This window comes from Limanda limanda, chromosome 8 (genome assembly GCF_963576545.1).
Source record: "Limanda limanda chromosome 8, fLimLim1.1, whole genome shotgun sequence".
Classification (NCBI taxonomy): Eukaryota; Metazoa; Chordata; class Actinopteri; order Pleuronectiformes; family Pleuronectidae; genus Limanda; species Limanda limanda.
Window position 1 is genome coordinate 12,508,397 of NC_083643.1, and position 144,179 is coordinate 12,652,575.

The 144,179-nt window shown below is 42.9% G+C and overlaps 3 protein-coding genes and 1 long non-coding RNA gene across 4 annotated transcripts in view; all 4 read left to right on the plus strand.

Annotated features, from left to right (window-relative positions):
* Positions 1 to 12,153, plus strand: part of sema3d (sema domain, immunoglobulin domain (Ig), short basic domain, secreted, (semaphorin) 3D) — a 21,813-nt gene extending 9,660 nt beyond the window's left edge. Inside the window, exons 8-17 of the mRNA XM_061076434.1 lie at positions 2,013 to 2,127; positions 2,362 to 2,431; positions 2,793 to 2,937; positions 3,343 to 3,565; positions 3,909 to 3,997; positions 4,152 to 4,193; positions 4,715 to 4,872; positions 6,186 to 6,250; positions 6,421 to 6,560; positions 11,701 to 12,153. Coding sequence (XP_060932417.1) covers positions 2,013 to 2,127; positions 2,362 to 2,431; positions 2,793 to 2,937; positions 3,343 to 3,565; positions 3,909 to 3,997; positions 4,152 to 4,193; positions 4,715 to 4,872; positions 6,186 to 6,250; positions 6,421 to 6,560; positions 11,701 to 12,153 — 1,500 coding nt within the window. The remainder of the gene's footprint in view (positions 1 to 2,012; positions 2,128 to 2,361; positions 2,432 to 2,792; positions 2,938 to 3,342; positions 3,566 to 3,908; positions 3,998 to 4,151; positions 4,194 to 4,714; positions 4,873 to 6,185; positions 6,251 to 6,420; positions 6,561 to 11,700) is intronic.
* Positions 12,154 to 57,135: 44,982 nt separating this feature from the next.
* Positions 57,136 to 81,794, plus strand: sema3ab (sema domain, immunoglobulin domain (Ig), short basic domain, secreted, (semaphorin) 3Ab). Its single transcript, XM_061076677.1, has 17 exons — positions 57,136 to 57,259; positions 65,067 to 65,227; positions 65,624 to 65,686; positions 68,039 to 68,158; positions 70,093 to 70,183; positions 70,974 to 71,093; positions 71,640 to 71,782; positions 75,825 to 75,939; positions 76,053 to 76,122; positions 76,227 to 76,371; positions 76,460 to 76,679; positions 76,775 to 76,866; positions 76,980 to 77,021; positions 77,607 to 77,764; positions 79,034 to 79,101; positions 80,214 to 80,356; positions 80,778 to 81,794. The coding sequence occupies exons 1-17, from the start codon at positions 57,136 to 57,138 to the stop codon at positions 81,321 to 81,323; spliced, it is 2,421 nt and encodes an 806-aa protein (XP_060932660.1). The 3' UTR covers positions 81,324 to 81,794.
* LOC133009307 (uncharacterized) lies at positions 73,720 to 75,036 on the plus strand. The gene is made up of 4 exons (XR_009680532.1): positions 73,720 to 74,148; positions 74,369 to 74,481; positions 74,601 to 74,694; positions 74,786 to 75,036. It is a non-coding gene; the product is annotated as an uncharacterized LOC133009307 (long non-coding RNA).
* Positions 81,795 to 98,452: 16,658 nt separating the features above from the next.
* On the plus strand, positions 98,453 to 116,713 carry sema3e (sema domain, immunoglobulin domain (Ig), short basic domain, secreted, (semaphorin) 3E). Its single transcript, XM_061076545.1, has 17 exons — positions 98,453 to 98,570; positions 107,127 to 107,287; positions 107,504 to 107,563; positions 107,907 to 108,026; positions 111,048 to 111,141; positions 111,373 to 111,489; positions 111,909 to 112,051; positions 112,147 to 112,261; positions 112,521 to 112,590; positions 112,679 to 112,823; positions 113,213 to 113,438; positions 113,679 to 113,770; positions 114,201 to 114,242; positions 114,405 to 114,571; positions 114,914 to 114,984; positions 115,362 to 115,480; positions 116,213 to 116,713. The coding sequence occupies exons 1-17, from the start codon at positions 98,453 to 98,455 to the stop codon at positions 116,711 to 116,713; spliced, it is 2,361 nt and encodes a 786-aa protein (XP_060932528.1).
* Positions 116,714 to 144,179: the final 27,466 nt, after the last annotated feature.

A 144,179-nucleotide genomic window follows, 5' to 3' on the forward strand; every position in this document is an offset into this window, starting at 1 on the left:
AGTCCCAAACGAGAAACTAGATGCGGATCTTGCAACAAGAGAAATGGTGTTTGGTAGAGTTGGTAGAACAAAGTGGGACAAGTAAAAAAGCGGATGTCTCACAATGTTTTTGGTCGTCTTTCCTGCTATTGATCTGACTGGATAAGGATGTTTGTGTCAGCTGCTACAAAGAGACGTGTTTAAGTCCGCTAGGAGCAGGTCGTGCTGAGAAATTCTTCCTTTGTAGTCGTCTGAAAGAGTTGTTGGGCGCTGATGTCAGGGGCAGTACATCATGTTGTTAACCCCTCTGTGCTCTGCTGACACGTCCGTCAAAACTGCTGCTACGTAAATCGTTCATTACTAAAATAATTTATTTTTTTATCATAATTTTCGACCTACAACGATTTGCATGTATTCCTATTTAAGGTAGGGTTGGTAATCCTCGAAAAGCTAGCAAGCGCAGACTACACTTTGAAAAAATACAAATACAATCGATACATTCCACCTCCTCCCTCTCGTTAAAGCTGCCTCCCACACATCACATGAACGTGCAATGCTTGTTGACAGCTAGGGGGCAGTATTTGCGTGACTTTCTCGCTAACCTTTGACCATCGTCTCTCCTTCAGTGGTGTGTGTCTCTCCACCTCCCCGACTTGTACTCAGGTACACTATCCAATCATTTCAAACAGAATGAACATCAAAAACCTGTTTCAGCAAATATGATAAAATATATTTCAGAAACGACTTACCAGCACTAGCTTTAAAGGGGCGATATAAATACATATTTTTTAAAAAGGCCGGGATGCATGATTTATATTCAGATATATTTAATTTTCATGCAAATCTCAAATTCATGTCTAAACCGAACAAATGAAGCAACACAATCTATCTTTGTGTTCAGTTGTCAGAATGCCGCGGAACATTTGAGAGGCGTATCATGTTCCAGTGCCCATTAACTTATATTTGACAGCATGTCAAAACAACTGTAAGCTTGGATGGACACTGCACAGCTGACAGAGGACAGGGGCCCGACTGGATTCATGATTGGGAAACTCATTTTGTGCCGTAGTGTTGCCAGCAGTCATTAAAATCGGGTCCAGCCCACGCAGCAGTTTGCTGTTTGTATTCAGAGCTCTATTGCCACATTCTCGGAGAAAAGCTCTCAGAGCATTTATGACTTGAGAGTAAGCTGTAAGGCAGACTGGAAGGAGATTCCTCTGGATTACAGCCCTCTCTCGCTGTTGCTTTCCCTCTCGGGGATCCCGCTCTCTCTCTCTCTCCGTCTTCTCTCGTCCCTCTCTTTCATTATCTTTAAGTGCGTTTTTTTCCCCCTGCATGTAAAAGCAATGAGAGCACTTCACTCCAATCCTCTTTGAAGATTATCCCCATTGTGAAATCCTCATTAAGTGCTTACGTTTCTTCTTTTTTTTTTGGGTCTCTTAAACAAAAGTGTTTTTGAGTGTGTTTAAACATAACGGTCTTTTCTATAGCACTTAGTCAGCGCTCCGACTAAGTTTAATAGGGAGGTTCTGTTAAGTTTCCTACGCATCGCAAAGAGGTGATCTTGAACGGTCTCATCATAGCTCAGTCAGAGATGGCTACTTTAAACCGCAGTTCATATGCTAAGTTCAAATCTGCATCATTAATCAGCTGCCTCTGGATTTACTTTCTATAAATGTACAGCACTTTGATCTGTTTCTCCTCTTTTTCATTTTGTTTCCTTTTCTCTTTGTAATTACTCCTGACTGTCATTACACTAACACAAGTTCTCCTTTGTCTGAGTCGAATGAGCAGATCCATGCTAACGCTCATGATAGCATGTTTATTTTCCTAATTAGCGCAGGACTTCGGAGTCGGGCTGAGATTCTGTGGGTTGCCTCCGTGTGTGTGTGAGCCTGTTAGATAGATTTCACTCATTGATTGTGGTTAAGTACAGTGTGTGTTTCTGATTGCAGTATGTCTTTGGGCCTTGCTGGACAGCTGCACTGCTCTGACTGCGGTTTGCTTACTCTCTGTCTATGGTTGCGTTTCAGAATGACGTGGGTGGGCTGAGGAGTCTGACCAATAAATGGACCACCTTCCTCAAAGCCAGGCTTGTGTGCTCAATCCCCGGACCTGACGGAGTGGACACACACTTCGATGAGCTCCGTAAGTCACACAGGAGATGGGGAAAGTGGAAATCTAGACCAATAAGCTGGGGTTTATCCACAAGGAACTATGTTCACAGTGAATGTCACAATTCTTAATGTACAAGCAGCGGAGTTTTTCAGAGGCCAGGTTAGAGTCTGTGAATAAAAATAGAGATAGAGATGCAGATAAATCGTTTCGGTGCAGTAAACAGTAATAACGTCTGTGTTGCTTCCCCCTCTCTCTTTCTTCTAGAGGACATCTTTCTGCTCCCGACCAGAGATGAGAAAAACCCCATAGTGTATGCAGTCTTCACCACCTCCAGGTAAGTTCAGTATTGATCAGTTCTTCAGACATGTACTCACGTCCACAACAGGAGGAACATGTGAGGAACATTCCGGCGAGTGATGGGCATGATGTTTAAATTCAGCTGTTTTTGTGGATACACATTGACACCAGCGTTTGTCTTTATCGTGAAGAGCTCTTGAGTCTCGTCTTCCAAGTCGACAATCTTTGTCGGCATCTTCTGCGTGTATGACATTTAATTTGTGTTTGTTTTTGTCAATTTTGCGTCGGTCACATGTCTAAGGAAAATGTTCGGACCTCAGTACGTGACTGTAAGCAACTTTCATCCACCTGTGGGCTCTCCCTCTAACAAAGTCCCTTGTTGTCCCCTTTTCTCTCAGCTCCATTTTCCGTGGCTCAGCAGTGTGTGTGTACAGCATGGCGGATATAAGGGCCGCGTTCAATGGACCTTACGCCCACAAGGAGGGGCCCGACCACCGATGGATAGAATATGAGGGGAGGATTCCGTATCCACGTCCTGGAACGGTTCGTTGCCGAACTCACAACCACAGACACAAACAAGAATCTCATATTTGATCATTCCTAGTTGTAGATTTTTTTTATATTAAAAATCCTGAGCTTTTTTGATAATTACAACAAGATTAACATTTTTAATGATGATCACATCTACACTTGATATGTCTTCCGTCATTGAGGCTAAAAAAAGGAATGGGCAGGGGGCTGGGTGGTGTGGTCAGGTATCTGGAAGGCTGGAGGGAGCAGGAGTGTCACAGATGTTCCAGATTATTTTTGCCTCCTGCAGTATTTTATGCAACCACCAGAGGGAGACGAGTAACTGTAAATCAGTAAAGAGAGCCTCTCAATTGAAAAAAAAACCATGTGAAATATTTTGCATTAGATTTTTTTTTTTTTTTTTTTTTTTGCCTTCAGTGTCCGAGCAAAACATATGATCCAAGGATCAAGACCACTAAAGACTTCCCAGATGAGGTCGTCAGTTTCATCCGATTCCACCCTCTGATGTATAAGGCCGTCCAGCCTCTGACCGGACGGCCCGTGTTCACACGTGTCCGAGTGGACTACACCCTGACCAAGGTTGTAGTGGACAGAGTTTCAGCAGAGGATGGACATTATGAGGTCATGTTCCTGGGAACAGGTGAGAAACACACACACAAACACACACACCAGCTCCTGGTTGTCTCATGCATTTATATATCTCACCACCAGAGGACACTAGATAACAATCCTGCCAATCTGGTCCTCAGCCTGAAGCAGGTTTTGCTGTTGCTCTTATTGAATAAATGTAAAGTTGCTCTTGGATCCAGTTTCTTATTTCAAATCTCAGTACTGACTCACTTGTACCTTTTAATCATGTTCTCTATAACAACCTTAAATAAAAAACTGTGTATTTTTTCCTGCTGCCTCATAGAGGAAGTGAGTAAAAGTGATTAATCCCTGATTTACATTATTCACATCTTGTCTCACGCTCTGCCTCATAGATGTCGGCTCAGTTCTGAAGGTGGTGAGCATCAAGCAAGACAACTGGTCAACAGAGGAAGTCGTGCTCGAAGAACTTCAAGTTTTCCAGGTCTGCTGAACTAACACATCCTAACACACATAAATCCACAAACTCTGCAAGGATTTTTCTGAGTGATTGTTTTTTCATGTACAGACCTGCAGCAGTGTGCGTTATAGAGGTTTAAAAATGGTTTTAAAGTTTATTTGTTAACATTTTTTCGCAGGTTCCAACTCCCATCCTGAGTATGAAGATGTCTTCTAAACAGGTCCGGCCTCCTTTTTCATCCATATTCCTCCAATGCTCTTAACTATTTCTGCATGTCCCCTCTGCTCCATGCCCTTATGTGCACATGCCTGATGTGGCACAGTGACGTACAGTTTTTAATCCCCAAATCGGTCCTGCATCGCCTTTACCACTCTCTCTCTCACTCTTAAGACTTCACTGTTTCTTGCCAGCTCCCCCCCCTCATTATCTGAGGGTCAGTGGTGTCAGTAGACGCTTCAAGCCCAATCACATCCTCCATTAATCTCCAGCAGTGTTTGACCTGTGTGTGTGTGTGTGTTTGTGTGTGTGCCGGTTAGTGTTTTCAGTGGTTGTAGATTCTAGAGTCACAATTGCAAAACCTGATAACTTTCAGGCGTCGCTTGATATTTCTTAGATTACTATTGCATATAAAATAAGTTAATAAATGAATAACAAACATGCCGAATTTGTTTTTCTATCTTTGTCTGTCTTCTATCGTTACCTTCACTAAAGAGGAGTGCAATGTGTTTTTCTTTACTACAGCAACAGCTCTACGTGGGCTCCAGCGAGGGGCTGGCTCAGGTTTCTCTCAGTAGATGTCACCTGTACGGTCAGGCCTGCGCTGAGTGCTGCCTGGCTCGAGATCCCTACTGCGCCTGGGACGGACGCACATGCTCCCGATACATCCCTGCATCTAAGAGGTGCTGTATACACACAACACTATATTCCTTTACTTCATATAGGAATATACAATCTGTATATATAGATATTCTTAGGGTCCCCTATAGATAATCCTTTTGATGGACATGCTTACCACGTACTTAAGGCTTTAACCAGAAATACCTTAGGTCAGACATACTAGCCAATACAATATTAATTATAATTTAAAACCATGCATCATTAAGTTAGTAAATGTTATTTTTTAAATGTTCAATATTGATACCAAGCCCACCCATTATATAGATTTTTGAGCTGTACACAGCTTGAGGTCTATTACTTTACCACTGCAAGTCACACATTTTACACAAATAGCATCAATCACATCAAAGGGCATCAAAGCACATAGCTTGAGAAGTTAAAAAAAATTTTAATATACCAATATTGACCTGGATATAAACATGTGAACACAATGCTACTTGTTTAATTTACTCACTCTGTCAGAAACATAGAAGCACATGTGTGTCCGTGCCATGAGGACTTTGAAATATTTTGATATGCTCTCGTATTATTTGTAACAATAAACTTGGACAAAAATGCTTTCAGCTGACCCTTTGTTGCACCACTTCTCTCCATGTGTGTGTGTTTTCCCGTGGCTGTCTCTTTATTATGGGCCTGTCAGAGGGAGTTCACAGTTTCTGCAGTTTGTTGGTGTTTTATATTTTGTTTCTCTTAACCTCTTCTGCACTTTTTTACCAGATGGTGCCTTTTTCTGCAGTAAAAGAGCAGGAGTAGATCTGGACTCACCCTAAAGGCATCGTGCTCTTTAGGCCTCGCACATAAATCCTTAAAAATAAAACGCTGATTGTCACCAGTAATCGGAGGTCATCTTAAATCCAGACAAATGAGCTGCAAAGCTTTGTTTTTTAGGTTGAGTTGTTGGTTTTTGCAGCGCATGTGCTGTCAGATTGATTAATTTGCCCGTATTTTGTCTTTTAGCTTGTGTTTTCCTAAGTTGCAGTGTGTTCAGCTCCCTCGGCCACCAAATAAATCACATTTTAAGCGGTTGTGAAAAATAATTGCCAGGCGTAAAAGTGGGACAAATTCTTCAAATGCTCACATGTTTGTTTTCTCTTACATGCAAACGTACGAGAGGTATCCTAGACCTTTGTTAGCTACTTTACTCAACTCATTTAATATCTAAATGTGGATTTTTTAATTTTGTGAAACTGTTATACTTTGCAGATAAGTATTATACGGTACAAGGCTGATGTGTTCAGTTTTCTGTGCTTTGCCACTTTGAGCTTATCGATTAGTCATATTTAAAAAAACTATTTTTCATGTGTCTGATCTGCAGGCGAGCCAGGAGACAGGACATCAAACATGGCGACCCTGCCAGTCAGTGCTGGGACACAGAAGACAGTATGTGGACTGTTCTCCTAAAATGTCATCCTATGCTGCATCTCTCTTTCTTCTCTGTCAACGGATAAATGACTCACTTAAAAGCGCTTCGTGGAAACCTGCATGACTTCTCCCTTTTATTAGTACCGCGCACACGACTCTTGAATCATTAACACTGGTGTTTTCTTTAGGTCTTGGTGGAGGACAAGTGCAGGAGAAGCTTCTCTACGGGGTGCAAAGCAACTCCACATTCCTGGAGTGTATCCCCAAATCCCAGCAGGCCCAGATCCGGTGGTACGTCCAGAGACCTGGATCCGAACGCAAGGAGGAGGTGAGCGAGTGCACGCATGGTAGCGCATGTACACACGCATCACCCAAAGACAGACACAAATCATTGTCACACTCCTGTTTCTTGTTTTTGCTTTGCTTCACTTTATTTTACCTGAGGGGTAACATTTTTCTGATACCAGGTCAGAAAGCAGGGGAAATTCTAACGTGAGCCCTTCAAAGCTTCTTTAGTGACTCCTGAGTGTTGAACCTGTTCACCACTGTTTGTGTCACAAATCACCTCGCTGCAGATCCTGCTTATCTTGGGGAAGATAAAAAGCAATGCACATGGATCATGGCGATACCACTCACAGCTCAGATGCAGTGTTGAATACCCCAAAGCCACATAGGTTGTGAAATTACAGCTAATAAGGGAGCAACTCAGGGCCTGGCTGATTCCTGGAATAAAGTCATTATAGTTGTTTATGAGTGTCGAGGGCTTTTAGAAATTTTCTGCACATTCTCGGTTTCTGAGGAGGGTGAGGGATGACTTAAACCAGACCTATCCGAGGAGATGGCGATGGGACGTCATCTGTCTCCAGTGACAGATAGAAAAACTGAAAAAAAGAAGAGAAGAGTTACACCTTACCCTGCATTCAAACTTTGTTTTTCTTTTCTTGCTCATTTCTTACTGAGTGGCCTAAGTATTCATGGTGGAATGCAACTGCTTGTTTTTGTTGGACACCACTTATTTATTCAAAGTAAGAGAAATGAAGTGGTGAAAAACAGAAAACAACTATTTACACACACGGAGCTTGTGTAATATGCTGTACGAATATACATTGAACAATTTCAAAAGTCAAACAATGACTAGTTGGTGATTTGGTAGAAGATCAACATGTTTACACAAACTTTAGATATTAGGTTCAGTCACATTTTAGGGATACTTGTCATTTTACACTGCACGTGCCTGCAATGGGAAAAAACATTGGGCTCGTCAAGCTTGGACATTAAATATTAAACACCAGTTGGGTTCGGGTCGGACTTGATTAGTTTTCTCTTGGACTGAGCAGCTTCGTGCATGATGACACGTGCCCTGGGTTTGGGTGTAGCGTTGGACAAATGATGCAGTGGACATAATGTTAACATGAGTCATATACAGATTAAGCTAGTTAGATGAATGGTCTCATATCACCATCTCCTGGAAACATCACGTAATCGGAGTAATGTCTTATTCAGATTAAGGTTTCTGGAACATATGTGTCCATTTAAACATAGTTATCAATACTAACACCTAAGATTTGGGAGTGAATCCAAATCTTATCCTGACTAATTGTGTTTTGCAAAGGATGAAAGTAACTTTACGGACGGCTCCTGGGAGAGAGGATGGCGTGCAGAGAGAAGTGTGCGAGAGCTAATGTGTTTATATTGAAGGTGTGGAGAGAAACTCGTTGATGATGACACTTGTCTCCTGGAGAAGACAACCGAGACCTGCTTACTCAGCGCCCAGGTGCCCTTCCCCGCGCTATCCAAACACTCAAAGCTTCCTGCGGCCATTGTGAGCGTCCCGATCACCACTCCTCCTTCTCTCCCTTCTTCCCGCTGCACTTATTTACTCCCACAAATGGCCGCCTGTCCTCGCTCTCAGGGGTGAATGTAAACACATTGACAGGTGCAGAGGCCACTAAAGACCCATGTGGTCCTTTATGGGCCCGCGCAGCAGAAAGCCCGGTGTTTTTTAGTTTGGTGTGGGGATATATGTGTGTGTGTGTGTGTGTGTGTATGTATGTGTGTTTCTTAATGATCCCCTACAGCGGAAATCATAACAGAGCGCTCCCTAGGGACGGCCATGTGTTCCGAGGTAATGAAGACAATGGGGTGTTTTCTGTGTTTGTGTGTGTAGGCATGCGATGCAATGTGACCTATTGTACTCTAGACAAAGTGATGAGGGAGTGACTGCAGGAGGTCTTCCTCCCACAGGATCGTCACATGATAGGCAGGGAAACTTTAATAAAAAAATGTATTTATCTAAACAATATAAAGGATTAATGTTAACAGTTAAAGTTCAGTGATTTTAATAAGAGCAACATGTCCAGGAGTCGTTTTTCGGTGACTCATTGTCTGCCAATGAGAGAGAGCTCCCACCCGGACTTACTGGCAGCATTAAGCTAATAAGTGTTTTTAGTCATTTTCTTTCTGATGTATTCATTCAGACAAAGGTGACGCTTTATAGCAAAGTGTAAAAGTTGTAAAAGTTTGTCAGACTGAATGATGATGTGTAATCTAACGTCCTTATGTCATGACTGAAGCCTGAAAAAACCCTGATGGCTCATTATGATTCATGGTGAATATATTCAAATGAGAGAATGAGAGAATGCAGCTTTATAGTACAACAGACTCGCATTGAATGGATGAACGAATAAAGAATTAAATAAATGAACACAATTATTCAGCAGCCAGCCAGCTAACATTAGGGATGTTTCAATACTCAAGACAAAGGGAAGCTGCAACACAAAAAGGGATTTTTTAAGTAACTGTACGTGGATAAAAGATTAATTGTTCCTTGTAATTTCTTCATAAATTAACATTCAATTAACATTTCAGGACATAAATAAGTCATTTTTAAATTCTGTTAATATTTTGATTCTTTTGTGATCCCAGAAGTAGTGTAGGTCAAATTATTCTCCTTTTGCCTCTTAGCCAGGTGGAGCAACATCTCCTTGTTTGTGTATTCTGGCAGATGGAAGTTGTGTTTGTGTCCTTGTAATCAAGGCTGTTTGTTCATTTCCTCGCCTCTAAAGTCCAACATGACTTCACTGTCACTTTTTCTCTTTTCAGTTATAGTTCTGCCTTATTGTGTTGTTCTCCCCTCTCCTCACCACCCACTGTTAATGCTGTGTTTACCGGCAGCTGTGTCTAGCACAAAAAACACTTCTGCCCAAATACTGGCATCGTATGAACTGGTCCCTCTGTTCATTCAGCTGGTTTTGGGGATTCCACGCTTTATCTACCTGCTCTCGCAGCTGGGCGGGTGATATCGGAGCGGGTGATGTCGGAAGTGTCTGGCTCAGTTCAGCCTCTCACTCCCCCGTACTTCTCCCCCCCCGTTTCCCCCTGTCTGTCATCCCATCTCCTCTCCTGTCCTTCACCCTTCTCCTCACCAGCGCCACCTTAATCTCTCCTCACTTCCTGGCCTCACACTCCTCACTCTGTCCGCTTTGTTTGCTCGTACTTTTCCACGCCGCCTCTGTGACTTCCCACAGTCTCTTCCCTTCGATGTTTCTCCTCTCGCTCGCCGCACGCAGCCTCCCGAAGACTCTTGAAAGAGGAGTCCTCGGCGACCAGCTGCTCACAGCACCTGCAGTTTACTCAAATACGAAAATCTCCACATACGCACACACTCCCCCCTCTTATCCCCCTGTAAAAATCAGCTAATAAAGATGTGAGCTGGAAGAGATGCGTGTGTGTGTGTGTGTGTGTTTGTGTGTGTATGTGTTGTTTGTTCCTGTGTGTGACTTCACCTCCTGGAGCCTGGAATCCTGGCCCATTAGAAAATTAGTAATAAGAAAAGCATGGATGATGGGAGGCGTTCATTAGAACAAAGCAAGGCCTTCCGGGAAAGCTTGGGGTGACATAGGCACAGAAATCGCCTACTCACAGTTGTTATTCTTTCAAGAAACCATTAAAGATCACATTACTCCAGGTGCATGCTCACTCATATACGTACCAAAATGCATCAAAGCAAGTCAGAGCCTATTGCATTGCTGTTATTCAAGATTAGGGTTCGGGATTGATGGCTTCATCAGATGCCCAGGTTCACAGAGACACACGCCCACACAGACACTCAGACAGACAGAGAATCTGGGTGAGTTAAGATGTTTGACATTGCTGTTTAGTCACAGATGCCTCTCTTTGGGATGACGTAGTTGAGACAGCTTCACATGAACACAAACAAACACATTGATACTGACTGAAAGAAGATTTTTTTCTCCACAGGTACTTCACAAATATTAGATTTGACATTTTCTTTATATTTCCCAATGTCCTCAAACTAGAATGTGATAGAAGACAAACTATTAAGTCAAAGGTGAGAAAGGGTCACAGTGCAAAGAGGCCTGTCCTCTGCCTGGACAACACATCATCAGTGTCAGACCTGGAAAGCAACACAGAGCTTTACACACACACACACACACACACACACACACACACACACACACACACACACACACACACACACACACACACACACACACACACACACACACACACACACACACACACATATACAGATGCTTTTGTGTAGAAGAAAATGGGAAAACAAAGCCACAAAACACACACATGGTTTGCCTAATTAAGTTCACACCTCAGCCTCTTTCTGTAGCCGTCTTATCAGTTGCACCTTCTGGCGGTTGGAGTATGGTTGTGTGTGGTATGCTTTTGAAGCATCCACACATGCAGGGACACACACGTACGCCCACACTGGACACACACATTCTGGTGCTCTTTGACTGTCTTCTGACCACAGCTGTGTTGTTTTAGGTCCGGAAAGCGGCCGTGCCACCAGATGAATCATGGTGGACCGTAAACATTTAGCACACTACTTACCCCTTGCACCTTTACAACATGCACATGCAATCGCGCATACAGACACACACACACACACACAGAGACACATGGATTTCTTCTTTGGAGATTGCATCGACTCCCATTCATTGTGAATAGAGATAGAAACATCCTCACTCCGGTGGTCTAAAGCTCAAACTCATCCTCACACACTCACACAGACACACACACACACACACACACACACACACACACGCACAAACCATTATCTGAAAACCCTTCTTTGTCTTTGCTGACACTCATCATGCATCTAAAGATCTCTCCACACCACATGGTGACCTCTCACCAACAAGCTGTGGGTGACACTCACCACACCCACGTCATTATGCTTCCTGTTTCAGGGTCATTACCAGGTTAAATGCAGCTTGGGCACAAATCAGGCATGAAGATGTGTGTGTGTGTAAATAGGGTGGGAGGTATCGAGCGAGTGTATCGAGCAAGTGTAGATATGTGCAGATACAGACACACAAAATGTCTTGTTTTGTAGCAAATCCTTTTTGTGATTGTGCATTAGCTGGTGAGCCACACCTGCAGACAGCTGTGGGAAAATGACCTGACTCTGCGCTCTTTCTATCCTCCAGGTCAGGCTGAATGATCGTGTCGTTCACACCGATCGAGGCCTTCTGATTCGCTCCCTCCACGCCTCTGATGCCGGCGTGTACGTGTGCGTGGCTCAGGAGCACTCGCACTTCACCCACACACTCCTCCGTCTCACGCTGCAGCTCGTTACACACGGCCACCTGGACGGGAAGACCAAGCCCGGCGATGACCCCGTGGTGGAGCCGCGACACGGCGGCGAGCCCCGGCAGCGGTACAAAGACTACCTGCGAGTCATGAGCTCTCCCTTCGGCTCTCTGGAGGAGTACTGCGACTCGCTGTGGCTGGAGAAGAGGCCGTCGAGGGCGAGGGGACGCGGCCCGGGAGCTGCCAAGTGGAAGCACATCCAGGAAATGAAGAAGAGCAGGAACAGGAGACACAACAGGGAGAGGGAGGAAGGGGGAGGAAGAGGTGGGAGGGTGAGGACAGCAGAATAATGAGGGATGAGGTACAACATATAAAAATCTGGATTAGTTGTGTAATGCTCCCCAGACGTGACAGAACTGTAAAGTTGCATTGAGAAATCTGTGGGCAAGCAAAAACGAACCCAGAGTTACTCAGTGGCACGGAAGACTCATGCTGAAATAGTTCCGACTGAATATATTAATTTTAACTAGCAATTTAACGTAGTGTTATTGTGAGAGTATGTAATTTCTTCAGGTGTTAACTATGTAGGAACATTTCAGTGGTTTCAGAGGTTAATCTCTAGTAGTGTAAAAGAAATAAGAGTTTTGTTAATGGCGATGACAATGCATTCATGTTGAATGACTGTAAATATTTGTATAGCATGTACAGGAGATACGGCGTGCTCATTTTAGTGTAATCTGTATTACGTTAATAATAATCCCGTTTTATGTTTTGACTGAAACAAATAACATATTTTTGTACAAACTTTTAACATAAGTGCTGTAGGTTCAGTAGACGTTCTCTTTTTTCAGGTATTTAAATAAACTTGTTGTTGGGGGCTGTGTTTTCTGAATTCTTGCCCGCTTCAATTCTGCGAACAGACAAAAATCTGTGTGCAGGGAATCTATTATAGGTGCCGTCTCGTGTAGCAGACAGGTTGAGAATGGCTCCGGGTCGGTTCAGCTGAGCCTCTCCTGATGCAGCAGCGCCAGGACACTGTATGCAGATGTCATGATGATGCAGGGGCAGCTGCTCTCCCTTAATGGAAGCCAGTGTCTGAAAGAGAGACAGGGGGGAAAGAGAGAGAGAGGACGTCTTTCGGGGAAACCATAGGACAGCATGTGAGCCGGCTACGTGAGTTACAGGTTTCCTAGAATGAACTGGTAAAGGTCTAAAGGCATAGACATCAGTGGCATGAAAGGGAGGCATTATAAAAGCTAATGTGCATGACCTGGAAAATACTGCATAGTTAGACTTATACAGTCATGGAGATGGTATCATACAGTGCAGGGATCTGATGATAAGAACATGACAGGCATCGTTCTGTACCTGATGTTATCAAAGTCATGGGAGTTCTTCTGTTTTAACTGACTTAACAGTTACTATCGTCTTTAATTCGATTTTGGTCGAGCTGTTCAAATACTGCAGGTGACACAGCGAGAGACTTGTACACCAAGCTGATGAGATATTCAAAACTTTATATAACTTTCTATATTTCTGATTCTATTATTGTCTCATGTGTATGTGTCAACACACGTGATAAGTGTAATATTGTCTTAGGTGAAATGATTGGCAGAGGAACTTCGAATTGAACATGTTTACTTGCCCTTTACACTCATGCAGCTCGTACACACGCACAACATTCAAGTCTCCCAGTTTGTCTCTTTCTCCTCAGTGATTTCTGGTAACAAAGACAATAAATATTTCAAACACTTCCTCCTCGTCTATAGTTTATTTATCAGTCGGCTACTAAGAACAAACATCTCCCCAAAAATGGAAACAGTGAAGGGACTGGGAGAAGGGACGAGAGCAGGCTTTAAAACAGAGTTCAATGATAAAAATAAAGAAACAAGCACGTAAAACACTTTTTTACATTATTTTCATTATTCATATATCTTTTAGAATCAAAAGTTGCTTTTTTATAATCTTCTCTGCTGCTTCCTGAGTGGTCGCTTATTCCTCTCATTCTTCTATAATGAATTTGCAAACAAAAGGGAGAGAAAAGTGATAAAACGAGAGGAAGATCAAGCGCCAAAATATCACAAAGTTTCACACAATTTTAGAGACGGCTGGGTTTCCTGCAGAGATCCATTTATATATATACATGTATATCCCATTGTAGCACTGTGTTGTTAGCACAATAAAGCATAGGTTATATGAGACGAAAACAGGACCAATTGACTTTCCAGTGTTGTTTGTTTGAATTTGAACGTTGCCAACAGCAAGTTAGTGACGTTAGCATATTACAAGTGCTTCTGCCTCTGGCGATCTCATGTTAACAGGTCTGCTCTGATGCAACTGCCCTTTCTGGCATAAAAGATCTCTTGTCTGATGTTATCTCTCCTCGTAGGAAGCTCTGCACAGCGTGCACAGAGTTGTGCGTCAGGCTGTTGCTCAGAACACTGCCTGCGCACACGGTTAACTTGACCTTCTCCTTCGGCTGAAGAGGAACCTATGAGTGAAGATGACCTGCTGCGATAGACAGGCAGACAGAAGCAGCGGGGGGTTGAGCAAGAAAACAGAATCCAGGGAGAGGTTTTGCGGAAGTAAGTGCTTAACTTGACGTGATCGGTGTAATGAGTGAGGACTCCTGTTGTGGCCTCACTCTCACACGGAAGCACATCAGGCAGACGTTTGTATAAAGGGCTTCCCTGTGTCCAGTGACCCACATGGGCCACTCGAACCACCATCAGGTACAGTGCACGGGACTGGAGTTCAACCACTGTTTGGTAGAGGTTGGATTAAAGAAGAAAGAAAATAGTTCATGGTCAAATTGGCTGATTTACTAAGGGTGTATAAGTGGTTTATTTTATTTTATTGAACAAAAGAAATGTATAATTTAATTACAATAACAATGTATTGTTTATTTAAAGAGTTTAGTTATTTTTATTAATGAAGCACCAATACAAAAAAAAGAACGATGAAAAAATAGTACTATATATATACTCATATCCCATAAACCAAGAGATTATGGTTATTCTCTTCACAGATTGAACATTAGGTTATAGATGATTAATTAACCATCAACTTTATACAACAACATAGTTTAAATAATTGCTTTGTTTTTCTGTCATGTTTCCTCTTTGGATACAACAGAAGGATTTGTTTCTACTTCAGTGAATCAGAGAGAAAAGTATATTTCTGTTTCTCACCCAGTGTTCGTTAGAAAACATACAAATGACCATACAGTGTTATATCTGTTGACTTGAATCCGTCATTCTGTCCGCGTCCATTCTCCTGATGCCGGAGCACGTAGCTGTATCAGTGTATGCTAGTGTTGCCAGGTGCAAGAATTTATAAGCAAAGGTGTTTTTCTTATAAACAGTCCCAGAGCGAGCGGCACGGCGGAATCAAGATATCAAACACGGTGACAGAAAGAGTAGAGGGAGAGAATGAGATGTCAGACCACGGAGGCGTGTCTGCCTCTATATTACAGGGTACTTACAGCTGTGCAGATGTGTGTGTTTGTCAGGTGTTGACAGTGAACTTCTGGGCCTGGGCGGGGACACGGCCGAGTGTTGTATGGGAGCTGTCAGGCTGGGTGGTATTGATGGCCGCCTCGGGGTATTGGAAGGGATAGAGGTATGTGTGTATGAGCCAGAAACAGTTGTTCCCTCAGAGTAATGACTACCTGTGCTCGGCCTCGTTCCGATTTATGGAAGTTCGTGATCTCTCCTTAGTTGAGGATGTGCAGGAAGGACCTGTCGTTCTAACTCACGACTTGTCAGATACGTCACTGTTTACGTCTTACCTGCAGGCTACACAGAAACATTGTTTACTTATGGTTACGGTTTTGTTTCGGCGCTTTCACAGCTTAGTTAATTATAGGGAAAGATTGAGATTTTGTTTACATAGAAACATTCACTCTGACCTCAGAAGACAATGGGATGGAGTCTGAATGAAGAGGCAGGTTCTCATCATCCTGCTGATACCTGGTGTAATTTGCTTTGATAGAGGTTTTCATCTCGCCTGTGTTCTTTATGTTAGTGTCACGAGAGGTGATAAAAGGCTTGGACTACATCCATATCGCTATGTTTGTGTTTGAAAATGATATTCCAAAAAAATGTCAATACTAACTTCCCATCATGTGATAGGAGTTTGACAAATCAGGGAAGGCTATGTCGTTGTTTCCAAACCAGACTAAAATGCAGCTCTGGACTTTTCAAACTAAAATCTTTCAGTGGCGGTGTGGATGCAAGACAGATCTGTAACAGAGTTAATTTATTTTCTCTCAGTCTCGTACGTGTCTGGTATCAAAGTGTCAGGAGTTACGGAAATACTCCTTAAAGGTTCAGTGTGTAGGAATTAGCGACTTCTACTGGTAGAGTTGCATGTTGCAGCTGAATACCCCTAAGCTCCTCCCCTTCCAAACAGGACAGAGAACCTGTGGCAGCCTTCAGTTGTCATAAAAACTCAAAAGGTGTTTAGTTTGTCCAGTCTGGGCTACTGTAAACAACATGGCAGCCTCCGTAGTGAGGACCCACTCCTGATGTAAATATAAATCAAATAGATCCCTTTCACCTAATTCTTACACACTGAACCTTTAAGATTTAATCAATAGTTCTGACAGGTTTGAAAATCTATGCTACAGTCGTACGAATGTCTTGAGTAAATTCAGATATATAAGATATGCAAATAAACGTCTGTGGTGCAGTTTAATGTTGTTGTCTGGTCTGTGGTCGTAGAATCCAGTTTAGTCTCTGCCTGTTGGGACATGGGAAAGTATTTTATTTTGCATGGCAGGGAAACGCTCCACACAAAACCTTCTGAGACACAAGAAACGTTCTGATTGTTTAACCACCACAAGGCCACAACTGCTGCTGATGTCAGCGAGTCGGTTACAGCCGGGATGTTTGTCTCTGTATGACCCATCCTTATTATCTGAGGGATCAAGTATCACTTATTAAATCACCCTATTATCTGTGATGGAATCAACTGTTTTCAGACCAATACTCTTTAACTTGGTGGTAAGACAGCGTTGTGACTTAAAAGTGAAAAATAATGTGGTTTCTTCTTCTTTTGAAGGAAAAGTATTGATAATTTGTCCCCATATTTTAAAAATAAATTTAAAATGAAAATGATTACACAGGAGCTTCCAAATGCAGTGATCAAGTTTCCCGTCCAGTTAATTAATCATACTAGCTTTGTGATTGTAGTATGAAAATCCAGAGATTATAGTACTGTATATGTCAGAGAATAAATAAATAAATATAAGGCCTTTTCAAAAAAGTTAATTAAAATGGGCTCCAATGAGGACAGTCCTGTCTCACATTGCATGATCTGAGAACATGGTTGACTTATTTGTTTCTGCTCATGCTCGGCTTTATTCAATACTGAAATAACAATCTTTAATAGTTAATCTACAAATCTTAATGTGCAGTGATCCCCCCTCTGCACCAGGCTTTGTGCTCTCTCCACAACGATGTACAGCGATGGGGAGTTATGAGGCACAGCAAAGGTTTGACTAATGGGTGAAGGTGCAGTGCACTGTCATGCAAGAAGGAGCAAGTTTCCTCTCACACCTTTTATCTTCGACTCCCTGGTAGTTTATGGAAGGTCTGCTGACCACTAATGTTCCACAGATGAACCTTGACCTTTCCTAAATGAGCCCTTTGGCCTTTTCCTCTCCACCACCTCTCTAAGTTATCTTGACTCCATGCATCCTGGCCCGGGAGCTTCATTAATGCTTTGATTTTTTGGTGGGGGTCGAAAAAGCAAAGCAAGAGGAGAGAAATAGTGAAACAGAAAAAGAAGAAAGAGACACAGTGGATAACGTGCAGTTCATGATTCGTAACAACAACCCGTGGGCCTGTCCCCTGTCTGCCCCGCAGAAATCCAAACCCTCAAGGGAGTACCTTCAGCCATGAAGGTTAATGAGCTGAGTCAACATGGAAATCTTCCAGAACATTGTGGGACGGCGATGAATTTCAGCTATTTTCCAGGCCTCTGTGTGAGGAAAGCACTCAAATTTCAAGCTCAATTTTATAGATTAACAAACATGTGTTATTTTTTTCAAACATACCATTCAAACAGCCTTGGGTTTGCTGGGCTCTCAGGGATGTTGTCACTGGTAAAGCATTCAGCTCCGTTATATACTGAGACAGATTCTTGGCAATTTCACCGTATTTAAATGTATATACATACAACACATTCCTGCATTATGTTTTAGCGTATGTTGATGCAGCGGCGGCCTCACTTTGACCCACCGGGTTCAAGGTGTAAAAATACAGAGGATTAAATGAAAGCGAACGGTCATTTCATGTACGAGCCTGAAAATAAGCGAAGGGATTGTGTTTGGTTGATGTTGGAAAGTTCTGGATCTTGAGGTGGATGAGAATCACCAGCTGGATACGGAGGAATCGTCCCACAGAGGTGGTGCTTTGTCTATTTATTAAGTATCGCTTTTCAGTTTCACACATATGTGGACATGTTGGTAAAGCTAAGTCACAAAACCCCTGTTAAACTCGAACTATTTCATACAGACGAACCATATAATAGTAATATTACTGTCACAAAATGATTTATGCTTCCACATGAAATTTCCTCCTGATATATATCTTATTCTGACACAATGAATGTTTAATTTTTGTGTATAATATGTATTGTTTAGAAATGTCAAATAAAATAAAAAAGAACAACATCTTCTCTCATGAAATATAATTTTAGAACAAATGCAATAACGAATGATAAAACAATACAAACAAGTGAAGCAAAAAAAACCAGAACCTTACTATGTTGGGATATGCAAAGTAAAAGTGAGGATGAAAGGTTATAATTTTCTTTTCACAGATTTATAACATGATTTCAAAGGCAGCTAATTATCTTGACTGAATGGGCTAACTAAACTTTATTTATACAGCCACAAAGATACATGCAGGATTACATTTACCTCAACAAATTAACACCATATCTTCTCTTGCATCACACAGTCACACAACCACAATAGTTGCACCCTTTAATTACAGTAATGATGCAGCACTTGCAGTAATAATAGCTTTTGTAGACTGTTGTGATTTACCTGATGACAGCTCAGTTATCATCTGCAGCTTATTACACAACTATATCATTTCTATAGAGCACTTTGCAGAAATCAAGTTATACGATATCAGAGGATCCAGTCTGGAGATGTCTGAGAAACTTTGAAAGAGTCTGATAGTTGTCTCTCATTTGAGATACACTACAAAAACAATTGTTGGAGCCACTTAAAGTTTTAACAAAGTTATCACTTGAATAACTATTACATGTTAACTTTAATCTGGGTAAATAATTTCTGTGTTAAGTAATATTTTTAAATTTGTCCAACAATATATGAATAAGAAATGTTTTATACAGACCTCTTGTCGATCTGCAGCTGCCACTTTCATATTTTACAGTTAATTGAATACACTAAATGAATTGGCATATCAAGTTGAACGTGTGCATCATCATTAATATTATTGCATTAGGGAGGGCATTGTGTTGGTAAAGCTGGGTGTGTGGGTGTGCATATCCAGCACCAGAACAGAACCACATTCCTATGTGTGCATGCATGTAAGTGTGTATTTGCGTGTCTGTGTGCGTCTCATATTGCTGCAAGCGTCCCAACAGCCCGGGGGTTGAACACGGTGCACATATCCATGAAATGGATACGTCTTTCAGTACAGTTTGATGCCACACCTCATTGACCTTTAGCCTTCCAATCGGTTTTTCCAATTGGTCACATATCTTTACTTTATCCTTGCCTTGCTCTGTGGACTATATTGGCTAATGTCATTTGGAAAATATTCCCCTGATTTATGCGATGGATATCAGGTGTAAGCGAAGGAGGCACAGGCTGGTGCTCATAGTGTTTCACTCTATTTATAGACTGTGATGTTTAGAACGAGCACCATCCTGTAATCACTATCTGATTTTCATTTTTACTTTTAATTTAACACTAATGGACCTGTTGGGAGTCAGGAGATGAACCCATCATGGCATAAATCTGTCCCCTCACCTCTCAGCCCTTTCACCAGCCACATTTACAGTGATTTTCAGTGTTAAAGTAATTTTTGGGGCCACTATCTGTCAAAAGCAGGGGTCACCAACAGAACCAGCAGATAAAGAGTGAAAGGTTTTCATAGTGTTCAGCTTAGACACGGAATTTAGATACTTGGCAAGCGATCGGGCTATCAGATGAGCGGATGAGGAAGCAGACGGAAGAGCAGCAGAGAGAGGTTACTATACACTTGAATGGGATTAGTATCCATCTCCAGCCTGATGGCATGCTGTGGCATCTCCTCCTTCTTCAGTCATACACCACATCTCATCATACCACGGAGGATTTGGCAGATGAAACCAAACCCTGTGCAACACTGGCTTCAGTCCTGACTCCATATGTTCAACTCAAAGGTAAGAAATCAAATCCTTGTCCTTTTGGAATCCTGTTGGTCATACTCGAAAACAAAATTAGGGGGGTTCAAAAGTTGCGTTTTCCACCTGTTGAGGTCACTAATTCACTCGCTCACTAAGACATTGGAGAAACGTATTCGTGGGAATTGGCCTTTTCTGTGTTTTTTCTGTGGTAGCTTTGTGATTGATTGCAGTTCTTCAACTTCATACACACGTTTTAATCTCACTTGTTAAGCTACTCCCCGTACATAATATGAAAGTCTGTGTGATACCACGTCATTGTAGGCAGCAGTGTTATGAATGAAGTGATGTGCTGGGAACAATAATACAAATTATTTTATTAATTTTAATCTCTGGGTCAATTCAAAATGTTTCATGCATTGCAGTTTCATATAGCCATTTAGCCAGAGCAGGATTACATAATTTAATTTCTGGTGCATGACAGTTGTACATTTTCCCTTTGACTTGTCCACTTTTGTTTTGTAAGTGTATCGACACTGTGATACTGGTTTTGTGTAACACCCTCCAAGTTGAATGACCCTGGATGGGCCTCGTGGTCGGTGCAAATATTTCCTTTTTGACCAGTCTAAATTAAATCTATGTTGGAATTAACCTTCACAAATGTCAAGTTATGACAGTGGTAATAAGACAGAGAGAAAATAACAAATTGCCTAAAAAGCTAAAAGCAGAACAGGGACTTATCTCCTCAGCTTGAGGAAAGGTTTCATAGTCCTGTTTAACACATTAACAAACACGGTGGTGAAGAGACTCGTGTCTGCGTGTGTGTCCGCTTTTAAGTCTGTATGTGTGTAACCATGTGTGTATGGCTCGATGCACTCTAAGTATTTTCCAGAGGTGTGAACGGCGATGAGTTGCCAGCATCGGGAGATCAAAAGCTTAGATGGAAAGTTTGTCACTGTAACAGCTGCAGAGCGGTGGATTCCCACTCGACACTGTTCAGTCACTGTCACGCCTGCAGCTGCAGCCACATCTATTCCCACGTCTCCGTTGCATGCACGAGCATTTACCAGAGTTTGTTTTCTCTAACCGAAAACATTCGCGGGCGGACTTGTTAAGACATTTCTGCATGCTTAGTTTGGTTCGTCACTTCCATTTTACAAGGTCCACGCGAGCTGTTTCACAAACAAGCTGTTGTTCTTTTGCAATAACACATAAAATCTTGGTCTCTGTTTTCACTGTGGATGAGTTCCAAGCAAAACTGTTTTACTGAGACCGAGGGGAGTTTGATTGAAGTCCCCCGGTTGCCCGGCCAAAACCACAACAACATTACAAAATGTGGACACAGTTTTAAATCCAGAAGAAGCCATAAAGGGGGAAGCTCCAGTGACAGGGTGAACAACAACCGAGCCCAAACCGTTAAAACTCAGCAAGCTGATTTGTAGTGACCTTAAGTGCTGCTAACCGCACTGCATGAAAAGTATCATCACCACACTGAGATATATATAGACTGTCCATTTGACGTGTCACATTTCTATTTACGATTGCTAATGAGATTCGGCGCTGGCACCCCCAGAAAGACACGGCAGCGCAAAAAAGCAGTGAGTGTTGGCACTCTCAGTATAAATCAGCTTCAGTTGTGAGGATAAATGGAACAGCAATGCTTCTATTGAGTGAAATCCCTTTTTTCAGATTTCGGAGCCATTCATATACGTCCCAGTAATGAATACCATCCACCAGAGGAGAACCGGTCCGGTTGTTGTGTACAGCTGGAAATGAAAAATGACATCCGCCGCTCTATGTCGCATACGTTGCTTCATCTTTCATCAAACTGATGTCAAGGAAGCTATGTGAAGGCCTGCTGCGATCACCAGGCCTTCACATAGCTTCCTTGTATTTTAAATAAGATTTGCATGATGGATGATTCAGTCCTTTTCAATAAAGGGAGAAGCCGCCTGTGCTTCTTTGACTGTGATAAGCCTCCATCTCCTCGCATGTGTCTTAATGAGCTCATTCTACATCCATTGCCGACTAATTACTTTCCTTAATCGTCACCAGACACATGGTGGTCTATTATGAAAAGTATTTATGCTAGAATGTAAAATGGACGGTTTTCACTCTTTTTGAATATTCATCTAGCTTCCTTCTTGCTTTCTTGCTGTCGTCCACCCTTCGCCCGCCCTGTGGTGTAGGTAACTTTACCCATATGGCTCAGGCTTTGATGTCTTTCCAAATAATCCATGTGCATGTTGATTGTCATGTTGTTTCATGGCAGGAACATTCCTGTCTTCCAGGGTAAAGATCTCCCATACCACAGACACACAGACACACTCAGTTTCAAATCAGAATGGAGTATGCCATGTGCCACTTACATGTTATTTGATAGATGCCTGGTACAGTATTATGTCTTCATTAGATAGGAGGGTTGGCAGTCCTAACCCAGTCTTCCCCATTCTGTGTCCTTGGGCAAGATACTGATCCCTAAATTGCCCCTTCTTATAGAGAAAAGTGCTCCACATAGATGAACTGTATGAATGTCTGTGAGTAGGTGAAGGTAAAACTGTTCTATTAAGTGCTTTGAGTCGTCAAGACTAGAAAAGCGCCACATAAATACATACATGTGGCTAGAGCATTTATACTTGTGCACATCTGCGTAGCAAGCTAGGCTACCTCTCTGGGAATGTGTCACGGTGTGGAGGCAACAGTGAGTCGAGAGCGGTCTCAAGTGGGCTTCCACCTTTCAGAAGTTTTACAGACACCTGATCAAACACAACATATATCAATAAACTGAACAGTGTACTGAATTCCATAGTCTACAAGTCAAGTCTCCCGCAGCAGTCGCAGCTAATGTTACAGCCGCGGTAGCAGCGCAGTGGAACCTTCCATGGATGATAAAACTTTACACGAGGCATCGACTTCTTCATCAACAAAGATTAAAGGTGGTTCATTTACCAGTTGGAAAAGTAATGTCCGGTGACAACGTATTTGTTCACGGTTCATTAGCTTGTACTTTGATTTGCATTTTTACAAGCGTAACTTGTGCCACTTGCCGCATCAGAATTCCTTTTACAACTTCTTCTTCTTCTTGTCTGGGTTTAGTGGTGGGATGCCAACTTCTGTAAGGTTCATACCTGTTTTTTTCAATACATCTTTGCTCCGGTAAGGGCACCAAATTTAATTTTATGTACCTTTATTAATGTTTAAACTATTTCAGTCCAGTCCCATGTATTGTGTTTCACTCAAGACAAAATCAGACAGCAGAAAGTACCTCGATGCTAATCCTGATACTAACTTAATTTACAAAACTATTGTATTTGTACCGTCTGCAGCAGAGGTGCCTGCAGTGAGAAATACAAAGACACCAGTTTTGGCAAGTATGAAGGGCACCGCTGTCATCAGGGCAGAGGATGTTCGGTAGCCTTCTGCAAGTGACAGATCACCGCACTGAATGCCATTTTATGGCTCCTTCTGCCATGCTTAAAGTTGAAATATGTGACAGAATAAGCAGAGAATATATTTCACACCAGACATGGAGGTCATATCCAACCTGCAATGAATTTTATGGTGGTTCGGATTCCTCCTCACAGCGTATATGAGTGTGTAGGCATGTGTGTGTGTGTTTTATTGAGGGAGAAAGGGAGAGAGAGAGACGAAATAAAAGTCACGATCAACTTGATGAATGGTTGGAGGATCTCAGTGGAAAGTGTCATTTTGTAAGATTCACGGGTCTCAGTCGTTCCAGCTGTTCATGTCGGCTCACTGGATTGAAGACTCAACTCTCACTGTCAATGTTGTCTCATGTCTCTCTGGGGAGTGATAGACGCTTTAAAAGATTATGAACTGGAACCTTGTTTCACTGTTCTTTTCTGCCTCATTAATACAAAACCATGTACTATTCAAAGTTGTACTATTTGTGTGGACAATTGTCCAAAGAGATTTTGCATGTTTTAGAATTAAAATTTTTTTTGATTATTGATACCAAAAGTGTAAAGAAATACCATAGGATAATTGCCAATAACATTAATGTGCTCCATGAAAGACAAACTACTTAATGTTGAGGGGGATAATTCTTAACAACCTGTAATTTGGCTGGATCATATTTTACACACACAAATGTCCTCTGTGCCCTTTTTCTGCGAGCTTCATTTATGCAAATTGTATGCTAATGGTTATATTTGTTCTTGTATATGAGTGTGTGTGTGCGAACCAGTGCAGGAGAGAGATAAGAGAGAGAGAGACTGATCACAGAGATGTGTTACTCCCCTGTGGCTGGAAGGGAAGTACTATTATGCAGATGAACAGGTTAAATGTAGTTGGACACCACCCAGCATGTCATTAAATCTATAATGGAAGTGGGACCTTAATGTTGGGCTGTTACGATTGTAATGTGCTCCGTCTTTCTATTGTACACTGAACACTTGGTCACTCTGTTATGCACACACACGCACACACACACACACACACAGACAGAGACAGATATATACATAAATACACACGTAGTAATATTATGACTTTTTTGACTTTCTCGTTATACTATGACTTTAATCTCAATAAATGCACGACCCTCTCCCTTTCCACTATGACTTTATTCTCATAATATTCCAAATTTTATTCTCGCAATATTATACAATTCAATGCAATACAACTTATTGATCCTGAAGTCATTTGATTATTGGCAATCAAAAGAACAAAACAAGACACAGATATGAACTGACAAACATCCACTCAAAAATAACACTTGTGGATGTATTCCAACATTACTTTCCTGACACAATATGTCTTTTTTTTGTCTTTTCGATATTCTCGTTGTGCCACAGGATGGACTCCCTCCATTAGTCTTGTATTCAAACCCAAAACAAAAATACAGCCAGCAGCCAATTATCTACCGCTCATCCTATTAGGGAATTTGGACAGCCTGTGTTGATGGCCGTCTATACCTGTTTGAAATGATGAGCCCAGAGCACCACAGTGAAACCCATTAACCCTATTACCCAATTATCTCAAATGATAGGTCATTATCAGACATCATCACCGATACTTGCTGTACAGCGTCACCTCCAGGGTGGTTATTTCGCTGGCCTGAATATAGCTATTCAAGCACCACGCGCTAACACACACACACACACACACAAATACACATACACACACACACTTAGCGGCCGGCCTGCTGTTATTCGGACAGATTATTCCGCGCAGTGTTTTCTTTTCTGAACCATTCAGGGTTCCTGGATGAGGCTCTCGTGTTGGATGGCGGAGGAAATGGAGCTGTTAGTGCGGGTCACCACCTCTCACCTGTTATGTGAGAAGACTGCGTGTCTGTGGGACATGTGAGGCGCACGTCACGCTGTTCCGCATCGACCTATAAGTTGTTTTTGTAGCTCCTCTTTAACTCTTCATGCACACGTCCTCAGATTCGGTGAATGGAGCTCTGTTCGGCCGTCAGACGAATCAGAATGCCTTTCAATTGACAGCAGTAACCGAACAGCTCTACAGATTGCGTCCGTGTCCTTTAATCAGTGGTAATAGCCCCAGGTCTCCATGAATCCAAAGCCAAGAATGTGCCTAAGCACTCCGGCAATCCTACTTCCTGATGATTATCCGTCTCCTCCCTCTGTTCCCTCCTCCTGCCGCCTGCTCTTCCTCTTCCCCTCCTCTTCATCTCCTCCGCCCACCTCCTACAATTTGCGGCATCACACCCAGTGATGATGGACATCTCAAGCACAGACCAGTGTTTACCCTGTCTAAAAATAAGAGGTTAGGCTCCAAGGCCCATAACCCCGTGCATGCCTGACATGTAAGGAGCAGCAGCGGAGTATTTGTGTGTGTGGATTCACTTTGGGAGGTTGCAGGGGGTCATCGGTCAGGTCATGTGTGTATATCTATGCCAGGTAAAATAGACGTCCAATGAAGGACAAAGGCTCCTGTGTCGACTCGTCATCTCCTGAGTGGCAAAGTGTCACCTGCCCCCCTCGTCTTGCCTCTTCTGCACCAGTCACTCCCCGTCAGCCCCCCAACTGGTGGTAATACACCCAGGGCTATTCTTAGCTTCTGTGTCAAGCCTGTCTCTGGGGAGCAGTCGGGGGGTCTTTGTTACACACAAACACACACACGCACACACACCACACAGGCACACACACAGGTGTCTTGAGACATCTCTATTTGATCCCTATTAAGCGCTGAAACTCTGAAAGCAATTTAAAGTTCAGCCTTCTAAGTATGAGATCATGTTCCACCGCAAGTGAAAACTCAATTAATTGAGTTGCATGCAGATTGGGTTGCCTGCAGTTGACATGTTGCTGCTGACTTCCCCCCCGATACGAACCAGAGAAACGCACTCGGTTTGGTCACTCTATTCTAAATCCCACATGCATGATTTTCCACACAGGGAAGCAGACAGACTTAACCTCTACTAAGACGGTTACATTTTTGTCTGCATTTTGTTGTTTTGTTTGTTTGTTTTGCGCAAAATCTACTCAACCAATTTTAAATGAAATGTTAGGTCATGCCCCGAGGGAAAATTGGTGTGGAACATGGTATATCATTTCTCAAATAACAATTCATGGATCTCACTCAGCAATCACAGATGTTAAGGGACTAATATTTGTGAGTGTGTGCAATTTGCTGCAGATCCAAATAAAAGTCCGGTTGTAGTAAATTTAAAAGGGATTTTATCAAGAGACTATTGGTCCTTGGCAGAGGAATGTGCTCTAGAGTGCTCCTCCACCATTTTATTTGAACTACTCAGTATTCTTAGTGGCAATATTAGATATAGGACTATATTTTTGTAGATAGTGAAATATTTCAGAGTTTCAGTTTATTTCATTACAAGAAGCATTTGTTACTGATCACTCCATGTGGCACAACATAAAAACTTCTTCTCAGTCATGATAACTCGAGCCTCCCTCCCAATAGCTTACTGCTGGTAACTGGATCCAGCTTTTAGCCACCATGTGTGTGGCTCTAATATATTTCCACGACAAATGTATTAGTCCCATCACAAACAACGTGAGAATGAGCCTTGCTATGTCAGTTAGTGAGACTGTACCACCTGGCACTATCGCTGGCAGTTGTGGGGGTGCGCGTGTGGGCACTGACGGCTGCATCGGGACAGCAGTTGAGACGTCTCTCTCATGTAAATCCCGAGGTAAGCGTCTCGAGCACGTAGCACTTCATAACAAGGGCATTGCCTTACAGACCACACGCAGGACCGGCCCCCAACTAAAGCCTTGCTGAGGGTAGAAAATCCTGTCAATGTGTCTGTGGCAGGGAGGGGACACGAGTTCTGCTTTAGTCGTCAACGCAGCTGTCCTGACCGGGGTGAGGGCCGAGCAGTTCTGCACCCGACCAGACAACTTCACACACATGACCACCCTGACACAAATACTGGACTCTCTGGGCCACAGGTCTGGATGAAAGGGTTTTCAAACGGTTTCAGTGAGATCAAAGGAATCTAAAAGGAACTGATCATTTGTAATCATCTTCTGTATTTACCTGTAAATCTAAGTTTCCCATAAATTGGGATTGGCTAGTATTTTATTACAGAGGGAGCAACTGGGACAAATCTGATTTGCCAAAGGTTTCACTGAGGATTTTATCGCCTAGAATGCTTAGTCAGACTTTCCTTGGCCATTAGGTATTTGTAAATTATGGAAGGTTTTTCTATTAAATCTGTGCAGATTTAATTGCACACCAGCACTATCCTTTGGAAGTCTTATTTCAAAGTCACTGCTCTGGAGACCAGAGCAGAAATAACCAGTTCCCTGGGTGTTTGGTAATGTAGGATGCATAGGATTACAACATTAGGGGCTGTGGTTGTCCACCCATCTCCTGATCCCCTCCTTCATGTCATCCAAAAACCCCAGGGCGTGAATAACATCCCAGATTTGCAGATTCATTGGCTCAGACAGTGTTCATTAGGAACAGAAGGACAGAGTGGACGATTTTAAATTATTAATTTTTACTTCCTGTTATTTTAGTTGTTTGGTTTTCTTGTCATTATTTTCATTGATTACTCTTATTCATGTTGGAAAATACTGTTTTCTATCTCAACTATACAAACTGCAAATGTTAAACCAATGTTTATCTGTGTTGTGTTTATTATAGAGCAACAACAAAGTAAAAATTTGTTTCAAATTTGTACTTAATCAATAGCTGATCACAGTTCTCAGCCGCAGACCCAAAAGCTCAGTTTGTGGCGCTGTGCTGATTGTTGTTACTTTGGTTCAGTGGTTGTGTAAAAGAGTCTGCAGCCGTTCACTCTGCAGCCAAAGTCTAATGCCACGTTTCTGGTGGTTAATGGCTTCCCATGAGCCCGCTCCTGTTTTACTGCCCAGCCTGTGGGAGGGAGAGGGAAAGAGTGATGGCGCCTGGGGGGAGAGAAGTACAGCGGCCCAGAGTGAGGCCGAGATAAGACAGAAGGAAGGATAGGTGGAGAGTTAGCAGGATTGAAGAACGGAGGAGCGATGCATTGATAACAGATAGGGAGGAAAAAGAATTTGACAAGGGTAAAAAGGTAAAGACAGGGACAGGGAATGTGGTGTGGGACATGATGATGTAAACCCTGCAGCCAGTGTGGCTCCTGCTCATAGACAGGGCTTATCAACAGGTGAAGTCTGACTATTGGACTTGTACCTTAATACCAAGTTTTTCCAACGCAGGCTGTAAACACTCAACACCGTCATACATTAGCTCTTTATTCCAGACAGTGTGTGTGTGTGTGTGTGGTGTGTGTGCTGGTTCCTGGATGTGGCCCCTAGTGTACAAAGGTCCACCATCAGGCTTAGGGTCACATTCACACCCATTAATCACAGACAAGGCTCCACGTTGAAGCACTGCCTCTGCTTCTCTGCCATTTCCCCCCCATCCAGACAGGCTGAGGCTGTGGTTCAACCTTCAAGGATCAATATCATCCAGGCCAGAAGTCTACAATTTCGTTTTTTCATTGTATAAAATGATGCACAACAATAATGTCCATTTAATGTAAAGGTACAGCTATGGAATCTGTAGGGTTTCACTCAATATGACTTTTAAGTTCAGTAGAAAATGTCACATATCTAAATCTATCTTGATTGCTTATAGAGGATAAAAGAATACATACGTGATAATTAACCCTAACTGAGAGGAGCTTTCTGTCTATGTTTAAGTCGGGCTTTAATGAAAGCTGCGGTCGGACTTCAGTTCCTTTGTCGTATATAGACGCTCTCAGTTACAGGGCAGGGAGATGAGCAGCCACACCAAAGCGCCCTCACTGCAGTTATATATAGAACGTGTTCACCCCCGCCCTGCTCTGGAGGTGAATGGACTGTAGACGCAAACATCCTAAAGCTTACGTGACCTGTTTTCACACCCAGATCCCCACTTTTGCTTTTCGTTCCTCTGAACATTTTCACTGCTTTTACATCAATTGTTTTCAGTTTGTGGTTTGGCAGATTAGAGCCGTACAGTTCGGGACAAAATAAAGAAATCCCAGAGCGGCCTAGTGGGAGAGCTGCTTGTGTAACACATCAGTTCACTCCCTGACGTGATTGTTGCCTCAATTTGTATTCATGTATACACAAGTGTACAATTTCCCTCGTAGTTTAGATTTATAGTCTTAGCAGAAACTTTCACACCAAGGATATATCAGAATCACACATGCACTGGATATTCTACAGTAGACATTTTAATACTGACAGTTCAATTCAATTCATTTTAATTGTATTTGTATAGCAGCAAATTATAACATAAATGATCTCCAGGGACTTTACACAGTAACGTTGAGACCTTAAAATTGTTTTAACAGTATACTAGAGGTTTAGGGTTACAGTTAACACATGTTACTTTATCGCCTGTACTGTGGTATATGGGGATACAGTAATAATTTACATATATCTGGTCCACAACTGAAAATATTACACACTTTATTGTGAAACTTTGGTGAATGATGCCAATAACAGTCCCACCCAAGGTCAGAATGTGGATTTTGATTCCATCATAAAGTTGCTGCACGTATCTCTGCATCCATGAAGTGAGTGAGCAAAGACTGTGCCTCAGAATGATATACTCCAGGAAGGATTTTCATTGTTCTGGCTTGTCTGGTAGAACAGATGAAGTCAAATGGATCGAAAAGTAGAGACAGTAGAAAGATTTGAGGTTTGAAGTTCCACAGAATGGAGGATGGAATGAGAGACCAAGAGTGGAGGAGAGAGAAAGAGGGAGAGAGAGTGCTGACAGCAACAGGATGCATGGACAGTGTCGCTGAGGCCCGTGCACTATATGCAACTGGTGGAGGCCTCCCATGGTGTGGTGAGTGTTTTCCGTGTTCCGGCTGTGAGCGTGTGAGAGGTCAGGGCTGGACGAACACTGCGGCCATTGTTCCGAGAGGAGCTGTCCACTTATTTCCTCTCCCTGACCAGGTGCTAAGTCTGGACAAATGACCGACCAGGAGCCGGCGTGACCTGGAATGACTGGAGTGTGCATGTGTGTGTGTGTGTGTGTGTTGGGTGCAAGCACTTTCACACATGTTCCCTTTACCATTAAAAATCTTTTTACTCTTAACAGGTCAGAAGTTTTTTAGTTTCTAGAGAACTCTGGTAATAATGGCGGTAATGTGGTCGAATTGCATTAAAACAACTACTTTACTCGCCATTAATATTTCACAGTGTATGAAAAGGCGAGACAGGTGCCAAAGTATGTTTGTCTTTCCTAAGATTCCCACTGACTCCCCCAGAAGTCATGAGAAAATGTTTATGCTATTTAACTTTCAATCTTTATTGAGTTCATGACCCTCCCCTTCTCTTTCCCTCACTTTCTCCACAGCTCACAAGGTGCTTGTTTTATTGGTCTGTCTTGGTTGGTCCAGGTTTCACCATTGAGCTCCTGCTGTGTGTGTAAATCAACACTGTCACACACACACACACAGCCACCTGTGACTAGATGAGAAAAGGAGCTGGCGGAGTAAAATGAAAACTGTAAGGAAAGCAATGGAGGGAGGGAGAGAGAGACTTCTGTGAATCTCCCATGTTCTTCCTTTTTGTTGTTCGCTCCTCACGTGACTCCTCATCAGAGACTGAATAACAACAACAGCACCAGGAGAAAATTTCCACTCACACACTTTCCATATCCCTGAGATGTACTGACAAACACACACTTCGCAGACACTACTCTGCGGCGTCACAAACAGCTGCTACTCCGACACCCGCAAAACAACTAAAGTGAAGAGGGTTGAAAAAAGCTGACGGAGGGAATGATGGAAGAAGAAATCAAATGACACTCTATCAGACAGTTTTTCCTTTATGTGCCGACCACACACACTCACCTGATCAATCACATTCAAGATGATTTCCGAAATGCACTCGCTCCAGTTAATATCCTGAAATTATTCTGACAGGCTGCAATTGAGAATGTACACAATAAAACTCAGAGAGGGCCATGTGAGAATACAGCAGGATATAATCAGGAGGATTGTTTTGATGAGGTTTGTAAGATGTGATGGACGCAAAACTTATCTACAAATATAAGAGCCTTTATTGAAACAGGCCGATGCTGGTGATGTGCAAAAAAAAACAAAAACACTTGATATCCACAGTAGAATAAATACATTGTTACCAGCCTCCTGCTCCTCCCCTCGCCTGCATGATCCAGAGATTGTTCTGTTGTAAATGTATATAACTTATGTTGTTCAAATGTGAACGGCAAAGTCCCAACAAAGTATTAACCACATAGTCCGAACATTTTTCAGAATTCATGAATAAAAACGGATTTAGTCTTTAAGGAGTTTTTCAGAAGTGACAAATCGGCGTTCATCTCCTCATAATATCCTTCAAAATACCGGAGAAACACTTATTGACAGAGGGATTAAAAATAGACATCATCTGTCTTCTATGTAGGCATCTCCAGCCTACATAGAAGACGGGTGATTTTAATCAAATGAATTTCATGATTCTACTGTTTTTCTCAATTTGTTGCAACACAAGTACAAAGTATTTTGGAATTTATTAAACCTTTATATTCTCACTCTGGATCTCCTGGATCACATTTCGTCTCTCGCCAGTAGCTGAAGCAACATCACAGGGCTGTTTTCTGTCTGAACGCCTGCTCAGGGAACGAAATGCGCTGGTTTCAAGGGATCCATATAATTGCTAACAGCGTTCAGGGACACACCTATCCAAAGCTCCTCATCTTCTACAGTCAGCCACACAGTCGTCAGGCCTGCGCAGGTCCAGTTACCAAACATTTCCGCCTCAGGTTGAAATAATAAATAGTCAGACCTGGGCAGGTCAATTTTGAGAGACCGTTTGTATTTTCATACAGCTGAAGACAAGGGCTGCACACTAAAGCTCTAATGCTCCGCAGATGGTTCCACTCACTGCAGTCAACTACAGGACGTACCCTCTCTGCATCCTGGCCATTTGATATGCTCAAGCTTGACCAGACCTTTGATTTGTCTGTGTAGACTCAGCGGGAGGATCGACTCTGTACAGGAATTTGCCAGCGATTTACCGTGTCAGATAATAATCTGCCTGTCATAGTCTGCAGCGTGCAATCGGCATTTCTCGCTCAGGTTGTTGAGCCGGTGACCCTCGTTGGGCAACGTTCAATGAGAGGTTCAGAGTTATTAAAAATATAATGGTCTCAAGATATTTTCCAGGCTACAAAAGTCACCCAGGAGTCACACACATCATTATTGCAAGCAAACGCGACAAGAAAATGATTTTCTTTCCAGACTGACTGTTGACACTCAACAGTCACAGAGACAGAAATCCATCCAAAATAAACATCCTCTCGTTCCATGAGTATGACCTGCGCCGTCTAAGCTTCTGTAAAACCAACAGCTGCAACCAGTCCGGTTCTCTTGTGGGATTTATCCCCCCATTTTTTTTGGTGAAAACGTGGAAAATCATTAGGTGAAATAAAGCAGAAGCGAACGGAGGAGGTTGAGACATATTGTTCAGCACCATATATGGTTACAGAAGAAACACCCAACACATAACTAAAAAAAGTATTATTAAGTCTCATACTGCAGTGGAGTATTGTTAAGAGCCCCGTCTGTTTGGAGCTGGATTTCCATTTGAACAGGACGACCTGGGATTGTATGAACCGTTGCTCTATCTTGACTATCTGATAAGCTGAAGCCTGAAGAGACAGTATTGGTCGGGTCCACATTCTTGGGAAAGATACTTTATACAGAAATTCGTCATGGATTTACGCTGTCAAATAATAATCTGCCTGTCATAGTCTACACTGTGCACACACTGTGCTCACTGCCTCTAGATGTAAGGAAAAGCAAATTGCCAAGTTTGATTTAATTGCCACCCACCTTGCAAGTGCAGGTCAACTTACGCTTAAACATATAAATACTACAAATTGCTCTTGGTATTGTATTCCTAACACTTATATCCAATGTTAAGCCAAGTGAGGAACCAAATGATGGGCCAAGAAAAGATAAACAGAGTTTTTCCTGCATGTTTACTATATTTGACTTTCGAGTGCTGGTGGTGGTTGAACACATTTGACCTTCAGGAAATGAAGAGGGGACGTCCAAAACCTATCCAAACATTCCTGCTAAAACCATCAGTCATCTCTCCAGAATAGTGTACGATGATACAACTTTTAATAGACAATTCAAGGAACTATCTCTATAAGAAGTCTTCACTGTTTTTAGATATTATCACAACCTTTGTGATAAAGTAATTAGCAGCTTTGAAAGTATAGAATAGTTTTACTGTTACGAATTCTGAAGTCAATGCTCTTTCATCTATAAGAGTTTGTTTTAGCTCAACTTTTCAATCAAATAAGCTTCATGTTAGGAACAGATGTGATTTCTGTGAGCAAAGGGCCAAATAAAAATATTCCAAAATCAGCTCAATTTACTTTGAATAAATTCATAACATCTGCATTAGCGTTTAAACTTTTTCTGAACCTTTTTACTTATGATCCATACAAATTGAAGCTGTTCCTATTTCCAACGGTTCATCTGAGGCAGCATTTAGCTAAGTGAGTTAAGAGCTATGCCAAAGCCTTTAAGCATTTTGGATTATTAAATTCATGCAGACCTCTAATGTTGGTGCCCTATCAACAATCTAATGTTACATCCGAAAAAAGACTATCAAATTCTATGGCTGGATGTTATGATCAAGGAGCAAAATGGAGGATAGTTCAAAACTATAAAAACTTTATGGAACGATAAGATGAACAACAAGACGGCTCCCCAAAAGGGAAGCCAAAGTATATATATCGCCCCCTGGTGACTGGCTGCAATATAGGTCCCAATCCCTATCTCCTCTGTGTTAGCAGATGGGACAAGTATCAAACTAAAAAGTCATTCTAATAAGTTTTCAGGTTTTTTTAGTTAGCTCTCACTGACGTATATCCAAGTGCTCATATTTACTTTAAGTTTGGTTTTACTTGTTATTTGATGCTCTGAGAATGTGATGAAATGTCATGATTGAAAGCTGAGACTGACCGGCACTGGTTGAGAGTGCGTAATGTCGGGACCTCTGTACCTTCCTCCATCTCCAGATCACAGTAGTATTTTGGCTCCATTTCTGGACAGTAGGAGGAAGTGAAGATACGTCGTCCATCTTCATCAGTCTATAGCTGTGGCTCAATTTGGGGCTGCATCCTTCAGAGGATGAGATGGTTTGTTTTTCCTATTGCATCAACAGTTTGTCCTACCCTCATAGCAAGAGAGCCACAGATAAAAGTTGTCTTTAACTGTTCGGTTGAGTTCTTCTCACAATTTAGCCTCACTTTTTGCCGCGATCACCTCTTTGAAAAACTGTTTGTCACAGAAGTGTAATGCATCATGGGATATGTTGGGCAGGGAGGGATCCACTCGCACGTGCCTCTGTTGCTTTGAGGTGGAAGGACACATTTGTCGGAATCGTGAAAGTCAAGTCGCTCCACTGTGACGCAATCAGTCTTCAAATTTATCTTTTAGTGGATGCCACCTGCGAATTGAGACACAACTTATTGCAACAACAATAGACCAATTAGCATATGCATGACAGCATCACAACAACAGAATAATTATGGAAAAATGTAAACATTATTACACTGAAAAGCCCAATTATTATAGTCTTATTTTTGTTCTATCTTTCTTTCCTTCTGTCATACGAGGTTAAAGGTTTTTGTCATCAGACTTTTAGCCCCTCTCTCTCTTTAAATCCCTCTTCCTCTGTCTGGTCACATCCACTTCTCTCTTCACCTCTGTATTACCATGGTGCAGGCGAGTAAAGGGCATATGCAGCATCTCCTTTGTGCCGGGCTCTGTACCAAGGAGGTCAGAGAAATGTCACATATCAGCGATGGCTGAACTCTAATATGCTTGATGAGCGGTGAAAGGTCAGTTCTGGTTGATGAATGAGGATACCACAGGGTTCATTCAAGTTCATATTTATATCCCTATGTGCCGGTTCAATCACATCTGACTCTACAAAAGTTCTGGTTCCTTTCATCAGGGTTTAATGAAGACTGTACTTTGATTGCTCAACAGTATCCAATTAAGGCAATTGAGTATAATTTCAAACTTGTAAATAGTACAACTTGGTCTACTGCTCTGCTACTGTTCTTATGCCACTAATCACACTGGAGCCTCGAATAACTGTTGTTTACTAAGTCCACCAACAGTTTGTTAATCTGTGCAGACACATAATTATCTCTAAAGACTTTTCACTGTGTCTTGGCTCTTCTGTTCTCTGGATTTCATGGGATTCACAACTTTTTGGTCAGCCTAAATATTCTCGTCATTTGGACTAATTTAATTCAAATGAGGTTTTGCTGATGGAGCGGGTCATGCATCGGTTCAACCATTCATCGCATACTTTTATTCTATTATAATGATTAAAAAAAATCCCTTTCATAACAGACAAATTATTCAACCATGTTGTTTATGCAATGCTATTAGATTGGGTCAGTCTGTCTGGCTCTCTCCTCATAGAACGATGGGAGGGAGAGGAGCATAGAACATTTGGTACAGATGGGCTTTGTAAAGGTAACCAGAAACACACACACACACACACACACACACACATACACACACACACACACACATACACACACACACACACACACACACACTCACAGACTCACACACGCATATACGTAAATCCATGTGCACACACGCACGAGCACTGAGGCTGCAGGCAGTCTCTCTCCATACGGGGTAAAAACACAAAAATTAAAACACTGTGTGCTTGTGGTTTTTAATTTAGTTTGCTGACAGCCATCCAATAGTCCTGCGGTGACATTGGATAACTTTACGACCCTGGTGAGCCCAGCCTGGGACAGGGACCAGGAGAGACACCCACTTATACTCCAATCCCCCCCACCCCCACCACACACACTAACACACACACACACACACACTTCACATATGGAAGTGAATTTCTACTGCAGATGTTCACAACTTGATTAATCATTTCATTTGACAACACAATGCAGCCACTGATCATTTAATGAAAACATGTTTGTAGTTAATGAGAAAATTGTCAAGAATAACAAAATATTAACAGCTACTCACACACACAACGTACCACATTGGGAGGATGGATGCTGTGGCTTGTGTAATTGTCTGATTTAGAATCACCAACTTTCCTGTAAAGTGTTAGTCCAAACACACACATACTGAGTGGTTGTGTGAACAGTGTTTGTCGGCACTCAGCCATTGTAATGATCGCCAGTCAAAGTGCTGACTGCAGTATTGGTCTTGGGTACTTTGCATTAATTCAATTGTTGGCTTGTTGTTAACCATTTTTCAAACGTAATGATGGGAGGAACATGTATGTGAAGAATTTCTGGTTAAGGAAGCCTCTGACAGATCAGATTACCACAGTTCCATTACTAGTTGCTGAGTGATGGAAACAGATCTTACTCTGTCTCTGCTCAGTGGAAGCTTGTGGCTTAGTGTCTTTACCATTGATTGGATAAAGCCTGGCCTGAGTTTGACAATATTGACATGCTGTCAAGCGTCTGCCTCCCATTTGGCCGACTCAGTGTGACCTTGGGACTGTGAGCTAAAAGGGATAGTTCGCAGAAAAATTAAAATGCACTCATCATCTACTCACCACTATGCTGATGGATGGGAGGGTGAACTTCTGGATGCTTTGTAATAAAACAACAGACAGAACATAGCATGCATCCATACTGCTTGTGTGGTGTCACCCAGGTGTCTGCAAGCCCCGACATTCATATTCCACTCGAAACAAAGTCATTTACACCATGGTTGATTTTTTTTTTTAAATGTCCACTGGCTAAACTAGTGGACGTAGTGTGTCTGAGGGTCCATGAACGCACCTCATAGGAAGATAGCAGAGGACCTTTAGTCTAAATGCACGGTGTAAATCACCTTGTTTGGAGTTGAATATGAATGTCTGGGCTTGCAGACTCTTGGGTCACACACACAAAATACATACAAATGTATATGAACAGTTAATCCTGAATCACAGGGTGTGGTCCCCCCACTTTGCTTAATGATTCTAAATGTGACAATAAATAAATGATGGGGGTAAATAGGTCCTCGGGGAGACCTTGTGGGGATGTGTGTATAGTTTTGACAGTAATTACTCAGTAGGTGCTGGATATGTGGCTGTTCCATTGCTGCAGAGCGATGAAAGTGTGTGTTGATGAAAACCACATCCAATACCGCGACTGTATGTGGTTCTCTGTCTCCGTGTGTCTGTGTGTGTGTGTGTGTGTTTTTATCGCAGCTAAGTGGATTGTGGTCATATCTCAGTGGACGTCCCATTAATACGCTCTGGCTATAAACTGCATTCATTTGACGTGATGACACGTGTCTCCAATTCGATATCACTGTTGCTTGTCCTTGTATATGTGTGTGTGTGTGTGTGTGTGTGTGTTTGTGTGTGTTTTCTCATCGAGGATATACAGAAAATGGATCATACGAATCACATGTTGGACTTTTGTAAAGGAAAGATTTGCTCCTGTGCTGGAATACTCTGTCTGTTTCTACTGTGTACAGCACTTTGGAGAGTTGTAATCCACAGCCTGTATAGAGCCTAGCTTTTTCTACTTGTGTGTGGCATCTGGAACACACAGTCAATCACAAACTCTCCATGAATGGGTCATGGATGAGGCTTTCTTCATTAGCTGGATGTCCTTGGTGTGATATTTGGACCCCGGCACATTCTCTCTGCACTGGGAGGCTTTCGCATCTGTGATTCGCCACCTTCACCCTTCATTCACTCTGTGTGGAGGCCTGCCTGTCGCTCTCTATCACACGCTCACACTTTGCCAAATGCCGCACACTCCCAGGTGCCCCACAGAGGCAGGCATCAGGCGGGCATGCCCACTGCCAGCCTCGCTCCTCGGAGAGCCGCTGACGTCACCAGCTCGGCTCCCAGGTGACTCTGGGAGAGGCATCAACACTTTTATACACCAGTGTTGTTGAGCTGAGTGTGTGTGTGGACACAAAAACACAACTGTGTTTATGTTTAGAAGACAGACGGAGAGAGAAGGAGGGATAAGGACGGAGAGATGCTGATAATCAGACACTGGCAGATGGTAGTGATGGAGTGAGGACTGATATCACTGCCCACTTCAACTCATCCGTTGCTACTCCAACCCCTAACACTACTCACAAGCTGGACTCAACACATCAACCACATGCTCTGATGCACACAGAGGCGCTCGCTCTCACACACAATGTCAGACACACAGGAATCTACAGACATCAATCTGGATGAATAATTGTAAGTCTACACCTTTTTGTTTGTTTCAGCTGCATTCCGCCGGGATTACTTCAGGAAATGTAATATGTCTGTGTTGGGTAAGAAAGGGGAGAGGTGTTGTTTGTTATATCCACAAAGAGGTGTATTGTCATTTCCTTGCTGATACTAAGCTCTATGTCCTCTACCTGTTTTATTTTTGTCATAGCAATACAATCGTACTCATTTACAGCTGATTGGCTCAGCCGGGCTGAATAACAGATATGGAGAGTGAGCCTGCAAATTCCCCCCGGGGGGGAAGCAAAGGTGTCACGTGATCTCATAACACAATCGATGTTCTTGCATGCGTGTATACATCACATCAAAATTGTTACCAGGAGAGCGACTCGGTGCATGTGCTTGTGTGTAATTTATGGCGTCAGGCCAGTTTATGGAATCGTGAAGGGTTCAGTCTTCAATAATAAACTGAAGGCTTTTTATGATGTCTGCAGAGTCTCATAAATGGCATATTGGTCTGAGAGAGATGTTCAGCAGAAGAAAAACTGCTCGCAGCTTTTGTATTTCATCTTCCCAGCCTGAAACTTTTGTGTTTCACGTGCTAGTTTCTGTTGAGCTACGTTTTAAATTAGCTTTTTAAAGTTTTCGCAAAGGCTACATCCATGCTGCTACTTTTTGTTTGAAATTGCCTCAACTCCGCAACGGATACTCCTTCCGCCCACACTACTGTGGACTTTTAGAGCAGCTCAAACAGAGAATGGACGTTTAGAAACGCTGCTGACACTGTTTCAGTTTGAAATCTCTATAAGGGGCTGCTTTTTTGTCTGGACGGGCCGAAACGGATATGTTTGGAAATGAATACTTAGCCACTCACAACTGCTTGCTGATTGGCTCTGTTAGCTCATGACGTAGCCTTTGCTGATTGGTGAGGCTCCTATCACATGACCCCTTTTTGCAGGAAAACCTAAACAACCTGCATTAGCCTCGGCTACCAGTGTAGAACACAACATGGATAATCAATTACAAGCGTGGCTGACCCTGTTGTCTTTGCTAACAGCTGTTTTGCAGTTAAATTCTGCATTTTACTGTGATACAACTGATCACATGTGTAAGAGATGAGCAATTATTCAAACAATCTGCGACAATTTCTGTGTACACTGGCACACACGTGTCTAATGTACTTGAATGATCATGTGATATCATGTGAGTGTTAGTATGGACAGAGATTAAAACTGATTTCGGATTAAAAGCGCATGTGTGGACAGAGATCGAACAAAAAACCTAGTCGAGTGGATCTGGCCTTTGTTAGTTAATGTGCACGCCCCTCCCAACCTCACACACACACACATCTGCGACTCCCTAACATACTGTTTCTCTTTAGCGACTGCATGATGGAATAGGTTACACAGGCTCCTAAATATTTGCCTCTCTGAGACACAGACTTCATAATATGTGATTGCAAAACTAATTAAAATCAGCTCTAGTGGAGCAACGTGAGCCGTCAAATGTTAGTCAGGGGAATAACATTTCTCCACAGGATGGTACGAGTAATTTGTGTGAAAAGTGTTATAATTCCTTGTGTCTGCATGTGTTTGCACTGATCTTTTAAGTCTCTAATTAAAAGCTATGTACAGGGATGTGTTCTCCTAAGTGAGCGGCTGAAAGGCATGAAGGCTTATTTACTGCCACGCTGCTGCACTGAGCATGGGGACTAGTTAAAGGTGCTGACAGAGGCTCATGCTGGTCCAAATACTGTCACACACGCACACACACACACACACACACACACACACACACACACACACACACACACACACACACACACACACACACACACACACACCCACACGCACACACACACACACTCACACGCCATTAGGGTGAGATAGATAGCGCACAGCTGCCCTGTCTCAGGAGAGAGGGAGGCAGAAGAGACTACACTATACAAGACACCTCCCTCACCTTAGGCACAAACTAACAACAAGAGGAAAAGAAAGAAAGAAAGAAAAAGAAAGAAAGAAAGAAAAGAGAGAATGGCAGATTTTATATGTGCATTACTTTATTTAACAAACAGAACAAATGCCATTGTCCCTGTCCAACCTCGTGCAAAGCTGCAGCCTGCTTTCCTGAATCTCTCTCTTAAAGTTTGACCAGCTTGAACTGAAAATGCATTGTCTCCTGGCATTAAGTCTAAATTCCCCCCTCACACATGGGTCAGCTGTTGTAAAACCCCAGGACCATGCACGTGGTTTTTGTTTCTCTGGGCACAATGCAGCAGAATTCCTCGCATTAAGTGGAGCTGACCATTAACACATGGAAGTTGGGTCAACAGGGGTTAGCATAACTCTTTCTGCTACTGCTGCGGTCAGATCCTGTGAAATCACACTGGTTTCCAGGAGCTGAATGTTTGAACATGAAATTTGTGAAAACACAACTGCAGCGAATAAAAAAAACAGCTAAGGGTTAAGTCGGGGCATGAAATGTATTACAGTCCAGTGCGAATACAAAAGTCCGATGGCTACTAACACCTCCATTGGAAACGTGGGCAGGGTATACGTGCTCCCCCAGTGTCATCGCATAGTGTCAGAAAGCATGGAGTCACTTATACCATTTCCTCTCATTACAACCTCTTCACACAGGGTCAGCGAGCAGAGAGCTAATTGAGCCTTAAGATAGCTCACACCAAATGTGCAAGTACTTTACTCCCACCACAGACTGTCACTGGCACCAACTGCAAATCCTAAGTAGCTGTTATGGTTTCGTTATGAAACAGACATTCCTGTTGAGTGTTTGCTGGCAGCTAAAAACTTCTCTCACCAGAGACTCTTTGTTGAGGATCAAGACAGAATAACTCCTCCGTCAATAGTCGTTATAGAGGAAATAAACAGAGAAATTCTTCTGAATGCTTTTGGGGGTTTTACTACATTTTACATACAATGTGTGAAGTAAAATCCATAATAATTCCCAGAGATTGAAAACAGATAAGTCAATAACACCAGGGTGATTACATGCCCTCTGGATTTTATTGTTACATATTTCAGTATGTGGTTATAGCCTATAAAGTATGAAGAAACGTCCCCATAATAACATATCATTCCATTAATTTCCTGACGGTCAGCTTTAAGTGGTTGAATATTTTCTTTTACATTTGGTTGGACAAACATTACGACTCATTGGTGGAACAGTGGGAATTTGATGTTTTGGATCCAATACAGAGACGTACCAAATGTTGCAGAAACAACTGAATTTACATTGTTTTGTAAGGAGAGATCATTTCACATGATGGAATACTATCGTCATGAAGGCTGACATTAGAGGCTTTGGTGCGATGGAGACTTGCTGGAAACATCACAGCTGGCAATATTTCCAATGACACAAAAATACAATTGTCCTGATACATATTGGGGACCAATTACAGGCTGGCAATGCAACAAGGTGATTTACTGAGAGGAAGGAAATTGGTCAAATGGGACCTATTACACTTGTTCAACAGTGTCCATGGAGAAAACAGTGTTGTAGGGTAATAATTATCTGTAGTAACACAGGGAGTCAGCGCTGTTCATATTGAAAAAGCCATAAGGATCCTAAAGCAGCATGAGTGGTGCTAGACGTTTTAATTCTACTATTTTCTTTATTCAAATTCATCCCATGTGTTCCCTTGACACTGATTGATGGATCTCTCAGTTACTGTTGAAACCTGATGCTCCTTTCGCTAACATCAAAGTGCTAATGTGTCTTAACTGTGTCTAAATCTCTGACCCAATGTCACCTACTATCTCCAAGGTTATCTTAGAAAAACTAACCCCCGCTCACAGGAGCTCAGATTTCCATCCAGTCCCTCCACAGCTCAGGGATCTGCTTCGAATTGTGGGCGACACAGTCGTTTCTTTTACAACGGCCTTTCATGTTGAAAATCACGGCAGAAGGTTTTTGTGTCAACAAGTTCTTGTGCGGTTCCTCATGAAACTGGAAATTGCTTAGAACCCCAATTTCGTGTTTTCGTTCTCTTCATTTCCTCCGTCCATCCAGGCCATCTCCACCTTTCTACAATTATTTGCTCCCTTCTTCAATCCAGACACTCATTATTAGATTCCCTCATCATCCTCTCTCCATCTCTCGTTCCAGCTCCAGCTCCCACTCTCCCTCATCTCATCTCTGCCATCAGCCCCTCCCGAAGCCCCCCCCCCGCTGCTGACACAGCTGGGTGCTCTGCTCGTTCATGCTAGCTGACCCGTTAGGTGAACCCTCGGCTCCACCGGACGCTTCTGTTTGCAAACTGTGACAAAGTATCAGATTCACCTTTTTCTGTAGGTGCAGGCAGCGTGGAGGAACAGGGCATCTGGGCATGTTCCTCCACATATTATCCCTCACACCCCCCAGCCCACCCTCCAGCGCACACATTCACTGACACATGTGGACACGCCCGCGCTGTTCTCCCTCACATGCAGACGCACACACACACATTCCGGGAGAACCTGGGGAGCGAATCCCCTTGGCGGTTTGATTGCTGCTCTGCTCTGAATAAAAGTCAGCTTATGTCATTGAAGGACAAAAACCTTATTAAATTAATTTAAATGATTATTTGGCATTAGCTAAAGCTGCTCTGAGGCACCGGATTCTAAAGCGTGGCCTGCTGTAGACACACAGACATCTTAATTAGCTAAACGAGTCATTAAGTTTCGCAGAGCGTTATTAAGATAAAGTTAATGAAGGTAAGACTAATTAAGACGTGATGAATCGACTTGTCTGTAACACCCATTAACACATTATCTACTGCGTCTCTCTTATCACACTCATCAGCCTTTACTGCAGAATGCCGCCTGGAAATTAGACATTAAAGTGTCACCCAACTGGTTTATCTTTGAGAGTGACATTAGCAGGAAGTTAGTTTTCTTTTGCGAACGTCTGTACTTTTTACAGATCAACATCATTCTTCTCATACAATGTCTTACAGGCCTGCAGAAATATTAGTGTGCAGTTTTATTATGCAGCTAAATAAGCTGCAGTGGAACAGTCTAAAGTATTTGCCTTTCTGATTACTTTCCCCTTGACTTTGATGGAAAACTCCATGAGGCGAGGAAAAGACGTGAAGAAGGATTCATGAGGAAAAGACTCATTTAAACCAGATTTCACAACAAATGGAAGATAAGTACGGTGACAAACTCATTAGGGTCTTAACCTTACATGTACAGTAAAGTGCTGGGAGACAATGGATGCTTTCATCTGGCCATATACAAATTTAATTGATTGAATATTAATGAAAATACAAACAAAAAATGCTAGGGGGTTTGTAGCAATTGTTATGAGGTTGATATTATAAACTATAAACTATACTGGTGCATTGCTCTAAATGTAGCTGCTGCAGGTTATTGTTTGACAGCATTACCTCCTTACCTTTTGTTAAGGATGGCTCAGAAAGAGAGACAGCCTTATTCAGAAAATTAGCTCTTATAAACGCTGCCAATAAGACACTTCCAGGTCATTTCACACAGTTACAGACTGACCACAGCCACTAGCCTGCAGAAACTGCTGATTCCAGAACAAATGCACGGATCCCTGTTGTCTTAGTCGCATTTTCCCAACTTTCATTTACCGAGCAGAGTGTGTAGCTACAGTTATATTGCTGCTGCTGCTCAGGCCAAATTCAGACCAAACTGCCCTAAAAACTACAGCCTTCTTATTAAGTTGATTGTTTTGGTTTTTGTTCTCCAAAATAAAAGATAATTGGTGTTTCCAACACAATGCACAATGTCATTGGCAATATGTCCACCAATGGAAAATGTGAAATGTGCCCGTTTACTTTCTATTTATTGGCCAAAACAACTGCAGTCAGCCCAAATCATGGCAATTACCTTGCAATATAACATCATCAAATGATCACAATCATCGGCCTATGAGAGATTGTAAAGATGCCTTAAATAAACGCTGTGGAAACCAAAGCCTGAGGGATGATCCTTCTGCCTCTGTCTTGTTTTGGAAGTGGGCGTGGCAGACCTTGTGGAGGAGAGTGTTATAATGACCCTGCAATCCTGAGGTGAGTTTCACTTTGTTTTGAGAAAACACTTTAAGCGTGCCATTAACTCTCGCTTCCCCCAGTTGTGGGGCCGAAGCTCCTTCCCTCGGAGTTGCAGGGTGCAGCGGGGGGGGGCCGGGCTGTGATCATGTCAGTGCAAGTGTTAGGAGACGACAGGAAGGGAACAGTCGTCACCAGGGAAATATAAAATGAGTATAATAATAGAAACGTCATGGGAAGGCGGTGGCAAAAATATTGCCAATCATAAATCCAAATCTTAAACAAGCTTGTGTTCCGAGTTTGATCATATCTTTATTATTGTGCGGATATAGGCCTGTCCCTGTGAGCTTTGATATAATATAGAGTCGGAGTCGAGACTCTTCTTTTCATTTACATCTTGCTCAAACCCGACAGTGTATTCTGCAGCAGCACCCAGAGCACATACCAAAGAGAGACGGAGCCAACTGTAATAATACACTGCTGCTGGTTTAGTTAATTACCCATTTTAATGTGTAGCTAACATTGTGTTCTCAATTATGATTTGCTGCATAATTAGAAGGGGGGGAAGTTCAGCGTGTCCTTTTCCTTGAATTCGATTATTCTCAATACACAAGGCAAAAATAATAACTTCGTGGTAGGAGGTTTGACCCCTGGCTATTTTATAATGCATCTCCAAAATCATGTGTATTACAAACACTAGATTGACTCCTGTTTAATATATACAATTGGCTTAACATTTTAAATAAACCGTTTTCAGACATGACCTCCTCGGAAAATAAGAAGAATTGGCTACAGAGTTTACCCAGAGTTTGCCTTTCACACATGCACAACACAGCGGGAGGTTCTCTGGTCAGATGTGTTCACAACAGCAACAAATCCTCTGCATTATCCAGACGAGAGGCGGAGCAGCCAGGTGCAGCAGACAGACAGGAAGTGACGTATTAACTCTCCTGAGCAATTCACGTGATTTTGTTTACAGGACACAGGCACCGTCGTCAGCTCTAGATTTGTTTTAATTATTTTTCATTTTTGCGTCTTTCACGCGACAGAAGCGTCATCAACCCCCAACTCGCTCGCAGTGAATCCAGCTGGTCGACTTCTTCTGGATTCCTACAGACCTTATACTGGGAGGTCATTGCAGAGACCAGCGCATGTCTGAAAGCAACTATAGTGAACAGTACAGGACCAGATTAGAAAACTAAGCCCTCATTAAACTCATGTTTACTCCACTATGCCCAATGGCCATAATGATGACAACACAATTATGCATTTTCCCATTTGGACAGACACATGAATGATGCCGAGCGGCTGCGGTGTGATTGGAGATGACAGGTTGGACACTCTAACACACTGTGATCACAGGCGGCCGCCCAGAGCCATTATTGAACATAGAGGCTAAAGGGGCACAGGCAGGAAGAGAATGACTGTGCACGTCTGGGTGGTTTACTGGGTTCTTTTGTCTGTCGTTGTATGCGACGAGCAGCATTAACCAGAATGTGTTCACTCACGGTAACAGTGGTCGCCTTCATTCTCGTTCACCCACGGGTCACTTAAGTGTATACAGCCAGGGGCACCATAATGAGAGGACCAAGCAGAAGAACATAAGGTTGGAAGAGGATGAGATAAAGGAATTACAGGGAGAAGAGGGGTGGATTATTGACAAAGCTCTGTAAGCTTCTCTTCTCTTCTCTTCTCTTCCCTTCTCTTCTCTTCTCTTCTCTTCTCTTCTCTTCTCTTCTCTTCTCTTCTCTTCTCTTCTCTTCTCTTCTCATCTCATCTCTTCTCTTTGGCAGTGAGAGTGCTTCCTATCTGCGATCACAGATTGAGAGATAGTCATGTGTTGTCTCCCTCTTTCCTCCAGGTCTTTCTTTACTCAACCATGACAAACCCAGTAGTTATTGATACTTGAGCTGAGGGGGGTCATACAATAATACCCCCGTCTCTCTCTGTGAGTTGTAGGGGTTCCCTCTCCAGCTAATTTAGAGCAGAAACTCTCGGCCGTCGGTGAGCGCCCTGTATTAACTTACAGGAATGCAGGCTTTCTGCTTAGAAGTGAAACTAAACACACTATCCTTTCATGATGACTTGTTTTTGTCTGCACGGAACTCATTCTGATGAATGCTTTTTCATGTGAAATGAAATTTGATCTGTTGAAAACATGTTTGTGATGTTTACATGAATGAAAGACGAGGGTCAAAGCAAGGCTGTGATTGTAGCGAGCCACTATACGAATGGCACATGAATCCAAAATGCTTCTCTCCCCATCATAAAGATTGTTTATGAGCCGGGATGTTATAACTCTTGTTAAAATTTATACGGCTGCACCTGGTAGACGGCCGCAGAAATTCAAGTACGTGCACATTAAAACACCTGTGGATGAGGGTAAATATGGGTTGTCGACAACCATATTGCAGGTTCATGCAAAAAAATTAACGTATAAATTCCAATAATACATTTTGGTTAAATCTTAAACAGCAAAAAAATGTATAGGGGAATATGCCATGGTAGATTTGGAGTGAACACCTCGGCTGAGTGGGCAGGATGAAAGACAAGTTGGGTCACATTTCTGCTGTGTGTCCAGCAATGAGCTAAAATGAGGCGCAATTTCCTCTTGACTAATTAGCGTGGAATTGCTGCTGTTTTATCAACCTCCCCGGGGGCCTCAGCGGAGTGGGCTACTACAGGCGGAGCTACCGAACACTGGAAGTTGTCAGGATGAGTTGAGGCAGACATAGACAAGACAGGGGAAGGGAAGTGTGAACAAGAAAGGGAGGGATGACAGAAGACACCGGCCAGAGGTGGAATCTGGTTGGGTTTCGTGTCGGGTGATGTGGGCAGAACCACAAACCCCTTCTGTTCCATACAGCAGACCGATACCTGTTCCACACTCAAATTAGCCGTTATGCACGAGTTATTTTAAAGGTTGACTCCTTTCCCATTGCCAGTGGAGGAGTTTGATTTTCTTTTTGGGTTTTGAGTCTTCTGTTAGTCAACTTCAATGTCACAAACACACTTCACTGTGTTGCATTTGTGGCATCTTCTGCAACATCAAGAATAAAATCATTGCTGCACGTTATTCCCAAGATATAAAACACAATTAGAACAAAATAAATCATTTCTCTTTACATGCAAATGCCCCGAAGTTCAATGCTCGTCATATTGTCAGCATCTAGACGGCCCAAATAAGGAGGAAGACATTAGCACGTTCACCTGGGTATTGTGTTTCTGTCACTGCCCGATCGGAGCCAGAGCGGATAAAAACTTGTGTTTATAGCAGAGTCATTTGACCCGGGACTTAATGCTGATTGTCTCCATTTCCTTTGCAGACAAAAGCCAGATGTTAGTGGTTGTTCGAGAGTTTTTTGACCAGTCGTTCACCTGTGGACACTGATTGTCCTGTAGCTTCAAAAATATCCAGTTTGAATGTGTTTTCTTGTCTTTTCTTATCAAATAAATGGTTGTACCAAGCATTTCTCACGTTTTGCCCTTTTTTTTTTCTTACTCTCGCTCCACGCTTCCCCCGGCCTCTCTCTGCATCTCAGTGATTTACAGTGGATAGGTGGTATTCACCAAGGACAGAACAGTCCAAGGCTGAATAAGGATTATTGGGCTTGTGTCAGAGTCAAGGTTCAACTCGATGGTATAAATCTGGGTTGAAGGTGGAGGCTCACAGATCCCTCTCTGTTTGACCTCAGCTTAACACCAGAGGCCCTATTAAAAGAGACGCCCCGGTTCGATCGATCAAGACCCCCCCGCCACCCCCGCCGCGCTCACCCCTGCTATTGACAAGATCAGTTAATCCAATAGTAAATGTCAGAACACACAATGTTTATAGGCTCACCTGACACTGCTGATGTGCCCATTCAGGGGTCAGATGTGGCAAGGGATTTGATGAAAATGCAGAAATGAACATCACAAGGACATTGGAAAAGTGTACTCATATGCATAAAATGGTTGCTCCCATGATTATTAAGTTTGTGTAATGATATAACTACAGACCAAAGGATATCTGATTTGGACACGAAAGCTGCTTTCAGACATTTTAAGGGGTTTTATGTGAGAACACAAATGTCCAGGTCAGTTGCTGTGGACATTCTCCAGCCAGTCCCCTGTAAACTCTGAGTAATGTCCTAGTGAGAAGATGACAGACGCAAAACAGAAATTGATTATCCTGCGCCACCCCTCGCCTGAATGCTCCACAGATCTCGATGTTGTTGTGAACATGACTGAACCGACCCGTTTGTGCAGATATTTTCTATTTTTTTGTTTTAGTTTATTTCTGAAAAAGTGCTTAACAGTCAAAGTTGATTTTGTGTTGATATAAATAAAACACTTTATGGCTGCCTACTTTTTAACACATTTTTGAAATCAGAAACACACATGAATCAGAGGGTAAAGGCCATATTGGTCATTATCAGGGAACAAACACATAAATGTCTCTTATAGTCTGATAGTTTAGGCATGAAGACATGTTTATTTTTGACAACTTTGCTCCTTCTTTTTGGTTTTTGACTTTGCTCATAACAGAAATCGTTTTTATACTGGAGATATGTGCTAAGAGGTTGGGTTTAACCCACAGTGGCATAGGCTGTAAACTGACCCTCTGGTTTTCTGATCAAAGACTCAGCAGGGGTATAATCCTGAGACTTCTGCATTGATTTTTAATGAAGTCTAACCTTTGACCCCGCCCCCAATAAGCCCTAGAATAACATGACCATAGTCAGTTAGTAGCAGCTGAATTGGACTGTCCATTGGCTTTTTGTGTGAAATTACAGACAGAGTGAATCCAGCTCCATCACGTTTTCTGTTCCTCACGGAGCAAAAACCATTCGAAAATATTAAATGTTGATTATTATTTCAAGACTCTGTGTGAGTTGGCAGAGTGGAGCAAGCAGGGACTGATGCGTCTGATCTAAGAATAGTGTATCAGCAGGCTGGAACTTTGTGAAACTGGAGGAACAGTGGCCCCTGTGTGTGTTGCTAACCACTTTGCCGTTGGCACTGCCCGCAACAAGAGGAAAAAAAGACGTCTGAGTCAGTCCCATGTTTGCCCATAAGAAGTTATTGTTATGTCTACTTCCAGAAGGTATACCATTACATGCTGGGCTGTGGTTTTGATGCTTTATGGTTTCTTCCTCTCTTTCCCTCTTTCCCAGTCTTTTCTTCCTCTCTTCACACCTTGAGCCGCACAGGGCTCGCTGTGTTAACCACCTGGAGTGCGGCGGGAGGGAAAGAAAGTGAAGTGTGTATTTCTGTCGATTCAGTTTGTTATAGTGTGAAGCAAGTGAGCTGTATGATGTCTAGACTGCTGTCACTCTGAGCCGAGTCAATAAACAGCATCAGTGATGAGTTTCAGCTTGTCTGTGTGTGCCGCGTGCACACACACACACACACACACACACACACACACACACACACACACACACACACACACACACACACACACACACACACACACACACACACACACTACCAGTGACCGAAGCACATTGTAACTCATTCTCCTGTTCCCTCTCTACCCTCTCATTATACCTGGCCTTCCTCATGCTGAAGGAAAGTGGAAAGCGAGACTCGGCTCTGACACATCAGCTTTGCAAACGTAGGTCTTTTACTCTCCAGTGATTTATTACGTTTGCACAGAAAATGTGCAAAACTGCAGCAGTCTTAAAAACCATGTGAAATATACAATTTAGGTGGCAGATGATGGATTAAAACAACTTAAACACAATGAGTCAACGTAAGAAAGTTTACAGGCAGTTCAGATTAAGTTGCACAGGCAAGTGTTGTTGCTTTTTGGACATAAAGTATATTTGTTGTACAATTCTAACTAAACTATTAAACCACTGGTAAAATATAAGGCTTTTCCTTCTATAGCCTCAACTATAATGTACTTTAGCGTTTTGGGTAAAGCAAGAGCATTGGGTAATTCTGTTACTTTTTAAAAATTAAAGTGAGAAAAATCTAATCCACAAAATAAATAATAAGATTGAATTTGTGATTATTTTGATTACAAAGTCACACGTGTCAAAAATGTGTCTGCATGGGTTTTCAATGTATTAGAATGTGCTGTCAGTGCAGACAATTATAAGCGAGACATGAATGAAGAGGAATGGTTTTACAGTTCCCAAACTCAGTTTATGTATATTTTATATATTCTGTGAAGTCGTACAGGATGGCAGAGCGTGTGATTGTTTCTTTCAAAGAAGGCAAACACAAACATATTATTTTCAAGTTGATTCATTGATGGAAAGCTCAGACAGAAATGGTGCATGACTTTGACTTCACCGCACTGAAAGTCTGGTTTGTATCTCCCCACAATAAAAGCTCAGTTAGTACAAACACAGTTTATAACAGAAGCTGATTCACCGTGATAGCAGATCGTTATCAAATGAACGCCTGTGGAAGCCCAACTATGGGAAAGACTGTCAAAGAGATTAAATGTGTCTGCTTACTGTTGCTGCACAACCTCACAGAGGAACTTGCAACCAAATGTGGAACCGTTTGGGTTCTTGAGCACCTCTGCCTATCTTGAAATATGATTAATATATCTGAGAGGGGCTGAAACGTTGGGCACCAAATTGCCAGAGTATTAACCAAAACCATGAAACACCACCAGCTCCAGGGGCAGTGTCCTGCAGCTGACCCCCCACTCTCACCTCCAAGAGGGAGGGCTAAGAAGACGTATCATATTAACACTGTTTTGCTCTTAGTCATCAAAAGTTCTGCCCAGAAATGTCACCAGGCTCTTCGTGTATCACATGGATGAACCAGTACGTCTTGGATGACTTGCAGAATCCTCCGTACTGTGAGACTGTATTTGTCGGAGTATAAATGAGCCATAAACCGGGACCAGTTTATGAGCACTGGTGCTGTCACAGCTACATGCGAGTGAGAGAGAGGCAGTTGTGTTTTTGTTGTTCCCTGCGGAGGTGAGAAGCAGGTACCCTGAAGGTTGAAATATTGATGGATGATGATAAATTCATGTAGGTGTTGTAAAAAGTGAAGCACATCCAAACAGACGCTGCAGCTTCGGATCCCGGAGTTAATGCCCATCTGCGGCCGACTGGTATTGTCCTCTGGAGAAACTCGTTAATACGTAATGACATTTGAGATTGTTGTACGGCTATGCTAGGCTATTCAGACTTTGGCACATTTACAGCGGGTACATGCCTGAACTTGAAGTTGTGAAACACACACTTTCGAATTTGCCAAGGCCACAATAAGGGTGTGGTTCTTTCAGTTTTATAAGGACGATACAATGTTCTCGGTAATTTATTCATAGCTCTGAGGTTTTTGCTGTATTTTTCATCCATTTTTCATTTAGAAAGAGTAAATCACCAACAGCATGTGGTTTATTCAGTCATGAATACTGCATGGCATACTCTGTCTATTTATGCCACTCTCCCATGAGTCTGCTTACATAGAACAGTCAGAGTGGAACCGAGTTTTTCTACACTCCTTTTGATGACAGTGATGACAGATATGCCCAATTATGATTTTACTCTCTGCAAGCTAGAGTGCTTAATAGCGCTGCTATCGTTTAGCATTGGTGGGATTAGATGTGTTTTTCCTTTACATTGTGTCCCAGAAGCCCCTGGGGTAAGTTGTCCAGGACTTCAGCTGATCTCTATAGTTCCTACGGTGAAGAGTGGCCTCCCCTTTTCCCTTCATACCGAGACCTGGCATCTCACCCAGCTGGCTCCCATCACGCATGTTTGTGTGTGTGTGTGTGTGTGTGTGTGTGTGTGTGTGTGTGTGTGTGTGTGTGTGTGTGTGTGTGTCTTTTATGCCTGTCATAGGAAGTAACCTAATATCCATGGCAGCGGGGCAAACTGCGTCACTGAATCCTTTATTTCTTCTTGTCTCAGGGACGAGGATTAAATCTCACGCAGTGGTATTCTTAAATTTCTTATCCACTCCACTAAGAGGTAGTGAAAGGCAGATGGAATATGAATACCTTGACAAATCATTTAAAAAAACCTTTAGAAGGCTGGAACCTGTAATATTACTCTTGATAGTTTTTATTCATGCACTTTTGGTTTGAGGCTGTCTTTTTTTTCTTGCACACTGCCTGCTCTAATCACTCACTTCTGGCTGTCATGAAGCTAATCGTAACTACGCCTTGGTGGGTGGATGTGGGGCTCAGCTATGCAGGCTGGTATTGTAAATGGTAGGTGGGCGGCAAATGTGGTTAATTTGCTTGTCTTTGGCTTGTGGTTCATTTTGCTGAGCCAAATCCTCTCATTTAGGGGATTATGTTCCCAGGCTTGTCGAGAGTAGGTGGAGGTCAGACAGGATGAGGCAGAGAATGGACAGAGGAATGGGGAAAGTGATGGAGAGAGTTTTTGGTTGGGGGGGGGGGGGGGTATAGGTGCAGAGAGATGGGGCGGTGTGGAAGCAGATGGGGGGTTAATGTATGGGCCTGTGTGGAGTGGGGGGAGGTGATGCTCAGAGAGGCAGAAGAGGAAAGCAGCTCGCTTGTGGGAAGATCAGAGGGTTGGGGGTGTACTTGTGTGGGCAGGAGGTGTGGTGAGGTGGGGAGGGTATTTAAGGAGGCCTGAGTGATCTCTGATGGGGGGGCCCCCAACGACAGATCTCCACTGCTGCCACTACTCCACATCCCTTATCAACCCCACTTCCAGACATACCACAGCGCTCCACAAGGTAAACCCCCCCCCCCCCACCCCCCTGCTGCATTCACACATATGAGTTGATGAGGTCTGAAATGGGCAGAGCACTCCAGGCCCACTGTCTTAGTGAATGGAGGGGGTTAGAACATGAGGCTGAATTGGTGCTTCAAAAACTCCTTGAGACAACGAGTCCCTTTGGCCTCTGTAAAAACAGTCAAGGACGTGTCCCTCCTTTCAAAGGACCGATGTTGATCAGTCCACTTCAGAACCCCAGCTTGGCTGAGAGGTGAGGGGCAGAGGGGGATTCAACAATTTCACAAGGCTGTAAAAAGGAAATAGTTTTCAATTTGCAATTTATCTGGGTCTTGAGATCATAAGAAACGAAACTCAGTATATACATTACATGTAAGATCCATGACTTATTACCTCAGCCGAGAAGGTTTTGTTTTCATTTTGTTTGTCTGTCAACTGGTTATTTAGTTAGTTTGAGCAGGGTTACGCAAAAATTACTGGACGGATCACCATGAGCAATTGGTTGAGGATGGGATGTGGATCAAGTAAGAACCCATGAAATTTTGTTGCAGATCCGGATCTAAATCAAATGTCTTTTTCCCTGGGTCCCTCTCAAAAAAATTCATGGAAATTAGTTTAGTAGCTTTTTTGTAATCTCGCAAACAAACAAACTCCTTGGCGGAGGTAAGTTACTGCTGCAGTTCTCGTGACAGTAAGCAGGAAGAGGAGGATATCAGCGGACATTTAGGATAAAAACATGGTGTCCATGGTGTTTCGAGTCATACTTGAATATTGGGGCTTACGGACACTTGGATGACAACACAGGAGCAGTATGGAGGCATTTCATGTTTTTGGGGATTATTTTTTATGTTTGAAGAATCGATCAGCAGTTACTAAAATGTATCCCATTGGATTTGACTAGAACGCTGTTTACCCCTGAAACTCCGAAAGCGTTTTGCAGACTCAAACACTTCACCCACCCTTCCATCGGCATAGTGGCGAGTAGATGATGAGTGAATTTACATTTCTGGGTGAACTTTCCCTTCAAATAGAGAGGTAAAAAAAAAAGGTTTGGGAAATTAGGATTTAGTAGAGAAATGGAAAACCCGAGTTGGAAGCTCTTATTAACCTCCTAAAGGATTTAACAGTCAAAGTCTGCATAAGCACTTTTAATAACAATCAAACAGACTCGTAAGTGACAGTACTTCAGGGTTTAGACAGCATTAGTGATGTAACACAGAGTACCAGAAGCTTTGGTTCCTGTGATCCACTTGTCCACATGGACATCAAATGCATTAAAACACTGCAGTTATCAACATGCAAAGGAGTATGGCAGGGAGTATGAAGTGACATTCTCAAGTGGGCCATTCACTGCTAATTCACCTCAAACAATCACTCCGTCTGGCTTTAGTTATGGCAGATTGTGTTACACGATCCCTGAAATAATGAACTGGTGCGTCAACACTGCCAATTCCACATCGCAAAGAACAGGATCTGTCTGTTCCAGGCCTTAATCCAGTCTGTTTGGGAAGCAGAGACTGTGGCGTGACACTTGTTCCCCGTAGTCTCCAATGTTCTCCCTTGAACCTCCCAGCGCCAGTTGACATTAGCATAACCGTGAGGCCCATCCTCTCACTGCGAGATTAGTTAAGCTCTCCTCCTTCTGTCTGCTGGCTCTTTATCCAGATCCATCTATATAGCCAGTCAGAGGTCTTAACCACACCATTGCCACCAAAGTCATTATCATTCACCACGAGACGGAATCAGCTCACTGAGGGTCCACTGTTTAGGGTTAGATTGACATCTCATTTGGGATGAAAATACCGGGAACTCCCCTTTAGACTATGATGCCAATAAATGCCCACTCAAGCTGCTAATATCATTCATCCGGTTTGTAATGTTTTTGGGACTCTGTATCTACAGAAAATGTGGTTTATGTCCTCACACATGCTGTTTTTATGTGCATTGTGTAAGAAGCTTTACACTTGTTCACGTCCAACCCAAAGTTAGATAAACTTACAGAATATCCAATTGGAAATGACGTCCTTTGGTCAACGACGTCCTTGTTATCCAACAAAATGTCATTTGTCACAGTTTAACAGATGGCGTAGATTGTTTAGCATGAAAATTGAATTAAGCTTAAAAACAACCTCATTCTTGGAACTTCTGTGCTCTTCCATGAGATTGTGAAGCGGCGCCATCACCAGACAGATGAGTCTGACAAGCCGCGTTAGTCCGTGGTGCATGTCGCTCTATATAAACCACGAGCTACCACGCTGCTATGGCAGCTTTGCCACTAATCCATCAGACTCAGGTAAGATGATATTTTACATTGAGAGGGGGACACTTAAATTGTGTGCAGTTGGGATAGTGTCTTTGTCTGGCTTCTTCACCCAGAGGAGACAAACTATATCTATTGTAATTTGTAAGGGAATAACTGATATTCTTTTGTGATATATTATATAATAGGCCGCTCAAAGAAATGGATTTTTAACAACAGAAAGCACAGACTCCCTTGACTTCACAGCACAATACATTTGAGCACAACTGCATATTTATAACATTTATAGATCATTATGAAACGGGTACCATTCATTATGCAGAAGAAGAAACAGAACAATGCGAGAGAATAAACAAACTTTCAGCTGTAAGAAGTCTCATCTACATCATGAAATCCTCACTTTCTTCCAAATGTTCCACTTTCATGTTCCGCTGTTGTTTTCCTGTTTTCACTCTCTTCCTAACCTCTTCCCTTGCCCTAACCTTTCCTCTCCTACTACTTGTGCTTTCACAGTTTTCTTTTCTCTCATGCTTTCTATGCTCTCTCTCACCCTTTCTCCCGCCTACACTGCACTCTTCTTCCTTTCTCAACCCCCCCCCACTCTCCACTCTCTCTCTCTCTCTCTCTCTCTCTCTCTCTCTCTCTCTCTCTCTCCCTCTCTGACTGTGCTGTCTGCCTCAGCTGTTCTCAGTTGCTCTCTGTGCCTTGTGCAGTGGGGACAGACCAGATCTGCGCTGAGTGGTGCTGTGCTAATCCAAACCAATGTTGAGTACAGAGAGAGAGAGAGAGAGAGAGAGACAGATAGGTGAAAGCGGAGCAGAGGCAGAGTCAGTGGAGCTTTCGCTCACCAAGCAGACGGGATTAACAGCTGAAACACACTGGACCTGTCTTTCTTTCTTTAGCTGAAGGTAGAAGCTCAGCATTAACGTGGATCGCTGCTCGCCCAGAGCTTCATGCTGGTCAGGAACCAGGACAGGAAACTATGGCAGATGTACCCAGACCCTCTCCTAATGTAATGTATTAGCACAATGACAAACTCTTATTTGTGCTTAGTTTTGTTACGGTTTACCTTGGACTTGTGGACTGCTGTGGGAGTCTCTCTTGCAGTGACATTGACCCATAACCCCCAACTCTGCTTCGCAGGTTCCCTCTCCCCTGGAGTTGGACTCTAATTTTAGCTTTTGACCCCTGGAACAGGAAAGAGTTTCTCACAGATACCTGGTGAGAACAAGTCTGGATTGATCCACCAGCATTTATTCCTAACCACAGGACAACAGTAACAGCATATATTCTGCTACACCAGATCTGAAACCGACACTGGAGTCGAGTATTTAAAGGACCTGTCCGACCTCTATTGCCCCAAGACCATGGGCTTTCCCTGGGGCAGCATTATGCTGCTGTTTGGGATGGTTCTGCTCAGGATAGAGGGCAGCGGAGCCCAGCAGGCCAATACCAAGAACAACGTCCCCCGGCTCAAACTCTTCTATAAAGGTGAGTCATTCATGCCAAATCTCTAAATGATGCAGCTATGTCATAGAACCGTATTTCTTGATCTTGTAGATTTATCTATATATATATGTTGAGCTGGTGAAGTGAGTAAAGTTGTTGCTGTGAGATCGTTTGTCCCTGTGAGGCAGAGAGATGCTTCTTCTCTCTTTACTTGTAAAAATACCAACAATGTAAACCAACTTCTAACAAGTAAATACATTTTTTACAAGGCTTTTTAAGCTTCCTGAGTTTGTATGGCTGGTTGTGTGACACATTTTCTGATCCTGATTTAAGTCAAATACTTGAAGTCCACTTTTCAACATTACATGTAGACCTCTAAAGAAAGTTTGCATTCAAAGCTCATGCAGATAACACGGCTTCTATTTCCAACTACATTTAATTTAGCTGTTAAGAAAAGCCCAAAAGTGTAATTATCATGGAAAGCTTGTAGCAGTGTTTAAATAGTGTGGTGTTGTAAAAAGGATGTAATTGGAGGAATTAAATACATTTACTGTCACCCCATTAGGAAAGTAGTTTAGTGACGTTTAGGAAAGCAACTCCACTTTCCAAATCAGAAGAAATTCTGTGTTGGCACAACTGGACTGTTTATTACTCAAGTCGCTGATTCACTCTTTCTTCCTGTCTCTCTGTCCCAGTTTTGATCAAGCGCTGTTGTCAGTTTCGCGATGAAAAGTGGTGCCAGACATAGACAGTTTAGAATCATTTCCCTCGCTCCCTTTCTTTTTTTCTCCTGGATGTCATTTTTCCACTCTGTTCTTCCCTGCATGGTAATTATACTCAGGATGAATGGTGCAGGTCTGTTTCAGCAGATGGCTTTCCCAAAGAGAAATGCTTCTCGCTCAGCACTGGGAGATCCATAATTATACACACAAGCATGCGCAAGCACACACACACACACACACTCACTCACATGCACCCTAATACACGGCCATCTGTAGATAGCTAATGATACCTGTGAGCGTATCAGTCATTTAAAACCACATGCTGTTAGTTTGGTGAAACACGCCCATTCGGTGATATCTCTATTACAAGTCAGGCTTTCAGGTAGCAGCCTCACGAGCCTGGTTATTTGGCTGCAGCTTCACATTCAATATTTCCATTAGACATCATCATTTACATTTTGGCTGGCGGGGACAGTATTTGGCACCATCCTTGGCAGAGAGCTTCCAGCGAGCAGGTATAATTTTCATGGCTTCAACGTGGTGGAGATATTATTCACATGAAACTGGGGGATTTTATTAAACATTATCCACTGTAGGACCCATTAGGTAAGTGACACGGCATTATTGCTTCATGAATCATTTATATCGTCGTATAAATTATTTATTGCCCCGCTGACAGGTGAGGCTGACTCAGATTTACTCCTGGAGTGAAGGAAACCAGACGATCTATTGTCCTGAATTACAGAGTAGTACCTAGACAGCCCGAGACGCTGCGCAGTCCTGAGGAAGTAACGTCTGATCAGTGACACATGGTACCGGGAGGTGAAGGAACTCTGACCCCTACAGGTCACTGGGAATACTTGAAAAACCTGTGTGTCCAGACCAATGCGTGTGTGTGGGTGCAGGCCTCCACACAGATGTTTTTAACTCCATTGAAGACTTGACTCAACTGAACGCAGCGGGGAAGTGTTTATTCCGAAAGCACGAGCCTGAGCAGCAGCCTGCTCCTCCGCAGTGTGATCTCCTCTATGGACGCCGTTAAACTCTCTGAAGCATACATACGAGCTTCCCTTGATAACCAACACACACACACATACCCACACACACACACACACACACGCACACCACCACACACACACATCCCCAGCCTCCTTGCTTAACCCCAGGAGATTCCACCACATCTTTGAAAGTGAGGGTCGAGGGGCAGAAGGGCAGTGGAGTAGGGGGAAGGATAACAATGACACCCCATGGCTACGCAAACACGAGCTAAGGTCCAACTGTATCAACAACTTAAAGATGGGGTGTTGATGATGTAGTAGGCGGCCGTGGATTTACAGTGGACAGCAGCTCTATATACATATATATTGACATAAATTGACGAGAGATTAATTCACTCCCGGAGTGGACGCTCTGTTGAGTAAGAGGTCCATAGGGTTTTTGAGTTTATGGGCCACAAGAGGTATGACACATGTTGTTTACCATCCCAAAAAGGAAATAGAGAGTACTTCGATTTTATAGGATGCGGGTGTACTGCCAAAAGAACTCTTTCTCTTTGACCTGTCCACCCCTTTCCTGAGCAGTGCCAAGGACGTGCACACACACACATGCATTCATTAATTTCTTGAATACCTAAAAAAGTTAAGGATAAATGGTTTGACAGTCACTAATATTCATTCTAGAAGTCACACATATTTCCTTTTGTGTTAAGCATGATGTGAAAAGACTTTTAATCAGAGTTGGAGGTTGGAGAACTTCTATTTAAGACCTGTAATCCATAAGAACGTGAAGAATCTTCCGAGCGGAGTTGGGGTTCTTGGGGTGTGTACAGTATGAATTCTGACTGGCCCTGAATGGCCAGGGCATGGACTTCTGTAAACTCAGAGCCGTGGATGTTCAAAGGCTTCGTCGAAATCTGAATAGTCTGCTCCACCCTTGACTGGAGGCTGGATCAGGGTTGTATTGCTGGTGTTTCTCTCAGAGGAACCTTTGTAGTCATTTGACTTAGTCATCATCTGTACCAGCTGCAAAGTAAGAAGAAATTCACAGTGCGTCTGCCTACGTAATCTCCGCTGCTCATGGCTGTTGGCGGACAAACAGACATAGTGTCATGTAGAGTTGTGCCAAAGTGTGAATCAATATTACTTATCACATATGCAAGATCAAAGTGGTGTGAAATGAAAGCAGTTTAGTTTCACAGAGATGCAATACATTCAACTTTATTACTCCAACAACTTTTTATCATCTGTTAAACCACACATTTGATAATAATAATAATAACTTTACTTGTGTAGCACTAATGTAAATGGGGTTACAAGGTGCTTCACATTAAAGTCCATGGCAAAATGAAGAATGGATTGTAATAAAAGATATTCAGTTCAGTTCAACTCAAGAGCCAAATCACAACATAATAAGGTCAAGACCTTAAGTTTATAGAGAAAACCCAACAGTTCCCACAATGAACAGCACATGTAAAGAGAAAAAACTCCCTCATTAACTGGGAGAAACCTCTGGCAGAACCAAACTTGGTGTGGGCGGCCATCTGCCTCGACCGGTTTGGGTGAGCATAGGGAAATGGGGAAGAGAGGAGGTGGGTGGCAAAGAGGGAGTAGAAAAGAGAGAGAGATGGGGGGTGGGAGAGTGGGAGAGGGGGAGAGGGGGGAGAGAGAGAGATCAAGAACCAAGAATGTAACCAAGAAGCGGAAATCCATGAAAACCATCTAACTCGCTGTCTTACCTCAGCAATAATCACAGCAAATCAGTCATATTTGCAGAACAACTTGTTAAACAGTACGTGACAGAGCGTAAGGAGGTGTTTCTGATTGACACTGAACAAATTATCAGCCTCATGAAGTCAATTCCCCCTCAAGCTTGACTGAACCAACGTCGGTGTGCACCCGGTGACGCAGTGTTTTGTTAGTGTGCAATTATAAAGTCAGTCATGTGTACGATGAAGCTACTGAAGCAGGAGCCGGGGCGTCAGTGTTCCTGTATATACAGTATATACCTCGCAAGGGTTATTGTTGAGATGTGTTTCTGCTTCTTTCTGCGGAAGCACTTAGATATCGCTCTCTCTGCCCTCCAGTTGAGAAAGACAAAGAGAGGAAGACGGAGAGAATGTAGGGTAAAAGAGTTTATTTTTATCAGTCTCACAAGGGACTGTTGATTCTTTGCATCCATTCCATCTGCCCCCTTACATCTCTCTCTCTTTTTCTCTCCCATTTCTACATAACAGCGCACTACTCTCTCTCGCTCTGTCTCCCGCTCGCAATTTCATTACAACATGAAAGAGGGGATGAAATAGAGAGAACGGAAGAAGGAGGACAGGCGGTAAAACAGTTTTATTAAAACAAGTGGGAGAGTGAAGAGAGACAGGGAAGAGAAAGTAGAGGCAGCTGTTAAAAAGTGACATTTGCAGGACTCTTGACAGACTAACACCGTAACAACTGTGGGGAAAGAGGGAAAATTGGTCAAAGATGGCAGCACAGCAGCTGACACCTGTTACCTGCCAGACATTAGCCCATCCACCTGTCTGTCTGTCTGTCTGAGTCAAAGTGTCCGTATATGTCCTGGACCCCAAATGCAGACGAACATGTTCTGTGGGGCACAAAATCGTATATATTTATCACAATGAAATGTGGTCAACTGCTTGACAGTTTATCGGAGGGAGGAGTTTTGGGATGAAGATAAAGATTAGACAGGGAAAAAATAAGTGTTGCTTCGTGCATGCAGGCATACCTGTTATATTTAACCAGAGGGGACACCAGTTCAGACATGTACAGACCTCTGGTCAGGCCTAGAAACATCCTGTTTCTTTCCAATAACAGACATAGGAACATGCCACACTTACACACACACACACACACACACACACACACACACACATACACACACACACACACACACAAACACCCATAGAGTATCAGTCTCCAGGTGATTAGCTTTTGATAACTAGTCTCTACAGTAGTCTCTGTTGAATGGCCTGTTACCATGGACACTACTCCCAGAGACAATTTTGTGTGCGTGAGTGTGTGTGTGTGTGTGTGTGTCTACTCTTGTACAGGGGTTTGGTTTGAGAGGAAGCAAGTTTCCCGAGGGCTCCTTGACACCCTCCTGTTTGTAAAACATGTGTTTTTATTCCTTCATGAATTGCTCATTTCATTCAGATAAATGGATCATATGCAGATTACACACAGACACACTCTGCATTCTTGGTTTTTCATTTGAAAGAAGAAGGGATTTTTTCCTTTTAATCATCAACATGCATCTGTTTTTTGTATTATTACCTCACTGAATGTTAGTTAATCGGAAGGAATCGTGTCTAATACGTAGAAATAAACACATCTGCTTGTTCTTTGGAGCCGAAATGAAAATAATCCATGTGGAGAAATGATCCCTACTCTCTCTCTCTTTCTCTGTCTCTCTTTCTGTCTTCCTCTCCCACACACAAACGCAGCCTTGGCGCAGGTGAAAGAGGGTCAGAGGTTGCAGGCATGTGTTACTGTGCTGTCAGTGAAGGGCTTACAGTGGATCCGCTAATGATTGATCACCATGGATACAGTGGAACATAAATCTGGGACACAGCTCCGGATTCGGCTGAGCAATAATTTTACCGCAACTTTATTTTTTTAAGACCTTGAGCTTCTTTCTATTCTTAAGAGAGTGGTTGTGTTATGAGGAGTCCAATAATCCCTGAAGTAGATGATTCAAGCCAAATCAAAATATTTATGTGTTTGTAGATCACATAAAGACTTGATTAACTATCTAGAAGCATTAAATTAACTAATTGAATTAATCTTTTCTTGGTTTGGGAGTGTGTCCATTATGTGTCAGAGTGGGAGACTACAGACTAAATCTACCACAGACTATATCTACGACTTCAAGATTCCTTTTAAATCCTGGTGGGCTTATTAAGTCAGGTTTAGATGTCAAGTTCTCTGAAGTCTTTGGAGTGGGAAGTCACGGAGCCTGAGGGCTGGGTCACACAGAGACAGGAGTTTATATTTAGGAGACTGTTTAAATCTCCTCCTCCCATCAGCACTGAGCCACAGGAAACCAAGTAAATCACCAAGACAATAACAATAAAGACAGGGTGTCAACCAGTTGTACATCCTCATCCTGCGTGTACAGGGCTGTGCATGTGTGTGTACATCAGAGTGAGGCACGTGTGTATTTATGTGAAAAGTGAAAGTGTTTACATGAAAGTGCAGAAGTTTGTAACCAGACCCAAGATGTTTCTCTTTGTATCCATTATCTACCACATCTTTATTTCCTGAGCTTTATACATTTTCTTAAACAAATACATTTTTTTTTATTATTATACTTATCACTCTTTATATTTAAAACTTCCTGTTATTATAACCAACATGGATCCAATAAGAGTATATGCATGAAATCAAATAAAAATGTTAAAAACAACTGAAATTATGATAAACAGCATATTGATTTGCAATGAATGTAAGAAAATGTTGTATCAATTATATTGTGTATAAGTATTAATGATATAATAAATAAATAACTATTTTCTTTTTAAAGTAAGGTTTTACCATATTAACCCATGATTTTATCATAAGTTAATGGTAAACTGTGAATGGTGGAAAAACGTCAAATGCAACTATCACTGTTTTGCGTATATGCTACAACCATAAATTATCTTCTCAAGTATTGTTATCTGCTTGCTGTGGCTTGAATATACAAATATAAAGCTAACTATGCCTGGATATCATAAAATACATTTATAGATTTACAAACTTCATAAACTTTTTTCATTTGCTGTCAGAGTTGAAGCAGTAGCCCTTGGAACAACTTGACATGACCCCAGTTTTAACAGAAAAAACATTCAGTGCCCTTCCCTCTCTCCTCCAGCTTTCTCTTCTTTCAGACCAGTTTTGCCTCAGCTCGTCTTCTCACTCTCTCGGGCTCTGACACACTTCAGAGAGCGGGGGCATTCTCCCTGCTAAAACATACATGAGCTTTTGTTGTTATTTACTTGCTGAGAAAGAGATAGACAGAGAGAGAGAGAGGAAGAGAGAGAGAGTGTGAGAGAGAGAGAGAGAGAGAGAGAGAGAGAGAGAGAGAGAGAGAGAGAGAGAGAGAGAGAGAGAGAGATACGGAGAGAAAAGGATGCAGAGAAAGACAACACCGGAGGAATCAGTTGCTCTCTGTCCCACAGCTCTCCACCCTTTTTGTGTGGGTGGTCCGTGGGAGGGGGGGTCATTGTGTGGTTAGACTTTGCGGGTGAGAACAACATGTGAGAGAGGACTAGCTATGAAAGTGTGTGTGTCTTCACATGTTCCACAAAAGGTGTTATAATGCAATAGTCGTAGTGCCCCCTTTAGAGGTCATTACGGTAATGAGAGCTTCAATGAAATGTTTGGCTTTCCGCTGTGCAAGCAAATGTCGCCGTTTTGTGAGACTTGGCAGACGTCTGTCGCATTACACAGCAAAATGTGAGCCGTAGCCCATAGAAACGTTCCCTAATAGCTGATGTGGTGTGGAGTAATCCTAATGTCAGTGGAGCAACATGACATTATTCTCCCAGTTTTCCACAGTGAGTGTTAGCGAGTTCTGCTCGGCTGCTCTGGTGAAGGTCGCCTCTCCTCGCAGGCAGTTTGATCGTTGGCTCCCAGTGCTGGCATTACCTGCCCAGTCCAGTTTGATCTTGGCAGTGGCTCTTCGTCATCTGCCGGTCGCCTCGCTTGGACAAGCTGAACCGTGTCCAGCAAACATAAAAATGTGGAGGAGCAATGGGTATAAAAGAGGAACATCTGCGTGTGTAGGGGCGAGACAACCAAATGTACGTCCTTTGATTTATTTATCATGTGCTGGAGGCAAAGAGCAGTGATCCTCAAATGTATGTGGCACATTACCACTGAACAAGCAGACTGGTGAATATAGGGGTGAACCTGTGGTCACAGAAATTGTAGACGGTTGGAAAAAGGGTTGGAAATATGGAAGGTTTTCAACTTGTAAGTTTTCTATGTCATAGTAGACTCTGTGGATTCAATAGGATAATTTAAGTAAATATCAACCTGATGGGTTTTCTTCAGCTATCATGGTGGGATTTTCGTAAAGTGCACTTGACGATTATATTGTGCTGATCACCACTTTTCTTTCTTTTTTTGTTATAGAAATGTTGGAGTCGAACAACCTTGTGACGTTTGAAGGTCTGGCCAACAGTTCATCCTATCACACCTTCCTGTTGGACGAGGAGAAAGGAAGACTCATCGTCGGGGCCAAGGACCACATCTTCTCCTTCAACCTCCTCAATATTAGCAAAGACTATGCACAGGTAAAAATCACTGTTGGATTCAGTCTGGTAGCTTCATCCTTTCACCAATCCAGGTCTGCCTGCGTCTCAGCCCAGAGTGCCGGTCAGGGGCTCAGGTGTCTCGGGACTCTCTTTTCTGTTTCTACAGAAAAGTGCCCCATGAATATTTCAGACCAGAGTTGCCGCACACGATCACACACTGTGCCAGGCATGTTAGCTGCTCTCTGCACACCTGGATAAATAATGGAGCGAACTGAAACAAAGTGGATAACAAATCGCACTGTGACCCCTTCAACCCCCATGTCTACACATGCATGCACACGAGCTGCGGCTGCATCGACTCACATCTGTAAAAAAATGCATTCCGGGGCAGGTGATTCTTTTCTAACATGCACAGGGAATGTGTTTGTGTTGCAGATCCCCTGGCCAGCTTCTCCCACCAAGAGAGATGAATGCAAGTGGGCAGGAAAAGATCTCTCGGTAAGAGCTAAAACCATCCATCCTGCGAGTGGGCGTTAGCAGGTTGCCCCTCCACTCCCACAGATGTTTGGGAAATGTTATAACGCTATTATAAACAATGTTCAATTCTGCAGGTCCCAAAGTAAAACTCATGTCGTAGTTGCACTGGGATTACACTGGCTGTATGTGCTACGTCTATAGGGCATTTTAATCACACAGTATAAGATTTGTTTCAACATTTCAGCTCGTTTACTCCAGTGAGTTGACACATCTAATCTGTCATATGGACGACACGTCACGTAGGGCACCATAGGCCTGATCGTAATCTCAGAGCCAAGATTGAACATCATGTGACCTTAATCACTTATCAAGCCTCGGGGCACTCTGTAGAATGAAGCCAGGGAAATCATGATGCTGCTTTCTGTCAGACCTGAGGGGAGAACCATACCGCAGGAATAAAATACATATACAGTATTCAGGGATCCGTGTTCCCATGTAATTAGTCTTCAGTTTTTCTATGTTAATCTCTTAAATCTACATTGACTCCTTGGTCACTGATGACTCTTCGGTAGAAACAGGTTTTTACAATCAGCAGTGACAGAAACATGACACCTGGTTGAACAATATAATTTCTTCTTCCTCTTCATTGTTGCGGTCCAGACGTTGATGCGCCTTTTCGATGAAACCATATGACGCACACATTGAACATCCAGGTCGTTGCACGTAAACAGCCATGAACGTTTGTGAACTTATTGTCTTTTACATCTTCCGAACTATATTCATATCGTACAAAAAGCAACACTGGCAAGTCAGCGAGATGAGGGAGCTTCTCAATTCCCGACACAAACGTGACTTACTGGCCTCTACTGGCAATGGGAAAGGAGTCAATATTCTTTTTGTGTGGCTTTTCAATTATGAAAGCCATCAGTCTTGCACTTATCCCTGCAGTAATGTAAATGATAACAAACCAGATGTACTGACACATCTGGGGTTTCTGAAGTTGCGCAGTGTATTTATTTAGTATAAGAATATTTCATTAACTTTGATGGGTTGAAGTTAAAGTTTCATCCGAAACATCTTGTGTGGTTGCCTTTTAGGATCCCGGGGTCTTTTCAGCCTCCTTACCTTACTCAACCCCTGCATGACAAGCCAAGCATCACATCTCCCTGTATCTGGCCAAGTGCAGTTTTAGAGACGCCCTGTGTGGTGTGGTGAAACTCTGTGTAAACACACTGGGAGGCTGTCTCTTCTCCCTAAAAAGCTGTGTTATGAATTCTATCTTCGATACAGCCTAAGGCAAAAGGCTAAAATGTCAAATCATGGCTCTACTGTTTTGTCTTGACTTCACAGCGTGGACATTGGCCAGAGCAGGGCGAGTTCTGTCCTTTTACCGTTCTGTATGGCTGATTTGAAGGGCTGTGTTTTCCTATAAACATCATGGGATTGGATGAATATAAGGGATGGTCCTTTTTGCTGTGGAGCTGGAGGAGAGTGAGAATGAAAGGGAGGTGTAGAGAGACTGTGAAGCAGAGAGGATAGAGAGAGATAATGGTGTGAAAGGTCTGATGACACACACATTTCAGGGGAAAAAGTTTGATAGGTTGCTGTGCTAAATCTTTAGGTATCACAGTGCAAAGACAATAGGTATATACATTGTGGGACACAGCTTGCAGTAAATATGTAATCCTTACGTAAATCCTCGGAAAGACAGCTGCCTCAATGACAACAGAGGCTTACACAAAGAGAGATTGCTGCCTGCCGATGACCCAGTAAAGCCAGATGTACTTAGTCATGCATAATTTGTGGCGGTATTCTTTCTTTTTTCAGCGTTCTTTTTTTTCCAACTCGACGCAATGACATATCCAGTTTTATTTGAGGTCAGGATTGCTCAAACACGTGCTGCCAGGGCACAAGGAAATGTGCCATATGGCCTCGAGCAATGCATACGACTTATAAAGATGCCTGTTGTGCTTCAGACAAACATACACACACACACAAACACAAGAAGAGACAAAACTATTAAATAAAGCCCCTCATATATATACTGTAACATTATAAAACATAACTAGAATCTGTTACATAACTGTTGCACTGACAGACAGATTAAATTAATGTAAAGTAATATTATTCTGGCTGGTATGGGATTATTGTGGTTAAGCTTTGTTGACTGTGTTGTTTGTTATTGTGATGTCATTCGTATTTTCCCATAACTCCATGGGAAATTACATCGCTCATGTCGCTGAGTTCAAAGAGAACAAGTCGAGCACGTGTCTGAGCGATGTTTGCTACAAGACTGTGACTGTGAAACTGTGGCTTCAAATGGGTTTCACATCAATGTGAATCAATCCTGATGCTTTTTCTTTCCTGTCCCAGAGGGAGTGCTCAAATTTCGTCAAGGTGTTGCAGCCGTTCAACCAAACCCACCTGTACGTGTGTGGGACCGGAGCCTTCCACCCTGTGTGCTCCTACCTGGAGGTGGGCAAGAAACCAGAGGTAAAGACACATGCTACAAACTGCATCTATTACTGCCTCCACTTTCTGTCAAAAAGCAATTATCCATCATCTTGGTTTTAAGCTATAAAAAGTAAACTGGGTTTTGTAAAGTTAGAGCATTTGAAATTTGGGTGTGAGCGCATACTCCTCCTAATAAATGATTCGCTAAGTACATGGAAATGGTTCCATTTAGCAAACTGAGGTGGAAAATTAAACTGAGGGTTTCATAGACTGCAGGATTTCCAATGCACCACTCGTACCATGGAACTTATGTGTGTGTTCATTCGAGTATGAGCGGAGGAAATTGCTCTTCTCCTCCTTCAAATGTCACTGAGTCAGACACATAAATGTGCATTTCCTATTCATTAGATTGCTATTTACGGACAATTAGAGGCGGAAAGTATCTCAGAGAAAAAGCTCCTTGCTGTGTATAGATCAGAACCTTAAGTTGTAATTCATCTGATGGGTTTCGTATCAGCGTTGAGGTCATCAAGTCATAAGGGAGTAAGGCAATTTACTCGTTTCAATCTCGATCCTTCTCTGTTCCAGTGTGTGCTGGTGGAAACATGATTGTAAACATCAGCACTGGTCTCAATAACTCTCTCGGATTTCTCTTAATGCTTTTAATTATACTGTGTTATTTATCTGCGGGTTAAGACTTTTATTTCTCAGTTGTTTGTATGCTTGTTAAAACAGCTACTTGTTTTTTTGGGGGGGGGATAACTGCCCTTTTGAATCCAGTTTCTTTTTCTGTAATTCATGTGTGAAGCATTTAGCAACTTCATGGTTTAGAAATAATTTTATGGACAATTCTGCTTATTCTGCTCAATCCCAGCAATTGTCTCGCTAACTGAATGTTCCAAAATTCTGGGGTTTGTTAAGGCGTGCTGGTTTATCCTATATAATGAGAGAAGCCGATCCAAGATTTTGGTTCAATCAAATGTTTTATTTAAAGATACAATGAAAAGTTATTCATAGCTATGGACAATTATCACAGCCTATGCTAATTAAGTTAGCAGTAGGAAGATGAAAATGGCCCCGAACAGAAGGGGTTTGGTATAGTTATAACATTAGATTTGATGTGATTGGTTATGAATAATTGGAGGGGAGTCACCGCAAATCACTTTGGATCTCCCTTATTGGTCCAGGCGCAGTCCCACGCCTCTTGTTACCGAATCCAGAAAGTGACAGCGAGCAGCTCTCCGTCATGCACCTACGCTACTCTACCGGTTGCTAGGGCAACTCTATCTACCCTGACAGTCTGATGTTGTCTCGTAATTCAGCCTTGAGTAGAAAGTGTCTTGCTCTAGCCATCTTGGCTGCACCAACTTAACCATAACAAACTCTCTTCGACTCTCCTATCAGGACAGCTGTTAGACTGACCATCCTCGTGACGTACAAACATTATTAGCAAATTCCAAATATTAAATATGATAAGCGAAAGGTTGAAAATAATGATTTGTATAAGGTAATGTTATTGACCCACTGCTCCTACCTCCCCTTCCGCCTTTATGAAAAGAGTCATTCATTATGGTTTGAGAAACTATTATTGTTTTATTGTGTGTCTGCTCCATAAAAACAATCTTGACTGTGAATGTGTAAACATTCGCATCCTCGAAACTAAACAATGTCATACTGACTTTGCCCCAGAAAGGACAGCTCCTTGAATTCTGTCTGATGTTGAATACAGCTAATGAAAATATGCTTTAATATCCAAGAAGTTAATTATGAGGGCAACTAAAAGATACATTATTGGCACTAAACAGCAACAGTTATTAAATTAATTTGTATGTGCATTATATCTAGCTAAAACTACCTCTAGCTTTATTATTAAGAGTTCTTTCAGACACAACCTATAGTTAAAAGTTTGAAATTCCTAACAGGTTTCCCAGAGAAAATAACTCCTGATGTTTCTCCTCCGTTTCTATGTTCAGGACAGTGTGTTCAGACTGGAGCCTCACGTTGAAAATGGCCGGGGGAAGAGTCCCTATGATCCCAAATTGCTCACTGCCTCCATGCTGCTTGGTGAGTTCAAGAACGGTCGCACGGTGCTGCTCTTCTGTCTGTAACAGCGAGGTCATATAAAAACCTGGGAGTCACAAAAGCACAACCTCTGCCCTTTCATTTCAGCTGATGTAACGTGTGTAAAGTGAATGTGAATGACAGAACAGGGGGATTCCTGTCATTCATTACAAGCGGTTATGCTCTGTAGTTTGTATTTACTCTCTGGGAACCCCCTCATTGACAACCCTGTAAACACTATTTTCAATCTGGATGTATACCTCTTTCAAGTGGTGGGTGTGAATTGCCGATGACACTTTACTTCATATTGTCAGCTTTCTTCACACTGAATCCTCAATTTTGTTTTCCACAAATAAAGCAGGACTGTGTGAACATGTCTTCCCTCTTTACCCCCCGATCCTCACCAGTCACATTGTGTTACAGCTCGCCGTTTAACCCAGCAGATGGCCATTTTCTAGCCTGTCTCCCCTCATCTCCTCTCCGCTTTCTCTCTCTCCCGCTCACAGCATGATTATGTACTCCCCCTTTATCACACCTCTGTCCTCTCCCTCCTCATCGGTCCCTCCAGCCGGTCCTCCTTCCCTTGCCTTTCCCTCTCGGCCCTGCCCACTGTGGTAATGTCAATTTCACACCCCTGATGTTCATCACGGCTGTCACTGTTTGTTATCTCTCAGGACTCCAATTCTTACCTGTACTGCTAAGCACCTGAACAATGCCCCCCGAGTGTAATTCCTGCATCACTACCCACAACCTGTGCTCTCATCCTAACACTATTAAATCCTTGTTCTCTCAGATGGGGAATTGTACGCTGGAACGTCAGCTGACTTCATGGGGCGGGACTTTGCCATTTTTCGCACTCTTGGCGATCATCACCCAATCAGAACGGAGCAACACGACTCCCGGTGGCTCAATGGTGAGAGAAAACAGGGGAGATCATTGATCATCTTGACCATATTCATGATGGGTTAAAATAAATATTTTTGTAGGGTTGATATTGTAAGTTGACTCTCAAATCTCACTTTCAATTTTTGATAGATCTGAACTCAGACTGGGTCAACTTATTTTGGCATGTTTCCTGTTTATCAAATTGAAAATGTATCTTATTTATCGAATAGAATGTATTCAGTAGACTACCTCAAGAATCTGCTCTGACTTCATTTTCTACCAAAGAAAACGTTTTACTTCTATGCAGATGACACTTTGTTCTTGTCTGCCAAATATAATGAAATCAGCTATCTCACTAACTGTGATCTCAATGAAAGATGATGCACCAAACTTTTCTCTAATCCGGATGAGATGGTCCTTACTTTTTAGCCACAGACTATTATTGTAATTACTTTTTTTTTAATCTTTATTCAGTCAAAAAATCTATAGCTTATCTGCCGACTCAAAAGTTTGCATTTAATTGCTTACCACCTTGATTTATGTATCTTTATATGTGTCTCTGGATGCGTTGCAGATCCCAGGTTTGTGGGCATTCATCAGATTCCAGAGAGTGACAACCCGGAAGACGATAAAATCTACCTGTTCTTCAGAGAGAATGCCATGGATGGAGAGCACGCCGGGAAGGCCACACACGCTCGCATTGGACAGCTCTGCAAAGTACGACACGCACGCTAACACCAACACACAGTCACACAAGCTGCCTCCCACAAAAGAACACACACAAAAGCAGAGAGACAATGGCACACAGACGCTTTCACGCCAACATTATGCCAAATAGCCGCTGTATCTGGAAAAACACTTGACCGGTGTCTGAGTGGCTTTTATAATGGCAGCTTTCAGGGGCTGTTATCTGGGATTATTTTTAGCCGGGAGAAGAGTGGGCTTTGTTGTGCTCGCTGCAATCACCCCCGAAGACAGAAACCTGAGAGAAACGTTAAATGTCACTGGAACCTGAGAGGAAAAGAACCTGTCAATGGCAGCACTGTTATCCTAATGTCAAGCTTTGGCACTGATTGGGTCCTCCACACCCTCCAGCTCCTAGGGATGTTAGTCAAATCCCTGGACTCGTATCAGCTTTTATGCTCCGAATCCCATTCGTATCCATTGAGCAGGAAAACACCAAACTGACTTCAGATCTGTAGAGTGAACCTCAGCCCCTCCATCTATGTAGTTGCATATCATGCCTCCTCCTTAAAGGCCTGATTAACCAGAATGTGAGGAATCTGCTGTAGTCATCACAAGACAAACCATCCTTTATGCAAGATGTGGTATTAATTGGGGCCTGTGGACTTGCTGTCATAAATCAACACCAAGAGGGACACGTTTTTATGAGTTAGCATTCCGTGCTTGTGTTTGTGTGCTATTTGGAAAACAACCACTACACTGTAAGGCAAACAGACACAGATTATTAGGGTGCGTGGTGGAAGATTTTAGTCCATCAGAGTATTTTCACCTGGAAATCAATTATTTCTACATATATATATAGCACACATTGAGAGAAAATAATTCCTCAGCAAATGTTTTTATATCACCTTCAACAAAAAATGATTTAGTTTGCCTTATGTCTTCTACATACTGTTAAATATGTAAGTTTAAAGTATATATAATGCAAACGATGACCATTGGCGACAGTTTTGTAAATTGACTGTAAAAAGTAATAGAATCAACAAATGTTTTTATTTACCATGGACACTGCATGAAAATAAGCGTTTGTGTCAATCTGTGTCGCAGAGAAGTGTTGGCACATCCTTCGGTTAACGACTTTCACACGTATCTGCAGGCAGCAAAGGAAACGCTCAGGGTTCCTGCAGTTGTCAAGCCTGTGAGCTGTTGAGATTTGACCCCCCGTGCTCCAACTCCTCGAGGACGCTTTCACATGCAAATGACAATGCTCTGAGCTTCACAAATGCAAATCAGTTTCCCTGAGAGCAGATAACACCAATATGTAAGAGGCACCAACAAACTATCTGGCTGAGTAAACCAGGCTTAAAATAAATATTAAACCTGAAATTTTAAATTGTTCTTAAGTAAGTAAGTGTGCTATAATGAATTATATTGTATACCACGAACAAAGGTCAATGCAGTCAAAAGAAATGAAACAATGCACTTTATTTCAAATTTTTATTGTCATCCAATCCTAAATCTCAACAACTGTACAGAGTGGCATGATTACAGTCACTTTTTCAATTGTGCTGGTTAAATGCACAGAGGAAGTGTAAACCACACCTCTTCCAGCAAATAAATGATGCTGGGTATGATCATCTGTGTCCTGTAAGCTCCAAACTTCTACTGGCTTTCCATAAAAATATCTGTCCTCCCAAAATACTGGCATCAAATTCACATGTCAATGGCAAACTAAGCTGTTCCATGAATTATAAATGGTACCTTTTCACCACTACTTTCAAAATTGCTATGAAACATTCATTGATTTAATGATTTATTTTTTCAGTGTAATATTTAATCCCCCATGGACTGCACAGTGACAAAACACAGCAGCCGGCTGTTTGGCTACAACATACATCTCCACTCAGTTTGATTATTATTTTAAATATAAAGGAGACACAATATAGAGCTTAAATTCCTTCATAATTTGAACTTCAATTGTCTAATTGTTGTTATTAAACTTTCTCAGTATTCCATTAAAACAGTCAACACTTTTATCCAAAGCGACTTACGATAAGTGCATTCAACTATAAGGTTACGAACACAGAACAGCGTGAATCATGTGTGTAAATGTACTAAACACCGCTGCTCACGTCACCCGCTCGCGTCATCAGCTGATGGACTCGTCCAATCAGAGCCTCGTAAACGCCGTGCAGCAGCGTCGAGTGTCCCGCAGACAGGAAGCGGGTCGTGTTTAGCTTGTCCCGTACGAGTGACTCTGTCTTCGGGGTAAATAACTTGCTGAAGTCGACACGACGCTGTTCCCTGGAGGAGAAGATGAGTGCGTGTGGAGGCAGAGCCGCGGGCCCGGTGTGGACGGGTCGAGGCGGAGAAGACGGAAGCACAGTCCCTGAGTTACGGTGAGCTAGAGACGCCATGCTAACCTCTAAGCTAACCCTACATCTGAAAGCATGTCCGCCACTCTTTGGGATAGCGAGAAAGTTGCTAAAATACGAATACAGCATCGAGTGCTGGAGCAGATCTAGTGCATGTGTAAATATGTATGAATTACTTAGATGTAACAGTTTGTTCTCGTTAAGTTTTTTCATCAACGTGACTTTTTTCTGTATGTTTTCACAGCCTCAGCCCCCCCCCCCTCCACACACACACACACACACACACACAAACAAAGAGGCGTTAGGCTGAGACGCTGAAAGTCCGGATTTAAAGTGCAGAAAATTAAGCCATTGAATGTAAGTAACTGTTTTTGAATTGTTTTGGTGTTTTTTTGCTGTGGATCTTCCAACGGTGATGCAGCGCGGCTATTTCCGTTTATTAATAATAAAGTCATGTTACATGTGTTGTTTTCCAGCTGCCTGTCCATGACGTACAAAGACACACTATGAGCCAGTATGATCCGACCAGACCTTACATCAGCATTGAGGAGTTGTCGGAGAAGAAAGAGGGTAAGGTTATATTCATTAAATAATTTTCCAGTTACATGTAAAGGTGTATGTTGTAATTGAACTGTGCTAATTTTACTGAATGTGTTTACAGCTGATTGAAGCGGGACAGATGACATGGATCCATCCTTCCACAGCCAGGAGCGCACCGACCTGTGTCCCACACTTCATATAAGACTGGAAGCTACACCCGATCTCACAGCTACACACCACAGACGTCTACACACTGGAGAAGAGTCCCACAAAGAAGTCATGACCCAGAGGCTGCAGAGAAACATTTCAAGCCTCATCTGAGTTTTTGTACAATATTTTTGCTGTATGTAAATAAAGCTTTCACTCCACATATACCTTGTTCACATTTGTTCCCTGTACAATATGTTCACCTATAACATCAAGCATCACATGAATGTTTAGTTTTAATTAACTGCAGTGCTTTTGGTAAAGGCTTACTTATAAATAATAATAAATATTAATATATACATTTTTATTATAAATATTGTGTGGGAGGGGCTTACCCCACGTGCGGAATGCTGTGACCCCACGTGTGCACTGCAATGACCCATAAGGTGACCAATAGCAACACTTCTACCAACCAATCACGAGTGACATTAGTTTCAAGGGTCTGTGGTTTCCTCCAATGGTGAGTAGAGAGAGGTTCTAGCCAGCGGCTGGACTCCGATTCATATGCTAATTAGATCACACGTCGCGATCGGTCCGCGAGGCTCAGCGAGCCCTCCCGCGGCTCTCTCCTTTGTTCTCCAAATCCCCCTTAAGGTCCGCAAACGCCGATAGACCCACCTTGTCTTCACTGGCGAACGCCGAGGTAACATCATGGAAACAGTTGGTTACAGCAGGGGATTAGGCCTGTCCGTAGAGGTTCACTGTGACAATAATACTGCTTTTCGTCTAGTGGGAAACCATGAGATACTTCATGACCTGATCTTAAAATCTTTTATCACACAATGATATATTATATGGCTAAGAAAGGAAATGCAACTGATAAAATTGAAAGAGAAACCGTTTTTATGTGGCCATTTAAGGAAATGGAAAGTGATTGAAAATGAACGATAAACCTGTAGCTTGCAGATAATTGAACCTCCCTGCTGAACCTGAACCTGTGATCTGTCCAACAGAATGACTTGGGAGGTCACAGGAGTCTCGTCAACAAGTGGACCACCTTCCTGAAAGCTCGGCTCATTTGCTCGGTGCCTGGCAGTAATGGGATAGACACCCACTTCGATGAACTACGTGAGTGATTGCTCCGGCACCTGGAAACTTGTCTCACACATCTTCTCACGGAGATGAATTTCCCCCTTCTCAGTGGAGGATAAATCTGTAATGTGTATTACCTTCTCTTTCAGAGGACGTTTTCCTCATGAGCACGAAGGATCCCAAGAGCCCAATCATCTACGCAGCTTTTACCACTTCCAGGTACTTTGGCTGACGATGGAATAGTTATGGCTGAGTGCATTATCTGTGGTTTTGAACAAAGACCTCACCTTTCTTTCTCTTGACTCGTTCTTTCTGCCCATTAGCAACATCTTCAAAGGTTCGGCTGTCTGTATGTACAGCATGACCGACATCAGGAGAGTGTTTCTGGGTCCTTACGCTCACAGAGACGGACCCAACTATCAGTGGGTGCCCTTCCAGGGACGTGTTCCCTACCCCCGGCCAGGCACAGTGAGTCCTATGCTCTTAACTGGATTGATTTGAGGATCTTAAAGCTGATTCCTCCTTGAAGTGTTTTAACAATAATCTCCCTCCACAGTGTCCAAGCAAGACATTCGGAGGCTTTGATACAACTAAGGACCTTCCTGATGAGGTGGTGACCTTTGCCAGAAGCCACCCTGCCATGTTCAACCCCGTCTACCCCATTAACAACAGACCAATCATAGTCAAAACAGATGTGGACTACCAGTTCACCCAGATAGTGGTGGATAAAGTAGAAGCTGAAGATGGCCAGTATGACGTTATGTTCATAGGCACAGGTACACAACCATCAAGTGACTGATAGAAATATAAAGATAAACATACCGGACAGAGCAGATATTAACTCAGGTTGTGTGCTTCCATTGTGTGCCAGACATCGGGACGATTCTGAAAGTGGTATCAATCCCCCGAGGCTCCTGGCATGACCTGGAGGAGGTGCTGTTGGAGGAAATGACGGTGTTTAGAGTAAGTCATGCTCTCGTCACATGCTATACGTGATGTACCAGGGTTAAATACGACTGTATGATCATTGAATGTTGTCTGATAATTATTTTTCTATTTTGTTTTATTTCTTACAGGAGCCAACAGCCATTACAGCCATGGAACTTTCAACCAAACAGGTATTGACCGTAGTTCTTAAATTTAATTTAATTTAATTTAAAGTCATCTTTAAATTAAAACTCAATGAAAAATTAATGTAAATTAAGTCATATCTATCATAACTATAGGAACATGTTTAGTAGAACAAAACATGAGGGTTATTCTGCAAGATAATATTTCCTCAGTAATGAGTTTGGTGAAACTAATCATTAATTCTACTGAGTTGCTGCATGGAAAATAATGAAATATGAAAATTATGCAAGTGACCACTGTGTCTGTAAAACCTGTCTCTTAGAAAGTGAAAAGCCCTTCCTCATATTGACGCTCCTTGCTGCAGCGCTGAAAGACAAAGCAAAGAGACCCTTGTCTAGAGACTTTAAATACTTTGAGATAAACCAAAGTGTTGTCACACATTGAAGACAACTAGCTCATCAACTCAAATGGCAGAGAGAGATAAAAAGGAGTTTACTAATTGACAGGCAGGAGGAAGCTGAGCACGTGCACAGAGACGATCTGTCCACATGCCTGACTAGCTGGAAAATATAAGACAAACACTGGTGTATCAGTCAAAGAACAAGAGTTTTTTTTCTCTTCTGCCTGCACAGCAACAACTGTACCTGGGCTCAGACATCGGCGTTTCCCAGATGCCTTTACATCGGTGTGAGGTTTACGGGAAGGCCTGTGCCGAATGCTGCCTGGCGAGGGACCCGTACTGTGCATGGGATGGCACTGAGTGCTCAAGATACTTTCCCATGGCCAAGAGGTACTGAATGCATACTCCACATTCATGATTATCATGTTGCCACCCTGCCGTTGCATTTCATAAGCTGCTTGACACCTCGTACATTGTGAAGAATGAGCTCTATAATCACTGAGCATGTGTTAACAATATGATGCATCCGTCGGCGGGATATTTTAACGTGAGTTCAGGTAAAGACCTTGAATTGTTGAAGTTAGAAACAAGTTGCTGTGCCTCATAAGAAAAAGTCAATTTAATCACTGTAAAAGTTCAGTGGACACACGTAACTGGAGAATAAGAGCAACCTGCTTTAGATTTAAACATGCCAAATTTAGAGCACATGTTTGACTACTTGTTTAGTTGTTTAAGGGTTGGATTTGTTTAAGATATAGATTAACCTTTATAGAAGTAAAACCGAACTATATATATATAGAAGTTGTTTCATGTTCAGATTGAGGACATGTGTAGCCTGTGCAGCCTGTGGTGCAGGACTGGAGCTAGAATACACTTATAGTGCAGGCTTTGTATATTTGCCAAAATCCCCCGAAGGCATGAGGTCGTATTTCGACCAGAAAGCCTGAAATATAACCTCATTTGTTTACTGTAAATGAGGATTCATGTCAGCGATGTCTGCAGGCTGTCTGGGTGAACCAGGGGTGAGGGAGGTGTTAGAGGTTCGGTGCTTGTGCGGTTGTAGTAGCGTTCTGATCTGTGTGGATGTGCACATGTGTGTGGAGCCTCCCACTCACAGCTCCATGGGGCTTATTGATTCGAGTGCTCGCTGCAGAGTATCCTGTTCCGACTGGTAGTTGGACTCCAGAGTCCTACATTCAAGAATTCAAGCAGCAAACTCCTCAGTCCTCCAATTACCAGCACACCAGCGCTCTGTCAGAACAATGGGAGATTGGGAGGGTGAAGTTACCTGTGTGCTTTGGTGTCTCCATAGTATCTTCAATTGTTGTTTACAGATGAGTACCTGCAGGTTTATGTTTGATACTGTACGTGGAACTCCATCTCCTTTGCATCTGCGAACCAGAGGCTGGAGTGATTGATTAGATATGAATTCCTCTGTTGTACACACCCTGTCATTAAAGCTATTCTATAATGCTTATGGTGGCGCAAAGAGTTGCTGCTGTTAGTTTATCTATTGGAGTTGGCTTCCGCTGCTGCCGCACATCCACACCACATTCAAATAAACACCCACACACACACACACGCATACATTCCCACAAACCCATACACGCAACAGAACTGCTGAGTCATGACTGTGTTTATGTGTTTGTGTTTCTGCAGGAGAACAAGGAGACAGGATATCAGGAACGGAGACCCACTCACACAATGCTCGGATCTGCAACACAACGGTACCTAAATACCATATTCGTTCATATATTCATGGTTATTTTTGTAAGAACACAAAGGTATTTTTACAAACTCTGATACAAATCATAATGAACAGCAAATTTCTAGATGACCCATTGAAGCAGATAACAAACCCAACGTGTCAGGCCAGTTTTCTTGCTAAATAACAAAAGGAGCCATTGTCTTGAGGTTGTGTTTTGATCGTAGCAATGGTTTCAAAAGCAGCGGCTGGGGAACGAATCCAGCTGAATGTGCTGTGGTGCGCCTGTGTGTGTTTTATGTGTTTCTGAAGATTAGCGTTGGTCCGCGTGAAGATTATAATTAACATGGTCAGAATTCCTCCGAGCCTCCTCTGTGTCGCCAAGCCCTCCACTCCACTGCACCGTTTATGGGCTTAGTGGTCTGATGCACAGTCTCCCTTTCTTAACTTCACGTCTCTTTAATTGGAGAAGAATGAACAAATCAGAATCGATTGGAAGTTGAGGTGGAGGAGTTTAGCCCCCCCCCCCAAAAAAAAAAAAAAAAGACTTCTTTGCTACCCAGATGGTTATTATAACCAGACACTTCTGATTGTGTGGTCAAATTCTCAGAGTAAATGTTCTATAAAAAAACTGAAAACATGAAAAAAGTTGTATTTTGAAATGATGAGGAGATAATAATATGTGCCAGTGGAGTATAAATTGTTGAATTTACCACAGGACATAAGACACAGTACATTTACAGCAGCGGATCCATCAGAGCACCACTGACCTCACAGTGCAGAACGACTCTGACGGGATGGAATACTTTTAAATACGTCCCAGAATAAACCCCAGATTTTAGTTTCAACCCATTTCCTGCAGTGACTGCCTCTGTGCTCATGATGACGTGTGATAAGAAAAGAGACAGGGTACTGTTGAATGATGTGAAATGCAGTCGTTGTTGCAGGAACAGTCAGTACTTTTCCATCAGAGAAACACTCACAACTCACAACATGTGGCTCTTCAGAGCTGTTTCCATTGTTTTTGCTTAAAACAGGAAACACAGGACACTCAGCCATGATCACAACCAACAATATCATCAAGAAATAAGAGAAAACCTTTACCAATCAAATCCTTTTATGGTTTTTATGTAGATGAACTGAGCGGGCAATCGACTCTGAATAAAACGGTGTATGGAGTGGAGAACAGCAGCACCTTTCTCGAATGCAGCCCCAAGTCTCAGAGAGCCCTGACCTATTGGCAGTATCAGCGTTCAACTGACGACCGCAAACAAGAGGTTCGTTAACCCCTCAACTCACACACAATCATCACGTCACACAATCACCACATCACAAAATCATCACATCACACAATCATCACATCACACAATCATCGCTTGCTCCTTCAGGCGGCCAAACACTGACTATGTTCTGTTTTGAGTTGTGTGACTGAAATATGCTCAGATACAATCTGAATGAATAATGACTATGTAGGTAGGAGTGTTATAGAAAACACAGTATTATTTAATTAATAATTAATACCACAGATGACTCAACTGAAATACATTTTGTCAAATTAAAACAGCATGAGTCAAAACAGATTAGAGTTTAAGGAAGAATTGTGTCATGAAAGCATATTTTGAAATGTTTAATTCAATTGCTTTTTATCTCTTTGTCCTTCACTCTGTTTCTATCGCACACAATTTTATCACTTCACAGATCCAATCAGAGGAGCGCTTCGTCCGCACCGACCAGGGGCTGCTGATTCGCACACTCAACAAGAGGGACTCAGGCATCTATCTGTGCCAGGCAGTGGAGCACGGCTTCATGCAGACACTTCTGAAGGTGACCTTGGAGGTCATCGACACCGAGCGCCTGGAGGATTTGCTGCATCGCGACGAAGAGGCCACAGCCAGCGCTCCCGCCCTGGAGTTCTCCTCACCTCGAGAATCTCCGAATCAAAAGCTGTGGTACCGAGACTTCTTGTCTTTGGTGAATCACCCGACCTTGAACACCGTGGACGAGTTCTGCGAGCAGGTTTGGAAGAGGGAGAGGAAGCACAGGAGGCAGAAAGCCCACCACGTGCAGCAGGGACAAATGCGCCAGCAGCAGCAGCAGCAGCAGCAGCAGCAGAAGGTGCTGGTGAACCCTCACTCCCACATGCACGCTCAAGGGCTGGCAGCCAAGTGGAAACACCTGCAAGAGAGGCAGAAGGGCCGTAACCGCAGGACCCACGAACTGGAGCGGGCCCCCCGCAGTGTCTGACCCACAAACCTGAACTTTTAACGCCCAAAACCTGAAACCGCACCCAGTTCTCATTCTGTAACCCCCGATTAACTTACCCAGCTTCTATCTTCATATTAAGATACAGACTTTTCCCACAAAGACTGGATAGAAAAGTTAAACTGGAAAAAAAAAGGTCATATAATTCCCCCATGTGCTGGCTGGTGTGTTTTAAAGCGTGGGCAGCCATATTTATGGTGTGCCTGGACAGAGGACTGCAGGAAACAGGATGTTATATCACATCAGACCTTCGGAGCATATTATCTCAGCTGGCCTCTGTGGCCTGAGCACTGCAGAGGGTCAGTGTCCACCTGCACACAAACTGGGTACACACAGTATAGGCACGACTGACTCCACGTCCAGGTGGCTGTGTCCATGGCACCGTCGCATGGCATGCTATAGGTGTCTTTGTCGGTGTGAAAACTAAATAGATACCTACACATACCCGATTAACTGCTTTTCTACTTCACAAATATGAACGAAGAGGAAACGGGATTGTATTAAAGACGAGTCTGCAGAGGGAACGGACAAAAAAAAAAAAAGAAGCACAAGATGGGATACTTGGTCATTTCTGGTATTATTCATGGTTAATCATTCGACGCGAGAGAAGACATTCGCCCGAGCACTGCAAAGAAACTGGGAGCAGCCGTCACTGTTTGTTGACGGATATTATTATGTAGCTAAGATGTGTAAATACTGTAATCTATTACGTCTCCTCAAACTAAAGGGAATGGCTTGCGGTTGTTGTGACTCTTCGTATCGTTTCCCCAGATAGAAATGTATTTAAGAGAAAGTCTTTTCTTCAGCAGCAGTTGTAAGCAGGGAGATTTTGTACCAGTCCGTGTGTGTACACCCGAGATAAGCTTCACTGAACGAGACGGGTGTTCAGGATTCTGTTCCGTTTTTTTGAACCATCAGATTTCTTCCAGTGTCATTTACAGGCAACTGCATCGTGTCAATGCGTATGATTTGTACACACTTTGTTTCCACTTCATGTGTATTTATTGATATACAATAATGTACATTGGGAAAATATTGTTTTGGATTTCCAGGGCTTTTATTTTGGCAATTTATCATTTGGTTTGATGGATTTGATTTACTGGACCAATCACTTTAAGTTACTGTGTTATCAAAGAGTAGGTAAAGACTGGCAGTTATTTATCAATACTGATCAATATTACAGGCATTATACATCAAATGCACTGAGCAATAACCCAGTATCCATACTGTATTTTCTCCTCCACCTTTATGGTTTCATATCCATAATCCTCACAGGTATACTTCATTTTACTGTATGTACCATGAAAAATACATTTCTGGATATAACAAGCATCTATCCGATACACAATACACACACACACAAAACTAGAATGTAGCTGTGAACATTTTGTAAATATAAATTCTATGGTCTATGTTTGACAAGTATGACACTGTGTACTAGTGCATGTGAATACTATTGTAGTACTATTGTATACCAGTCTGATGTTGTCATCGTTCTACTCTTGTTTGCTAATGCAGTACGCAATATTAACTATTTCAAAGATGTAAATACTAGATTCTGTTAGGACTCTGTATAATGGATAGTTCCCGAGGTAAAGGTATTCACGAGATCGGAACAGGATCCTCGCTGTGGATCGCGTTGTCCACAGAACGGTTCCTAACAATGAACAATGCCAGTGGAGCGTTGCAGCAACACGTGGATGCGTCACGTGACCTTGTCTTGTGAGCGTTTGCAACACTTCATCTGCTTTTGGGAGCCGTGACCTTTGGACTTAAGGAACAGCCGGAACCAGGGAGAGGTTTTCAGGCTGTGGAACCGGAGCTGAGGAACTTTTCAGTGGAGATGAGTTTGATAAGATAAGATCATCATTATTAAGATAAACTATAGGGCGCCTCATTGCGTTTGACATACAGCTGAGGTGAGGAATTGAAGTGCTGCTGCTTTTAGGCATGATGATGGTGGTGATGATTACGATGGTGATGTATTCTACTGAACTAATAAATGTCTCTTCATAAAGTCCTGGTCTCATTTAATCTGTTTCAAAGTGGTCTGTGTTGTGTTTCAAGAGTTTATTGTCAAATGCACAACAATTACATTAAGCAGTCGCTGGCAATGAAATGCTTGGGTCACAGGCTCTCTTCTAGCAATGCTCAGAATATATACAAGCAAAAATATTGAATAAAATTATACAAAATAGAATATAAAACATTTCAAATATATAATAGAAAGGGTGATAGGGGTCTTTAATGAACTGGTTGGTCTTCTTCCTAATCCTGGCATTCATGTCGAAAAATGTGTTTGAACTCCCCGTCGGGGAATTGAACCCCGGTCTCCCGCGTGACAGGCGGGGATACTATCCACTATACTAACGAGGAGGTAATGCTTACCAATGCAAGTCATCGCTATAACCAAGCCAATAATTCACAAAATAACAAGCAGTCGCTGGCAATGAATGCTTGAGTCACAGGCAATCTTCTAGCAATGCTCAAGTAATTACATAGTATCAATAGTATCAAATAGAATATCATCATACATATAAGAAGAGCCGCTGTCTGGCCGTCTTCCTGATGGAGTCTGTGTGGTGAGACTGCGGTCAAGCCAGCCGACACTCGCGTCTCTGTGGTCAAATCACCCGACACAGAAATTCTACCTCGCGCATATACTGACATTTATGGTAAACGCATCCAACGCGTTTTTTCCAAATATACAGTTGACATGGAGCATATACAAAAAGCATAATTGAAAAGGAAATAGATTGGATTATATTCACAAGAAGTATACACCGTCTCACGTGTAATTTTTATGAATAGCATTTTTAGCTTAAATTAGCTAATTTCTGGATATGAGACTGATATGCCTGTGTTCAGGACCTCTCTGACTATCAATGTACTGAATATCAAACATATTTACTGTATAGATTAAGAGATTTTTCAAAGTAAACTACAACTTTTTCACTGTGGAATAGATAATTTCTGGATATTTCAAAGTACTGTAAAAACACTTTGCTCAATAAGTCCAGAGTGAGACTGATATGCCTGTGTTCAGGACCTATCTCACTACCTACATACTGAATATCAAACATATTTACTGTATAGATTTGGAGATTTTTCAAAGTAAAGTCCTACATGTGTACAATCAAATCAGTTAATTTCTGGATATTTCTAAGTTCTATAAATGATGTGCAGCCCGAGGAACCTGAAGCTGCTGCAACTACAGTATACTATTTTAGACAAAATGGCATATTAATGATGTAATTAGTAGAGGTAGTTAATGTAAGTAATGTAATTATATATCAGAAATCTGTGGCTGACCAGCTCAAGTGTGTCTTATTTCTGTAAAGTGAATTGAAAAGAGCATTATTGTGAGCGTGCCTCAGGCAGCAGAGAAATTACTGTAAGTTGTTTTTAGGACGTTAGTGTACATTGTGAATGATGCATGAGGTCCTCCACAGTTTTTCAACTGAAACCCAACTGTTCCATTTGCATATCGACAGGAGTTGTTGAGTGAAACATGCACTGCAGCTTTGGTTTTTAGTCTCTGCAACTCAAGTAGAACCCCCCCCCCCCCCCCCCAAAAAAAACAGAAAAACAATCAAAACAATCAGTTCTCAAGGATTTGACAGAACTTTAATATGAATTTGTTCGACTACTGCCATCTGGTGGTTTCAATAAATAAACACATATAGAGTGTTTATACCAAATAAAGCATTTTGTGTTCACCAGGGCCTTTGACATATTTAAACATTACATCCAGGAAGCTTTGAAACCCACTAGTCAAATTGCTTTATACTTTTGGTCAACTTTGATCTGAGGTCAAAGGTCAGTCAGCACATGTCTCACCTGGGTTTTGACCTTGACCTCAGTTGTCAGTTCAACTGCTGCTGTGGGAGATCACTAATTTCGGTCCAGGAGCTTCAAAGAGAACATTACTTAGTGTTTCCAGCACGCTGCATGTCAGAGTAGAGAGTATATATACACACGCACGCACACACTCACACACACACACACACACACACACACACACACACACACACACACACACACACACACACACACACACACACACACAAACACACACACACACCAATTCTATCCCAAATGAAAATACCAAGTGGAGTCCAACATTTTGCCCGCACAAGGTTGTCAGACCCCGCAAGTATAGTTTAAAGCAATCAACAATTTATTGACTTAAGGCAGCACACTTTCATATACAGTAATATATATATTAGATATTACTGTAAATCAAAGCCACACACTTTGAGAATACCTTCAGACCATGGACAAAGGGACACATTGTGGTGAGTAATGTAATGTGATAGAAATTTTTTCATTAAGACCCTGACACTGTGTGTGTCACTGTTGTTATTCACTATGTTCACTAGCTCATTGTATTTGTTGGTATCTGTGTTCAGCTCAGATGAAAAGAGTCCAGGTTTACAAAATAATCTCAAATCTCAGGGTCATAACCTGGATTTCTGACAATTGTCTGACATTACTAAACTTTGGTATACAAGTATAGTATTATAGGATTATTAAAACGTTAAATTCTGACAATAAATCAAATTTAAACCCAGTTTAAATCACAATAAGAGACAAACGACTGTTACACACTTTGTTCTCTGCAGCAGAGTGTGACTGCCCTCCAGTGGCTGAGAGGACCTCTTTCACTAAGGTTCAGCTCCAACATGCCCCTCAGCCTGATGGAAAAAGAAGCAGCTCCCCCCTTTGACTCCCAGCCAAGGCCACGGGTGAGTGAGGAGGACCGCCCTGACGCACACAAAGGGCGACTACACACAGTGGAAAAACTGACACATGGGTGACAGAGCGAGAGAGCGAGTGAGAATCCAGAAAGGAGTTAATGGCTTTTATGCTGCTGTTTTCATTGCACTGAAACTGCTCTGCTACTTTGAGTCAAGTTTATGATTAATGGTTAGGCGAGTTGCTTTCATCAGAAGTTCAGCTTGGTGCTTTCCTCTGTCAGTAATTCATGTTCAATTAAATTTTCCATTTTGCACTTAAATGTTGAAAAGGCAAAAAACTAATATGGTGACATATGAGACTCAAAAATACCTTTAAATGATCTAAATACCTTTAAATGATCTTAATATAGTAGATCACAAACTTCTCAATGACCAATTAGATTAGATACTTTTATTCACAGCAGCCCCCTCAAAAAAATGGTTGCCTTGTGTTGGAAGCCTCCCAACTCCCTCTCCTTTTATGCTTGGGTTGTGACGGATGTTGTGGACATTGTGCATGTTGTGGACATTGTGTACTCCTCGAGGCTCAGTATTCACTTTAAATGACCTCTAGGACCTTTTGCACTGCTGCTCTGTAGAGACCGGTGGAGTGGACACAGGGATGGGCTGGGTGGGGTCCACTCTATTTCCCTTTAGCAATGTTTTTTTCTTTTGTCTAGTTTCTATGTTTTGTGCACATGTGTAGCCTATATGTTTTTGTGTTTTTCTTTAAATAAATAAAAAGGTTCAATAAAAAAGACTGAACAACGTAGAAATGGAGTGAGATAAGTGTGATAAGTCACTGTGTCTCTTTCACCGGGGGAGTCTCGACGATAAAGAGTCATCTGGCTTGCAGCTGAGTGGATTCATAAGAACACAAGTTGGCCGGAGCTGTGTGTCAAACCCTGCTCCTCAGACACTCATCATCTTTTTACTGCAGCGGCGAGGGAAGAGGCATGAGTGTACTCCCTCCTATTGGGAGACGTGGAAAAAGTGAAATGGAGCAAAGATAGAGCCATTTACTTAACACTAGTGATAATACACTGCGGTCGATGCTTCACCAGACACAGTGGGGTTCTGCTGGAGACACGAGCACACATCACCCGTGCCTGCTAACCGGTCTGTTCCGGGTCACGAGGTGAGACAACATGCTGGTTTTATGTGCAAGATGGATGTTGAAATTCCAAAAGTAGAAGAATCCACGCAGAGTTTCAGTTCAGTATATACGCATCCACATAATTGTTGAAGTCTGGATCCTGACGCAAACCACAGAAATTCAATTAGACTCAAGAAGAAGTGAGAAATGGAGAGAAATGCATCACCCTGAGAGGCCAGCACGAGTCACCCAGCCACAACATGTCTGACGTGACCCCTGACAGCATCCAGTCCATTAACCAGTCGAGAAATAACATGTGCACGTCAGACCTCAGTCCTGCCACCTTATAGCAGAGCATGGTATATCACAGCACTGTCCACAGAGAGGGAATGAGCTATTCTCTCCTCCCCAGCTGTCACTTATGAAAGGCTTGCAGATTTCTGGCAGTGTCTCTGCCTGCGTCACAAAGTTAAAAACTGCTGGTGGAGGTTCGTGTATGCACAATTGAGTGTGAGTAGGAGGCTATGAAATCATTCCCCTTGAAAATCTAATTTAAGAAACTGGGCGTTGGTTTACTATAAATTATCGATGGATAATGCTTTCAAGCTTGGTTTGCGTGTGTCTCTGTTTTCTGCTCTCCATCGGTCATTTGTGTTTGTATGCAGGGGCACACTCCTCCTCGCCTGGGGTAAAAACAGAGGCCTGAGTGTTTCGCTGTGGCAGCTTGGCAGTGGTCGTGCTTGTTTTGCACTGTTGGCAGGAGCCTCACATGCCTCTCTGCTCGGACTGACAGCAGAACACAAGAGGTTTAGACTCGAGGTATGACAAGACCTTGAGCTCATTTCCTTTGCGGAGCAGACATGATCCAATGTTGTTATTGTTACAGAACCATCATGGGTTGGTGTTATGTTTACATAGATTTGACCACATAATATCACAGCTCATTACACAATACGCTGTGGTGCAGTGGTTAGCCCTATCACAGCAATAAGATACCTGTTTGAATCCCCTTTTGGCCGGGGTCTCTCTCTGGGGAGTTTGCATGGTCTCCCCGTGTCTGCGTGGTTTCCTCCCACAGTCCAAAGACATTGGGTCAGGTTAACTGTCTGTAAGTGTGATAATGAGTGTGAATGGTAGTTTTTATGTGGGCCTCCAACATCTTCTCCTGTGACCCACTAAGGATAAGCGTTATATATAAAGGGTGGATGGATGATTGGCATTTTTTCTATTAATGCTAAATAAATGGGGAATTCTTATTTTCCTAAAGAGAAACGAACTTGACCACTTGGAGCGGCTAAGCAAGCCCTGATATAATTTCAGCACTCCTTGTGACATATCATATAACTGTGGATATATGCATAAATTGTAAGAGGCTTATTGGTTTCTGAATACAAACTGGTATAGTATGAATCTGTTTTTCTCCTGCAGGAATTTTATAATAGACAAGTGAAGTCTTATTCTCTCTTTAGCTTTCACACTTGACTCATCTCCTGCAGCTAAAAACATTCAATTACATTGGAGTAAACTTCGCCATGATTGGTCCCATAATTTTTAAGTGTGTTTGGAAGCACCTTCACAAATAATGTTGTTGTCTAGACAGTCCGATATTGGCCCTGGCAAGAATCTGAGTGTGGGTGAGTTTAAATGTGCATGTTTACCCAACACATTAGGATCAGACTGATGTAGAACGGGGAAAAATACACCAAGTAGAATGAAAGAAAGAGGAGAAGAAAAGATTATTTCAACAGAAACACTGTTGGCTAATTAGGCAAAAGACACGAAAGATTAGGGGGGGTGGGGTCAAAGATAACAAGCATCACTGCTGAAAGGAGATGGTGAGATAGGATCAGACAATGGATGGCTCTGGCCTCAGGCGTGACCCTCCAAGGGGTCAAAGGTCGGGACACCAAAGAGCAGAAGGTCGGTTTATCACAAAGACGTGTCTTGTAGCCTGGCGGCTCCCTTACATACTGTGTAACAGATTGTTTAAGTGAGGCTGGAGCTGCAGCTCCTGGAACTCATCACCCAGTGGAAGGCTTAGCTCTGTGACGTCCGGGCTCAGCCCTCTGCTCACTGAACGTTAGAGGACATAAGGAATTCGTGGCTCAAAAGCATGGCCAAACTGTATTGGAGAGATCTGATTCAAATTCCTTTTTGGTTGGTTTAATAAGCAAAGGCCTGGCGTAAAGTTAACCACATTTATTAAATTGTGAAATTTTGCAAGAATCTGGATGTGCACACAAATAAATGCGTGTTTATATTCATGTCCACACGTTCTTTAGATGGACGGATGGACAGATAGACGGCCAGAAAGATAGATAGATAGATAGACAGACAGACAGACAGACAGACAGACAGACAGACAGACAGACAGACAGACAGACAGACAGACAGACAGACAGACAGACAGACAGACAGACAGACAGACAGACAGACAGACAGACAGACAGACAGACAGACAGACAGACAGACAGACAGACAGACAGACAGACAGACAGACAGACAGACAGACAGACAGACAGACAGACAGACAGACAGACAGACAGACAGACAGACAGACAGACAGACAGACAGACAGACAGACAGACAGACAGACAGACAGACAGACAGACAGACAGACAGACAGATAGACAGATAGACTGAAAGATAGATAGATAGATAGATAGATAGATAGATAGATAGATAGATAGATAGATAGATAGATAGATAGATAGATAGATAGATAGATAGATAGATAGATAGATAGATAGATAGATAGATAGATAGATAGATAGATAGATAGATAGATAGATAGATAGATAGATAGATAGATAGATAGATAGATAGATAGATAGATAGATAGATAGATAGATAGACATATGGAAAACTGGGAACTTTTTTATTTATTGACAGCTGTCAGAACACAAATGGTTTTTGTCACCTGCTTTACTGCAGCTTTATTGCAGGTGCCAGTTTCAAGGTGTTTTCTGTCTAAATTTAGCCGTTAACTAACCCTTCAATGAGGCGAACACATGAAAACACTGCATCTGTTTTGTGCTGTCGCCACATTCTCCAATTAGTGGTCCAGGAGAGAAATTCTCTCAGTTACCACACAGTCCACATTTTGCAGTTCACGCCGGTTTGCGCTGATGAGTGCACACATGGTGACTCAAAACGTGCGACCCCAAACAAGCGTGTTGTGTTCCAGGAAAAGTGTTTGTCGGTCGGAATGAAGTGTTGATTTTATTGACTTTAGAAAAAGCCCAGTGTTTTGCCCCAGCTCTCCACAGAGAGTCAAAGTGGATCTTTGCGTGGCTTTTGTGGAATTGCAAGTCCAGTAATTATGGACGCATGAAGTCACAAACAAAGCCGGTGGAGTTTATGGAAGCATGAAAGAGTCAGACGATGCAGATGCCCAACTGGCGCTGCTCCCATTGCTGCCACACTGGCGTCAGTCTGAAACTGTAACTTATTAACAGGGCTTTATAGCTTATGTAAGATTCGTTTTTATTCGTAAGAAATCATTTTATGGGACTGCGAAAAAGTTGGAGTTGTGGCATATGATGAAATTAACAGACATAGTGTGACATTATGTGAAATAGTCTTATTCACACTCTTGAATGAGACAACGAAGGAGGTATTATACATTTGATTTAAATAATAATGAGAAGAAGATAATGACAGCACATGGAAATAATGACCAGTAGGTGTGGAAGTTTGACGTCAGAGATCCAGACTCTGCAGCTGTGGAGGCAGAAATACCTGCAGACACTAACAGGATTGGAGGTGAGAGAGACGCAAAGCACAAAAGACACACAAATGATTAACGATGCCAAGTTATGCTCCTATAGGATATGAATGCATTCAGATGCATCGTGGGAAGTCCCCAAGCGTCCCACGCCATAGCAGCATAAGTAGGGGATGGTTCAGACAAGCATGAACCAACCCTAACTCTAAACATTACTGAACGTTATAGAGGCAGGGTTGGGGAATGCCCAGCCCCCCTGTTACACAACTGCATCCACACCATGAGAAACAAGAAACTCCAAAATACAAAAAATCCATGATATTTCTCCAATAAAAGATAATTCTGCTGGAATGTCTTTCAGCTCACTGGCAGGGAGAAGTAAAACTACTGAGAAGCATCAGGGTGACTGTCGAGTAGGAATGTGAAATTCCAAAGTGTTTCAAAGATTCGTCACAGAGGTTATGACCGATATGACACAAGATATTGAGAAAAGTGTTGCAAGAAATTCACCATTTTATCTCTCTGGCCTCTGATGGAGCAACATCTGAAAATAAAAGGGGTTTCCTGCTGTTCTTGACTTTACAGGGAACCAAATCAGAGAGACTTACTTTGGACATCGTGTTGTAGGACGAACCAGAATGTCTGTCGCAATGGTTTGTTGACAACTATGAATTTCTATAATACAGCCACAAAATAAAACGCTAGTTTAATGTAAAAAAAAAACAACACAGTCTCTTCAGTTTGTATATATTTGTTCGATGTCCGAGTCAAAAAACATTTCCAGGTAAAAGATATGTCCTCCAATGTATACTGTATTTGGCCTTGCTGGTCAAATATGTAAAGGCTATCTTTGTCTTTATAAGGTTATGGTATTTCTTGCAACATTCTTGGGCATACGCGCATGTGTGTGCATGTACAGTATGTCAGGAAGCTTGTTTGAGGAAACCTCTGGAACACCTCTCATTCTCATTTAAAAGACTGAGAGGTAATTAATCAGAGCCTGGGGGGGAGAAAAGTAAACTTATTGACCTCTTCATGAATAAGAGGGAGTGATAACGCGGGTCACTGATAGCACCATGCTGAGCAGTGAGTGTGATGCAATCTAGGTGAACGGGTCAACTGAGAGCTGTGCCAGAAGGATCAAAACATCTGGTACAGGCATCAGCCTTCATATACCTTCCACCCGATTCTCAGCTTCCCACTCACCCTCTTCCCCTTGACAACGTGTCGTCCCACTTGATAAACAAACTCTGAGGTCAGACAAAGACATGATTTGAGGAGTGTGGGAAACAACACGCACTATGTCATAACCTGTAATTTGCTCAGAGACACATGTACCAGGTTACAGATAAACCCATCGGAGGACTCACAGTCTTAATTGATGGATGTGCATGTCCATCTTTTTCTAGTTTATGTCTTCCGCCTTTACCTCTACCGAAGGGGTTGTGTTTCTGAACAGAATACCACAGAACCTGGTTGAAGGATGGGCCAGAAGGGAATACGACTTATTGTACCTATTACTTACTTAAAAAGGTTTGTGAATTTCCCAAGAAACTATATTTATTTGTTTTTTAAATCAGACATCTGGAGATAACATAGAACTCTTAGAGTTGATCTTTATTAAGTTACTGTACGATAACAAACGTTCTATTCAACTGTATCCGGGAATGGGTATTTTGCCTGTGTTTAATTTAAACAGTTGCAAAACATTTCTGCAATTCTAGCTTATGTCGGATGCACCACGTGTATATGCAATAAGGTGGTTAAGTAGCCAATCTGCCTTGGTGGAGGTATAAGTGTCCCTGAGGTTTCTTTATAGTAACTCCGTGTTTATTCCTCAGATTATTTGAGCAAGTCAATGTCGAGATTCAAACCAGAACCATTTTGTTCATCTGATCCCCGAGGACTTGGAGGCAGATATAAAGTGAAACAACATTTCCCTTGAAGCTGCAGCTCATGGGGGGGCCTACCTTGAAGTAGCAGGGCAGTAATCTCATTAAATACACATGTGCTTTTCATACTATTCATATTTCATAAACACAGAGGTTTCAGGAGAAACATGGGAACTTTATAGTCACACACACTGAGGAGCACCGGATACTTTTAAATGTATTTTTTAACAAGGAGACATTTTACTTGTAACTGAAGGTATCATATAAACTTATGAAATGTTCAGCTTTGCTTTTTGCCCTCGGTGCTTTAAACTCAGTTTTCCAAGTATCCACCCTTGGGTCTTAGTTTGACTGCTAAACGAAGTGTATCTTAACCTACGTAAATCACAGGGTGGCTGTTGAGATAAGCAGTAACGATGATATAGGCAGATGTTTAGTCTTTGTCTGTCAACGCTCTCACAAATTTTTTCTCTTAACATTGATCAACCAGTTTTGAGACAAAATGTTTGACAGAAATTACAGATTCACAGACAGAAAGAAGAAGCTTTTCAAGTGGTTTTGTTGCAACATAAATTTCGGACATGTCACTGAGTGAAGTGACAAATGACAATGCTTTGGGGGATTCCACCTCAGGGGGCTTTTTCTGCTTCTGCACATGTGCGAACACATGCCAGTTTTCACCCGTAAGCTCAAACAGGACATGCATCATGCAGGTTACACCCCCACAAACACACACCTGTAGACGTGATGGTTGCCATGATGATGGACACGAACACATGAGGCCAGATGGTCACCTCCACATATCACCCCAGAGGTGTAACCCATTCCTCCTCTTCACCATCTGTGACTGCAGAGCCTGGGTTTCCCATTACTTACCCTATAACTAAGAAATATGTCCTGGAAGCTCAATCACAGGAAGCCAAAATGGTGGCCACATAGCAGATCTGAGGCCGACCGAGATTGAATGACACATCGTGGTCTCTTGTTTTCAGCGGAAGGAAAATCTATTTACCATGCTTTGGTGCCCTGGACCCTCATGTGAGACGTTCACCCACTTAGGGTCTCACCTGATGGTTCGCAGCACTCGGTAGGAGAGATGCTAGCAAATGAAGCGCAACTGAATATATACAGACGTCTTTCCTCTTACATTGACTGCAGACATATGTGAGAAGTCGCTGCGTTAAGTATGAATTCAAATGTGCTAAGGTGAGCACCGTTGGTTTCTACCATAATGTACACACCCAGCAGACACAGCTAAGCCAACCATAACACACCTGGCTTCTCAGTCAGAGCAGGTCTACATCTCCGCCGCCTGCCTCTCTCCTGGTTTGTTTATCTGTGGTAATAATCCACTGTCTCTCTCTGCATGCTATCCCACACAATGCAACTTGAGCTGTCTGACAGAGGCTGTGAATTTCAGAAATGGGATCATTCTGTGTGTCTTGGCGAGATTTTATGCAAGAACACGAGCGATGAACAATAATCACGGATCAATAACAAGGACACAAGTACTGCTACCTGCCTTCAAATTCTGACTGATGTCTCTCCGTGTGTGTGTGTGTGTGTGTGTGTGTGTGTGTGTGTGTGTGTGTGTGTGTGTGTGTGTGTGTGCCAGGGGGACAATCTTCAGTCACCATATGATAGCCACCTGTGTAAACGCTTGGAGAATCTCATGAAGCTCTGAAACACTGGATCCTCAGAGCACCCCTTCTGTTGCCGCAGGACACCAGAGGCCTGACCTCTCTCTCTCTCTCTAGCAGAGAGGGAAACCCTGCAGGCAGTCAGAGGTGGATATACACACACTTGCATACACACACTTTCATGTATCTTGACACATACAAGCATAGTTTGTCTTAAAGTCAGTCTGTCTCTTACACAGTAACATAATGCAGATGAATGCACACAGTTCCAGATACTTGCATGGACGTAAACATTATCTTGTGGGGGCAGGGGGAGGGTGCGGGTCAAGCAGGAAGGAGAGAGAGGCTCCTGCCGAACAGGGCGGATATTGACACAGCATTAACATGAATGAAAATATTTTGGGTGTTCAGAGAGCATGGAAGATATGCCGCCAGACGTTTGGACATGGCCTATTCAAACAAACACTAGACATCAGCACTCAATCAAACGATCGTTTCACACACCCGGGCTTCCTCAAGCAGCTGCCGAAGAAAGGAGCCATTTAGGATTGTATGACAGGCACCATGAATGTTGCCTTGAAATCCGAGCACGATATTGTACTGGTTTCTTCACAGTGCTCTTCGTGCCGGATACAAATTCCAGGCCTAGGTGGAATCCCAGGAACGCACGTAAGACGGCAGAATTTAAATGGAAGGACAGGACCGGTGGCTGGACGGCTGCTGAAGTTACCGTGTGAAAAAATGCTGCATGGGAGGGGCCTTGGCACGAGCCAGAGCACAAAGGGAATCATGCTAATGGAGACATCAGTGGGCCGAGAGTGTAACACAAATCAAGAGAAGGGGAGGGAAGCGGTGACAGAGTGAGAGAGGGGGTTGTTGGGGAGGGAGGAGTGGAGAGGTGGAGAGTTGTTCCTCTTGCTTTTTGTGGTATGAGGCAGATTGCTGACTGATTACTGCCATTAAAGAGGGAGAAGGAAGTGGACTTGCTGTCGGTCACGGAGGAGCCGGCGCGAGTGAGTGGATGCTGCGAGTGCATTAGCCTCCTTTAAACACCTATTCATCTGAGCTGGTGGATTAAGAAAATCTTCCAGCATCCGCTCTCACATTAATTGCCCGAGGTTCAGACTGATGGAAATGTGTGTCACCGTCAAACCGGAGAGCGTCGGCGCCCAGGAAGCTGACAGTTGTTTCACTCTCAACAACAGATGAGGGTCTATAATTGCACCGTGGCACTGGGATAACACAGATAGTGTATGTTACGAGACCTCCGCACACACAAAGTCCTTCTGTTCTGGCGTGGAACAGGTGCAACGTGGGAGTTGGAGTCATCAGATCCCGGGTGGTGCAGGGGGATGGGGGGATGCAGCTGCTACAGCTTAATGCAATCACTTTCCAATTCTGTATATATCTTAATTTATAGGTTTGACATTTGTCGATGGGTATATATTTAGATTGATATTCACACTATGCGTATCCCTTTCACTTGTTTTAGTCGCACCTTTATTTGTTCATCCTTTTTATTCTGCTCTACTTGTTTGTTTTGCCTCTAGATGAGTTTGTCATGTTGGAATATGTTTTTTTATTTTTGCTGTTGATCAAAATATAGGGACCAATAGGCAACAATCTTATTAATTACAAAAAAATATATATATTCCATTGTGCACACACAAATTTAGAAACCAATAAAAATCAAATTGTTTGGAATTCTCTCAGTATGACATAATGTTGGTGTCACCACACTGCCATGAGAGAGAAACTGAGAAACAGATGTATTTCAAAGTGCCGTGCAAAGAGCCGTGCATCAGTAACTGGATGCCTGTGGGACTTTCCTGAGGGATACGTGCAAATTCAATAACGAATCCTGTTGCATGACATTTTATTCTAATGTTTGTCAGTCACATTCAGAGAGCTGCCGACCTTGAGACGGATCAAAAGACTGCAGAGACAGGGCACAAGACTGCGTGTCAAAGAGCTCAGCATGTTACACCATATAATACCTGAATAAGTGTGCTAATGCTAATGCAGGTAAACTACTGAGAAAAATAGACCAGAAACTAACTCATTGCTCAGACAGACTAAAAACCAGGCGTGAACCTTCAAAGGATAAATTGCCGGACAAGGACAAGTTAATAACTGGGTTTTACAGAGCTGAGGTGCGAAAGATGGCGAGACAGATAAACAGACGGAGAGATTATATGAGCAGAGGGAAGAAAGAATTCACCATGAAAGAAACCTTGTGTGAAAATCCATGGAAACAGTGACGTATATTCTTGTCGGCCGAGAGGTCGCCGTGTTGTTGTAGAAGTTCATGATGAAGGGAAGGACCGCGGACCCAGTACTTACAAGTAAAATGATGTTTATTAAACAAAGTAGTACAGGTCAGGACGAGCTCTAGAGACTCGGAGAAATCACACAGCCGAATGGTGAAGTCTGACAGGCCTTGGTCAAACACACATTATATAGAGAGTTTGGTTCCGCCCATGACTTCAGGTAAATGCCGGTCCCCATGAGATTTCTTACTAAAGATGGACATGTGTTTGTGTCCGAACATGAAGACGCATTGGTCAAGAACATTCCTTCTACTCCCATCCATTAGCAAGTGAGAGGTCACTCTGAGAGTCAAAGGTCATTTCAAAAAGGTAGAGAACTTCTAAGATAAACATCTGGAGGACTCCCTGAGAATGTCTGAGAGTCCAGAAGGCAGGTATGATAAACGTAAGCCCGTAATTATGTTTTGAAAATACACCAACATGATCTACTCTAACGAATACACGACAACAGTAATAATGACTATCCACAAGGAGACACACACACACACATAAAAAGAGGGCAATGACCGAAAATGAAAGAAGTAGAAGAGAGAGAGAAGAGGGAAAAAAAGGAGGATGTGAAGGAGGAGGGTGAGGGGAGAGGAGGAGAGGTGAGGGGTGGTCTGTGGAGTGACAGGAGCGGCAGTATTTCTGAGGAGAGCCAGGGAGGGTCTGAGAGACGCAGCACTCTAATCGAGCTGCCTGGGAGGGGGCGAGAGACACCTCAAGACAATCTGAGAGGAAGGAGCAGGCAATTTTCAGCAAGCTCATACACACTCCCCACACTAACCAGCCACTCACACACAGGCGTCTCCTCACACACACACACACACACACACACACACACACACACACTGTGGCAGTTGGCCTCTGCCCAGATCAGTAGCTGTGGTAGAGAGCATCTTAACTGACTCACTGAGGTCTGAGCTGAGGTTAGGATCCTCCCTGACTGGTGGAGCGTGAGCAGAGTTTGGGAGCCTGAGCTTCACTTTCTTCCTCGGAGCAGAGAGACTGCACGCCAGGCACGAGGCTCCCCCCGCTCCTCCCCTCTCCCCACTCCTCCTGCCTTCTCCTGGGCTCCTGTCCAGAGGGTGACTGGTTCCAGTGGACACAAGAGGAGGAACACAGCCTGAAGACACAGCAGCTCCAGCCCTGCCTTCCTGCTTTCCTTGCCTGCGACAACCAAACCACACTGAGGTTTTGGAAATCAGCTCCTCCAATATCTTTGCTGGATTCATTGAGATCCTTTTTTTTATTTTTGATTCATATTTTATTAGTCTGAGCTCGGGCATACAGACGGACAATCAGGCAGACGGACTGACATATGGACAGAGAGCAGTGGGCACTGCGGCGTGAATGTAGCAACTGGACTTCTCTTCTCCCTGGTTACTGAGACCAAACAAGGAGAGTAGCCAGAGCAGGAGCCTGTCCACTGAGGCTGTGGGTGGATGCAGCTCTCAGCAGACTGCTATAGGGGAAGGCAGAGGCTGTATAGAAGCTGCAGAGCCACGTCTATAGTTGGTCCACACTGTTGTGATCATCAGAAAATGGATTGTTGCCTCCCAGTAGACTCATGAGACTCTCTCTCTCTCATCAAAAGGAACTCACAAAGACCTGTGGGATTGTCTCCTCTTATAGACTTTGCGCCTCCCGCTGAGTGGACCTACATGTTTTCTCTGTAGACGAGCGTGGAGTGTGTGTCTCACTAATGATGGAAGAGTGCGTAAGGACCGTGTCTCTCACACTGATGCTGCTGTGTGTCGTTCTGCCGGGCACGGCTCCCACAGCCCACAGCCTCTACCCGAGGATACGGCTCTCCCACACAGGTAAGAATGTGTTTTTGTAATCACCTTTAATCCACTTTAGCAACAGAGGATTGTGTTGCGCCAACCCAAGTGCTCTATTGTGTTACACCGGGGCGAAGAAGCCTTCAGCTGATGCAGCACGCTCTGTTAAGCTGACTGGAACCATCAGTGCAGCCTCAGTCAAAACAATCTGTTGAGTGGCTTCAGTGCAGATTGAGAATAACACAGGTTTAACGGCGCAGAAGGAAATCCACAGTGATGAAAAATGGGCAATCTGTCAATTTTGTGAAGTCAGGGTAGAAGCATCCTCTGTGAGTGAGTAAAATAAAGTTGTGGGTTATCATCACCATGTAATAAAGATAATACAATAAGATAATGTAAATAAGATAAAAAACAAAAACGTCACCATGCAGGGTTGAACTCAGGAGGCATGACTTTTGCTTGTCAGGTTTATTTTGTCCCTGGCTCTCGATGTCCAGGGAGCATCCTCCTAATTTGTTTTGGTCCCCCGGCTACGGTGGCTGAGATTTCACAATGCAGCTTACTGTCAGGCCATAGTGGTGGAATGATGGAGGCCCTAAAGAAGGCTGTGCATGTGTCTGCGAGAGAAAATAAAAATATGCCTGTTTACATGTGTGGGAGTGTGTGATATGGATGGCACCGGTATGCTGCGTATCTCTCGGATAATGAGGGTTTTATCTTTGGAGGTGAAACTCGTGCTGCTGCGTTCTGTCCTCACACAGTTTCTTTGGTCCTTACAGCAACGATTCCTTATAAGCCTGTTAGCCATGGTTGAATATAGGTGTGGAATTTGGATGGTCAATAACTCATAAATAGCTGTGGGTCTGTTATGAGAGCTGACAGGTCTGGTTCATCTGTTGCATCTGCGAGGGAGGCTTGCTGCTTTAATGAATGTCCCATTTATGCCAGTCAAATTTGTCAGTCAGAAAAAAAAGGGCCTACGGGGAAAAGTAATGAGAAGTGGAAAACAAATTAAATTGAATGTTGAGCTCAGGAAAAACTAAAAGAACGGGGACTACTGGCTTTAATAAAATCAAACCTCATACATCAGCTAACATGAGCAGGTCAGTGTTAATGTGATTTGTCATAAAATAGCTGTCATGATTGAAACTTCCATACATCACGCAATTCAGTTAGAGCCTGGGGGTGAGGCTGTTGCTGTGATTGACATAACACGTCTCCCACGCTCGCTCTCTCTCTCTCGCTCTCTCTCTCTCTCTCTCTCTCTCTCTCTCTCTCTCTCTCTCTCTCTCTCTCTCTCTTCTCTCTCTCTCTCTCTCTCTCTCTCTCTCTCTCTCTCTCTCTCTCTCTCTCTCTCTCTCTCTCTCCCCTCTGGTACATGTTATGGCTAGCACATGGCACTGGGAAAAGACTGCAGTTGGATCCTATCATTATGGAATGAAAACCATCTAACTCCTAATAAAAGCCTCATGGGCTCTGCCAGGGATTTTTGCACACTCCCTGAAATTCACACAGACTCATGCATACAGTACGCACACAGACACACACACACACACACACACACATACGCACACACACACACACACACACATGTACAGGTGGAATTGTGTGCATACTTTACGCGCCGATGACTTGGCTGCAGTTCAGGGAGCTGGAGTGGAGTGGGATGTGGTTTCTACTATTCACCCTTAGGACTACAACAATATTACCATAACATCTGGTATTAAAACAGGATGGGAAAACTGTTATCTCTATTCTGAGGGAGATATTGATAATGCGAGGCTGAAAATAAATCAGCCCTGACGTATATTTATAACCTGCTTCTGCTCAGATGGGAAGATTCCAAGTGTGGGATCAATAAAAGTCTCAAAAGAGAAAAAAAAAAGACAGATCACCTTTCTCCTGGTTTCTGGGAATGAATCCCTCTGGGCACATCATCATGTGTTCGATGAAGACCTTAGTGCAGTATAGATCACCGCAGGCTTTGAAGTGAGCCGGGCTTCACACGTGGTGGGAAATTATCATTCACTCGGTCTTTCATCTATTCCCCATCTTCTTGTCTAGACTTCTGGACCACTGAAGATTTGTTCCTCATTTGACTCACTTTCATCCCAGTCATCCTTTTTCTTACACCCTCAATTAACTCAGTTCCAAAATGGTTTTTTTGTTGCTTAAATCCCATGAAGTGAGGATTGGGTTACGATCACAGACTCGACTGTCTTTTGAGAGAAATGACGCTAATCTTTGCCTGAACAGCTTCCAACAACACAAAGCCTATGCACAGCCCATAATACACCTCAGTTTCTTGGACTTTGAGCCAATCTCTAAATCCTTGAGGCAGAAGTGTCCTGCTGGGAGATGATTTCACCACAGAAATGTTCCGTACCCTAGGAAACAGATCCGTGAGATTTGGATCTGCATGGTCCAGGGGATCTTGGCAGCAGCTTCTTTCAAACCTTCAGGCCTGTGGATGGAAATCACTACTTCATTTAAGACAACCATCAATTCTTCTGCTAATGAAGCTGTCGTGCTGTCAGCCTGCATCAGAGTCACGGCAGGCTGCAGGTGGGTGGCCAGGCTGAGATTTATTTTGACTTTCATCATGCATGTCTGCCCAGTCCACGGTAATTCAGTTGTCTTTGTGCATATTTCTGAAGGTGAGGCTGGGCCGGGACTTCCAGTTCATGTTAATTCCTTCATGTCAATTAATTTCAATTCAGCAACTCTGGTTCTGGACACTTTGACCCCACCCTCATAAAACCTGTCGAGAGCTGCCATGGCCGGGTGGCGCCAAAGGGGAAGAAAACAGCAACATACCATTTTTAAGACTTTATAGATCTAAGAGTTAAAGAGCTTCTGCTTCTGTTTGCAAAACATTTTCTTAAAACTGTCCTAAAACTGTTTCTCACATTCCTGGCAAATTACACGTGTTGGCATGTCATTATTGCAGAGAGGCTCGTTTCTTTTGACAACGTGTCTGATTGAAGTTAAGGTGTTGGTCAAATAATATTGTGCAAACAGCTGGAAGAAAACTTGACCCTTTCACAGTAATTAAATTGAAAATTCTTTTTTTTTTCTGTGTCTGACCAGGACGAGTTTACCTAAAAGCCGTACTCATTTAGAAAAGAGCCAAGATAAATTACTTATTGATGAGCCACATACCCTCCACTAAAAATTAATGAATCAGAACACAGGTGTGAAGCTTCGCAAACACACCGGTCGCTCAATTCTGTTGACATCTCTTTTCTTTCAGCCCACACTGGGAAATTGTGAGATTCAAGCAAAAAAGGTGGTGAGGTATATGCACGTGTGAACACAGGGATTACTCAGGTAGTAATTACAGTTGTATGAAACCCCCCTTTTGAGCTGTAATTTCAGACCTGCCTTTACAGACAGGATGAAACCCTCTATATATTTTACAGCTTTGAAACTATGTGGCTGTAGGAGACTTTATTTCGAGTGTTGGGATGGGGGGGATACCGCTATGACCTGAAGTTTAGCCAGTCTGGGATCAAGTGGGATTTTTAAAGCTGATGCATCATGGGAGGAATCACATAAAACTTTCTTTTGTCTTTTTGTGTGATTAACATTTATCACACTGGTCATAGGATGGTTTGTATGCCTTTTATTAAATCACTGCAGAATGGACTGTTATGGTGATGATTGGGTTAATCACACCTTTTAGGCCAGCAAAGGAAAGATAAATATTATTATTTCAACCCCCTGCCCTCCTCCTACGCTCACCTCTCTCTCTCTCTCTCTCTAATCTCTCTCTTGCACTTTCTCATTTTATCCGTGTACATCCCAGCGTCCTTTTCTCTCCCATTGTGTTATGAGTGTGCTCTCGAGTTCATTAATGAGATGTCCAGAGGCGAAGGCAGCTGGTGAAAGTCTAATATCCTCTCTGACCTTTTCCCAGTAAAGGGACCGGGGAGAGGAGATGAGTTCACTTCATGACGGGAAAAGTAGAGCAGGCACCAAGGAAGAAAAAAGATTGTTCCAGTCTTTAGAGACTATGTCACAAAACGATATTACAAGAGGGGGGGGGAGAGAAAGAGAAGGATGAAGGATGACAAGTGCAGTGAGCACTTCAAGACACAAAAATACCGAGGGGATTTTGTTTATTGTGGGCCGGCAGTTAAAAGCAAAGCTTGTCTTCCTTTATTCCACTTTAGGGGACAGAGAATGAACTCAGAGGAAATCCCTTCATCTGGAATCAATCTTCAGAGGAAATAAATGGAATAACACATTTACAAAAAAGATATTCTGTTATCTACAAGATAATTTTTTAACTTTTTTGACCGTTATATTTTAATTTCTGAGGTTATTATAGATATATCCAAGTAACATATAAGTGCAAGGAGAAATCATGACATCCAGATGTAAAGCTATGCTTTGATACACAATGAGCCTCATCAATGTTTTCATGCTTCAGTGTCATATATGATTTTCATATGATGTTGAGGGAGTATAGTTTGGAACTGATGGGGACAGACCTTGATTTAATATCAGGATTATATAAACAGTTATATGTTTGAAAATCATATTAAAATATTGTAAATGTAATGTAGGGAAATGTATCAAATGTTTGGGGTATGTTTCATTTATTGAAAGTTTTTGCTTTGAGTCCTGAACTGCCTCAAAACTAACCGAGCTCCTCATAATAATCGAAAAAGAAACATTTGATCAAAATCTAAAATCCCTATACAACAACAACAACAGCTTATAATAATAGCAATGACAATAAAGAATATAGAATATAATATAATTCATATCATTTTGAATTAATGGCTGAGAACTTGCTGGCAATTGGTCATGGGCACTTTGTCCTCCTTGTATCACCGAATTTGTCACTTTTCGGGTATCACTTATCTCTGTTTCTCTGTTTCTCCCTCTCTCTCCGTTAATTCTCCTCGAATACACCATGTGGCTTTCATTTTGCTGAGTGACATCATACCCCCTCACACAAGACGGCTCAAATCCACAAGGCCATACACCGACAATGGGATAACACCCCAGTTCTCCAGCTCCAGACCCCACCCCCGAGAGCTCCCCGGCCTGCACTAAGTGCCCCGGCAGCACGGGGAGGAAGAACAACCTCCCTCCTTCTTCTTGTCCTCTTTAACTCACTCCAATAATTCTTACTTTCGGCTCCAACACAAATTCCATTACTCAACAAGTGAACGTGAAGGCTTATGTCTCTGGAAATACGAGCCTGCCTGTATGGCATGGCTTTAATTCCTAACATAAAATGCATGCTTGGAACTGGCAGCAGTTCAAATGATGGGAGCAAGTTTAATTTGTGTTTTTCAGTTTTGTGAGGATTGTTTTTATGATCTCCAAGGTGCATTCATCTCCGTTCCTTTGACTAATCATGAACACAAACCCCCCACCCCACGCTGAAAAGAGACCTATAATCAAAAGTAGGTTGCTACTTCACACGCACAAACACACACACACACACACACTAAAAAACACATACTGTTCTCCCTGGGATATGAAAAATTGTGTTTCCATATGTGCATAAAGAGGAGATCACAAAGACTATCTGGATTTCACTTCACCAAATCATTTCAGGCTTTTCATCACAACTCAGACAGACGATGAAACCCTGTCTAGAGGGAGTCCTTTTCCTCCCAGTTTCCATTTGAAGTGGGATCACGGTAGGGCTGAGTGTTTCCCTGGCTCCGTTGGCTGGTGGAGAAACCCCCCTGTAGCTGGGGGCTAAGGATCCCTCACTGGCTGCAGATGGGGGGAAGAAACTTGGAGAGAGAAGGGGAAATACGGAAATCCCCTCTTTCCCCTCGTCAGTCTGAGCAGTGGTTGGATCTGTCTGGTACCGGTAATGACAGAGGACAAACCTTTGAAAGAGCATTGAAGCATCTCTCGGAGTGTCAGTGTTACCGGGAGATTCACCGACTGTGTTTCTCACCAACTCTGTAATCAACACGTTCCTTATTATGAACCTGATTATTGTTTATCATCACTTCTTTCTTTCTTTCTTTCTTTCTTTCTTTCTTTCTTTCTTTCTTTCTTTCTTTCTTTCTTTCTTTCTTTCTTTCTTTCTTTCTTTCTGGTGTTTATGGTCGTTGGGGGGATGTAATAAACTAAATTTACGTACAGTTACTGTATTTGAGTATATTTTCCATGTATCAGGTATCCGGTATACTTTTGCTTTTACTCCCCTACATATATCAACAGATATTTGTACTTTTTAGTGTAGTACATTGGATTGTGTTGCATGTTCACATTGTTTTTATATTTTTAAAAGTAATCAATCGCAATAATTGGTTCATTAATCATAACTGGTGAGGAAGAAACTCCTAGATGGATCCAGAGGAGACTCACCCATAATGATGTAGTTTAGCAATGCATTAGGGGAATAGGCTATACACTCATCAAGTACTTTTACTTTCAATACTTTAAGTATATTTAAAAGCAAGTACTTAATTTTACTCCAGTAGAAAAGTGAATACAGTACTTAAATACATGTACTTAAGTATTTATTTGTACTTGTACTTTAGTTAAATGTTTGCACACTTCCTCCATTGCTAATTATGGTATATAGTTTTCTCCACACAGCTGTGTTTGTGTGTGACGGAGCGTGTGTGTGTGTGTGTGTGTGTGCATACAATACACCACAGTAAATCAGCTGCCTCTCATCATTATTATGGAGACGAGTGAAAAGCTCGTTACTCAGTCACTCTAAGCAGACGTTCGAGTCTGTCTTTTAAATAAGTGGGAGCAGATTGGACTGATTGTTCGGGAGCAACTGGATGAAAATGTGGAGAAGGAATGTTTGAAAGGACTGTTCTTGATCTAATGTCAGGCTTAACTCAGAGGGAACTGTGGGGAGGCAACGAGACAGTGTTTGTGTGTGTGTGTGTGTGAGAGAGAGAGAGCGTGTTGAGTGTGTGGATTAGATAATTGCAGGAAGTATGTCTGAGCCCTGGCAGAGCACCAGTGCCACATCCCCTCTCTGCCACCCAAAACCAGCCCGTGAGCCAACACTTCTCAAACAAACAGTCGCTTGTCTCCCAGGCAAAGAAATCTTAATAGCAGCTAAATGTACACATGTCGCCCACTCCTCTGTGGATACCTAATCCCATTTTAAACAAATAGAACCTTCCGCACAGCGCATGCTGTTGCAATGAGTAATCTCGGAAAATGAGACGAACTCTTTCACTTTGGGAGCTCGAGTGTCACTAAGAATACACAGAATCTAGAAAAAACAAACCGCATGATTACCCCACGCAACCCCCAGCAGGAAGAGACACCTCAACACAATCTGAGGTTAGGAAGACATAGTATTACAGAGATGAGAGTTACCAGTTCCCCCCCCCCCTATGATCTGAAGTAAGGGGGTTCGTTGAAGATTTGTGCATGCACAGGCTAAAGTGGAGACAGCCCATGTGCTGCTCGCGCTATAAATTTGATCATGAACCCCGGGACTTGTCTGTTTAAATGTCTCTTTCAAAAGGTTTCAGGAACTTTTTGCTAACGCACACCAGAGCCCCCTTTGTTATTTTACAAGGACACCGGCTCGGACCCGGCCATGTGTGAATGAAAGGCCTTTCAGCCCGACGCAGCCCAGAGGAAGTGCACGCTGCTGGGGTTGCTGCACTTAAATCCTTCACCCTCAACCCTGCTCTCCAGCAGCCCGGGGAGCGCAGGTACAGAGGAGGAGCCTGTCAGGTTCAATCAGGCCGGTGCAACTTAGGGTGTTTATACGTGTGTGTGTGTGTGTGTGTGTGTGTGTGTGTGTGTGTGTGTGTGTGTGTGTGTGTGTGTGTGTGTGTGTGTGTGTGAGCGAGCAAATCATCTGCGATTCTACGGTGGATTAGAACCAGATAATTTCAAAGCCGTGTGATTGCAAAGTGAGTTGGAGTTTGTATTAAAAACGACAGCTCTGTCACAGTCCACTGCTTTCTTTGAAAAGTAAAATCACCTAAAGCGCGACTGACAGGGTAACTCGTATCCTTCTTCTCCTATCTTCTAAAACCTTCATGGTTGTCAGTGTCTTCCCAGTTAAGCTGTGTCAGGGTTAGCATATAAAACTTTGAGTGATGAGGTAAAAAGGGATGAATTGTGGGTGTATGATGAAGCCAATGACGTGAGGAAGCAGCTCTGAAGCGGGGGAGAGGAGGTGATGGTGCCACATGAGGTGAGATGGATGATAACCTGTCGTTCCTCTCAGTTCTCTTGGGAAAGCTCTGGATCAAAAACATGTTGCAATGTGCCCTTGGCAGTGGAAGCAATGGGGAAGCAGACACAGGTTACTGCCTGGAGCAGTTGGAGATCCCTCCAGGGAGGGGTTGGGTTCAGGTTTGATCGTTGCTGGTCGGTACAGGCAAGAGGCAAACTCAGATTCAGCATGTGAAAGGACAACCAGATAAATCTATGTTGAGCACTGACCCACGCATTTTTCTGTTCTTGTTATCTGGCTGCCAACATTCAATAATAATCTTTCTTTATTGCAACAAAATAGAGGTTGACTCTCTAAATTATCTATGTATCCATCCATCCACACACCTATCTATCTTTATTTTTGATATATGATATATCTGTGTGTGTGTGTCGTTGTTGTGTGTGCAGAGCTCTGGCAGCTGAACAGGACCTGGGTGTTCCAGGCACATGGAGCGTCTCTGCAGCCTCACACTATGATGCTGGACGAGGGCCACGAGAGGCTGTATGTGGGGGCCAAGAATACTCTGTTCTCCCTCAGTCTGGACCAGGTTAACACACACCACAGAGAGGTAGGCCTGTCACGTGCATGTGTGTTGTTCATGGGCCTGTTTTGAGTATAAAGCAGTTTGTTATATTGGCATAAGAACCCTGCAAGATTATTTGAGCTATGCAGTCATTACCCTCCTATTCTCCTCCAATCTTTGACACAAACTTTTTACTAAGCATGTCCAAAATACTTTTTTATTTAGATTGAAACGTTATTGTGAACAAGTGTTGTCTTTCAGATCCAGTGGGCCAGCACGGACTCTCAGGTAGAAGAGTGTTTGATGAAGGGGAGAGAAAAGGTAAGAGACTTAGAAATATTTGACTTCAACAGAGCATTGTTTGGTTTGGCTGCAGGGCAAAGCAAAAATTCCCAGATGATAGTACGCATTGACTTAGAACTTGTATAAACTGTATAATTAATTTGTCAAACATAGACTATAGATTGTAAAGATAGATACTGTCAATACGGATTGATTTATATATCCAACTACACATTAACCTTGCCTTAACCTGAAATATTGTTATTAATGGTGCCGTACCCGCCCGGTGTCTGTCCCTGTGTAGCCTCAAACCCTCAATCACGGCCTTTTACTAACCCAACTTCACCCTCCCCCTGTTTTATCCTTGCATCTCCTCCAACAGCTCGAGTGTGCAAACTACATCAAGGTCCTGCAGCGGTACAACCACACCCATCTGCTGGTCTGTGGAACAGGAGCTTTTAACCCCGTCTGCACACTGGTCAGGGTGGGACACTCAGGACAGGTACGTTAAGTGAAATTATGGTCAACCGATAATAGTATAAATAACTCAAAGAACTGTGGGAGAAATTCACCTTCCTCTTTATTTACTGTACCCTTCACTTTTGTTTATCTTGTACGAATAAAAAAATGCAAAAAATATACAGTCAGCCGAATTTCACATGGTGCTATTTCTTTTTTTAAACAGCGAGAACCTTCTTCACGCTTTCTTGATGTTTTGAAAGACCTGGACATGTTAGTACAGCTTTGACTCCTTGTAAATCACTTGGAAGACGCTAGTTGAATTTAATCACTCACCTAAAATGACTGAAGTGAGAAGGAGATAATGACAGAAAGTGAAAAAGAAAGCACATGAGTAATTGTTTTCCTCAGAAGTGAAAGAATGGTTTCACACAATTGTATACATGACTGGACTAGTGGACAGGTAAACAGGGAGACCAGGCCAGGGGGGGTTGTGATGTCAGTGAAGGCTAATGGTCTTCATGAGGTCGAGTCTAATGTGTATGTCCGCTGGCTGTGGGTGCTTCGGAATGCGATATATACTGAACTGTCGAGGTGTTTGTGCAGTGTTTGTGTGTCTGGGGCTGAGGTCGGCAACCTTTACTATCTCAAGTGCATTTTATGGCCAGAAAAAAAAAACCTGTGTGCTTATTAGTCTAACTTAGCCTGTCAACTTTACGCTTGTTGTTTCTCTGCGGCTCCTTAATGGTTAGCGACCAATGACAATGTGCATATTCAATACTGCAAAGGTATTTCACTCCAGGTGTTGTTCCTGATGCAGCTCTTGACCTCTACCTGCTGAGCCACAGCACTAGATACATACACAATGTAGCAATGTGCATTCATAACCATGAGACGAATTGTTATTTGTGAATGTGGGCTATACAAATAAAACTTGATTGATTGATTGATAACTTATGGCAGGTAAACTTTTAATTATCACTTGGTATTTCCATTCCAATGACCTATAGCAGGACTGTTGGCTCATTATTGTTCACATCCCATGTCTCATTTTGGGCGGTCGATTATACTGGAGTTGAGTTTGTCTTCAATTTGTTGTTTTTGGCTGTCTTTACGAGACATTTTATAATTTTTCTCAACTATTTCACAATGTTGCAGTGGATAGTACTGTTGCCTGACATTCCACGGCTGGAGTCATTCTATATGTGGAGTTTGCATGTTCTCATTGGGTCTGGGTGGGATTTCTTAGGGTGCTTGCTCCCACAGACCAAACTTATTCAGGTTAATTGGCGGCTCACTCCACTGTAGGTGTGAGTGTGAGCGTGAACGGTTGTTTGTCTCCATATTCCAGCACTAGTATGGACTGTTGGACCTGTTCCCGCCTTTCACCCTGTGTCGGCTTGGATCAGTTCCAGCCCCCCCTTGCCTTTAAAAGGACAAGCAAAATACACATTTATTCATTTTCATATTTTGACCAAATCTAGGGAGTTGTCTGGGGCCAGGGAGCGGCCACAGGGAGCTGCAGGCCCCTGGTCGGGTCTGGGGGCGTGTCCTTCTTAGTGAGAACTGGGGAGAAGGTTTCCGGTCCACATTCCAGCACTTGTCCAGTAGAGCGACCAGGCCGGTCACACCTTCCAAACAAGAACCATACACCACAGCCATCACTCACATCATTGGAATGCTCATAGAGTGAGAGAAGCTGGATCAATACTGTGGCTGTTTGCATTCTGTTTATGCAACCTAATCTCTCAAAGAGATTTCCTCACGTAATTTTCATACTTACGTAGGTAGGAGATTACATCTAACCTATAATTACTGCAAAACCTGAGCTTCACAATATTTACACAGTGATACAATATTAATGTCATTACCCAGCCACCGATGACTAACAGATCAAACATTTATACAAGTTATAGAAACAATCATAGAGCACTTTTTTAATTGTCAAGAAACAAACCAACACAAACCCTAATATATATATATAATAAAGAAGCCAAACTAAAATGAATTTGATTATATAATCGAAGCAGCTTTATGTTTTGAACATTTTCAGGTATTTGACCCAGGATAGTGATTTAGCAGATGTTATCTCCATGGTTAGGGCGTTCCAGCGTCTGGGGGCTCTAATATAACTTGGACAGTCACTTTTGAGTTTTAAGCAAAAACTTGTGTTTTGCCTCATGATCTCAGGCAACACGTCTGAGCAGTTGTGGGATACAAGGAGGGGCCTAAACCAGACAGAGCCTTAATTCTAAAAATCCATTCTAAAGGTCAGGCTGCCATGGAAGTGAATCTCTTTTCTTGGCACCAGTTTGCTTTCCAGCTGCAGCTTTTTGTACGAGTTGCAGTGAACAAAGAGACTTTATATACAGGAAGTGGCCGTCACCAAGACGTGATGAGATAAATGTGTGCGTAACCTTCTCCAGATCAGTGAATGACAGGAAAACAATTTGATTTTTGTGACACGCTGGAAATTCCACATATCAGTTTACAAAAAATAAATGATTTGGTCAACTTGACCTATTTTTCGTTTAGTTTTGATAGACCGCATTTTCATGATGGATGAGTTTAACCCAGAAACAGACTTCTGCTGCAGTCATACACCGAGCTGCTGCCGTTAAAGCACAGCATGGTTCCATGGCTTCTCATAAATCAACACAAAACCTCCTCTCTGATCCTCTGACAGTTAAAATCACGGTGGTGGCCCACAACAAGAGCTGTGGTTCTACAGCGTGTGTGTGTCTGTGTGTGTGTGTGTGTCTGTTGTGCCAGTTGCCGTGGGCCAGTGAGATCAGAGGACGTAGTTAACTCAGTATGATAAGAGAGCAGAGCGGAGCTGTTAAAACACACTCACACTCGCTCGGTAATCTATCACTCCTCCTCTCATTTGTCCCCTGTCCTCCCTCTCGTCCATCACTTTTCAGATCCTCTTTAATTTACCTCTGTCTCTCTTTCCCAAGTCTCACATCCTGCAGGTTCGTTTGGATATTGTCAAAAGCCATTTAGATTATGATCAGGCATATTTGCATGCAAAAAACCTTGTGTGTGTCTGTGTTGTTCTCAGGACAGGCTCTTTGCTCTGGAAGAGGACAGTGTTACGAGCGGCAGAGGACGCTGCCCGTACGACCCCAACAGTCCCTGCACGTCCACACTCTCCAGTAAGAGCCAGAATCACAGCTGTGAGACTGAAATGCATATTTTCATTCCTCTAGAAACACCTGATTACCAATAATGAAGAGGTTTGCAGACTTTGTTGTACCTCTAATGAATCAGCACTGCCCTCTTGTGGCCATCTCTCATAGCAGTATTTTAATCACAAATAAAGTAGGGTGTAGTTTTGATAGTTTGTCTATTCATGAGTGTGTTGTGTGTCTGTGTGTGTGCATAAGGAGGGGAGCTGTATATTGGCCTGTACACAGACTACTGGGAGAACGATGGAGCCTTGTGTCGACTGAACAACCAGACGTACACACGCACCGAGAGGGACGACAGGCAGCAGCTCAGCGGTCGGTGTGCATTACAGGACAAATGATCACATCTCGCTTTAAATGCAAGGGAGTGCAAACAGATACAGTAGATCTGGTGACAAACGTCAAAATAGTGGGGCTGTGCACATTCCATTTTTCTACATTTGTTGAAATCTAGTAGTTTAATTATAGTTTGATCAAAAATGAGTTGGTTTTAAATGTTAAAGTCTTAAAATGTGATGCTGGCACAGATTTCAATATTTAATACATTTAACGTGATAGTGTTGTAGCTGTTTGGTTCACATGAATAAATTGAATATATTTAATCTATTTATTTTTTGTCACACATTAAATTCTCCTAAAGAAATCCCTGCTATGAAACAAATACAAAGAGAGTGCATTCAAACTGACTTTGTGTTTGACCTCAGGCCTTTTGTTTGAATTTGCTCCTGCCACAGAACCTAAATTTGTGGGCTCAGCAGTTATTCCCGACAACGACGACAGCAACGATGACAAAGTTTACTTTTTCTTCACCGAGCGAGAGGCGGATGCTGAGGGACTCAACAAGGCGGTTTACACCCGAGTGGGGCGAGTCTGTGCGGTGAGAGTGCAGATGCTGTAGAAACATCTCAGGGTATAATGCGACCGAGGGAACTGACAGAACAGTCATAACCTGGTTCTGCCTTCATCTCTCAGAACGACGTGGGAGGACAGAGGATGCTGGTGAATAGATGGAGCTCCTTCCTGAAAACACGTCTCATCTGCTCTGTGGCTGGACAAAATGGCATTGACACACACTTTGATGATCTCGGTATGGCTAGGAGGATGGTTTTTGTATTGAATGAATGTTGAATTTTCAATTTGTTATGCTTAATATATGGCATTAGGCTTTTTGTTGCATTGCGTGTCTGAACCTGCAGCAGTGGCAGCCTGTGTCAAAGCAAAACATTTTTAATTTACACAAGTTGTTTCCTCAAGCGCGTGAGCCAGTATGATTAGAGTGAAAAAACGATGACAACATTGTAACGTGTGTAATAACATGAGGCTAATTCAGCATGTTATGTTTTTAGAGGACGTGTTTGTTCTCAAGAACAAGGACAGGAAGAACCCAGAAATCTTTGGCCTCTTCAGCACAACTAGGTGAGCGGCAGATTCAATCAGTTTTTTTCATTTCACAGCCACAACTTTGTCATCGATCAAATCCTAAAAATAAAACTTTATCTTGCAGTGCGGTGTTTAAAGGCTACGCCGTGTGCGTGTACAGCATGGAGGACATCAGAGCAGCCTTCAACGGCCCCTTCGCCTACAGAGACAGACCTGAGCACCGCTGGAGCCCTTACGAGGACAGAGTCCCCTACCCACGACCTGGATCTGTGAGTGTTACATTGTGTCCATGATGGATGTCCTTTCAGAGGGACTGGGCAATAAAACAATATCAATAAATACTGCAATATCATTTTTGACCTTCACCAAGGATCAGAAATCAGTCTTTTAACATTTATCTTGATAGTAATCGCTATTGATTTATATGAATTCATAAAAATCTTTATATACATTTTTGGCCTCATTTTCCAGTCATAGCTGAGAGCATGTAGAACAGCTCTGGAGTGTGACAGCACTGTTACCACTTCAGCTAGTCATGCCAGACCAAGCATCTTTTTCTACACTCTACACAAGGATCACACAATTAATGACCTTCCTCTGTCTCTGTCCCTACTCCTCCTTCCCCTCTCTATCTCTTCCACACCCTCTTTTTTACCAGTGTGCCAGTAAAGTCAATGGCGGTGGCTTCTCCAGCTCCAAGGAGTTTCCTGATGAGGTTTTGCGGTTTGTGCGATCTCATCCTGTGATGTATCGTCCTGTCCTGCCTCAGCACCATCAACCTGTGCTGCTACAGACGGAGCCGGGCAGGAGGAAACTGACCCAGATCGCCGTGGACAGGGTCCAGGCCCAGGATGGAAACTACCACGTTCTGTACATCGGCACCGGTACACACAAGAATGCCGTAGATAATCCTTTGCAAAATGAGACATTAAAACTTATCTGAATGTTAAACAATGTTGCACTAAGATCCACACAGAGAAGAATGTCAGAGAAACACGCCTACATTATCATTTTAAAAATTGAAATATATCCATGATGTTGAATATAAAGAATACTTTTTCAGATTTCCCTGTAGAACTTTTGTCGAAAGCATCAGTGTGACATTACTGCCTTATTTCCGTTAGATGACTCAGTGGTGTTGAAAGTTATCACCATCTACAACAAAGACACAGACACTATGGAGGAGGTGCTGCTGGAGGAGCTGCAAGTTTTCAAGGTAGGCAACTCTATTTTTAGGTACCGACTGTGAAAAGAAAGTCGACTTTGCAGCCAAGCAGGCTCTACATTTCATTGCATGCATGTCACACTCATTGCTGCCTGTTCTACACAGCCTGAGTGACTCTTTTGCGGAATACTGATTGCTGACTTGCTTCCTTTCAAGCATCAGAGGGTATTATGCAGCCAGGCTTGCTAAGAGAGATCTTCAGCGTGATTTTTACATATCAATGCTTCACAGATCAGTCACTTTTGAAAATGGGTCTGCATGCAATGGTTGCATTTAACTGCATTTTAATTAAAAACTGGTTTCAGATGAATAGGAGCATGATAGGAAGCTGGAAAAGACAAAGAACTGTGTTCTTATACCTAATTAAAAACACTGATTAAACTTCCTTTTTTTAACAACATAAAATCGTTCCTACTTGCAGGAGTCGGCACCAATACGAGAGATCATAATATCGTCTAAAAGGGTAAGAGCAGCGTCAGAATCTCCACTGTTCACTCCTGCAGTTCTGTTGTTCAGCCACAAGATGATAACATTGCAGCATATCTATAATTCATTTAGATGTACTGTAGCCTACATGTGACTGTATTATATGACACTTTTTTCTCCAATAACTTTGGATCTATAGCAACAGCTCTACGTGGGGTCGGAGGTCGGTGTGGCCCAGGTCAGACTGCATCAGTGTGACCTCTATGGCTCTGAGTGTGCTGACTGCTGTCTGGCCAGAGACCCCTACTGTGCATGGGATGGTCTCACCTGCTCCCGGTTGTACCCCGCTGGAGTCCACACCAAGAGGTAACAGTACACAGTTTTTTATTTCCTGTAAATTGTGTGTGTATGTGTGTATGTGTGTGTGTGTGTGTGTGTGTGGAGCAGCAGTTTAACGGTGCATTTCCATCCCATCATCTCGCCCCGACGAATGTCACGGTGCTCTGAGGCTACTTAATCAAGTCATTATCACCGGCCCTGGTAGCCATGGCTGCCAAGTGCTGTGTATCAGTATGCACTTGATCACCTTCCTCTCCTGTATTTATCCTCCTTCTCGCTATTCGCTTTCCTCCTCTCTTTCCTTTCAGCCATCTCTTTTATCACGTGCTCAAAATCACTCTCCCTTTGCCTCCCTCTCTCCCATCTCAGCAGACGGTTCAGGCGGCAGGATGTTCGCCATGGAAACGCCGTCCAGCTGTGCAATGGGCTGCAAATTGATGGTGAGGGTATAAAATTACTGTAGGGTATGTGTGTGTGTGTATTTACGTGTGTGTGTGCAGGTGCACGCTTGTGTGTATTTACTAGTATCGCAAAATTGTCAAAGGAATGCTTTATAAAAGCAACAAAATTATGCTATTCTCCAGAGGCACTAGACCTAATAGCCTATGAAGATTGTTGCAGGTGATGGAGGTTAAGACCCTGCTCGACTGTGGCAGTACAACAATGCACTGTGTTTAATAGAAGCTCATGGCATTTCCTATCTTATATAATCTGTGTGTGTGTGTGTGTGTGTGTGTGTGTGTGTGTGTGTGTGTGTGTGTGTGTGTGTGTGTGTGTGTGTGTGTGTGTGTGTGTGTGTGTGTGTGTGTAGGAGAAGGATCCGAGGAGAAGCTGGTGTATGGTGTCCAGAGCAACAGCACTTTACTGGAGTGTGTCCCTCGATCACTTCAGGCCAAAGTCCTCTGGTTCTTCCAGAATGGAGAAGGGAGACGTGAGGTGAGTTATATGCAGCAATGCATGCAACACAAATACACATGTCAATATATTAAATATATTTACATTACGCAATAAACAGATATGTTAAGATACAATACACCAGTAAAAGAAAGCAACACATAGTAGTCAATAGTTGATCCAGCCAAGAATATACTTACAGACAAGACAATCACGTAAATATTAATATGAAATATGGGGAAATATTAGAGTATAAAATGCTTCTGGATGTTTAGCTGGGTATACGGTGTTGTGGTTCAACTTCACCACCTCAGTGCTATTGAGCAGAAGGAAATTTAATTTCTCTAAATAAGATCAATGGACAAACTAAGTAGTGAATTAATTTACATAATGAGATTTTTTGGGGGGGAAATTATAATATGGGGAAATTGTCTACGGAAAGAGATATTGTTCCATCCATCCAACCATTCATCCATATATTAATCCATCCATCCATCCATCCATTCATCTATCATCTACCCACACAGACACAGGGAGAACATTCAGCATCCACTATAGTCTGGCCAAACTTTGAGCCAATATATTGAGTGCGCAACCTCTTTATGTAAGACCAGGTCCCCTGATTTATCCCAAACTAGTTCTGCAGGTTTTTTAATTAAAATTCCTTCCTGAGAGAAGAGTAAATGCAGCAGCTGCCTGAATCACTCGACTTGAAAAATGGCTCCAATCATTGAGTAGGAAAAAAAAATCTACTTTCATTTCTCCTCCACGTAGGTCCGGGGTGATGAGCGGGTTATCGTGATCTCCCACGGGCTGCTGCTCTTACACGTGAGAAGCTCCGACGCCGGCGTGTATGTTTGCCAGACTGTGGAGCACGGATACGTGAACACTTTATTACGTGTCACTCTGCACGTGCTCAGAGGGGAGAGGGTGGAGTCCACGATCCACAGGGCGAGCGGCGAGGAGGGTGAGAAAGCTGCAGCTCCGTGCCACTCCTCCCCCGACCCCCCACCGGACCCCAGCATCGGCCCCAAGGTGCTGGTTCCAGCCGCCACTCCAGGCCGCCACTCCAGGCAGTGGTACAAGGAGTTTCTCCAGCTGATTGGCTACGGGGATGCCCAGAGAGTCGCAGAGTACTGTGAGAAAGTGTGGTGCACCGATAAAAAGCGTAAAAAGACCAAAAAGAGGTATGCTGCTCCAGGTGGCGAGAAGAGAAGGAAAGAGAGGGGGGAGGAGAACTCCAACCGAGCGCCCAGGCACACTTTGGACAACTGAGGAGAACAGAGACTGGCTGCACACACACACACACACACACACACACACACACACACACACACACACACACACACACACACAACAACGCATGCACGCAGTCACACACACACACACACAAAGACAAACACACACTCAGTCTAAAGGTCAGACTTGCATTGTTTACACCGTGTAACAGATTTTCGCTTTGCTTCAACAAGAGCAAAAACAAAAACAACAGTAGCACATTGTCAAGCTCTTGTGGCCTCATTTGTCTTTCAATACTTCGAGTGGGTTGTTTCCGCTTATTCCTTAAAAAGTATTGCCTTTTTGGTTTGGTGGGAACCGACTCTCTCAGTAAAAACAGATGGACATCAGCGATGGATGAATGTTAAAGCTGCTTTGCGTCTGATCTGAAGAGACGGACCATAATGCATCAGCCCCAGTGGACAGTCCCGACCCAGCTGTGGAAACCAACCACACAGACTCCACCAAACCTCTGCTCCACCTCTGCTCCACCTCTCAGTCAACTGCTAAATATGACAAACTCTTACTGTATCTATTAGGAGAGAAAACTGTATAGAAAACAATGGCCTTTTAATCTTTTATGTTTATTTCGGTATAAGTTATTTCTCTTTGTTTTCACTGAGTTCTGTAGCTGTTTAAATGTCATAAACTGGAAAATATAGTGTTGTTTTTTTTTTGTACAGTGAAAAATGCTTTGAGCTTTATGATACTGCAATGTGTGTGGTGTGTGTAAGCTATGCACACAGAAAGATGTTGCAATGCCACTATTAAGTGATAGGCATGTTTTACTTATAATTATGCCTTCAATGAAAAATAATGACTATTTAAGCACTTGTAAAACGTGTTACAGTAGATGAAAAGTGTATAATATTGTTGTTATTTTAATTTTTTTTGTCTATTTTTCATCTACAATTGTGATCAAATTTACCAAACACATCTTTGCGTATTGTATATTGTATTTATCTCAAATTCAGGGTTGTTTCTGCCTGCACATCTGGTGACTAATAACTGGGTTCAAAGAGTCATCTCTCCACACTGGCTCTTCCTTCTTCCATCTATCACCCTTTGCTGTCCCTTCGTTCACACCCCCTTTTGTTTGTGTGGACCAGTGTTGCAGATGGGATTCATAATGACCACCGCGAACAGCCCATTTCCCTCGGAGGAGGAAGGAGAAGTAAATGCCAGGGTGACCATCCAAGCATGTCATCAGCAAAACTGATGAGTCAGCCTCACGAACGTTCAGTCAACGTCGAGATGAGAGAAGAAACGTCAGACAGGATGATGACGCAGTTGTGGTTATGCTGATAATAACCTGGGGGATCACATCTTGTCATGTTTTTGTTCCTTATTTATCTCTTAATTGTGTCACTTTATATTACACCCTCTTGACTTTACTGTATTCTTATAAAGTAAAAAAAAAAGAACTGCTTGGTTTTTGACCTTGTATCGTCTTTCATCAATGTCCTTGAATGTCAAAGATCTGAATTGACTTGTTGTGTCTGACATGGCATTAAAAAGGATGGACCATCTTCTCCTGGTGTCATCTCAGTGGTTTAACCATAACTAACGGCAACATATACTCTGGATATAATAACATAGAACACCACACCTACACACACACACACACACACACATGTAAATGCACATACACAGACATATTAAGAGACTGAGCCAATAAAGTGGAGTAGGGTAAAAAAGGGAGGGATCATTATAAGTTATGATCTTCCCCTACACAGGACTTTAAAGGGACTTTTTAAATGTTTTTCTTCATTTCCCCCCAAAATTAAATTATTATTTCTCTTTTATTTTGATATTTCTTTCCTTGTGTGTCTCGATGTTTTCCTTTACTTGTTTTGCTTTGCTGTGATTTCCTGGACCCTCCTAATTTGCCCAATTATCTCTGTTTCCTCTGTAAGTTTGTCTCTATGTTCACTATGTTGTGCTTTTGATCGTCTTCTTTCTTGTTTCTACAGTTTTTCCATTTTTGTACTATTAGAATTCAGACTTTCTGTTTGCCTGCCTGTCTGCCTTAGAGACTCAGTAAGCCTGTTAATTAAAATCAAATATTCTCCACTGAACCTGCCTGTCTGTCATTTCTGCAATTTGGATCCAGAAAACCCAACCCAACAATAATATCTAGTATGTAATCGTCACTCAAAAATATAAAGTGAGATTTGTTCCATACTTAATTTTTTTTCACTCCAGGTGACAAAACAATAACAACTCTTGGAATGAGACACATGCTGGTGAAATACAGATAACATTACTTTTATGTCCTTTTTTTTTAGCATTTATAAGCTTTTATGAAAGTGTCATGTGACATTTATACCTTATTATTATTCCACAACTTGCTAAAGATCTGCATTTGGTTGTGGAGAGAGTGAGTGTGTCTTCTTTATATGTAAATCCACATTTCTTTTTTCATGTTTCACATTTGTCATGTTCCTGTAAAAATGTCACTGCCCCAACATTGGTTAATGTGGGACGCCCAAGCTCAAGATTGTTTATTTTCTTTTCTAACAAAATCTAGTCAAAGGACTTTCATATGACTTCTTGAAAAGGATTTTTTTCTGTACCCTAAACCACTTCGGAATCTCGACACAGCTTCAAACTGTCGGTATTGAGCATCCAACCCCTACTCTGGTCGGGTACGAAATTTTTTTTTGCTTCTATTACGATAGTTCAACCTTTCACATTCAGCAGTGCTGAATCTAGTCAATGACAAGATTCTGACTAGATTAACGGTGAGGATGTAAATCTGTGAGATGTATCATATTCCATAGTCTACACAAAACTGATTGTCTGGTTAGATTACTAGCACTTAATCAGTTGCCGACTAGAGGAATTGACAAATACCTGAATAAACACCTGGTCCATCAGCATAGACATTACATTATAATATGTAAGAAGGCATTTATCACGTGTTTATATAAATGTTAAATGAGGTGTTACTGATATGAATAAAAACCTGTGAAGGCATTTATTTCTCACAGTGAGCTGCTCACGGGGACGCCACCCTCATTCACATTCTGTCGAGGTCTACCTGAGTCAGTGGGGTGCTGAAGGCATTTGAGAATGGGATTCATGCTGCTGATTTATTCCACATGGCTACCATAGCAACAGGCTCTGAACCAGCTCAGCTTCATCTTCATCAAAGCTCTCTCTCCCTCTCTCTCTCTCTCAGTCAAGTTGGAACACTGTCACTGTGGCCCCTGGGACTCTCCAGCCCTCGGTCCCCGTGGACACTCATATATCACATTCTAATGTATGTTAACACACTGTCCACTTACTTATGCTCAAAAAGACTTTTCTTCTTGGACTGAAGTCTGGCATTTCCCTGCTGGGTTGAGTTTCCGACCCCGCCGATAGATTCCATCTGAGCAGCTTGGGGAACAGACGCAGAAAACGGAGCTTGATCCTCAAAATCCATCATTCTACAAAGGGATCAAAAGGTCAAAGGGCACGGCAGTAAATAGCCTGCTCTACACGCTTCTATAATTGTCAGAACACGACAGTTCTTATCCTTCCCCTCCATTTGCACCAGGTCCCTTTTCTCTGCCGCCTTTGTTGTCCCCATACAGCGGCGTTTCCATCAGGAGCCAGTGCACCAGAACGCTTTATTACAACAAGTGAAAATGTCAGAGAGGGATGAAGAGAGGCAAAGGGAAATTAATGTTAGAGGACAAACAAGCTTCTACAGAGACTCACACTCCACCATGCTAGTGTGCACAGTGTGTGTATACATGTTATTTACGACTTTTCTTTGTGTTTGCATTAATGGCTCAGTCTATGTTAAGAGGGATGAACGCCCATTAGGTTTGAAAAGATTCCTTTCCCTCTCTCTTTCTGTCGCTGTCTCATTTTTAAAATGAAGTGTAATCAATGAAATGCAAAGCTCACCTCATACACGGCACCGTGGCAAATTGTCTTCCGCTTTCATACTGCTAATTTCATATTCAACATGTGAACACCTTTTTTTTATTCCTTCATCCTGACCTGTAAACTGGAGATTAAAGCCCCTGTGAAGTGAACTATTCTGGATTCAGCTCCTCAGCCTTCATTTAGGTCCTCATTACAAAGCTCTGTTTGCACTGCAACGTCTTTAACATTTTCAATAACAATTACTTTGTCGGATCTATTATTTTATTTCTTTTAGAATTTATAGTCACACAGAGAAAATCTTTGTTTTTATCTTGAGATTTTGTCAAAAGAAAAAAAAAAGGTGCTCCATGTGAAGGTCAAACATCAAAAACGATCCCCTCCACCTGATTACTGCACCGATAAGCACAGAGGAAGCACTATCAGTGGGGACACAGGCACTAAACTGGCCCGCATGCAGGTTAGGACAAAGGGGGACTGCAGTTTGGAAGGCAACAGTATATTCGTCACCAGTAAACATGAAGACAACGTACACAGATAGAGATGAAACCCTGAATAATTAAATGAACCCGGAATAATATAGACGTCAATAAACTGTTCACACAAGCGGCGTGTCAACATGTATTATGTGTTATCTCTCTGACACAGCTGTGGCTGAGGTACAGTATTCACCCTCAGCAGTCAGCACATTAAATAGGCAGCACCAGGAGAGGTTGGACTGAACCCAGCGAAATGTAATTTAATTTTTAAGCCATATGTTAGTGTGCAAGATCTTCATTTTTTGGTCTTATGCATGGTTTACAAAAGCATGTGTGACACCGACTGAGGCTACCAGAAATAAATCAATTCACTCAATATGAATCTGGAGTGAGTGTCACTTCCATGATCGATGGGAGGTGTTTGCACTGCACAAAAGACGCAGACTACCCATCATCCCATGTGGTTCTCCAAAGCTTATACCTCACAACACACAAGAGGATAAGAGAGGACGGTGAGAAAGATGGGAGGCGTAGATCTTCTGGCTTCTCCCTCCACTGACAGGCGAGGGAGGCAGAGGGAGGCGGTGAGAGAGAGAATGTGTGAGGTGATTTGAAACAGGAAAAAGAACGAGAGAAAGAACAGAAGAACATGAGATGTGTTTGTGTGTGTGTGTGATGTGCAGCTCGGTGCTCTCCTCACCTTGGGGTTTCGCCTCCTTTGGGACAGACAGGTCTTTGAATTATCTTGCTGCTGCATAATCCAGCAAAGTCTCCCAGGAGAGGTGGGACAGGCAGGTGCCCGATGCAAGCGAGACAGATGCCCTAAGATGTGGTGAGAGTGAACGTGTCAGACAAGTTTAAATGAGTAATGAGGTGTTGTGCATTTTCACTTTTGTCAAAGAATCTGTACAACTTATCTCAAAACATCAGGTCCAGTTAAAGGGACACACAGGCCACCGGGCGTGTGAGCGTGCGAGTGACGCAGCGAGTGCTGTGTCATTAATCCGGGTGTAATCACTACATTTATGTTCCTGCATGAGGGGGCTGCGCTCGCCTCTAATCCCTGCGTCTCTTTCTCGTTACATCACTCCCTGACCTTTGCACTGCAGTGGCAGCCTCAGCAGCTGGCCGGGGCTGGGAAACAACAAGCAGCTCGCTTAGCGGAGGAGCAACTTATTCGGTGCAGTGCACTGGCTCTGCAGGGCCGGGGAAACCAGGAGGAGCAGGGAATCATAAAGAGTAGCATTAGACACAAATAGCTGCATCTGAATCCATGCGAGATGCTGCGGTTTCACTCAAGGATCAGATTGACTATAAATAGAGGAGGATGAGATATGAATGCACGTAGCTCCTCTGTCAGGAGTAGTAGCGTGGGTTCCTTTATACCAGTTGTAATGCAGGAGATCCCGGGAGGTTTTTATAGCCGAGTGAAATTGCATTTACCGAATTCAAGGTCTTGCATTTAATGAAGTAAGCAACCAGAATGTCAAGCAACCAGTGAAATTGCTTTTTTTCCACTGGACTGAGTCGACTGAGCTGAATCTCATCTCTTTGTCAGATCAATATTCTCACCATGATAATTATTCTATCTCTCTCCGGCTCTGTTTAATAAGCTGCACTGGGCCTAATGTTTTTAGTTGAACGTGGCAAGTTGAACCTTGATTAAACTGGAATATTTTTGATTAAGACAACATGTGTAACCTCCCCGCCCCAGTATGAGATAAGAGATGCACATGGCAACCGACCGGTGAGTCAGTCAGGGGCTCCAGACTCAGAGCTGCTTTCACAGACGCTGCTCGAGGCTGCGAGGCTCCAACAGATGTTGCAACTGCCGAGACAACATTTCTTACACGGGCAAGGTGAGGATTTACTGAATATGACTGAGCTAATTAAAATTATTAAGCAGATTGTTCCCCCTCTGTGACATTTTCAGAAACATCCTCCAAAGCATCTTGTAAAACACTAATACTTTGTAAATGACTTAAAATGAGGCGGCTCATGAGTGAAACATCCCTGATAAATCCCACCTGGAGCCGTAGAGCAGGTATGAGTGTCCATCAAATGCTGTTTCATAAAAACCTTCATCTTATATTCACATTCCATCCTTTAAAACAGCTTGAATTCATCTGTTGTTGGAGATTTGCTCGGATTCATTTCTCTCACTGGCCCTTCAAAAAGCAGCTGAATTTAAAGTACCGGTTGGAGCACCATGAAAACACGAAACAAGTCAGCTATGAAATTAATTCTTCCGGCAGAGTATTACTTTTAGAGGGGTGTCAGATACTGTTATACTGTGTGTCTTTGTTCGTGGCATCTTACACAATTATGCATGTGCAAGGAAGGTTAACACTTTTCAGTTTTTGTCTCATTTATTTTGAGGATATCCTCGTGATTTTCAAGTTAAAACATAAGCTATGATTGGTGCACATAGGCATGGCTGACAGCCGTGCTTTCATGTGTAGGTTTATGCAACATGTGCAGCAGGTCAGATGATCTATCAACCTATCGTTTGTTACTGTCACTTATTAGTTCGAATTTCGTGTGATCCGTCACGCCGCGTTTGTTCCGTCGCTACACTTCAGCCCAAAGTTCCATTTTGATTCATGGACTTGTGGGTATTCGCAATTTATGGGTTCATATATTTTTCACATCAGCTTCAAATCACATTCATTTCTTTCTCAAAGGCAGTGGCATGCATGCATTAGATGACTGACTGGCTACCAGCACTGGAAATACATAAGACAGATTGGAGGGGGAGGCAGAATAAATGCCTGGATGAGCATGAATTCTCTATCCTCTATAGGTCCTTAAATCAAACTCAGTGCTACATCAGAAGAGGGTTGATCGATACCACCACACCAACCAAGGTTTCAGTTATTTATTCTCATGCTTGAGTGTAGGAAATGATAACCAAAATGGGATGTTACAAAAACAGCCACATGATAATCAGGAAGTGCTCGAGCAGAGAACAAGTGTTTGAGTTGAGCTAAACCTGGGAATTGATTTCTCACTCATAATGTAGCAGCCCAGCCGTTCTGTGTTGGAGAAGCAGGAGATTTGCTGAAACAGGTGGATTCTTACGGCACTTACACTTCAAGTTGAGCTGCATGAACGTGAAACAAACTATCCTCCAACACGGCTGTTCAAAGATTATATGAGACATCTTTTTTTTTTTGCAGGGAATGGATCAGGCGCCAATAACACTGTAATGTGTGTGCATTATAGCAGCAGGCAGCTGGGGGCCTGTGGTTGCTGGTGAATATTTGATGAGAGAATGGATCCTCACCCCAGGCAGGTTGAGTACAGCGTGCATACTCAATCGCTCACACAAACACACACACAGACACACACATATGTATACGCACACCAGGTGGTACACTCACTCTGTTGTTCCACGGTCTTATGCCAGGCAGGCAGGTGCCAGGTACGGTGATATTAGAATATATTGCATTAACTCCACAGTGAAAAGCACATCAGAAAGAATGCCTCTTACTCTGTATGGTTTACAACTTAGAAACTAATGACACACACACACACACACACTCCACAACACACGGATGTCGATCTTCTTTTTTTTCGCCAGCAGCTTTCAAGTGGTAAGAGAGGAATACTAAGAGAAAAGGGGGAAGAACAAAGATGTCGAGGGATTGAGCGGTAACATATGCACTGAACCTAAGAGGATAACACCAGCGTTTCTCAGTGTTGAAGCATTTCTATCAGAAGTCTTTTTTGTGCTGTGTCACTGGAGTGCCGACTTTTTTAATTAATGCGCACTTATAGCTGCATTAGCATAATTTAGCATAGCGGTGCTTACACATCTGTTGCTACAAAACAATCAGACCCGATGTGTGTGTTGATTGATTACAGCAAATTTCAAGCCTCTGCAACTGTTTTTTCAGACTGTGGTGAATATTAATGTAAACCAGCCCAAAGGTGATAAATAAATTAAAACATTGAAACACTATAGTTTCTATTAAAAATGGTTTACAGTTATATCAATTGTGTATGATGAGTAAACCCTGATTGTAAATTGACTTTTAGACATGAATAAATTGATTAACTCATCATATCATTGGAATATTCAAAAACTGCAACACTGTGAACGTGTAATAACAATGCTATTGAATGGAAAACATGTGGTTATGGGTGCAGGACTGTCCTTATCTGACACTGTAAACTGGCAACGCCACAGTCCTCGGGTACTCGGAAAACCCCATCTTCTTTTACACCTCTTCAATTATAAACAGCCTGCTGTCTAGACCTTATCACAGCACCTCTGCGAACATTATGATGTCCATCTATTTGCAGAACAGGCAAACAGCAGCGTGAACACATTTTGTCTGCGCTCTTTCCGTCACCTTCCGATGCTAGAGGCCACTAATGACCACGAGATACAGTGTGACTGATGCAATGGATGTAAGAACGTCTAACTCATGACCTTCACACTACCAGTGAAGGACATTTGGGAATGTGTTCACCCTCCTCTTCTATTTAAAACATTATTAATTCACCCTCCCTCTCCATCCCTTTCCTCACAACTGCCAGTGGCTTATTTATCCCATCAGCACTATTTTTATCAATCAAGTGTCCTCATTTCTATTGGACGTGATGTATTTTTTTTTATTCCGTCCAGTCTCATTTTCATTCCCTCCTATGCTTCTCTCCTTTGCCGGTCTGACACCGATCAGCAGTGATTTTCTGCTCACTGATTTGTAGGATTTGGGGGCGTGAGCTGAGTTATCCTCAGAATTCTCCCATGACACAGCAGTGGAGGGAGGGGCTGCTGGGAAAAGCGGAATAAGAATATGAGATGTTGCGATGAGGACTTACCCGTGCCTCTTGGACGCTGTTTCTTTAAGAGTATTTTTAGTGTGGCAGAGAGCTGTGGTCACTCGTCAGGAATGAAAAAAAAAGACTGGATGGCTTTGGAGACTAGTGCAGTGGCCTTGCATGATGCTGAGTGAGAGCGGGAGAAGGGAAAGCGCAATTCATGCTCCCAGGTGACACACAGCAGACTGCCAAGGCCTGGTTACTCTACCTGTGTGTCATGCACATTCTAATACGATCAAGCTATCAGTCAATTACATTGTTGGCACGTTTGGAATGTGTGACAAATTACTGGCTTGAATTTGCCGATGAATAACCAGGTGTTCAAGAGGTTTTTTTTTCTCTGCACTTTCCTTAATTTAATTTAAGAGCCACTCACTCAGACAGTGAGCCAATATATTCTGGCAACAAATATGATAAAAAAAACAATATGAAGTATTATGTGACATAAATAAAAGCTCATCTTAAATTCTTTACATTTTGCTACTGTTGATATGAATTTTTTATTTGTCGTTTTCTAGTTGGTGCATCTCACCGGTCTTTTGGTTCCATCTAGAATTTTTTTCCCCTCCTCTGGGCAGATATGTAAATTTAATGACACCGGCAAAGTGTGTGTGATCAGGTTACTGTATAGATTACATGGTGACCCTGCCAAACACACAGGCACACAGACCTAGAGACCTAGAGAGAGAACCGCACTGCAACCTCCATGCAGGCTACCGCACAACACTGCTCCGGCTCCACTCCAGAGAAAACCATGCCGGGGAAAAACTGCTTTGCCTTCCTCAAGGGCCAGCGTCAGAGGTGTGTGCTTTTGCCAAAAAGTTCCTGTACCAAGATACTTTGGAAAAAAGACGATTGGAAGTAGCTGTCTGGATTATACTGTGGTGGAAATTTGTAACCTCAACCCTGAGAATTACAGCTGCGGGAGTTAGAAACTGCTCGGCAGGCATTATGCTCCAGTGTGTCGGCTTAATTAAAATGAGAGTGAGATAAGTACTGCTTCTGAGCACTGTTTGTTTGAGAGTGTTTGTGTATGATAGAGCTGGATAGAAAAAAGGAGAGAGAGAGAGAGAGAGAGAGAGAGAGAGAGAGAGAGAGAGAGAGAGAGAGAGAGAGAGAGAGAGAGAGAGAGAGAGAGAGAGAGAGAGAGAGATGGGTGTGTAGGAGCTAGGTACAGGCTCAACTGTGCATAGAAGAATACCACTGGTGTATAAATGTGATGTCTTTCTAATGGTGAATGCCTGAGTGAGCAGGAAGACAGTGCTGCAGAGAGGCGGCTGGTGAGCTGTCAGACGGGCCGTGCCCTCGTGTCTATATTGATGTTTGGAAAATGGAAATCAGGGAGATGCACACAAACAGTTAGCATCGATGGCATCTGGATTTATCCCAGGGCAGCAGGTGGGCTTGATGGTTTGCGCTGATGCCTCTCAGCAAAAAGCTCCTGATGGGTTCAAACCCATGTGGGTTTCCTCCCACAGTCAATGGTGCAGGTTAGCTGCACTGCAAATGCATCTATTAAAAGGCCTGTAGGTATTTATGTATTTGTCAGTATGTGTGCCTCATCTCTGTGAAAAGATTCTGTAGGTGAATATGAAGAATCTGTAGGCAAGAGACGTGATTTTGGTGCTGGACCAATCACATCTGAGCAGGCTGTGGTTGCCCATAACAGTCCATGTGTAGAGCAAAATACGATTTTTACTTGATCTGCATTCATATGCAGAGAGCTGTTAATAGAGATTAACCAAAATTTCCGTCCCGACCTAGAACACCTAAAACGATCACTGATACTGTTTTGGGATGAGAGGCATAACACTTTATGTGTTCTAGAAGACTGTTTATCATTATCAAATAAATCCAAACAAGCCACATCTGGTTACCTTCTATCTCTTACTAATATACTGCTAAATTGCACTACAGACAAAGAAGCAAAGTTAATGATGATATCCATCTCCTAAAACTCCTTAATTCTGGGTGTTTTCTCCAGGAAACTGCTTAAATGAAAAAAATAATGACACTAAAAAGGCCTTTGAGAGAAATGATATCTCTGTCCCGCATGTTAATTCATTCAGAACACATGTGGTGAGGCAGACAAAGAAACCTGCAGGCGAAACGTGTTTTAGCATTCAACCTTTTCAAATTGTTCCCCATGACTTGACTTAATTTCACTGCTCGGCACCCAGGAGCAAATGATCACTTTGGGGCTCTTCTCTCTGCACGAATGAGTGACGCTGTTTAACTCTGTGATGCTTCGGCTGACGTGCGACTGCTGGATCTACGTCTGGTCTGGCGTTATAAGAGAGTGTGTGGGAGAAAAACGATTCGTGACAGTGGGTATTGTGTCCTTATTGCTTTAAACTGACAAGCGGAGAGAGATCAAAAGAAAAGGACATGATGGTGCCGCATCTGGTGATTGCCTCCCGTCCCTCAGTCTTACGCAAGAGTGATGCTTGACAAACACCACTCACTTGTATATTAGGATGAAAACAGTTGAACAACATCAAAGAAACATCAATGATTAACTGATTTTTAGGTATAAAATGACAACCTTAAAAAACAACAGTCACAAATCCCTCTCAAAATATGAAGTGGTCCACGGCTTACACAAAACGTGGGTTAACATCTCCCCACAGATAATTAGCAATGACATGTCAGTACATCGTCCTTGATTGACAAGTTCTATGACGTGGCTTTTCGATGACCAGATGAGGTAGTCATCAGCAGTCAGAGACTACTTAAAGGATTTCCTTCCTACCGCCGTGCTACAGCCTCTTTCCCCAGATGGAGATTGTGCTGATGAATGTTTCCTGTGTGAGACTGCAAGCCAAATCCGCCGCTTTCCAAACGGAGACCGGAGCTATTCTGCCGCTCACGCATCACGCATGACGTAACTGTTCCACACGCCCACACACCACTTGCTCTTCATTCTTCCCACACACCACATTCCAGCTTGCCACGCACTGAAGAGGAGTTTGCCCGCTGTATATTGTGTGGAAATTGTTATGCAAATGTGGTGAATGACTGATGATAAATAATCATAGCGAGGCAATTGTTGTTTTTCTGGCTGAGGGGTGATCCGTAGAGGTGAGGAGCTTTTTTTCTTCTAATTATACTGTTGGAATCTCCTGTTGCTCTTATATCCAGTTTGATAAACCCGGTTTATAATCTGTAAACCAATTCACAGGAACTGCTATTCATGCCATTTATGTAATATGCGAGTTCTTACAATAGAATTTTACATTTGAAAGAGTTGTATAAAGATAGTGCTATTTCTTGAGGAGGTTTATGGTAAACATCAGGATGTCAATTCCTCTGGCCTGAGCCGGAAGGAGAAAATAGAACAGCAGCACGTTTTGTTTATCACTCTGACACGGGATGAGAGCGTCCGGCTTGTGTCTCTTCACATATCACATCTGTTCTGCAGAGTAACGCCAGACTAAGAGGGCCAGTGCCAAAAGAAAAGACAGGTTGCCCAGGCTGAAGTGGTGCTTTGTGCCTGTGGGTGTTCACTTCCTGTTACATACATCTCCATTAGGCTTTCTGTAAAACTAAAATGCAAACAGCAGCAACAACTTTTTAATTCAGGCCCTAGAGGAAATGTCTAGACAGTGGAGGGGCCATGGAAGCATATAATTCGGCAATGAATTATCGTATATGTCATTCCCTGTGTGCCCAGACATTTTGTCTTAATACATAAACTTATGAACTCCAAAACCAGGAGCTGTGTGTGTTACTTTAGGCCTTTTGTGCACGCTGTTGGACGAATATATGTATGGATGGAACAGATGCTAGGTTGACAGAAAGTAAGAAATAGGAAAAGCCATTTTAATGGTGGATCTGAGATTTATTGCGAAAATAAGTTGTGTACCTCTGAGTGCTTTATAGCGAAACAGGGACCGCCCACTTTTGGAACTGCTCTGGTTGTGGAGGTAAATTTCACATTCATTTTATCCATCGATGTTTCATAAAACCCTTATATGTTTTAAGCCTGAAACCAGGCCGACCAACTAAGAGGTCAGAAGGCAAAGGTACAAGACGATTTATTTGAGTGAAGGCGCTATGCTTCCTATAGACCATTGCAAATGATTCCTTTCCAACTACTTCCAGCGAGCTTCCTTACTTTAATGTAATGTTGTTGTTGATACAGTCGTATATAGTGTTTTTTAGCGGATCATAGCCGGAATTATTTTTCATGATTGAATGGTAACCATGAGTTCCACCAATCACAGATTCAGCTATTACACTCATGGATTGTGGGTAGTGTAGTACCTTGGATGGGTACAATATTCTGGCTGTTGATGAATATCTCTATTTAGAAAATGAAGCATATTTTAAGTTCCGTAACCAAACTGTTGAGCTGTATAGGCTCTTTATATACAATTTAAGATTAGGCCTGAATGATAAACAATATTTACTGTTTCAATTGTATAATAACCAATAACTTGGAAACATTACATAGAACAAATAATTCACATAAAATGCAAATGAAAGTGAAGGTGATCTGATCTTATACTAAATATGATGTAGTAGTTCCCATTTCTCATCACAGTGGGAGCATTAGCACATTATCCCTCTCTGATCACCACCGTGACATTTCATATATGTCAGCGCTAGCAGAGAAAATGCACATCACATGTCCGCATGTGGGTAAATCCCCAGTCGTTTGCCGCTGATAACGCGTGGCTCCCGGGCAAATAAATCGCCGTGTCCCCTTTAATTTCAATTTCCGTGCGTGATATATATTGTGATCACCTGTCAGATGCGGCGCCTGCGCACTGGGGTGTGGGAGGCGGAGTGGATGCTGCTCGCTCTCTACCCGCTGCCTTGTGCCCTCCATCCTTTGGGCGATCAGACACACACACAAGCCGGGGTGGAGAGGACATCCGAGGAGGTTTATATGTGGCGAGTATGAGGACGCCGATCCGCCGCGGATGAAGGTACGCGCTCGGTCGGTGCCACGGGCACAGTGCGTGTCAGTGTTTGACATTGTGACCGTGGAGGGTGAAGGATGCTCGGCTGCGGGATGGGAGGAGTGGAGCAGGGGGGACACGGAGAGGATTAGAGATGGTATTTCGGGAAATGCCACCGATGGCAGAGATTTTTTTTTTATCCGGGTTTCCTCGTTGATTTAAGCGGATTTTAAATGAATCAGGATTGTAACCTGTACTATGCAGACTATCCCGAAAACTGAGCAGGTCAAGGACACACAAACGGGTGATAACGTGTTTTAAAGCTCCGCTCACCCGTGCGCTAAGAGCTGTCAACAGCCCCGACCCTCTGCAGACTGATGTTGTCGGGTCGAGCTGCTTTTTCATTTGGATAAAACGCTGTGGACACATCATATCCACTCATTCAGCGATGGATGAGCGATTACCGCTGGTGGGCTGAGCGTAGTAAAACCTTACATCCAGCTGTCATACTCAAGGCTGCATAGGCTCGGAAAAAATACTCACCAAAGACCGGTGCTTCCCTTAATGCTGCTTTTTTTTTAAAAAATAGAAATATCAGTAACATATTAACTTGCATGTATTCGATGGGCCCCTACCCGGATGTGCCTGCAGTTTCTCCAGAGAGAGCGCTAGATTTCCTGTGTTTACTCGTCCTCTTGCTGCTGTAAAACATGTCCTGCATGAGATCCCCCCCACCCCTCCTGACAGTCCACCATTTAAGTGCATGGACGTGAGGAAACCAGGGGCTGTGATGAGTCAAATTCTTTCACAGTGGAAGAACAAATATAAAGTATTTCGAGCCTGTGATTCCACCTTAAATATTATTTTTTTGAATTGTGTGTGTAGTACCCATGTCTGTGGCACATTGGTCCATGTTGTTGCTTTCTGAGAGGAACAGGCGTTTGTAAAGGCTGTGATTTTCTGACTCTGTCCATGGTCCTGAAAGCAACAGCTGTAATAGAGTAAATCAAAAGGAGGCTGAATCATTAATGGCTTTCTCTGTACAAAGGCGACCATTGCTATGCAAATGATGATCGTTTCAGCTGGGATGAGAGTCAATTCTATTTGTCAGACACTGTGCTGTGGCTCAGGCGACGTTTCTTTACATTCACACTGCATTCACATGTAAATTATACTGCAAAATGCGCTGTTTACGGATTTAGATCCAGATAGACCCTCTAACAGCAGCATGGCATTATGTAACACACTGATGCTCCTAAATTGATTGCAATCTTTTTTATTTTAAACTCAAATCTAAACTTCGATAGTGAATCAGAGGGCATGTGATAGCATTTTTTTTTTTTTTTACATCCAAAAACAGGCTTTTTAGTTAACAGCCTCACGCAGTGCTGTAAATTGGCTTCACAAATGATCACACTCTTTTGTCTTGTTCCCTCGTATCTCACACTTCTTCTCTCTGTGTTTCTCGTGCATTTAGGAAGTCTGATGTAGATGCTGAGCCGGAGGAGAGCCCAGTGAGCAGCAGCAGCAGCAGCACAGGGGCTGTAGATGCCCTCTCAACAGCCCCTGCCCAACTCCCCCCGCAGGCCTCTGTGGGAGAGCCAGGACAGAGAGGAGACAGCTCCTGCTCTGACTCGGACAGTCCCGTAGAGTTCAGCTCGAGCGAGGAGGAGGAGGAGGAGGACAACGAAGAGGAGGAAGAAGAGGAGGAGGAGGAGGAGGAGGACCCCACTATGTTCTCTTCAAAGTTCCTCAGTGGGGCCAATCCCCTCAATGCTGTGTCCTCCGCTGTAAATAAGTTTAGCCTATTTGGAGATGATGGGGAGGGGGATAAAAATAAGAAAGCACCTCCCCAGCAGGGAGTGAAGCCACCTGGAGAACAGCAGCCGGGAGCAGGCCCTGGCAAAGCCCCTCAACAGCAGCAGGGACCCCAAAAGTCAGGCCAGGGGCCCCCTATTCAGAAGAACCAGCAAACTCCTAAACAAGGGTCACCACAGCTGCAGGGGAATGGAAAAGCTGGACTCCCAAACAAGCCTGGTGGGCAACAAGGTGCTCCGAAGGCAGGGGGGCAGCCTGAAAGCCAGCTTAAAGGGGAGCCACCAAAAGGTCTACCCAAGGGCCCAATGCAGCAAGGGTCACCTAAGCCTGGAGCTCATCAACAGATTCTGCCTAAGAGTGGAGAACAACCAGAATCTTCAAAGGCACCATCTCAGCAACAGGTTCCACTGAAGACAGGGATGCAACAGCAAGGGCCGGCAAAGTCTGGGGTGCAAGGCCCCTCAAAGGTTGAGCCACAACAACCTGGCTCGCAGCAAGGGTCACCTAAAGTAGGACAGCAACAGCAGGTGTCACTAAAAACTGGACCACAACCACAGGGCTCACCTAAACTTTCACAGCAACAGCAGGGCTCCCCAAAAGCTGCACAGCAGCAACAGGGCTCACCGAGGACAGGACCGCCGCAGCAGGGCCTCAGGACTACAACCCAGCAGCCGTCCTCTGATAAGCCTGGGCCTCAGCAACAGGGCCCGAAGGGACCTGGTACACCTGGCCAGTCCCGGGCGGGGTCTTCATCACCTGCAACAACCAAAGCCGGATCTCAGTCGAAAGGAGTAGCTAGTTCCCCTTGCCCAGTGTGTAAAACAACAGAACTTAATATGCATACCAAGGAACCCCCTAACCATAAAACCTGCACACAGTGTAAAACTCAAGTGTGTAGCTTCTGTGGCTTCAGCCCTCCAGACTCTGATGTAAGTAGTGGTTTAAAATGTAGCTTTAATGTTTTGATTTTCATGTGACTATGTAAACTAAATGTGCATGTTTTTCATGCCTGTGATGTGTATAGTACAGCACAAATCCTATGCTACTAAAGTGATGTGATTCTTTTTGATTGACAACGATTCAGTGCACTCTAATTGGTGAAAGGTCATTCAATGTGAAGCTTTATTGCTTATCTAATTTGATTTAGATTTACTGTTATACACTACACCTACAGTATTAGTCACTAAAATTATATGCAAACCTTCCAACACTGCTCTTAGGCTGTCTTAAAGAAACTTAAAATTAGGCATTTTATGTTATTTGAGATGCAATGTAATTATTAAATGTATTTATAATTTTCTTGAAATTTATTGGCATCAGTTTTTTAATGTCAAAATCAATGTATTTATCCCTTTTTATAGGGTCGTGAGTGGCTTTGTCTCACCTGCCAGATACAGAGAGCTCAAGGGACTTCTGAACTACCAGGACCTCCCATGAAAAAGCCCACACCCAGCAAAGTTCCTCCTGCTCAGAAGCAGATGCCATCTCCTGCTGCAACTGTCAGAAAAGAAATGTCTGCACCTGGTTCACCTCAGAAAATGCAGACTAATGTTCCGGCCAAGGCTCAAGCTGCTAAGGGACCAGAGAGTCAAAAACAGGCCAGTCCAGCACCTGCTCAGAAAATGACACCTGAGATCCAGAGAGCTTCTGGGTCTCAAAAACCGGACCTGACTAGTCAAACTGGACGTAAGCAAAGCAGTGCCACCCAGGCTCCCAAGCAGGAGTCAGGAACCTTATTTGGCTTTGGTGGTGCTAAAACCGAACCTGCAAAGACTCAAGAGTCAGTGACTGGGAAAATGTTTGGTTTTGGTTCGTCCATTTTCAGTTCTGCTTCTACTCTGATGGCCTCATCTGTTCAAGATGAGCCCAAATCCACGCCACCGGTTTCTCCTAAAATCCAGCCTGCGAAGGAGACAAAACCAACGTCTGTCCAAATGTCAGACCAAGACAAGAGAAAAGAGACAGCCCAGCAGCCAAAGGCTAATCCAGCAGGGCAGGGCAAAGTGGAAAAGGTTCCATATCAGACTCCACAGGCTTCCCACAATGCTCCTAAAGCAGGCCGGTCCACTTGTCCACTCTGTAAGGTTGTGCTTAACCTGGGCTCCAAGGATCTTCCCAACTACAACACCTGCACTGAATGCAAAAGCTGTGTCTGCAACCAGTGTGGCTTTAAACCCATGCCAGATCTTAAAGAGGTAAGACTGGTGATATGTGTTAAATTAGCTGGATTGACAGAGTTCAACTACAGCTAATTTAGAAAAATAAATTCTCATAAAATTGTATGACCAAAATAGTATGACATGGCGTTTACCTACGCCAAGGTCAATAATCCTAATATACAGTAATATAATAAGAAAATAGCCGGAACAATTTCTAATTTACTCTAATTTCTATTTCGCAATGTTTGAGGAAAGTGATTAAAACACCTGGATCTGCCACTTTAACCAGATCTGCTGTAAATACGATGCAAATCAATCCTGTACTTTTTGCATAATCCTGCTAAAAAATAAACAAACAAATCCCCACATGTGAAAACCTAAACCCTTCAGAGGAGCTAATAAATTGCACCATGCCAATTTAATCTCCATCAAAATTAGAGTGGTATTTGCCTTTTTTTCCTGTGCAAGCCCGTCACGACATCCAATCCTTGGGCTAAATTTGCAGAATCGCAAAGACATCTTCACTCCATATCCTACTCACACAGCCTCTAGTCTCTAAATAGTGAAGGGACTATGTGTCCAACCGTTTGACAAATCCCTGGCAGATGAGCACTACACTCACACAAAGAAGAAACTCTGCACATCTCGAGTGTCACTTGAGTCTTTCCCTTTAGTCTTAAAATACGCTATGAAAGGAGATTATTGTTTTGAAATAATATCAGTGTTTTTATAGAATTCAAAGAGACAATTGGTGCATTGAAAATAGCTTTATTTGTCAATCTACGCACACTGTTAAACACTGTGTCAGGAGTGTAGTCAAAGAGACTTGCTAATAAAGCTTTATGAAACACACACACACATACACACACACACACACATGGTAACTGGACATGGCATCTTCCAGGTTATCTGATGCACAAAGGACTTGACACTTGACTCTGAAATTCAATGCACACTCAGTTACTACAGTTAGTAGGCTAGGGGCCAAGGGCAGCCCAAGGCTACTGGTGATATTGCTGCGACCTGTGGCTAAAACAGTGGTGAACCAACATCAGGATAATGGGATAATTCTGTGCTTTTAGCAAACTCTCTGTGAGAGTGGATGTTTTGATATACACCACAAGACACTGTCATTACTGTCACTTTGGCTTTATAATTTGTAGGTAAAACAAGTGGCGGGGGTGGAGGGGTGTTGAGTTTACTATCACAGTTTTGTATTTGGACAATTAGTTCACTAAATTTAAATATAAATACATTCCATTTAATACGGATATCTGGTGTGGGGTTGTCTTAAATGTTGTGGTTAACAGTTGATTCCAACCAAAACAAACCAGCCCCATTACTACAAGTAAATATTCCTGACAATCTAAATTGCTGTGTATTGCTGCTTACAGAGTGGGCTCACTGTCTTCCATATTCATGATGCACTATTACCATGTGGTTTCTGGTGTATATATGTAGGTGAAACTGTTCAGAACAGGTCACCTAAACCCCTGCATAAGTAACATCATTGACATTTTGTATCTGTTTAGCTTTCTTTATGATTATGAGTATGGTAACTAAAACATGCATATGTATAACTTGTGTATTTCTTGTTTTTTAAAGGGGAAGGAGTGGCTTTGTTTAAACTGCCAGGTCAAACGAGCTACTGGATCAAGTGAACCCCAGAAAGACGCATCTTTGGTGACTTCATCTTTAAAAAAGACAATTACACAGCCAACACTTCTTAATAAGTCAGCACCAGGCAGCCCTCAGAGAAAAGGGTCGACACCAGCAACACAAACAGCCAAGGCTGAGGTTGCTAAAGTACCAGATGTTCGTAAAGAGGCCAATCCAGCTCCTGGTCAGAAAACACCTCAGGAGAGCAGGAAAACTGGTCCTCAGAAACCCCCAGAACAGACAGGCCAAACTGCACAAAAGCAGGGAAATGCCACTGCAGTTAAACAACAAGATTCAGGAGGCTTCTTTGGTTTTGGTGGTTCAAAGAGTCAAACTGATGCTGCAAAACCTGCAGAGTCAGTGGGCGGAAAGATGTTTGGTTTTGGTTCCTCCATCTTTAGTTCTGCATCCACTTTGATTTCCTCGAATGTTCAAGATGAGCCCAAATTTACACCACCAGTCTCTCCCAAAATCACACCTGCAAAGGGCCCCAACTCTCCCAAGAAACCAGATCACAGAGAGAAACAGAAAGAACCCCAGCAGGCCAAGATTCCTCCATCAGTACAACCGAAAGACGACAATGCTCCATCAAAGCAATTATCAGCATCCCCGCTCATATCCAAAGCAGACCAGTCGACCTGTCCTCTCTGTAAACTGGAACTCAATGTGGGCTCTAAAGACCCTCCCAACTATAACACCTGCACAGAGTGCAAAAACACTGTATGCAACCAATGTGGATTTAACCCCATGCTAAATGCTAAGGAGGTAAGACAATATGAATACTGTAGAAATTATTTAAAACATAATTTTGTATATTATTAATCATTTTTAATCAAATGTTTCAATCAGCTGATCTGCATTATTCTTATTCATTGTTTGCCCTGATATAGGTGAAGGAGTGGCTATGTCTCAACTGTCAGATGCAGAGAGCACTAGGAGCATCAGAGCCTCCAGGGACCCCCATGATGAAACATCAGACCACACCAAACAAAGTTATTGCATCTGCCAATTCTCCAAAGAAGGAGAGTCACCAAGTTGATAAATCTCAGAAGATAGACATTCCAAAACCTGTTGAAACTAAAATAAATGAGGTCTCTGCACAAAACTCTCCTCAGAGGAAACCATCAACTCCAGCAGAGCAGGCAGCCAAGGCGGAAGTTGTGAAAGGACCAGTAAGTCAGAAACCGGTCAGCCCAGCTCCAGGTCAGAAAACTCCGCAAGATGGCCGGAAGACAGATCCTCAGAAACCTTCACCACAGACAGGCCAAGCTGGTCGTAAGCAGAGTAGCGATGCCTCAACTACACAGGAGGAATCTGGAGGGTTCTTTGGATTCGGTGGTTCTAAAGCTCAACCCGATGCTGCAAAGCCTGCTGAATCACTGGGTGGAAAAATGTTTGGCTTCGGTTCTTCCATCTTCAAAACATCACCACCAGTTTCTCCAAAGATGTCTGCTGCATCGGCAACCAAATCACCTCTTGCTCAGAGACAAGGGCAGGAGAAGAAATCTGAGCAAGTCCAACAGCCCAAGGCCTCTCCATCACTACAGGCCAAAGTAGAAAAGGCTCCACCTGAGCCTCCAAAGGGCTCAGCTGCTTCCCCAGCTATTCCCAGAGGAGGGAAATCGACCTGTCCTCTCTGTAAGGTGGAACTCAACTTTGGCTCCAAGGAATCTCCCAACTACAATAAATGCACAGAATGCAAAAACACTGTCTGTAACCAGTGTGGATTTAATCCAATGCCAAATGCTACAGAGGTAATAATAACACGGATTCCACACATATCATTTACACCATAACTCAATGGTAAAACATGACCAACCAATGGACAGAATTACATCATGAACTCTATAAAACAATATTTTGATGCACATTTTAATTTGACTTGTATTTTCTTGTTGCAGGTTAAGGAATGGCTTTGCCTGAACTGTCAGATGCAGAGAGCTCTCAGTGCATCTGAACTCACTGGACCTCTGATGAAATCTCACCCTGCAGCTGACAAAATTCCTCCATCTGCTGACCATCCAAAAATACCAGCGGAAACTGCAAAGAAAGAATTATTGAAATCTGACAAACCTCCAACGCCTGTTACAGTACAAAAGGAGGGCTTCACACCAGGTTCTCTTCAGAAAACACCAACTACAGCAGGAACACAGGCAGATAAGGCTACAAAAGGACCAGAGAATGACACAAAGGCTCGTCCCCCTGATACACAGCAGAAAACAGGAAGCCTGGTTGGCCCAAGTAGTCCTGTAAAAGGCCCCGATACTTCAAAAACAACTGAGTCCGTGACTGGAAAGATGTTTGGCTTTGGTTCCTCCATTTTCAGCTCAGCATCCACTTTGATATCATCTGTTCAGGAAGAATCGCGGACTACACCACCAGGCTCACGCAAGATGTCTGCACCAGCACAAGTCTCTCCCAAAATGTCTGCTCTCCCCAAGATATCTCCAAAAGGCACACCAGCAGTTTCTCCCAAAATGTCGCCAGCAAGAGAGGCTAAAACCTCTACTCAGAAGCCAGAGCAGGAGACAAAACCAGAGGTATCCCACCCAGACAAAGAGGACAAATCTTCATCACAGCCAGGAAAGGCAGCTTCATCACAGCCAGGAAAGGCAGCAGTGCCACAAATGCCTCCAAATGCAGACAAGGTCACCTGTCCACTGTGTAAGGCGGAGCTTAATATCAGCTCAAAGGATCCTCCCAATTATAACATCTGCACTGAGTGCAAAACCACAGTCTGTAACCAATGTGGATTCAGCACCCTGCCTGGAAGTGAGGTAAGCAAATGAAAACATCTTCATCCTCTGGGACAAAAAAGATATTCACATGCATGTAGAATATATTTGCTGTTAGCACATTTAAATGCTATTGATATTTGGCAATTGATGTATGATCTGTGACCCTTTCACAATAATATAATTTACCCCTAGTGAATGATATAAATTTGTATTTACTATGTAATGCTTGTGTTATTAGTAACTATTGTAAATTAATCCATAGCCAACTGTCTACTGTTATTTCAGGGAAAAGAGTGGTTATGTCTCAACTGTCAGATGAAGAAAGCAGTTGGAGCATCTGAGCCCCCAGGGCTTCCAACAATGAAATCCCAATCTTCACCCGGTAAAGCTCCTTCACCTGCCGCAGTCCAGTTGAAGGATTCCTCCACTCCACCTACAGAGATTGACAGTCCTGGCCCTGCTGTGAAAAAGAGAGAGACCTCAGAATCAATCTCACCACAGAGGAAAGAATCGACACCATCAGCGTGGTCAGGAAAACCTGAAACTCATACTTCACAGTCAAAACAAGCCAGCCCAGTGCCGCAGGTTAAAACAACACAGGAAAGACAAAATAAAGGTCCAGAGAAGCTAGAAAATCAGACAGGCCAACCTGGAAGAAAGCAGAGTAATGTTACTGCAGAAACACAGCAAGAGTCAGGAGGTTTCTTTGGCTTTGGCGGTTCTAAATCTCAACCTGATCCTGCAAAGCCTGCAGAATTATCAAGTGGGAAGATGTTTGGCTTTGGTTCTTCAATCTTCAGCTCTGCATCTACTTTGATAACATCAGCTGTTCACGACCAGCCCAAGACTACTCCACCAATTACCCCAAAGATGTCTCCAGCCAAACAGCTCAAATCCCCTGCTGCCCAGAGGAAAGAAGATCAGAAAATTACAGAACAACCCCAGCAGACAAAGGCACCCCCACCAACACAGGCCAAAGCCCCATCGGAGCTTCCAAAGGCTGGACCAGGTTCCCAAGTAGCTGTCAAACCAGGACAGTCTACCTGTCAACTCTGTAAGGTTGGACTGAACATCGGGTCTAAGGATCTGCCGAACTACAATGCCTGTACTGAATGCAAGAATAATGTCTGCAACCAGTGTGGATTCAACCCTACGCCAAATGAAGCTGGGGTAAGAAAAGGAAAAAATTACATAATCTTATTTCTTTTTATTTCACTGCTGACAAGATGGAAAGGGTTACACCACATTTACTAGAATCATTTATCATGTTTAAATAATGCATGTTTTTGTTATTTTCTTTGAATATTTAACATGTAAATCCTATTTGATCTCCATTGCAAGAGTTACTTTGTACCAGCTGTTGCAAAAAAAACAAAAACACTACTTAATATTCACTTGAACACAAACCATCTATTAATGGAACCTTTTTTTTTCATTTGTTAGGTGAAGGAATGGTTGTGTCTCACTTGTCAGATGAACCGAGCGCTTGGAGCAGCACAGCCCCCTGGAGATGGTTCTGTCAACACTCAGATGCTTGCAAAACCTCAAAAGAAAGACAGCATCAGTCCACTTGAACAGGAAAAGAAAGAGTCATCAGCACCACAGTCACCCCAAAGGAAACTGTCTGCAACAGCACAGCCAGCTGCAGCTGAGGGTGCCAACAAGAGAGAGAATCAGAAACAGGCAAGTCCAGTTCTCCCTCAGAAAATGCCACAGGAGCCCCAGAAAACGACAAATCTAAGTAAATCACCAGACCCTGCAAGACGACCTGGACGTAAGCAGAGTGATGCCACAGCAGTGACACAACCAGAATCAGGAGGGTTCTTTGGTTTTGGTGGTGGGAAAACTCAAGTCAGTGCTGCAAAGCCTGCAGAATCATCAAGTGGGAAGATGTTTGGCTTTGGTTCTTCAATCTTCAGCTCTGCATCTACTTTGATAACGTCAGCTGTTCAGGACCAGCCCAAGACTACTCCACCAGTTTCCCCAAAGATGTCTCCAGCCAAACAGCTCAAATCCCCTGCTTCCCAGAGGAAAGAAGATGAGAAGAAGCCAGAAGAACCCCAGAGGACCATGACACCCCCACCAACACAGGCCAAAGTGGATAAAGCACCATCAGAGCTTCCAAAGGCTGGAGCAGGTTCCCAAGTAGCTGTCAAACCAGGCCAGTCTACCTGTCCACTCTGTAAAGTTGGACTGAACATTGGTTCTAAGGATCTGGCGAACTACAATGCCTGTACTGAATGCAAGAATAATGTCTGCAACCAGTGTGGATTCAACCCTACGCCAAACGAAACTGGGGTAAGAATCGAAAAAAAGTAACTTATTTTTATAGATCTTTTATGTCACTGCTGAAATGATGTAGAGAGTTACAATACATTTACTAGAATAATTTATCATGTTTAAACTATGCAATTTTTTTGGGTTATTTTCTTTGAATATTTAAAATGTATATCCTATTTGATCTCCATTGCAAGATATACTTTATACCAGCAGTTGCAATAAAACAATAATCCTACTCCATAGTCACCTGAACACAAACCATCTATTAATGGAACCTTTTTTCCCCTTTGTTAGGTGAAGGAATGGTTGTGCCTCACTTGTCAGATGAACCGAGCTCTTGGAGCAGCACAGCCGCCTGGAGATGGTTCTGTCAACACTCAGATGCTTGCAAAACCTCAAAAGAAAGATAACATTAGTCCACTTGAACAGGAAAAGAAAGAGTCATCAGCACCACAGTCACCCCAAAGGAAACTGTCTGCAACAGCACAGCCAGCTGCAGCTGAGGGTGCCAACAAGAGAGAGAATCAGAAACAGGCAAGTCCAGTTCCTTCTAAGAAAATGCCACAGGAGCCCCAGAAAACGACAGGTCTTAGTAAATCACCAGACCCTGCAAGACGACCTGGACGTAAGCAGAGTGATGCCACAGCAGTGACACAACAAGAATCAGGAGGCTTCTTTGGATTTGGTGGTGGGAAAACTCAAGTCAGTTCTGCAAAGCCTGCAGAATCATCAAGTGGGAAGATGTTTGGCTTTGGTTCTTCAATCTTCAGCTCTGCATCTACTTTGATAACATCAGCTGTTCAGGACCAGCCCAAGACTACTCCACCAGTTTCCCCAAAGATGTCTCCAGCCAAACAGCTAAAATCCCCTGCTGCCCAGAGGAAAGAAGATCAGAACAAGCCAGAAAAACCCCAGCAGACCATGACAGAGGCCAGAGTGGACAAAGCCCCGTCAGAGCTTCCAAAGGCTGGACCAGGTTCCCAAGTAGTTGTCAAACCAGGCCAGTCTACCTGTCCACTCTGTAAGGTTGGACTGAACATTGGTTCTAAGGATCTGCCGAACTACAATGCCTGTACTGAATGCAAGAATAATGTCTGCAACCAGTGTGGATTCAACCCTACGCCAAACGAAACTGGGGTAAGAATAGAAAAATATAAATATATTTGTATTGCTTTTTTATTTCACTGCTGACAAGATGTAAAGAGTTACAATACATTTACTAGAATAATTTATCATGTTAAAATTATGCATGTTTTAGTTATTTTCTTTGAATATTTAACATGTAAATCCTATTTGATCTCCATTGCAAGAGTTTCTTTATACCAGCTGTTGCAATAAAACAACAATCCTACTCAATAGTCACCTGAACACAAACCACCTATTAATGGAACCTTTTTTTTTCATTTGTTAGGTGAAGGAATGGTTGTGTCTCACTTGTCAGATGAACCGAGCTCTTGGAGCAGCACAGCCCCCTGGAGATGGTTCTGCCAACACTCAGATGCTTGCAAAACCTCAAAAGAAAGACAGCATCAGTCCACTTGAACAGGAAAAGAAAGAGTCATCAGCACCACAGTCACCCCAAAGGAAACTGTCTGCAACAGCACAGCCAGCTGCAGCTGAGGGTGCCAACAAGAGAGAGAATCAGAAACAGGCAAGCCCAGTTCCTTCTCAGAAAATACCACAGGAGCCCCAGAAAACGACAGGTCTTAGTAAATCACCAGACCCTGCAAGACGACCTGGACGTAAGCAGAGTGATGCCACAGCAGTGACACAACCAGAATCAGGAGGGTTCTTTGGTTTTGATGGTGGAAAAACTCAAGTCAGTGCTGCAAAGCCTGCAGAATCATCAAGTGGGAAGATGTTTGGATTTGGTTCTTCAATCTTCAGCTCTGCATCTACTTTGATAACCTCAGCTGTTCAGGACCAGCCAAAGACTACTCCACCAGTTTCCCCAAAGATGTTTCCAGTCAAACAGCTCAAATCCCCTGCTGCCCAGAGGAAAGAAGATCAGAAGAAGCCAGAAGAACCTCAGCAGACCATGACACCCGCACCAACACAGGCCAAAGTGGACAAAGCACCATCAGAGCTTCCAAAGGCTGGACCAGGTTCCCAAGTAGCTGTCAAACCAGGCCAGTCTGCCTGTCCACTCTGTAAGGTTGGACTGAACATTGGGTCTAAGGATCTGCCGAACTACAATGCCTGTACTGAATGCAAGAATAATGTCTGCAACCAGTGTGGATTCAACCCTACGCCAAACGAAACTGGGGTAAGAATATAATTTTTTTTTACATATTTAATTTCTTTTTTATTTCACTGCTGACAAGAGGAAAAGAGTTACACTACATGTACTAGAATCATTTGTTATGTTTAAATTATGCATGTTTTTGTTATTTTCTTTGAATATTTTACATTTAAATCCAATTTACTCTCCATTGCAGGAGTTACTTTATACCAGCTGTTGCAATAAAACAATAATCCTACTCCATGGTCACCTGAACACAAACCACCTATTAATGGAACCTTTTTTTTCCTTTTTAGGTGAAGGAATGGTTGTGCCTCACTTGTCAGATGAACCGAGCTCTTGGAGCAGCACAGCCCCCTGGAGATGGTTCTGCCAACACTCAGATGCTTGTAAAACCTCAAAAGAAAGAGTCATCAGCACCACAGTCACCCCAAAGGAAACTGTCTGCAACAGCACAGCCAGCTGTGGCTGA

Coding starts and splice junctions, on each gene's coding strand:
- sema3ab (XM_061076677.1), top strand. CDS start 57,136: ATGGGCTTTCCCTGGGGCAGCATTATGCTGCTGTTTGGGATGGTTCTG. Junction 71,783..75,824: donor GCATTGGACAGCTCTGCAAA/GTACGACACGCA, acceptor TCTGTCCAACAG/AATGACTTGGGAGGTCACAG. Junction 80,357..80,777: donor CTGACGACCGCAAACAAGAG/GTTCGTTAACCC, acceptor ATCACTTCACAG/ATCCAATCAGAGGAGCGCTT.
- sema3e (XM_061076545.1), top strand. CDS start 98,453: ATGATGGAAGAGTGCGTAAGGACCGTGTCTCTCACACTGATGCTGCTG. Junction 111,142..111,372: donor CTGCACGTCCACACTCTCCA/GTAAGAGCCAGA, acceptor TGTGTGCATAAG/GAGGGGAGCTGTATATTGGC. Junction 114,572..114,913: donor GCTGGAGTCCACACCAAGAG/GTAACAGTACAC, acceptor CTCCCATCTCAG/CAGACGGTTCAGGCGGCAGG.